Here is a 144,179-nt window from a genome sequence, read left to right as displayed (position 1 = left end):
CGATCCATAACAACAGAGCCTAAACCAATGAGAACGCGGGACATTGATGACAATCCATAACAACAGAGCATAAACCAATGAGAACGCGGGACAGTGATGACAATTCATAACAACAGAGCCTAAACCAATGAGAACGCGGGACAGTGATGACGATCCATAACAACAGAGAGTAAACCAATGAGAATGCGGGACAGTGATGACGATCCATAACAACAGAGCCTAAACCAATGAGAATGCGGGACAGTGATGACGATCCATAACAACTGAGCCTAAACCAATGAGAACGCGGGACAGTGATGACGATCCATAACAACAGAGCCTAAACCAATGAGAACGCAGGACAGTGATGACAATCCATAACAACAGACCGTAAACCAATGAGAATGCGGCACAGTGATGACAATTCATAACAACAGACCGTAAACCAATGAGAACCCAGGACAGTGATGACAATACATAACAACAGAGTGCAAACCAATGAGAACGCGGGACAGTGATGACAATTCATAACAACAGACCGTAAACCAATGAGAACCCAGGACAGTGATGACAATACATAACAATAGAGCGTAAACCAATGAGAATGCGGGACAGTGATGACGATACATAACAACAGAGCGTTAACCAATGAGAACGCAGGACAGTGATGACAATACATAACAACAGAGCGTAAACCAATGAGAATGCGGGACAGTGATGACGACACATAACAACAGAGCCTAAACCAATGAGAATGCGGGACAGTGATGACGATCCATAACAACAGAGTGTAAACCAATGAGAACGCGGGACAGTGATGACAATCCATAACAACAGAGAGTAAACCAATGAGAACGCGGGACAGTGATGACAATCCATAACAACAGAGAGTAAACCAATGAGAACGCGGGACAGTGATGACGATCCATAACAACAGAGCCTAAACCAATGAGAATGCGGGACAGTGATGACAATCCATAACAACAGAGAGTAAACCAATGAGAATGCGGGACAGTGATGACAATCCATAACAACAGAGAGTAAACCAATGAGAACGCGGGACAGTGATGACAATACATAACAACAGAGCATAAACCAATGAGAATGCGGGACAGTGATGACAATACATAACAACAGATCGTAAACCAATGAGAATGCGGGACAGTGATGACAATCCATAACAACAGAGCGTAAACCAATGAGAATGCGGGACAGTGATGACAATCCATAACAACAGAGAGTAAACCAATGAGAACGCGGGACAGTGATGACAATAAATAACAACAGAGCATAAACCAATGAGAATGCGGGACAGTGATGACAATACATAACAACAGATCGTAAACCAATGAGAATGCGGGACAGTGATGACGATCCATAACAACAGAGTGCAAACCAATGAGAACGCGGGACAGTGATGACAATCCATAACAACAGAGCCTAAACCAATGAGAATGCGTGACAGTGATGACAATTCATAACAACAGACCGTAAACCAATGAGAACGCAGGACAGTGATGACAATACATAACAACAGAGTGCAAACCAATGAGAACGCGGGACAGTGAAGACAATCCATAACAACAGACCGTAAACCAATGAGAATGCGGCACAGTGATGACAATTCATAACAACAGACCGTAAACCAATGAGAACCCAGGACAGTGATGACAATACATAACAACAGAGTGCAAACCAATGAGAACGCGGGACAGTGATGACAATACATAACAATAGAGCGTAAACCAATGAGAATGCGGGACAGTGATGACGATACATAACAACAGAGCGTAAACCAATGAGAACGCGGGACAGTGATGACAATCCATAACAACAGACCGTAAACCAATGAGAATGCGGGACAGTGATGACAATTCATAACAACAGACCGTAAACCAATGAGAACGCAGGACAGTGATGACAATACATAACAACAGAGCGTAAACCAATGAGAAGGCGGGACAGTGATGACGACACATAACAACAGAGCCTAAACCAATAAGAATGCGGGACAGTGATGACGATCCATAACAACAGAGCGTAAACCAATGAGAATGCGGGACAGTGATGACGACCCATAACAACAGAGCCTAAACCAATGAGAATGCGGGACATTGATGACGACACATAACAACAGAGCGTAAACCAATGAGAACGCGGGACATTGATGACGACCCATAACAACAGAGCGTAAACCAATGAGAACGCGGGACAGTGATGACGATCCATAACAACAGAGCGTAAACCAATGAGAACGCGGGACAGTGATGACAATTCATAACAACAGAGCCTAAACCAATGAGAACGCGGGACATTGATGACGATCCATAACAACAGAGCCTAAACCAATGAGAACACGGGACATTGATGACAATCCATAACAACAGAGCATAAACCAATGAGAACGCGGGACAGTGATGACAATTCATAACAACAGAGCCTAAACCAATGAGAACGCGGGACAGTGATGACGATCCATAACAACAGAGAGTAAACCAATGAGAATGCGGGACAGTGATGACGATCCATAACAACAGAGCCTAAACCAATGAGAATGCGGGACAGTGATGACGATCCATAACAACTGAGCCTAAACCAATGAGAACGCGGGACAGTGATGACGATCCATAACAACAGAGCCTAAACCAATGAGAACGCGGGACAGTGATGACGATCCATAACAACAGAGAGTAAACCAATGAGAATGCGGGACAGTGATGAGGATCCATAACAACAGAGCCTAAACCAATGAGAACGCGGGACAGTGATGACAATACATAACAACAGAGCCTAAACCAATGAGAACGCGGGACATTGATGACGACACATAACAACAGAGCATAAACCAATGAGAACGCGGGACATTGATGACGATCCATAACAACAGAGCCTAAACCAATGAGAACGCGGGACATTGATGACGACACATAACAACAGAGCCTAAACCAATGAGAACGCGGGACAGTGATGACAATACATAACAACAGAGCCTAAACCAATGAGAATGCGGGACAGTGATGACGATACATAACAACAGAGCCTAAACCAATGAGAACGCGGGACAGTGATGACGATCCATAACAACAGAGCGTAAACCAATGAGAATGCGGGACAGTGATGACGATCCATAACAACAGAGCATAAACCAATGAGAACGCGGGACAGTGATGACAAAACATAACAACAGAGAGTAAACCAATGAGAACGCGGGACAGTGATGACAATACATAACAACAGAGCGTAAACCAATGAGAATGCGGGACAGTGATGACAATACATAACAACACAACCTAAACCAATGAGAATGCGGGACAGTGATGACAATCCATAACAACAGAGTGCAAACCAATGAGAACGCGGGACAGTGATGACAATCCATAACAACAGAGCCTAAACCAATGAGAATGCGTGACAGTGATGACAATTCATAACAACAGACCGTAAACCAATGAGAACGCAGGACAGTGATGACAATACATAACAACACAACCTAAACCAATGAGAATGCGGGACAGTGATGACAATCCATAACAACAGAGTGCAAACCAATGAGAACGCGGGACAGTGATGACAATCCATAACAACAGAGCCTAAACCAATGAGAATGCGTGACAGTGATGACAATACATAACAACAGAGCCTAAACCAATGAGAACGCAGGACAGTGATGACAATACATAACAACAGAGTGCAAACCAATGAGAACGCGGGACAGTGATGACAATCCATAACAACAGACCGTAAACCAATGAGAATGCGGGACAGTGATGACAATCCATAACAACAGACCGTAAACCAATGAGAATGCGGGACAGTGATGACAATTCATAACAACAGACCGTAAACCAATGAGAATGCGGGACAGTGATGACAATACATAACAACAGAGCGTAAACCACTGAGAAGGCGGGACAGTGATGACGACACATAACAACAGAGCCTAAACCAATGAGAATGCGGGACAGTGATGACGATCCATAACAACAGAGCGTAAACCAATGAGAATGCGGGACAGTGATGACGATCCATAACAACAGAGCGTAAACCAATGAGAACGCGGGACAGTGATGACGATCCATAACAACAGAGCGTAAACCAATGAGAACGCGGGACAGTGATGACAATCCATAACAACAGAGCGTAAACCAATGAGAAAGCGGGACAGTGATGACAATCCATAACAACACAACCTAAACCAATTAGAACGCGGGACAGTGATGACAATCCATAACAACAGAGCCTAAACCAATGAGAACGTGGGACAGTGATGATGATCCATAGCAACAGAGCGTAAACCAATGAGAACGCGGGACAGTGATGACAATCCATAACAACAGAGCCTAAACCAATGAGAACGCGGGACAGTGATGACAATCCATAACAACAGAGCCTAAACCAATGAGAACGCGGGACGGTGATGACAATACATAACAACAGAGCCTAAACCAATGAGAACGCGGGACAGTGATGACAATACATAACAACAGAACGTAAACCAATGAGAACGCGGGTCAGTGATGGAAATACATAACAACAGAGAGTAAACCAATGAGAATGCGGGACAGTGATGACAATCCATAACAACAGAGCCTAAACCAATGAGAACGCGGGACAGTGATGATGATCCATAACAACAGAGAGTAAACCAATGAGAACGCGGGACAGTGATGACAATCCATAAAAACAGAGCGTAAACCAATGAGAACGCGGGACAGTGATGATGATCCATAACAACAGAGCCTAAACCAATGAGAACGTGGGACAGTGATGATGATCCATAGCAACAGAGCGTAAACCAATGAGAACGCGGGACAGTGATGACAATCCATAACAACAGAGCCTAAACCAATGAGAACGCGAAACAGTGATGACAATACATAACAACAGAGAGTAAACCAATGAGAATGCGGGACAGTGATGACAATCCATAACAACAGAGCCTAAACCAATGAGAACGCGGGACAGTGATGACAATACATAACAACAGAACGTAAACCAATGAGAACGCGGGTCAGTGATGACAATACATAACAACAGAGAGTAAACCAATGAGAATGCGGGACAGTGATGACAATCCATAACAACAGAGCCTAAACCAATGAGAACGCGGGACAGTGATGATGATCCATAACAACAGAGAGTAAACCAATGAGAACGCGGGACAGTGATGACAATCCATAACAACAGAGCGTAAACCAATGAGAACGCGGGACAGTGATGATGATCCATAACAACAGAGCCTAAACCAATGAGAACGTGGGACAGTGATGATGATCCATAACAACAGAGCCTAAACCAATGAGAACGCGGGACAGTGATGACAATACATAACAACAGAGCCTAAACCAATGAGAACGCGGGACAGTGATGACAATACATAACAACAGAACGTAAACCAATGAGAACGCGGGTCAGTGATGACAATACATAACAACAGAGAGTAAACCAATGAGAATGCGGGACAGTGATGACAATCCATAACAACAGAGCCTAAACCAATGAGAACGCGGGACAGTGATGATGATCCATAACAACAGAGCCTAAACCAATGAGAACGCGGGACAGTGATGACAATACATAACAACAGAGCCTAAACCAATGAGAATGCGGGACAGTGATGATGATCCATAGCAACAGAGCGTAAACTAATGAGAACGCGGGACTGTGATGACAATACATAACAACAGAGCATAAACCAATGAGAACGCGGGACAGTGATGACAATACATAACAACAGAGCATAAACCAATGAGAACGCGGGACAGTGATGACAATACATAACAACAGAGAGTAAACCAATGAGAACGCGGGACAGTGATGATGATCCATAACAACAGAGCGTAAACCAATGAGAATGCGGGACAGTGATGACAATCCATAACAACAGAGCCTAAACTAATGAGAACGCGGGACAGTGATGACGATCCATAACAACAGAGAGTAAACCAATGAGAACGCGGGACAGTGATGACGATCCATAACAACAGAGCGTAAACCAATGAGAATGCGGGACATTGATGACAATACATAACAACAGAGAGTAAACCAATGAGAACGCGGGACAGTGATGATGATCCATAACAACAGAGCGTAAACCAATGAGAATGCGGGACAGTGATGACAATCCATAACAACAGAGCCTAAACTAATGAGAACGCGGGACAGTGATGACGATCCATAACAACAGAGAGTAAACCAATGAGAACGCGGGACAGTGATGACGATCCATAACAACAGAGCGTAAACCAATGAGAATGCGGGACATTGATGACAATCCATAACAACAGAGCCTAAACCAATGAGAATGCGGGACAGGGATGACAATCCATAACAACAGAGCCTAAACCAATGAGAACGCGGGACAGTGATGATGATCCATAGAAACAGAGCGTAAACCAATGAGAACGCGGGACAGTGATGACAATCCGTAACAGCAGAGCCTAAACCAATGAGAATGCGGGACAGTGATGACAATCCATAACAACAGAGCCTAAACCAATGAGAACGCGGGACAGTGATGACAATCTTATAACTACTTGGCTTGTGGGTGGCGCTATCTAAATCTCGCCTAGGGCACCAGCAGAGCCTGGGCCGGCCACAGTGAATCAACATGAATATTTCACACCTGGGAAGACAGAGACTCCTGTCTTAAAGGGATAGTTCACCCAAAAATGAAAATTCTGTCATCATTTACTCACCCTTGTATTGCGTACCACAAGGCTCAGTACTAGGACCGCTGCTGTTCACTCTGTACATGCTACCCTTAGGAGATATCATTAGGAAACATGGAATTAGCTTTCACTGTTATGCCGATGATACTCAGCTCTATATTTCTTCACGCCCAGACGAAACTTACCAATTCACAAAATTAACGGAATGCATAGCTGATATAAAAAATTAGATGACTAGTAATTTCCTACTTCTAAATTCTGAAAAAACAGAGATTCTAATTATTGGACAAAAAACTTCAAGTCAAGTCAAGTCAAGTCAAATTTATTTATATAGCGCTTTTCACAACATAGATTGTATCAAAGCAGCTTCACAGTATTAAATTAATCAGTGTTTGTTTCTAGTGGAACGTCCACGTTTGGTAATGCTGATCAATAGTATTGTTGATTGATTAATTAAATTAAATATCCCCAAATATCCCCAACTGAGCAAGCCAAAGGCAACAGTGGCAAGGAACCGAAAAACTCCATCAGGTGACCTAATGGAGAAAAAAAAAACCTTGGGAGAACCCAGGCTCAGTCGGGGGCCAGTTCTCCTCTGGCGTTTATGAACTAGAGACCGGATTTAACTGTAAGATTAAAAGTATTATATGAATGCCTGGCTGAAGAGATGCGTCTTTAATCTAGTTTTAAACTGGGAGAGCGAGTCTGAGCAACGAACAGTATCAGGAAGGCTATTCCAGAGTTTTGGAGCTAAATGTGAAAATCCCCTTTGGTGGATCTGGATATCCTAGGTATGACCAAAAGCCTCGAATTTAGTGATCTTAAAGAGCGCGATGGATTATAGGGTGATAGAAGATCCGTTAAATAAACTGGAGCTAAGCCGTTTAGGGCTTTATAAGTCAGTAGCAATACCTTGTAATTAATACAGAACTTTATAGGTAACCAATGTAGTGATGATAAAATTGGTGTTATATGATCATATTTTCTTGATCTAGTTAGAACTCTAGCTGCGGCATTTTGGACTAACTGTAGCTTGTTTATTGAGGTTGCAGGACAACCAGCTAATAAAGCATTACAGTAATCTAGTCTCGAGGTCATGAACGCATGAACTAACTTTTCAGCATCAGAAACAGATAGCATGTTACGTAGCTTAGCAATGTTTCTAAGGTGGAAAAAGGCTGTTCTTGTAACATATGAAATATGATTTTCAAAAGACAGGTTGCAGTCTAATATAACACCCAGGTCTTTTACTGTAGAGGATGAAGTAACTGGACATCCTACTATGTTAAAGTTGTATTGTGAGAGGTTTTGTGGGTGGTTTTTTGAACCGATAAGTAGTACCTCTGTCTTGTCTGGATTTAATAAAAGAAAATTGCGCGTCATCCAATCTTTTATATCTTTAACACACTCTGTCAATTTGGATAATTTAGCGTTTTCATCTGGCCATGATGAAATATAGATTTGAGTTTCATCAGCATAACAATGGAAACTAATTCCATGTCTCCTTATAATATTTCCAAGTGGCAGCATATATATTGAGAATAACAGAGGGCCCAACACAGATCCCTGCGGCACTCCATAGTTTACTGGAGTTATGATCGATTTTTCTCCATTTAAATAGACAAAATGGTAGCGGTCAGATAAATACGATCTAAACCAGCTTAATGCTTGTCCTTGAACACCAGTATAATTTTGTAGTCGATCTAAGAGTATTGTGTGATCTATAGTATCGAACACAGCACTAAGATCAAGTAAAACTAGTATTGAGATACAGCCTTGGTCAGAAGCTAAAAGTAAATCATTTGTGATTTTAACGAGCGCAGTTTCAGTGCTATGATGAGGCCTGAATCCTGACTGAAACTTTTCATAGATGTCATTTTCTTGCAAGAAAGAGCACAACAGTTTTATAACTGCCAACTTGAATATTCTTGGAACATGACCTAAAGATAAAGACGAGTTATTAATATTGATGAGAGGCTCTTCCACTACAGGTAACACTTCTTTCAGTAGTTTAGTTGGTATAGGATCTAATAAACATGTTGTTGTTTTAGATGAAGTGATAAGTTTATTGAACTCTTTTTGTTCTATAGTTGTAAAGCACTGTAATTGTTCTTGCGGGGTGATAATTGAGGCTGAATTATAAGGCGCGATTGAGGATTGAACGTTTACAATTGTGGTTCTGATGTTTTCTATTTTCTCAGTGAAGAACTTCATGAAATCATTAATACTAAACTGTAACGGAATATTTTGTTCAGGTGACATCTGTTTATTTGTTAGTCTAGCCACGGTGTTAAATAAGAACCTAGGATTGTTAAGGTTGTTTTCTATTAGTTTGCGGAGATGCTCAGCCCTGGCCGCTTTTAGGGCCTTTTTATAACGTGACATACTGTCTTTCCATGCGATTCTAAAGACCTCTAAGTTAGATTTTTTCCATTTACGCTCTAAATTATGGGTTTCTCTCTTTAGAACATGCGTAGTATTGATGTACCATGGTGCTTTACTTTTCTCTCTGACCTTTTTTAATCTAATGGGTGCAACAATATCCAGTGTTCTAGAGAGAATGGTGCTCATAGTGCTAGTTAATTCCTCAAGTTCATCTGTTTGTTTGGGTTCACTGAGCAGCTGAGACAGATCAGATAAGCAATTTGAAAAATTATCTATGGTGGATGGAAGGATTGTTCTGCCTAATCGATAACGCAGCGCAGCATGATATATTACAGGGGTACGTAATATGCAAGTTACCATGTAATGGTCAGTGACATCGTCACTTTGTGGAATGATATCTATATCGGTTGGATCAGTTCCATGTGATATAATTAAATCGAGTGTATGATTAACCCTCTGGGGTCTGAGCTGTTTTTGGGGCCCTTGAGATGTTCTGACATGCCCTGACATTTGTGCTTTTTTCAGTTGCTTATAAACATATTAATGGCAAAGGTGTAAATTCACTCTATAAAGCACAAACAGGGCTACCATAATATGTGAGCCACGTGTATGTACATGTTTTCATTTTTGAGAGAATAATGTTTATGCATGGTTATTGAAAAAACTAAAAACTAAAATTTCTGAAATAAGGCCACAAAACACATAGTAAATATGTGTCAATAAGACTTTTGAATAATGGATGTCCTCGCCTAGTGTTTTTTCTTCAAAATCATGTGAAAATAGTCTTGCTTTATCGTTCACATAAAACCATACATTGATTTAAATTGATGTAAAACAGGTTTTGCTTGGAAAGCCAATATGCGAGGAGGCGTGAACGAGGAGTGGTTTACAACTTAGAACACCCACTCTGCATAATGATGAGCTATTCACACAGGTGTGAAACTGGCTGAGCCACAATGCAAGGACAAAGGATATTTAGAAGAAGACTTATATTGACCATTTAAGATTTTGCTTACATCTATCTTGTAAATATGTTTTGCCATTTTATTAAAAAGGTTACAATTACAACAATATTACAATTTCAACAATATTTCAAGTGTACTCTTTCTTTGTAAAAAAAGAAAATGATTATAGGCCTACATTTTATCTATGTATTCATTACTTTCATATTTCGCTTGACTGTAACGTTGTTTTCATGAAATATTAGGGCATATTGTTAATTTACAGTTTAATACGTTGCTTATACAAATAGCCTACATTTTATTTCAACATATTTCAGTCGATTTTTACTCATCTCAGTATAGCAATACAGTTTGCTGAAACATCATCATTCATTCACACACGCGATTTAAATTTAAACTGTCTTTACCAGCTGTGGTAAACAGCGCGCATCTCTGCCGTTCATTCATTCATAAACAGAAACCCACGTGAAGAAATTCACGTGAGAAGGAAAAAAACTTACTAGTATTCCTCAGCTCGCTCCTCGATATACCCGCACTTCTGGGGGACATTTTCCATTATTATTCCTCACAGCTGCAAGACGGTGTAAACAAGTAATGATCTGAATAAACTTGTGTTTTCTCGCGCTGATATGGGGGCGTTCACAGGTTTGCGCGGATTGCCTCAGTCATTTGCGTTTGAATAGCGTGCGCTCTCCGTGGGCGGAGTCACATTACATCTGAATTAGATGTAATTAGCTCGACTGGAATCGCTCTCTTTTAATACAGATTTCACAAGATGAGAATATTTGTTTTTTATATAAATTACTTCATTAAAAAGAAGAGAATTCAAGCTTCATGCCTGTGTGACTGTATGCCTGTTTGACTGAGTATTCGCTGAGTTATTGTTCATTTTCGGACGCGTTTCAGAATGGACTACACTGGCAGAGAGAAGGCAGAACTCGCTTCGTGTTTATTTTTCTTTTTTTGGCAAAAAGCACAGCACTTTGTTTTTATTGTGAGTATACACAAAAATAATACACATTTAACAGAATCGATTGATGTATGAAACTTGTTTTGTAAAATCAAATTCAAAAGAGTATTTCGGGTCTCAATTCAACTCATAAGGAAAAAAGCGAGCAGATCACGCCGGCGTGATCTCCGACCTCTGAGGGTTAAAACGATGAGTTGGTCCGGTAACGTTTTGCTTGACCCCAAAGGAGTTTAATAAATCTGTAAACGCAGCCCCTAACGCATCATTTGAATTATCTACGTGGATATTAAAGTCTCCAACAATTAATGCTTTATCGACATTAACTAATAGGTCTGAGAGAAAATCTGCAAACTTTTAGGAAATCAGCGTAAGGCCCAGGCGGTCTATATACGATAGCCAAGGCTAGAGATAATAGGGATGTTTTTCGAATATCTAAGAGTGTAACATTTAGAACAAGTACTTCAAACGAAATAAACTTATAGCCTGTTTTCTGAGTAACATTGAGAATATAATAATAATAATAATAATAATAAGTTTAATTTATATAGCGCCTTTCCCAAGCTCAAGGACGCTTCACAATGACAGTAAATAACAAGCAGTTTACAAATAAACGGACAATTGACATTTGCCCAGTCCAAGTAGTGAGTGATTGCAGTTGCAAATCACATTACATATGCAATACAAACATAAAAACAGAGGCAACAAACATTAATTACAGACAGCATGGTGGGCAGTTGGAGTAAAGATGCAGTAGATTATTGGTACCTAAGTTAACATTGTGACTGTGTTATGTCGAATTAACATTTTCATGGCTGATAATACTGATTAAACAAATGTGTTTTGAGTTTATGCTTAAATTCATTCAACGTGGTTGTTGTCCTGAGAGCCAACGGAAGAGAGTTCCATAGCTTAGGGGCTATAACAGAGAAAGACCTGCCACCCATAGACGACAGACGAAATCTCCGCTTGCATAGGAGTTCACAGCCAGAAGATCGGAGAGTTCGAGGGGGAATATAAGGAGAAAGTAAGTCAGAGAGATAGGCTGGAGCAAGACCATTGAGTGACTTGAAGGTAAGCAAAAGAATTTTATAAGTGATTCGGGATGACACGGGTAGCCAGTGCAGTTTAAACAGAATTGGAGTGATATGGGCAGTTTTTTTAGTGTAAGTTAGTAGTCTTGCGGCAGAGTTTTGAATATATTGCAAACGTGAGATAGAGTGTGCTGGTAGTCCAGAAAAAAGAACATTACAGTAATCGAGGCGAGATGTGATGAACGCGTGTACTAGTGCTTCAGCGTCTTTTGGACTGACATAGGGACGGAGTTTGGCAATACGGCGCAGATGAAAAAAGGACGCTTTACAAAGTTGACTAATGTAAGCGTCGAACGTCAGTGCAGGGTCAAGAATAATACCCAAGTTTTTTACAGTGGCAGATGGAATTATTGATGTAGCTTCGAGGTCAAGTCTGGGAATATTACTTAAATTTTTTGTTAGAGATGTAGGGCCAGTGATTAATATTTCTGTTTTAGTCAGATTCAGACTGAGAAAATTGGAATTGAGCCAGGCCTTTAGTTCATTGATACATGATGATAGTGATGTGGTCTGGTGAATAGAATCCGGTCGGCAAGCAGTATATATTTGGATATCGTCGGCGTAGCAGTGATATTGAAAACCGTGGCGGCGAATAATTTGTCCGAGAGGCAAAACGTAAATAATAAATAGTAACGGGCCGAGAACTGATCCCTGTGGAACACCTTGTTTGAGAGTGACAGTGGGAGATTTGTAATTGTGCATAGTGATGTAGTATTTCCTATCTGTCAGATAGGAGGAAAACCAGGATAACGCGGCTCCTGAGATACCAATCTCTGAGAGGCGCATGAGTAAGACTTTATGGCAGACTGTATCGAAAGCTGAGCTGAGGTCGAGTAGTAAAAGTAAGGAAAGGTTTCCCGAGTCACCAAAGAGTAAGAGGTCATTGATAACCCTTGCTAATGCAGTTTCAGTACTGTGGTTTTGGCGAAAACCAGACTGAAATAAATCAAAACTGTTGTTGAGGGATAGATATGACTGCAATTGAGTGGCGACAACCTTTTCCATGATTTTTGAGACATACGGTAGATTGGAGATTGGGCGATAGTTAGCGTAGTCAGTTGGGTCCAGATTTGTTTTTTTAAGAATAGGAGTAACTGCGGCCGTCTTTAGTGAGACTGGAACAGAGGCAAAGAGAAGAGACATGTTTACAAGATGTGAGATAGGTGCAGAAATGACAGAGGTACAGTGTTTCAGAAGGGTTGTAGGTGCAGGATCCAACCGGCAAGAAGAAGAATTGGATTTCTGTATAATTTCACTAATCAAGATGGGGTTGGTCAGCATAAAGTTATTGAGTGTTTGTATCTGAGCTTGCTCACAACTAGAAGTGGTCGGTTCATCACTAAAAGTCCCACGTAAAGCATCCAGCTTTCCCTGAAAGTGTTGCAGAAAAGAACAGCACAAGTTGTCAGATTCTTGTAGACAGGCGTTGTGCGCGGGTGCCTGAACAAGCTTATTTACAATGCTAAATAGTGTTTTAGGCCTGTTGTTTGCGTTATTGATGATTTTAGCGATATAGGAAGAGTGAGCTGTATTTAAGGCGGTTTTGTAAAGCTTAATATGGTCCGAAAATGCTTGAAAGTGTACAGTTAGATTGGTTTTCCGATAAAGACGTTCCAGCTGTCGGCCTCTTGCTTTCATAGCACGTAGCTCAGCATTAAACCACGGCGAAGAGTGGGACAAAGGAACAGACCTAGTCCTAATTGGAGCATGCTCATCTAAAACGTCAGAAATAGCAGAATGGTACAAATCAAATATTTTGGGTGGACAGGTGAAATCAAAAACATCAGAAATAGCAGAAGTAGTAATAGATGCAGCAAACACACTAGCATTAATAGCATTGATCTTACGATAAGAGATGTTAATATTGTCAGTACATTTAGTTGGACAAGTTAATGTAAAATCAAGGGTAATAAGCTTGTGATCAGAGATAGGAGTAACCAGACCATTGATGGAGATGTCATTCAAGCCAGATGTACAAACTAAGTCAAGCGTGTGGCCGTGAGTATGAGTTGGGAAGTTAACATTCTGATAGAGTTCAAAACAGTCCAGAACAGTCATTAGTTGAGTCCTATTTGAACAGGGGGTATCAACATGAATGTTAAAGTCACCAAGCAAGATGACCTTGGATGATGAATCACAGGCTAGCGTTAGTAGTTCACTTAGTTCAGAGAAAAAATCGTTTTGTTGTTTGGGTGGTCTATAAATCAGGATGATTATTAGGGGACTGTTCGAGCAAATTTTCAAAACCATATATTCAAAAGTCGTAGTAGTGTGGAAGTCCAGTTGGGCAAGTGTTATGGAGTTGCGAAAGATGACCGCAAGGCCACCCCCTTTAGCAGATAAACGCGGCTTAGACAGGTGCTGGTATCCGTATGGTGTTAGCAGATTAAAATGCATGAAGTCATTTGGTGTTTGCCAGGTCTCAGTAAGGAATATCATATCCAGGTTTTTGTCAGTAATAAGTTCATTTAGGTAGGGGCCTTTGTCCGAGATAGAGCGACAGTTCAGCAGAGCAAGGTGGTTTTGCAGCATATCTGAGTTATCAGCTAAATTGACATTAAAATCTGACTTTTTTACGCAGACAAGCGATCGCGGTGGACGACAGTCGCTTAGTTGGCGTTTCGGTTTGACCAGAGTTCTGTTATTTGACCAGATGCACGGGATCACATTTGGTGTTGATTGCTGATAGTTAATGATCCTTCGGACTGAACGGTGCACGTAGCGCGGACGCCGGGTGATCCCGAGCGAGCGGCAGTGCTCGTACGTTTCAGAGTCGAGGCGTGGGTGCCGATTAAGCGCCCTGAGTTCGCGAGACAGGTATCCAAAATCCATGTTGGAAGATAACCCAGTAAAAATAAGGGAGACCAGAGACAGCACGAGTGCTACAGCCTTTGGTGTGTTTGTAATCGCCATGAGAAAATCAGCTATCAGCAAAGTCACGTTAGCCAGGACCACAACCATCACAACATCTATAAAAGCTTACGGAGAGGAAAGCTACCCAACCTGACAGCAAGCTAATCGAACTACTGGTAAGCAGAGAGTTAACTCACCTCACAGTCAGTCCAACTACAGATGGAGGAGAGAAGGGTGAGAGGGCTCGTAGCAGGCTGACAGCAGAGAGTTCCCAGCGGTAACAACAACAAAAGTACGCTCAGCCAAGTAGATAGAAAAAATAAAATAAAAATAAGTCCAGTTTGTAGAAGGTTGCAGAGAGGGAAACACCAACTGTCCAAGAAGCGGGCACAGCAAACGAAACAATAGACGACGAAGCGTGGAGCGGCAGCCAGATGCGCACAGCGTTCCCACACAGCGTTCAAAGAAACACCATCTCTATAGATTGTTGCAACACTGCCGCCACGACCAATCAGACGGGGCTCATGCTCATAACAGTATCCTGATGGAGTAGACTCATTTAGACCGAAATAATCATTTGGTTTAAGCCAGGTTTCAGTAAGGCAAAGTACATCGAAGCTATTATCTGTGACTATTTCATTTACAATAACTGCCTTAGGTGTGAGTGATCTAATGTTTAGAAGACCTAGCTTTAGAAATTGTTTTTGATTACTAATAGCAACATTTTCTGGTTTAATAACAATTCGATTTTTTCTAGATCCTGCAGTAGATTTATTATTTGATCTCACTAAACGAGGAATAGACACAGTTTCTATGCAATGTTCAACACTAGTATTTATATCAGTTAAATTGGTGCAGCAGAGACTATGATTTTGACTTTTGGTTACTAGTCAAAAGGTATTTAACATTTTGGAGATTGTAGCGACTGGGCTATTTGAATCATTCGTTCGTTTGATTCTGAATTAACAAATTCGGACTCTCTGTGTTTTCTAAGCACATTCCTGCCCAAAACGTTCTTTGCTTAGCTTACCAGAGCTTGTAACCTCCTGACTTCGAAATTACAAATCATACGCCAGGCTCCAGAGAGACTGGAGCAAATGGACTTTTACGACATTAATTGCACCTCAGAGACACTCCAGAACCTGAAGCTAACATTCCTCTCTGCAGAGTAAGAGATAACGAAACTTTCTCCTGCTACGTGACATCATACACACACACACACACAAACATCCTTTGTGTGTTATTCAGGATAGACATATAATTTTTAATGTATGTAATGCAGATTTGTATTTGGCCTTCCTGTATGCATGTTTTATTAATTTGTTTGATCATATAATTATGATCTTCTAGTGTTTAGCTCTGAAATGTATTTTTGAAGAATGTTTCTCCCAGTGGAATTGTATCCCGTAACCCGATCTCACGGAGCAGGTCATAAAGTTTGTCCACCAATGTTTCAGCGGCTCATCAAGCTCCTCTGCTAGAGAGATAACAGAAAGCCAACATTCCGACGCACACACATACACAAACTTTGAATGTTAAACTTAGAATATAAGCATGTCATATGTATCTCCTATACTCCTGTTTACCAGACAGGTTATATTCACTTCGTTTATGACGTTTATTTGAATGAACAAACCTTAAATGTGTGTAATTATGCATATCTTATGTAACTTTGTGTATTCCTATAATCTTTCATATGACATGTTTTATATCATTTTAAATCTTGAGACTTAACGGAGTTGAATCTCAATAATAGATTGCAATATGATTATTACTATATGAATCATCTTACTAGAGTATTAAGACAACACCATAACTCCCTCGAGTGGGTGTCTCCCCCAGAGACAAAGAAACTTCTTCCCGCTCTGAAATCTCTGAAGGTGATTGGTTGTTCGCGCGAACAGAGGCGTGAACCGATCCTTTCCATAAGAGACCCGCACAGAGCTCGCTCACTCTCTCTCTCCCCTTCAGAAAACTCTCTCCTGCACTTGTCTGAACCCACTTCTTCAGAAGACCCATGGCTCCCTGTTAGGGAGCATTCTCCGTTTCCTCTTTTATTTCCTTTAAGTCTTTTCTTTATTTTCGTCTTCGGACTCAGCGAAGCAAACGCAGCAAGCAACTTCAACTCAAAGAAAAAGACTCGTTTGAAAATCCCGCTACCGCGCTCACCGGAAGAGACGAGAGCGCAAGCCCTGCAGAACAGGAGGACATGCACGAGCACTGTGTCTGAGAGAATTCCTGGCTCCATGGCTCCTTAGGGAGTCCTCATCTCCGTTTTATTTTCTTTACTAAGTTTTATTTTCATATTCGCCTCTCCCTCCACAAAGGGAGATGAACTCTGAATCATTTAGTTGATAACTTCATGTTCTGTGAACCTTTAAACTTTCGCGCGAGTCTACTTGCACCGGAAGACACGAAAGACCGCACAGATCCAAAAGGACGACCCACACACGCGCGTCTTCTTCAGCAACAAAGAGAACCATTTTGCAAGATAAGTTTATTGAACTTTTAATGTGATTTGATTCCTTGTTGTCTCTCAAGGTTAAACTGCCTGTGATTTTGCCATACTGAGATCATCTCGGTGATCTCTCTCATCCTGACCTTTAGTTTCACTTTCTCCCTTTCATCCTCTCTCTCTCTCATCTGTTATCCGTTTGGTCTTGTAATGTTTTCGTCCGTATGTTGCTGTTGTAAATATATGTATTTACTCTGTGTATACTCGTAGTTTCGATGTAGTCTTAGTCCAATTATTAAAATTCCATATATCCTTGATTGTCTCTGTTTTAAATGCCCATAGAACCAAGTCAATGAGATGTTTCAATCTTAAGCTAGGCTTTATCTTGTTACGATTTCAGTAACCTAACTTTTATAAGGACAGGAGAGTTGTTTCAATGGCCAGAAAACAGCTTTCTTTGAATTATAAGAAGTGATAACTTTAGTGAGAAGTTTATGGGTTAATCTTACGGCCGTTGCTGGACAACCGATTGTTGGATGACCAAATTAATTCCATTAAAGTTATCTCATATAATGATCTGAAATAGACTATTGATATGTGAATGAGGAATTATAATTCGTTGTGATTGATTATTCACATATCGATCTATCTTCAGTTTAGATAATTTAATGTAACTGTAATATGCAATATATTAATCATATTCATGATTAATTATTAAAATTCCCAATAGATCATTTGAGCTATTTGTTAATGTACTACCCAGTGCGGTTACAAGATGTTATCCGACAGAAGATCCGCTCCGAATCTGCTTGGGTGTAAGCCATCCGCACGGTAAAGCCTAGGACGCTCCCAAAACAGATTCCAATTATTTACAAAGAGCAGTTTCTGCTCATTGCACCATGACATTAACCAATCATTTAGCGCGAATAATCTACTAAACGTTTCATGGTCTAGTCGGTACGTGGGAAGCGGTCCTGACACAATGATCGTTATTTCAGGCGATGTGCTGCGTACCGTATCGATCAGATTCGTGCCGAACGATGGAATCGCCGATGATCACAGCATCGCGTTCTGTTTCGCGAAGAGGGGAGAAGCGGTTTTGTGTGGATATCTCGAAAACCGGGAGGATCGGAGAGAATCTTGGTCTAGACCTGACTCGCGTCTTCCGCTGCGGAACCATCCAGGCTTCGTGGTGGCGTGTTGGAGCCGGAGTGAACGAGACCATGGCTGATCACGACCTCCACGCTCGGGACCGATGTTGAGAAATGCACGGAGTAGACGAGGTCGGAATCAGCAGGTTAGTAACGTTAATCACTGATTTGTGTGCATCGGCGCATGATGTTTCAAGAGCTAACTGCCGGTCTCTTTGCTCGACCTGTCTCACTAAAATGTCGTGGATCTGTTTCTCAACAGCTTCCAGCTCAGACTGCAGTGCGTAAAGTTCAAATGTGTCTTCACCTGCACCAAAAGGTAGACTACTTACATCTGATATATTCGCCATTTTAACAGATGGACAGTAACGTTAAGTTAGCAACGACGCTACCAGTGATGCGATCAATATTAATACTAATTTATGGCTGAAGTCTTGGATATAATCCGTCTTTTTAGTGGTACGGGTGTAGAGTAGACGCACGATAGGCGAAAAAACGTTGAGACGCGACCTCACGTAATAATCTAGAATACTGTCTAACACTTGATGGCTGCTCTGTTAAGTCTTCGTCGTCGGTTAGGAACCTGGGTGTGTGTGTGTATGTGGGTGTGTGCTCTTTGATACCAATCTTTCATTTGAAAGTCATGTGTCTAGTATTTGTAAAACTGCATTTTTCCATCTTAAAAATATATCTAAATTACGCCATATGCTCTCATTGACCAATGCGGAACAATTAGTTCATGCGTTGATGACCTCAAGGCTAGATTATTGTTATGCTCTACTGGGTGGTTGCCCTGCACGCTTAATAAACAAAATACAGCTGGTCCAAAACGCAGCAGCTCAAGTTCTTACCAGAACCAGGAAGTATGACCATATTAGCCCGGTTCTGTCAAAACTGCACTGGCTCCCTATTAAACATCGCATAAATTTGAAAATATTGCTGATTACTTACAAAGCACTAAATGGTTTAGCTCCGCAGTGCTTGAGCGAGCTCTCAAACTCGACTGCTGGCGGTAGATCCTTCTCCTATTTAGCACCAAAACTCTGGAATAGTCTTCCTAACATTGTCTGGGAAGCAGACACACTCTGTCAGTTCAAAGCTAGACTAAAGACACATCTCTTTGACCTAGCGTTCACATAATACATTATAGACTTCTATAATTCAATGTTAGGCTGCATAGATTAGGTCTGCCGGAACCGGGAACACTTCCCATAAATCCTGATGTACTCGTTACATTATAAGAAGAATGGCGTCTACATTAATATTAGTCTCTCTGTTTATACCGAGGTTTACCGCAGTCCGCCAGATCCAGGCCATATCCAGATCAGATGAAGGACCTACGCCTGGACGCGACGACAACGCAGTACTGAAGTGTCAACTAGTCTCTCCGTTTTCTGAAGTGAGGTGGACTCCGGCCGTATCCAGACTAGATGGTGGATCTGCACCTGGACCCAACTATGACGCATCCCTGAAGTGTCGGCTTCATCGACACAACCAATCTGACTTCTGCCCTGTAACGCTGCCTGGATCATAATCATACACTGTTCGCTCGTTGGCCAGAGGAGAACTGGCCCCCGACTGAGCCTGGGTTCTCCCAAGGTTTTTTTCTCCATTCTGTCACCTGATGGAGTTTTGGTTCCTTGCCACTGTTGCCTTGGCTTTGGCTTGCTTAGTTGGGGACATTTAATATTCAATGATATTATTGATCTGCCTAATTAGGGTGGACAATGATGCAAAACAAACTTTGTTGTATTATTTTCATTTTATCAATGTGAAGCTTCTTTGATACAATCTGTATTGTAAAAAGCGCTATATAAATAAAGGTGACTTGACTTGACTTGACCATCAAGTTGTTCCAAACCTGTATGAGTTTCTTTGTTCTGCTGAACACAAAGGAAGATATTTGGAAGAATGTTTGTAATCAAACAGATCTCAGTCCATAGTAGTAAATGATGACAGAATTTTCATTTTTGGGTGAACTATCCCTTTAATGGTCCTATCCTCTGATAGGAGGAGATTAAAACAATGGCTTTTTGATTGTTTATATTTTATTTACATCAAAACATAATCCAAATATACATAACAAAGGACAAAAAGGCCCATTGTTGAACAAACTGATCTAAACACCTTGGTGCCATTCCTAAAACAGTTCCTGTTCAACATACCTGTCATTTACCCTGTCATCATCTCTTTAAGAAAGAAAGAGACTTCCGGTAGAGTGAACGCTGGTGTGTCTGTCTGCCGCTGCTCTCCGGGTTTTCGTCTAAGTGGCGTTCTGTATGAATGACTTTAGGAACCTCAAATATTACCTTCTCTACGGACAATCGTATGGATTAATGACTTTTCTTGTGTTTGAAATCTACGGTACACCTCACGTCTGACTGGATTACCTCAAGGAAATTAACACCAATGCACTCACCTTTGCTGTGACCTTTACGTGTAGTCTTAAAATAGGCTGCTTGTTTCCTTGTTCATTGTCAACATCAAGTGGGGCTGGAGCGCGTGGATTTTAAGTCCAAACTGTTCTGGTGGATGCATTGAGAATGATCTGCCTTCTGTTGCTTAGTCTGGCCTTCTGGAATTTCACTGCCTGCGCTCGCCAACTTCAACAGAGAGCTCCCTGCTTGTCTGATATGGTGCTATTCTACTCATCTCTGGAGTTACAGAGTTTGAATTCCTAGGATCACTTGTCAGACGGAGTATACAGTCATTGCACTGCACTTGGAATTGCCAAGTATGTCCATTGAGGGTTAAAACGACGACATCTCTGCAGATTACAGATCGACCACCCTGATAACAACCAAATACCTGCCATCTGGTCTTCATGCCGTCGTTCTACGATTAGTGAACGTGATACGAAGCGGGGTGGAAATCTTGACATACTGAAACGCACATCTCTCCTCAACAAAACATGGATAGTGCCAATATTAAAATTTCATTAATACTCGTTCAATATCGAACAAGTCCTTTATTCTTAATCACTTTTTTATATTACAATCTTTGGATCTCTTATTCATCACTGAGACGTGGCTAAACCCCGGCAAACAAATGGCTTTGGGGGATGTAACACCGCCCGGCTGCGACTTTCTAAATTCCCCACGGATTTCAGGACTCGGCGGTGGCGTCGCTGCTGTTTTTGAAAACTCTTTTAAATGCAGAACACTACCTATGTACATGTATTCCAGTTTTGTTTTCTGTGTACTCGTCTACAGACCTCCCAAATTTAACAAGGATTTTATTATCCATGTATGCTGTCCATCAAAACTGCTGGTAAATTTATTTCGCTCACTGAGTCACTAAACCTTGTACAGCACATCACTGATCCTACTCACAACAAGGGTCATACATCAGATCTGGTATTATTGTATGGTCTTTCTGTGTTCAATTTAGAGATTTTATATACTGGCATTTCTGACCATTATTCAATCATATTTGAGTCTGTGTCTACCTGCCCTCGCCCTACATAAGCTCAGCCTTTATGTAAATTACTGGTTGAATCACTGGTTGAAGCTTATAATAAGTCTTATACGTTCAAACTTGATAATGTCGCTCCACTTTAGTTTAGGAGGGTCACAGCCTTGGTTAAACAACGTCACTCGCGCTCTCAGACAAGAGTGCAGAAAAGCTGAACGCAAGAGGAAACGATACAAGCTTCAGGTCTCTCATGGCATCTTAAAAAAATTGCTTAACAAATTATCAGCGAGCTGTAAAGGATGCTAAAGCCAATTTTTTTCTACATTAATCTCTGAAAATGCATATCAACATAAAGTTTTGTTCAATACAATTAATTCTGTTTTAAACCCAACCAAAAATACTGTTCTGGATGTTACACAAGAGAACTGTAAAACATTTCTGTACTCCTTTACTCACAAAATTGAGCAAATTAAATGTGGAATTGTACTTGCTCCATTTGATCAACCACAAATTACTCCACTATCCAGCTGTCTTGACTGATTTTGAACTAGTTACATCGGAGCAATTAGCAGATGTAGTCTCCAAGTTAAAGTGTTCTAGCTATAAACTGTATTCTCTTTCTACAGGTCTTTTTAAAGAAGTTTTTATGACTTTCGGTGCCAGTGTGACAGCTATAATTATAAGCTCATTAGCAAGTGGAGTTGTTCCTAGCAGTTTAAAACATGTAATCTTACATCCCTTGTTAAAAAAAAAAAACTTTTCTGCATCCGGCAATACATGACAACTACAGAACGATCCCCAAACTGCCTCTCATGTCACAGATTTTGGAGAGAGTTGTTTATTCCCAGCTCTACTCCTATCTAAATACATTTAACATTTTGGATACATTTCTGTCTGGTTTCAGATGTGTTGCACAGCACTGAATCTGCATTATTGAAGGTCACAAATGATATTCTACTCTCCATGGACTCAGGTTCGCCTGTTGTCCTAGTTTTGTTAGATCTCAGTGCTGCGTTCGATACGGTCGACCAAGATAGTCTTTTAAATCATTTAGAATGTATGGGGGGCATCCAGGATTAAGAAAAAGGCACTATTTTTACACCCTTAAGGCAGGCATACACTGTGTGATTTCTGCGCGATTTGAACTGAACGAGTAGATGTAAAGAAAAGCTCACGTTTTATGTGCTTACACTATACCGTCCGATCATCGAGCTGTGACTTCACTGCTCACACCATACGTGTGAAATATGTGCGATAAACCGCCGTGCCATGTATCCAGAGATATTATCAAAACAAGCATCAGCTATCAATATCAAGAGGATTTAGCATTTCAAATTTATTTATTAAATTATTATTAGTATTATTGTATTATTATTATTAGGGAGGGCGCACTTTTATTATAAAATTGATAGGCTATTATAATTAATTTGCCACGCAATAATTTCATGGCGCATCACCGCATAACCGACATGCTGCGAGGATAATACAACATTACATAGAAGCTTACTGCTCCTCACTGAAAATTGTCTAAAAACATTTAGGTCGATTACTTTGAATAATAGGCCTATAATTAAAATTATTAACAGTCTATAATATTTCCGAACAATGCAATAATCAGTCACCAATGAAAATTAAAAACAGCTTTATTTTAAAAACAGCTTGTGTAACATGAACATTGTTTAACAAATTAATAAAAGAGGAAGGGTGTAGGCTAAAGAGACATTTTTTATCAATGCTATAAGTGAAACAAAAGGAGAAATCTGGCTAATTTGAATAAATTAACTGGGAAATATAATACCATTAATAAAAATATATAATTAAATATAGATGGAAATGTGATCGATGATCCAAGTAGAGTGGCCATGGCATTTAATAATTACTTCATTGATTCTATAAAAACTTTGACTCACAATTTCCTGGGATTGAAATATTCTTTTGCTCCTCTGAATACTAATGCTCCCATTTTAACTTTTAGAGAAGTGACTAATAGCAAAGTGTGTATGTGTTACGATGCAGAGCAGGAAGCAAGAAGCAGGATCCAAATGCAACGGTGTTTTTATTAAATTAACTAGAACTTTGACATAAACTCAGACTTCAGAACAGAACAAAGAACATGCAACCTCACAACATCAATAACTCACAATGACTGAACTAACACACAGGGCTTAAATACACAGACAACCAAGCTAAACAAGGGGGTGTGGTAAATAAGAAACACCTGGGAAGACTAATCAACATAACGGGAGAAAGCTAAACATGCAAAGACAGGGGAACACATGACAGACAAGAACAAGACACAAAACCCACACCGTGACATAGCCCCCCCCCCCTATGGGCGGCTCCCGACGCCCATAAAAATACAGGAGGTTCAGGAGGGCGGTGAAGCGGAGGCGGTCTTGGGGGAGGGCCGGAGGGCCGTGGAGCGTGGGCGACAAAGGTGGAGCAGGACATGCAGACGGCCAGGACAGAGCAGACTGTGCAGACGGCCATAGAGGTGCAGGCTGTGCAGGCAACCAGGGCAGAGACGACCCTTCAGGCGGCCAGGGAGGAGGCGAACCTTCAGGCGGCCAGGGAGGAGACGAACCTTCAGGCGGCCAGGGCGGAGACGACCCCTCAGGTGGCCATGGCGGAGATGATCCTTCGGGTGACCGTGGCCCCTCGAGTGGCCAGGACGGAGTCCTTTGGCCCCCCCCCAAAAAATACTTGGGTAAAGTCCCGGGCTCTGAGCTGGGCGGAACCAGCGGCGAAGAAAACTCTGAGCTGGGCGGAACCAGCGGGGAAGAGGGCTCTGAGCTGGGCGGAACCAGCGGCGAAGAAAACTCTGAGCTGGGCGGAACCAGCGGGGAAGAGGGCTCTGAGCTGGGCGGAACCAGCGGGGAAGAGGGCTCTGAGCTGGGCGGAACCAGCGGCGAAGAAAACTCTGAGCTGGGTGGAACCAGCGGGGAAGAGGGCTCTGAGCTGGGCGGAACCAGCGGGGAAGAGGGCTCTGAGCTGGACGGAACCAGCGGGGAAGAGGGCTCGGTGCTGGGCAGCGATGAGGGCTCGGTGCTGGGCAGATCCAGCGGTGAGGGCTCGGTGCTGGGCAGATCCAGCGGTGAGGGCTCGGTGCTGGGCAGGACCAGCGGTGAGGGCTCGGTGCTGGGCAGGACCAGCGGTGAGGGCTCGGTGCTGGGCAGGACCAGCGGTGAAGGCTCGGTGCTGGGCAGGACCAGCGGTGAAGGCTCTGTGCTGGGCAGGACCAGCGGTGAAGGCTCGGTGCTGGGCAGGACCAGCGGTGAAGGCTCTGTGCTGGGCAGGACCAGCGGTGAAGGCTCTGTGCTGGGCAGGACCAGCGGTGAAGGCTCTGTGCTGGGCAGGACCAGCGGTGAAGGCTCTGTGCTGGGCAGGACCAGCGGTGAAGGCTCTGTGCTGGGCAGGACCAGCGGTGAAGGCTCTGTGCTGGGCAGGACCAGCGGTGAAGGCTCTGTGCTGGGCAGGACCAGCGGTGAAGGCTCTGTGCTGGGCAGGACCAGCGGTGAAGGCTCTGTGCTGGGCAGGACCAGCGGTGAAGGCTCTGTGCTGGGCAGGACCAGCGGTGAAGGCTCTGTGCTGGGCAGGACCAGCGGTGAAGGCTCTGTGCTGGGCAGGACCAGCGGTGAAGGCTCTGTGCTGGGCAGGACCAGCGGTGAAGGCTCTGTGCTGGGCAGGACCAGCGGTGAAGGCTCTGTGCTGGGCTGAAGTGCAGGCTCGACTGGACTGGCGTGAAGTGCAGGCTCGGCTGGACTGGCGTGAAGTGCAGGCTCGGCAGGAAGATACTCAGGCAGGAAGGTCTCGGTGAAACATGATTTATGCAGGATAGTCTCGGCGGGACAAGACTCCTGCACGATGGCCCTTATGGCAACACGTACTGACCTCAGCGGGGAATCGGCCACACTGGATACCAGTCCTGGACGATAATAGACCGATCCGGTGACTAGCTTGATGGCTGGCGTGACGTGAAGAACAGGCTGAAGAGATACTGCGGGTTCACGAAGCTTCTCCTCCATGCCCACAGCAAATGACGAATTACTCAGGAAAAGGGCCAGGTCAATATCGCTTTCTAGCGTCCAGCCGGTATAATCCTCTGGCATAATTTGTGCAATATCCTCGTCCAGACCGCTCCAGAACAGATCCATGAGCTGGATGTCATCTAGTGACGCTAAATGGCAGCAAGCCCAGAAGTCCTTCACATACCTTTCCATGGGCTGGCCATCTTGAAAAAGAGTAGCAAGGAATCTCCTTAGGGCCTGGTTACTCACAGTTGCTGGATCCATTTTTGGTGAGTTATTCTGTTACGATGCAGAGCAGGAAGCAAGAAGCAGGATCCAAGTGCAACGGTGTTTTTATTAAATTAACTAGAACTTTGACATAAACTCAGACTTCAGAACAGAACAAAGAACATGCAACCTCACAACATCAATAACTCACAATGACTGAACTAACACACAGGGCTTAAATACACAGACAACCAAGCTAAACAAGATAACAAGGGGGTGTAGTAAATAAGAAACACCTGGGAAGACTAATCAACATAACAGGAGAAAGCTAAACATGCAAAGACAGGGGAACACATGACAGACAAGAACAAGACACAAAACCCACACCGTGACAGTATGATTATTTCCTCTTTAAATTGTTCAAGGGTAAAGGATGTTTACGGAATGGACACAATATTAATTAAAACTCATAAGGAGGCACTCATTCCTCCTATTACAAAAATTATTAATCAGTCTATCATTGATGGAGTTTTTCCAAGTGCTTGGAAAACTGCTACAATCACACCAGTGTATAAATCAGGAGATCATATGATTATTAGTAATTATAGACCCATCAGTATTCTTCCATCAGTATCAAAATTTGCCGAAAAATGGATCTCTGAACAGATAATAATTAATTTAAATGCTACGTCTTTTACATTACATCCAATGCAATTTGGCTTTAGAAAACATCATTCCGCTGAAACAGCTAATTGTTTTCTTTTGGAAAATATAAAGGCTAAACTTGACCAAGGAGGTGTAGTTGGGGCGGTCTTCCTTGATTTGAAGAAAGCTTTTGAAACAGTAAATCATGAGATTTTAATAAAGTTATCAAAGTTTAATTTTTCACTCAATGTCATCAAATGGATACAATCATACCTTTCTAATAGAAAACAATGTGTTCGCATAGGCCATAAAACTTCCCAAGTAACTGATAATGGCTTGGGGGTACCGCAAGGTTCAACTTTGGGTCCTCTGTTGTTCTGTCTGTATATTAATGATCTACCTGAAGTTTGTCCTTCTGCAGTAACTTGTCAGATGTACGCTGATGATGCGGTCATATATGTACATGCAAAAAACAAGAGGCAAGCAGCCAAGGAACTATCAGCTACTATGGTCAGTGTTTCTAATTGGCTAACAAACTCTTGTTTACATCTTAATACCAGTAAATCTGTATGCATGTTCTTTTCAAAATCGGCAAATAAAGATCCCGACCCAGAAGTTACTGTAGCAGGAAGAACACTGTCAGTTGTACAGGAGTTTAAATATTTAGGTATAATAATAGACACACAACTGACATTTAAATCACAAGTTAAAAAAGTTGAATTAAACAGAATTAAATTTAACTTGGTAAATTTTAGGCACATTAGAAGTAATTTAACTACAGAGGTCTCAAAGTTGTACATCGATGCCATGATATTGTCACATACAGTATGAACAACTGTATGACCAGCTGGACGCAGACAGGAAGGACTGCATTACAGTCAGTAGAAACAGTTTATTAACGGGCTTTGAAAACAATGGATAATAAGTCAAATTCTTTTCATTATTGTAATATTTTAAAGAAACATGTTTTTTTAAACTGGGAAAATATGGTCAAACTTGCTGATATCTTGCTGGTGTATAAAATGTTCCATGGTTTAGCCCCCCTCCACTCAAATAATTTGTTAAACAAAATCTTAACGCATCCACCAGAGCTACATCTAGAGGTGATTGTAAAATACCATATAGGAAAAGTTCCTTTGGACAGTCAGCCTTTTCCTACCGTGCAGTGCATACCTGGAACACAATACCTACAGAAGTAAGAAACATTACCTCTCTCACCACCTTTTCAAAAATTATAAAACAGTGTAAATGTTTTATCATAATCATTAATCATAATCATAATCAAAAATATGTTGTCATAATCATTTACTCACAGGTTGATATATTCTATGTGTCATTATTTGTGTTTGTTTGATGTTGACTGTGTCTATGTAATCTGTTTATGTTTTTAATGTGTATGTATGCAATGTTTTTTATAGTTTTATATTAACAACCTGCCAGGGACACCAGATGAAAATTAGTCTGTACGGCTAAATCTGGCTCATTTACATTTGGACGTTGTCCTTATGTTCATTAATGTGCATTGTCCCTTTTAAATAAATAAACAACAACAACAAAAAAAGGGCCCGAAATTATGGAATAGTCTTCCTTTCCATGCGAGGTCATCTTCATCGCTATCCATTTTTAAGTCTTCTTTAAAAACATATCTGTTTTCTTTGCCTTTGAATAGATCATGAAATGGGTTTTTGAAGCTGATAGAATATATGATGTTGTATTTAAAAAAATAATAATATTCTTGCTTGATCTGTAAAGCACTTTGGGTCAACTTCTGTTGTTTTTAAATATGCTATAAAAATAAAGGTTGACTTGACTTGATCAGAGAAGGTCAGCAGGACACATCAGTGGCATCTGGTCCCTGTAAAAAAAACAACAACAACTGTGAACATGCTGAAATCAGGAGCAACTAGGGCTGCACACTTGAGGGGGGAAATTATATTATAAAATTAAATTATTATAAAATTCCAGTACTTAATAATAAATACAGTGCTATGCATAAGTTTAGACACCCATGCTAAAGTTGACTAAAAAGAGGAATAAAAAATCATCTTTTGGAAACTGAACTTAATGCCTTAATTTAAAAAATGAGGAAAAATCCAACCTTTAAGTCAAGTCAAGTCAAGTCATCTTCATTTATATAGCGCTTTTAACAATGTAGATTGTCTCAAAGCAGCTTTACAGAGATAAGCGTATAATTTAAGGTAACAGAGATTGTTTCGGCTTTACAGCAGAGTTAAGTTATTTCCATCTAAAGTTAGTTTTAATTGATTTGGTTCCGTCGCAATGATCATTTGTTATTAAATTAGGGGCCGCTAAGACGACACCATTCTCTCTACACAGACTTTAAACGCGAACCTGTGAGAAACGCTGATGGCGGTCACATGCGCATTTAGAATGGGTTCTATAGTTATGTGCGTTAGAATATACGCAGGTTTGGAATTCCCTACAAGCCAAGCCTAAACAAAATACTTGTCTTTCCTTATAAATTTTGATAAGGAATTTTATTTTATTTGTTGCTTTGGGGTAGGACCGCGAGACGAATTTTCCCGACAACGCCTTATCTGTTGAGTGGTAGTGGGATCCTCCATAGGGAGAGACTAGTTGGCACTTCAGCACTGCGTTGTCATCGGTCCAGGTGAAGGTCCTTCGTCAGATCTGGATACGGCCTGGATCCGGCAGGCTGCAGGAAAAACCTTGGGATAAACACAGACACTAAAATTAGCGTAGATGCCATTCTTCTCATGATGTAACGAGTACATCAGGATTTTTGGGAAGTGTTCCCGGTTCCGGCTGACCTAATCTATGCAGCCTAACATTGAATTATAGAAGTCTATAATGTATTATGTGAACGCTAGGTCAAAGAGGTGTGTCTTTAATCTGGCTTTGAACTGACAGAGTGTGTCTGCTTCCCGGACAATGGTAGGAAGACTGTTCCAGAGTTTTGGTGCTAAATAGGAAAAGGATCTACCGCCAGCAGTGGATTTTGATATTCTAGGTATAATCAACTGGCCGGAATTTTGAGATCGTAATAGACGTGACGGACTATAATGCGTTAAGAGCTCGCTCAAGTACTGCGGAGCTAAACCATTTAGTGCTTTGTAAGTAATCAGCAATATTTTAAAATTGATGCGATGTTTAATAGGGAGCCAATGCAGTTTTGACAGAACTGGGCTAATATGGTCATACTTCCTGGTTCTGGTAAGAACTCGAGCTGCTGCGTTTTGAACTAGCTGTAGTTTGTTTATTAAGCGTGCAGGGCAACCACCTAGTAGAGCATTACAATAATCTAGCCTTGAGGTCATGAACGCATGAACTAATTGTTCCGCATTTGTCAATGAGAGCATATGACGTAATTTAGATATATTTTTAAGATGGAAAAATGCAGTTTTACAGATACTAGACACGTGACTTTCAAATGAAAGATTGGTATCAAAGAGCACACCCAGGTTCCTAACCGACGACGAAGACTTAACAGAGCAGCCATCAAGTGTTAGACAGTATTCTAGGTTATTACGTGAGGAAGTTTTTTGTCCAATAATTAGAAACTCTGTTTTTTCAGAATTTAGAAGTAGGAAATTACAAGTCATCCAATTTTTTATATCCGCTATGCATTCCGATAATTTTGTGAATTGATAAGTTTCGTTAGGTTTTGAAGAAATATAGAGCTGAGTATCATCGGCATAACAATGAAAGCTAATGCCATGTTTCCTAATGATATCTCCTAAGGGTAGCATGTACAGAGTGAACAGCAGCGGTCCTAGTACTGAGCCTTGTGGTACGCCATACTGAACTTGTGATCGATGAGACATCTCATCATTTACTGCTACAAACTGATAACGGTCAGATAAGTATGATTTAAACCATGCTAGTGCATTTCCCGTAATGCCAACATAATGTTCTAATCTATTTAAAAGAACGTTGTGGTCGATGGTGTCAAATGCAGCACTAAGATCGAGTAACACTAATAGAGAGATACAACCACGATCGGATGATAAGAGCAAATCATTTGTGACTCTAACGAGAGCTGTTTCGGTACTATGGTACGGTCTAAATCCGGACTGGAAATCCTCGCAGATATCATTTCTTTCAAGAAAGGAACACAGTTGTGAGGATACTGCCTTTTCTAATATCTTTGACAGAAAAGGTAGATTCGGGATTGGCCTGTAATTGACTAATTCTGAAGGATTAAGTTGCGTTTTTTTAACAAGCGGTTTAATCAAAGCCAGCTTAAGGTTTTTTGGTACGTATCCTAGAGACAAAGACGAATTAATGATATTAAGAAGAGGATCTATGACCTCTGGAAGTATTTCTTTCAGTAGCTTAGTCGGTATAGGGTCTAACATACATGTTGTAGATTTAGATGATTTAATGAGTTTAGTAAATTCTTCCTCTCCTATAGCAACGAATGAATCAAATTTTTCCTCAGGGAGACTACAATGCACTGCCTGATGCGATACTGTAGTAGACGGTTGCATAGTTATAATTTTGTCCCTGATATTATCAATCTTATAAGTGAAGAAGTTCATAAAGTCATTACTGCTGTGTTGCTTGGAAACTTTTGGGCTTGAAGCTTTATTTTTCGTTAGTTTAGCCACCGTTTCAAATAAATACCTAGGATTATGTTTATTTTCTTCTAATAGGGTTGAAAAATAAGCAGATCTAGCAGCTTTTAAAGCCTCTCTGTAAGTAATTGAGCTCTCTTTCCATGAAATGCGAAATACCTCTAGTTTTGTTTTCTTCCAGTTTCTCTCCATTTTTCTGGCTGCTCTCTTAAGGGCCCGAGTGTGCTCGTTGTACCACGGCGTTGGACTATTTTCTTTAATCTTCTTTAAGCGCAACGGAGCAACTGTGTCTAAAGTGCTGGAAAAGAGAGAGTTAAACGTTTCTGTTGTAATATCTAGTTCTTCTAAGCTATCTGAGATGCTGAGATGATGAAACTGATTAGGAAGATTATTAATAAAGCAATCTTTAGTGGCAGAAGTGATAGGTCTCACATATTTGAAACACGGAGTCGGCTTTGCAGCCTTGGCTAAATGCAAATTACACGAGACTAGATAATGATCTGAGATGTCATCGCTCTGCTGCAGAATTTCAACGGCATCCACATCTATTCCGTGTGATAATATTAGATCTAGAGTATGATTATTTAAGGACACCAATTTTCTTTGTGAATGAATAATGTATCGTAAATAAATAAATGTTCTTCCTTAAAATACAGGGTGCATAAGTTTGGACACCCCTATGTTAAATTCCCATAGAGGCAGGCAGATTTCTTTTTAACGTATTTTTTTTATTTTATTTTTTTAGGATACTATGCATCCTGATAAAGTTCCCTTGGCCTTTAGAATTAAAATAGCCCCACATCATCACATAGCCTTCACCATACCTAGAGATTGGCATGGGGTACTTTCCATAAGATCTCTCAATGCAAATCAAACTAGCTATTAGGCTAACTGAAATAAAACCATGCCAATCTCTAGGTATGGTGAAGGCTATGTGATGATGTGGGGCTATTTTAATTCCAAAGGCCAAGGGAACTTTATCAGGATGCATAGTATCCTAAATTATTATTTTTTTAAATACTTAAAAATAAAAATCTGCCTGCCTCTATGGGAATTTAACATAGGGGTGTCCAAACTTATGCACCCTGTATTTTAAGGAAGAACATTTATTTATTTACGATACATTATTCATTCACAAAGAAAATTGGTGTCCTTAAAGGTTGGATTTTTCCTAATTTTTTAAATTAAGGCATTAAGTTCAGTTTCCAAAAGATGATTTTTTATTCCTCTTTTTAGTCAACTTTAGTATGGGTGTCTAAACTTATGCATAGCACTGTATAATATAGTAATTAAAATAATTGTACCTTCATTTTCATTTCATTCATTCTTCGAGAACAAATGGTGACAGGGAAAACTAAGCAGAATATGACAATGAAACTAAACAAGACAAGGTCGTGACAGGCATCTCCTTCACATTCAAACAGGTCTCCTTGTTGACGATTCCAAGATGGCGGCACGTTTGCCGTACCTGATGCAGCCGAGCTGGATCTGTTGTACATATCTATGGTTGGTGACCCTAGCTGTGGTGAATGCACAGGTAAGTGCACTCCCTCAGACAAAATGTGGAAGTGTAACCAGATGTATTTCATGAGATTAAGGATAAAAAACCTTTGTGGAAGTCTTTTTTTATTTCTTTTTTTTTTTTTTATGAACCATTCCTTCAAAAATAGGAAGTGTTACAACCCAAACCTGATGAACTTCAGATTTTAAATAAAGACACCAGAGGACTTCATTACTTAGCAGACGAAGGAAACAAAAAACATCCGGGTAAGATTGAAATGTTGTTACAAAATGTGAATGTGCTATCAAAAATATCACTGGACAGATTCATTATCATTTGAAGGAAAAATTGTCTCAGGTTACGTATATATCCTGGTTCCCTAAGAGGGGTTGGTAATGACATTTCTATAATGTCAACACCATGACAGCATCTAGTTCCCCTTTCAGGGAACCAAGTTACATGCGTAACCGGAAATGTTCCCTTTCCGAACTCAACTCTGTCATGGCATTGACACTATGGGAATGTCATTACCAACGCTGCCACACTGAGGAAGATTGTCTGCTCAACAAGGCTGTGTAATACTGGCACAGACAACTGTTGAATGCAGACATGACTTGATAAACCCTGAAGGACCTGTGACGCTGGGGTTGAGCCCATGTCCAGACTGTAAATCCTGAGTAATGTGTGCGGAGAGGGCCAGCCGGCTGCAGCACAAACCTTATGTCAGGGCTCACCCCTAGATAGAGCTATAGAAGATGCTACACTCCTTGTGGATTTCCAGAGCCAAAGCCATTACGAGAGCCTCATAGGACAGAGCGATATCATCTATAATCCAATGGGAAAGGCACTGCTTGATGACTGTGTTACTAAAGCAGACCAGAAAACAAGACAGGGGTAGCTGCAGGTCAGAGCACTGGGCGTGCAGAAAGGAGGTGTGTTTTGGAGGTGTGAATTGCTACAACAGAAACTAACCCTGCCACACACCTTGGTCAACAGCTTTCGCGACCAATAATAAAGACCCTTCTACGCGCACCTACCATTCGACATGCCCCAACCTTTCGTCATGCTCATTACTCCAACCTGCAGATATCCACACTTGCAAAAAACTGGGAGAATGTATGCCACTGGCCCGACATAAATCCTAAGAGCCTGGATTGGTTATAGTAGATGCAGCCTCTCTATTGCTATGGCGATTCATGTGGCGAAGGGAAGTACGACCAGGTGGCTGGTTACAGGAGCTGTGCAAAATAGCTCTGATCATACCTGGGCAAAGTCTACGGACAGGGCCTGCAGATCTCCTACTCTTTTGAGCAATGTCAATGCAAATAGTAGAGCCACCTTAAAAGTGAGAAGCCTCTCTAAGGCTGACTCTAAGGGCTCAAATGGAGCCTCTAATAAAAAAACTAAACTTTCCAGGACCACGGAAAGATCCTACAAAGGAACTCTGCAATTTTAGGTCATACAATTTTCTTGTGGTGGGAGCTCTGGAAGTCAAAAGTGTCTCAACATCCTTATTTGCAAGATCAGAATCTATGAGCTGTTACCTTTCAGGGACAAGACCCAAAGTTTCCAAATCTTCAGCCAGAAAGTAAATTGCCCTTTGGGAGAGCAGATTGGTTTCTGCCAAAAGCAGGATCTGCTGTGCCTGCCTGAATAGGAGGTGCAAGCATAGCTCGCTCTGGTGATGGATGTAAGACACTTATTGTAAGTTGCTTTGGATAAAAGCGTCTTTTAAATGTGTACATGCAAATAAAGCATTTTATATGATATAATTTTACTGACCTGAAGGTTGAAAGTTTAATTCTGTATTTCCTATGACCATTTTCTTTGCCATGCCATGTGCTTGCTATGGCTTCAGTGCTTGCTTGACCCCATATTGCTGCTTGCATCTGTATTTTAAAATTGATTTCTTCAGGATTAACTTTTTCCCTGCCATTGACGGAAATTTCCACCATTTGTGACAAAACGCTTCCCCACCATTGACGGAAATTTCCGGCATTTCGTGTTTTTGCTGTTTTACGGTAGGGGGCACTATTACGCATCTTCTGAAAGAGTACCGAATCTCCTGATCAAAACACAGGTGAAAAAGAAGCAGAAACATTCATTAATCAACATTAAACATCACATTAATCAAACTGCCTAATGTTACCGAATGAAAATTCGACCCAGGACAAGCTATAGGACTGTGCAAGCTTTGAGGGTGTTGACTAAATCTACTCTATCCATCTATGTTTTGATCATCGTTCTGAATTAGATCTAGATGTAGTCTTTGACAAAAACGTGATTTTTGTTCAGCTTTTTGCTCAAATTGTTGCTTTTTTAACTTAAAAAGGAAATGCGTAAAGTTAGAATAAAACCTTTTTGTTTTTTAAAGCAGAAAGCTCTTTAAAGCTCTTTATTTTGAAATTTTGCATGCTTGAGATATTCACACAACAAAATATTCTGCGGGTCATGAAAATTTTGTGAAAATGATCAAAACTGCTGGCAGTGGCTAGCAACTTTTTTTAAAAATGCTGGCAGGTAAAGAGTTAAACAGTATTCATTAACATCAGATATAATTTTGTTAATATATGATAAATATTCTAAGTATAAATTATCCCTTTTATTTGTTATTTACTGCAGCCCTGGCATCACAGACCATTCAAGTGGCAGTTCTAGGAAGACCTCTGTTTTCTGGAATGCTGTATGACTGCCGCAAGGATACCTTCATTCCAGGTGCTTTACAAACATAAAATATATAAATAAATAAAAGTTTATTTTCCCCTCTTCATCAAATATTGCATCACTAATTACCAATCCTTGTTTAACAACACTATAAAACCTGCATGTTTCTTCAACAGTACATCACTTCCTTGTACATCTATCTATAAATTACAGTCACGTCTTTCTGTCTGTCTCTCAGTCAGTCTGTCTGTGTGTGTGTGCTATTCGCATATCTCTCGAACCGTTAGTCTGATGGATTTCAAACTTGACAGATGTCTTGCTACGGGCACGAGTAAGTGCAGTGCCAAGTTTGATGTTGTTTGGATTAGAAATGCAAAAGATATGGTTAATATATATCGGTAAAAGAAGCACACACTGCACACTGAGTGAGCACAGCTGGCCACTCCCCCTCTCACACTGACACTGAGTGAGCACAGCTGACCCCTCCCCCTCTCACACTGACACTGAGTGAGCACAGCTGGCCCCTCCCCCTCTCACACTGACACTGAGTGAGCACAGCTGGCCCCTCTCACACTCACACTGAGTGAGCACAGCTGGCCACTCCCCCTCTCACACACACACACTGAGTGAGCACAGCTGGCCACTCCCCCTCTCACACTGACACTGAGTGAGCACAGCTGGCCACTCCCCCTCTCACACTGACAGTGAGTGAGCACAGCTGGCCCCTCTCACACACACACTGAGTGAGCACAGCTGGCCACTCCCCCTCTCACACTGACACTGAGTGAGCACAGCTGGCCACTCCCCCTCTCACACTGACACTAAATGAGCACAGCTGACCCCTCCCCCTCCCCCTCTCACACAAACACTGAGTGAGCACAGCTGGCCACTCCCCCTCTCACACTGACACTGAGTGAGCACAGCTGGCCCCTCCCCCTCTCACACACACACTGAGTGAGCACAGCTGGCCACTCCCCCTCTCACACTGACACTGAGTGAGCACAGCTGGCCACTCCCCTTCTCACACACACACTGAGTAAGCACAGCTGGCCACTCCCCCTCTCACACTGACACTGAGTGAGCACAGCTGGCCCCTCCCCCTCTCACACTGACACTGAGTGAGCACAGCTGGCCCCTCCCCCTCTCACACTGACACTGAGTGAGCACAGCTGGCCCCTCTCACACTCACACTGAGTGAGCACAGCTGGCCACTCCCCCTCTCACACACACACACTGAGTGAGCACAGCTGGCCACTCCCCCTCTCACACTGACACTGAGTGAGCACAGCTGGCCACTCCCCCTCTCACACTGACAGTGAGTGAGCACAGCTGGCCCCTCTCACACACACACTGAGTGAGCACAGCTGGCCACTCCCCCTCTCACACTGACACTGAGTGAGCACAGCTGGCCACTCCCCCTCTCACACTGACACTAAATGAGCACAGCTGGCCCCTCCCCCTCTCACACAAACACTGAGTGAGCACAGCTGGCCACTCCCCCTCTCACACTGACACTGAGTGAGCACAGCTGGCCCCTCCCCCTCTCACACACACACTGAGTGAGCACAGCTGGCCACTCCCCCTCTCACACTGACACTGAGTGAGCACAGCTGGCCACTCCCCTTCTCACACACACACTGAGTAAGCACAGCTGGCCACTCCCCCTCTCACACTGACACTGAGTGAGCACAGCTGGCCCCTCCCCCTCTCACACACACACTGAGTGAGCACAGCTGGCCACTCCCCCTCTCACACTGACACTGAGTGATGACAGCTGGCCACTCCCCCTCTCACACACACACACTGAGTGAGCACAGCTGGCCACTCCCCCTCTCACACACACACACTGAGTGAGCACAGCTGGCCACTCCCCCTCTCACACTGACACTGAGTGAGCACAGCTGGCCCCTCCCCCTCTCACACACACACTGAGTGAGCACAGCTGGCCACTCCCCCTCTCACACTGACACTGAGTGAGCACAGCTGGCCCCTCCCCCTCTCACACACACACTGAGTGAACACAGCTGGCCACTCCCCCTCTCACACTAATATATGTACGCAGGTTTGTAATTCCCTACAAACCAAGCCTAAACAAAGTAATGGTCTTTCCTTATAAATTGTGATAAAGAATTTTATTTTATTTTGTCGCTTTGGGGTAGGAACGCGAAACGAATTTTCCCGACAACGCTTTATCTGTAGAGTGGTAAAGGGATCCTCCATAGGGAGAGACTAGTTGGCACTTCAGCACTGCGTTGTCATCGGGTCCAGGCGAAGGTCCATCGTCAGATCTGGATACGGCCTGGATCCGGCAGGCTGCAGTAAAAACCTCGGGATAAACACAGACACTAAAATTAGCGTAGATGCCATTCTTCTCATGATGTAACAAGTACATCAGGATTTATGGGAAGTGTTCCCGGTTCCAGCTGACCTAATCTATGCAGCCTAACATTGAATTATAGAAGTCTATAATGTGTTATGTGTATGCTAGGTCAAAGAGATGTGTCTTTAATCTGGCTTTGAAATGACAGAGTGTGTCTGCTTCCCGGACAATGGTAGGAAGACTGTTCCAGAGTTTCGGTGCTAAATAGGAGAAAGATCTACCGCCAGCAGTCAATTTAGATATTCTAGGTATTATTAACTGACCGGAATTTTGAGATCGCAATAGACGTGAAGGACTATAATGCTTTAAGAGCTCGCTCAAGCACTGCGGAGCTAAACCATTCAGTGCTTTGTAAGTAATCAGCAATATTTTAAAATTGATGCGATGTTTAATAGGGAGCCAATGCAGTTTTGACAGAACCGGGCTAATATGGTCATACTTCCTGGTTCTGGTAAGAACTCGAGCTGCTGCGTTTTGGACCAGCTGTAGTTTGTTTATTAAGCGTGCAGGGCAACCACCCAGTAGAGCATTACAATAATCTAGCCTTGAGGTCATGAACGCATGCACTAATTGTTCCGCATTTGTCAATGAGAGCATATGGCGTAATTTAGATATATTTTTACGATGGAAAAATGCAGTTTTACAGATACTAGACACGTGACTTTCAAATGAAAGATTGGTATCAAAGAGCACACCCAGGTTCCTGACCGACGACGAAGACTTAACAGAGCAGCCATCGAGTGTTAGACAGTATTCTAGGTTATTACGTGAGGAAGTTTTTTGTCCAATAATTAGAAACTCTGTTTTTTCAGAATTTAGAAGAAGGAAATTACGAGTCATCCAATTTTTTATATCCGCTATGCATTCCGTTAATTTAGTGAATTGATAAGTTTCGTCTGGTTTTGAAGAAATATACAGCTGAGTATCGTCAGCATAACAGTGAAAGCTAATGCCATGTTTCCTAATGATATCTCCTAATGGTAGCATGCACTGTGTGTGTGTGTGTGTGTGTGAGGGTAGCATGTACAGAGTGAACAGCAACGGTCCTAGTACTGAGCCTTGTGGTACACCATACTGAACTTGTGATCAATTAGAGATCTCTTCATTTACTGCTACAAACTGATAACGGTCAGGTAAGTATGATTTAAACCATGCTAGTGCATTTCCCCTAATGCCAACATAATGTTCGAGTCTATTTAAAAGAATGTTGTGGTCAATAGTGTCAATGCAGCACTGAGATGCACTGAGACACAACCACGATCGGATGATAAGAGCAAATCATTTGTGACTCTAACGAGAGCTGTTTCGGTACACAGTTGCTTCACAGTTGTGAGGATACCGCCTTTTCTAGTATCTTTGACAGAAAAGGTAGATTCGAGATCGGCCTGCAATTGACTAATTCTGTAGGATCAAGTTGCGTTTTTTTAACAACTAAGCTAGAGAAAAATATATTGATTATCATGTTACTTCAAATGTTTCCATTCGTTATGATGATATGAAATGAGATAATAGTAAAAACATGAAGCCGTTTGGTGCGTTTTGCTTTTCAAATGCGATCGCGATCCAAAATATGATACATTCAAATGCGATCGCGCTGCAAAATATGATACATTCAAACGCGTTCGCGATCCAAAATATGATACATTCAAACGCGATCGCGCTCAAATATAAAACATTATGGTTACCATATACATATCTACGTTTGAGCAGATATCCACAAACACAGTAACAGTAAACACGGGTCTAAATATTATAATATTCTATATATCTATATATATCTAGCAACAGTTCAACTGCAACGTGACATTTATGCAACAATAACAAACTAATATGTAAGAATTTCTTACCTTACATCTTTCTTGTCTTCAAATCGCGTTCTTCTTCTTCTGATGTAAATCCAATGTAAGCTCAGGCGCGTCTTTCAAACTCGACGAAAAGTGAAGTGAAGTGTTTTGTTGTTGAGGTAATGAGCGAGTTCGCGTTCCATGTGGATATTTGCATGTGAATCTCTTTTGCGCGAGTGGGCATGGCCAAATTAAATATAATGAGCAAGCATTTGAGAAGCTGGACATCTTGTTGGTTTTATACAAATTACTTAAACAGAGAATATTTGTTTTCAGTTTGAATCCGATCATTTAAAAGTACACACTTAAATGTTTATAAAGGTATATGGCTCATAAATGTGTGACAAGTGACAAGTATTCGCTGAGTTTTGTTTCAGTTTATAGACGTTGTTGAGAATTCCTATGGATCACATGACGTAGCCAGTCAGGGGAGGAGCTAAGTCTCCTCAGGTGCACTTAATCACTAGTGTTTGGTGTGTTGGTGTGTGTGCCAGATGCAATGGAAGCAGACTGTCCGTTCTTTCTCTCCTAATGAGAACCTTTTGTAGAGTTGATGTGTTCCTGACAATGTAAGTTTGTGTTCTTTTGAATTGTTTTATAATGTTAATTCTTGAGATTCTGTTTGTCGAATTCTGAGATGTTCTATGTGATTACTTATGTTTCAGTGTTCTTACTAGTTTGATGTTGAACTGTTTAGGATTGGATTATGAGATTAATGATTTATTAGTTGAAGTTCTGTGGTGTTAAAGATTCTGTTTGTTGTTTATTTGTTTATAGAAACCGTACAACTCTATATCAGATTCCTATCCTACGTTATGGCCTGATTCACGATCTGTTACAATAAATGAGTATGGACTGAGTACTGGACCCCTGTGTTTTAATGGACACACCATCCTGGTAGCACATTTCCTGAACCAAACATTCAAAACTTTACAGACGTGCTCAAGAAAAGTTCACCGCGACGGAGAGGCAGAACGCACAACCCTGTTTATTTTCTTTATTTTACAAAAACACAATGTTTTGATTTGATTGTAAGTGGACACATACAAAAGTAGCAATATCACAGATTTTTTTTTATATATATTTTTTCTGTATGACCATAAATGACGGAGTAATTTAAGTTTATAGTGCTACAATGTAAAGAAAATTCAGCAAAACGCGATCAGGAGGGTGGCACACTGCAGATACTGCTCTGGGGGACAGACCTTCACCCTCACCACCTGAGGAGACAGCAAACAAGACCGGCAGGGTGGGTTATACAGAAGCACGTTAAAAGATGCACCCCTCGGCGCATCTCGCCGAAGGTGTAATAGGAAGGCATCTTCAGTTGGTGGAAGGCAATGCATGCCTCCTTTGATGCTCACAAAGAGATGGGCTCGCAGTGGATCTAGAGTACCACCAAAGTCAATCCTGTCAAAGAGTGACACCATGTATCACCGTGCTGCTGTTATAACCTCTTCCTGAACATCCAGGCTTTTCTCAGGCTCACCGTACCTGCACAGTGGCAGAAGGTCTGTCAGGTGTTTAAAAGCAGTTGTGTAGGCCTGCCTTTTTCCTCTTCTGTACAGATAGCTCACTATGTCAGATCCGGTAAGTATGTAGGTGCTGATGAGAAGGGATGTAAGATCTGAAGCTGCAACATCATACTTCCCCGCCAGAGCTTCTGTGATGGCATGAACGGGTAGGAAGATATCCATCATCTTCACCCACAGCTGCTGCAGCCCATCCATGTGTGTGATGTAGTACATGCACATCATGATCACATCTGTGTCAGTTGCAACCACTACAGCCCGTTTGTGGTGCAGAATTTGTACTGAGTATGCAATGTGAGCAAACATCCTGGTATCAGCCTCCTCATGTTTCTCACAGGAAAGTTCTGGAAGCTCAACCTGACAATCCACTGACAAGAGGACAGTGCGACCAGGATCACAAAAGATTCCACCAAGAATGAGTGTGCATCCTGCAGGAAGTGACTTGTTCTGAGCTGTCCATATTTCCCCCATGTAGTTCAACAGATTAGCTTTATTCAGTGGATTTTGAATGAAGCCTTTCCATTCAGGTATAGGGAGAGTATCATGTGGCTTGTACTCCATTTTGCTGGGGCAGGTCTTCATCCTGTTCTCTCGTTCCTCACCTTTCAGACTTTCAGCAGGGGAGACATCATATCGATCACCAACAAGGTGGATGCAGTCACACTTGTCTGGGAGGATTCCAAGGAGCTGCCTCAGGTACTTTCCTTGTAGGTGCTGCTCCCAAGATGTTGGTAACGTTGAATGACATTTGCATGGCATCTACTACCATTACAACAGACTTGTCAGATGGCGGTAGTTTGTCCACTTCCCCCCATGATTTGCCAAGGGCTGTCTTGATTGCAGCCAGGTAGTCTGCCTTGTTTCCTTTACGCATTGCGTAACTTTGGTCAAGGGATGGATCTGGCTCAAACAGGGAGGCTGGGCCCTGTTGTCCATTCATGACCAAACTTGTCCATTCATGGCCAAACACTTCCACATTCCTGTCTTCCTCTATGTCCTGAACAAAGTACAGGCTCCGAACAACTGCACTCTCCTCCTCAAAGACCTTTTTGGCTTTGAATGCCATGGACATTGACTTCTTTGGCTTTGCTGCAAAGTTTGAAAGTTTAATTTGGGCTACTTTCTAACTGTCTGTTCTTCTTGCTGCAGCCAGTGCCTCCAGTCCTTTTTCACGAGTGCAGATCAAGTCAGCAGATGTGGCTTTGTGGCCTGTTGAAATGTTGATCAGCTCCTGTTCTTCACATGTGAAAGGATTGATCATCGGGTTGTTGATGATATCTGTTATTTTCCTTACACCTTCTACCACCTTGGCAGTCCTTGTCCTCGTGGTGTTTGGTTTCATCTGCATCCAGGTGTGCCATAGCCTTTGTCTGCTCTGACACAGCTGTCAGAACTGGAAGAGCTTTCAAGTATTTCTCCATGGCCGCTGGCTGCTGACTGATGCCAGTGAAGAGTTTTGTCTTGGCATCACGGTTATAGGTTTTTTCAAGTGCCATGTAGTGTACTTGTAGTGGCCAGCAGCTACAAGGTATGGTAACATCTTTTCCACTTCAGCCAGGTGTTCCTCCCACAGACCTGCATGCTCAGCATGGATATAAACTCACCTAAAGGATTATTAGGAACACCTGTTCAATTTCTCATTAATGCAATTATCTAATCAACCAATCACATGGCAGTTGCTTCAATGCATTTAGGGGTGTGGTCCTGGTCAAGACAATCTCCTGAACTCCAAACTGAATGTCAGAATGGGAAAGAAAGGTGATTTAAGCTATTTTGAGCGTGGCATGGTTGTTGGTGCCAGACGGGCCGGTCTGAGTATTTCACAATCTGCTCAGTTACTGGGATTTTCACGCACAACCATTTCTAGGGTTTACAAAGAATGGTGTGAAAAGGGAAAAACCTCCAGTATGCGGCAGTCCTGTGGGCGAAAATGCCTTGTTGATGCTAGAGGTCAGAGGAGAATGGGCCGACTGATTCAAGCTGATAGAAGAGCAACTTTGACTGACATAACCACTCGTTACAACCGAGGTATGCAGCAAAGCATTTGTGAAGCCACAACACGCACAACCTTGAGGCGGATGGGCTACAACAGCAGAAGACCCCACCGGGTACCACTCATCTCCACTACAAATAGGAAAAAGAGGCTACAATTTGCACGAGCTCACCAAAATTGGACAGCTGAAGACTGGAAAAATGTTGCCTGGTCTGATGAGTCTCGATTTCTGTTGAGACATTCAGATGGTAGAGTCAGAATTTGGCGTAAACAGAATGAGAACATGGATCCATCATGCCTTACCACTGTGCAGGCTGGTGGTGGTGGTGTAATGGTGGTTTTCTTGGCACACTTTAGACCCCTTAGTCCCAATTGGGCATCGTTTAAATGCCACGGCCTACCTGAGCATTGTTTCTGACCATGTCCATCCCTTTATGACCACCATGTACCCATCCTCTGATGGCTACTTCCAGCAGGATAATGCACCATGTCGCAAAGCTCAAATCATTTCAAATTGTTTTCTTGAACATGACAATGAGTTCACTGTACTAAAATGGCTCCCACAGTCACCAGATCTCAACCCAATAGAGCCAATAGAGCATCTTTGGGATGTGGTGGAACGGGAGCTTCGTGCCCTGGATGTGCATCCCACAAATCTCCATCAACTGCAAGATGCTATCCTATCAATATGGGCCAACATTTCTAAAGAATGCTTTCAGCACCTTGTTGAATCAATGCCACGTAGAATTAAGGCAGTTCTGAAAGCGAAAGGGGGTCAAACACAGTATTAGTATGGTGTTCCTAATAATCCTTTAGGTGAGTGTACCGTCTAATAATCATCACCATCCATGTACATTAGCCATAGCTCTGTGGTAGGTGAGGTACGTGCTCCATCAAACATGTCCGATTTTTCAGTTGGTCAGTTGCATCAGCACACTCAGATGTTGCCTTCTCTACATCCTCTTCTGACAGGGCATCTAGGAGTAGCTGGACATTGTTGCTAAGCACACACATGTACTCCAGGTCTGGCAAATGCTTCCCAGTGCATCAGCTTCGACCATTATGTCTTCGATTCCAGTGGACTGCATCAAATGCCCAATGGCTCCAAGGAAATTCTTAGCAAAATGGAAGCCACCCATGCACAAGATAAGTTTGGCATACTTCTCTTTGTTCTTCTTTTGCAGACTCAGAACCACCTCATAGATTGCTTGGTCATATGTGATGATGGCATACTCTTGACCATGTTTTCTCGACACATCCATGCAGTACTGAACAGACTGTTCAACCACATCTCGGTTTGTTGGTGACTTTGGGAAGAAGGGACCATAGCTGATCAAAGTTGCAGGGATGGTATCTGGGATGAGAAATGCTTGGAATGAACTCCATGTTGGAGCAGCACAACTTGGTTTCAGGTCCTCCAATAGTACAGTAGGGCAGCTATGCACTAAATGCCAGAGGATGCTCAGGTGGTCAAGAGGTTCTGCTAGACACACAGGAAGCTTAAGGTGGGCGTACACGGTGCGAGTTCGGACCAGGTTCGGACACTCGGGAGGTCGTGAGATATTGCACACGTTGCACACAGTTTAACTGACAATCGCGTAAAAAAAAGCTGGTACACGGCACGACTGTCCTGCACGAATTTTATCCCGAGCCGGCAGTAATCACGTGAGCTTTTGCGCTAAACACAGAGACCGTCAATGTTGCATGCAGGCAAAGCTTCAGGTAGAAAAAATGACAGAAATGTGTGTGCAAATGATTTGTTTTAAAGCAGAGAACAGTAGCCTTTCAACAAAAAAACTTTATGAGAGAGAGAGAGAGGTGTATGTGTGTTTGTGAGAGACAGTGCGCACGCTGTATGGTTGCTGCCACTGAGGTAGCCTATAACCCCATCGACGTGGTTGTGTATGATTTGGCAATAGGGGACAGCTGGTGAAAATCGGACCGACTCCCCGAATTTTTTAAACATGTTTAAAAATTATCGGGAGGTCGGGGAGGTGCTCATAACGTGCTCGGCTCAGCTCGTAATTCCTCTCACACGCTGCAAGCCGCGACCATGCGAGCATCACCGATGCATCACCGAATATGTATACGTGCTGCATATGTGGAGAATCGGTTCAGTCTGTGAAAGCTTATGTTTTTCACTGTAGACTGCATCGTAATGAACCCCGGTGTATTTTTAAATGTGTAGAAGTAAGCTGTAAGCAGGTGTTTTCTGGATATGCCGCTTTAAAGTCTCACTTCTACCGCCACCACACTAGTACAGCAGCCGTCTCTCACGATACTTCCCTTACGGTATTGAATTGTACTGTTTCACTATGTGAACGCCAGTGTGAGGGAACTAAAGCTTTGATTGCTCACTTAAAGGAACACATAGATGAGGGACGACATGTGACTTGTCCAGTGACAGGATGTAACAGTGTGTTCTCTGTAAAATCTACATTTACGTCCCATATGTCTAGAAAACACAAATGTTTAAAAAATCTGATTTGGGGTTCAAACCAAGATACTCGGTCAGAGAGTCCAACTACAAGTGCCACCATTCAGGAAGCTGCCAGTCCAACTACAAGTGCCACCATTCAGGAAACTGCCAGTGTGTCAGATACAGAAAATCCTTGTATGTATGGGCCTAATTTCAGTGACCTGTATCTCAGAAATGTATGCATGTTTTACATTAAACTACAGGGACAGCATCTTCTGCCAGCATCAACCATTCAAACAATTGTTGAAGAAATACAAAATATACATGAATTGGGACAAATGTATACACTGAATAGACTAAGCTCACTTCTAAAAGATATGTCAGTTTCAGATGAGGATGTTATAAAAATCTGTGACACTGTAAAACAATCTGACTTGTTCTCTGCTTGTCACACAGGACCTATGAGAACTGCTTACTCAAGAGTTCAGTGCTTTAAAGATGTGTTTAAGTATGTTGAACCAAAAAAAGTATTCTTGGGCAGAGACGAGAACAGAACTGAGAGATTTGCTTATTATGTTCCTGTGCTAAATACTTTGAATAATATACTGGAATCTAGTTTTTGGCAAGGTCTCATGTCAGTGGATCCTTATTTTTCAAGATCAGATGTTCTCAGTGACTGTTGTGATGGAGACGTGTTTGTGTCAAACACATTTTTTAAAGAAAATCAAAATTGTTTCAAGCTGGTTCTATACCAGGATGCGTTTGAAGTAGTGAACCCACTTGGTTCTGCTAAAAAGAAGCACAAGGTTTTGGCTGTGTACTTCTCTCTACTCAACATTCCTCCCCATGCCCGGTCAAATGCTGATCACATGCAGCTAGTTTTACTGTGTAGGGAGAAGGATTTTAAGGAATTTGGCCATGACAAAGTTTTTTCAGAACTCCTGAATGATTTGAAAGTACTAGAGGAGAATGGCATAACGATGGCAGACAAAACTGTTGTGAAGGGAGCTCTCTACTGCATTGCTGGAGACAACTTGGGCTCTCATTGTATTGGGGGTTTTACAGAAAATTTCAGTACATCAGTGTACTTATGCAGATATTGTATGTTATCTCGAACTGAATTTCAGGGTGCTGATCCAACAGTCTGTGGACCCCAGAGGACTCCAGAAACCTATAGATCTGCCACAGAACAGCTGGAAAGAGAAGACGTGTCAGAAGTACAAGGGATAAAGTTCAGGTCTGTGTTTAATTCTTTACAAAACTTTGATGTTTGCACACCTGGCATGCCCCCATGTCTCGGTCATGACATTTTTGAGGGTGTCCTCTCATATGATCTTGCTCTTTACCTCAAATATTTCATCTGCAGAAATAAATGGTTCACTTACACAATTCTGAACAGGCGCATAAAGCAATTTAAATACAAAGGAACAGACACTTTATCCAAGCCTTGTGAGGTCAGTCCAAAAACATTGAAACTGAGTGGACAAGCTGTTCAAAATTGGAACTTCTTGAGACTTTTACCTCTCATAATTGGAGACAAAGTGCAGAACCCTCAAGATGATGTCTGGCAGTTAACGTTGCAGCTCAAGGACATCGTTGACTTAATTTGTGCTCAGCAAATTTCCAAGGCCCAGGTTACTTATCTGGATGCTCTCATCCAAGAATATTTGGAAACCAGAAAGGAATTGTTTCCTAATACCAACTTAAAACCTAAACACCATTACTTACGACATTATCCAGGGCTAATCCTAAAATTTGGCCCTCTCATCAGGCTTTGGACGATGCGCTTTGAGAGCAAGCACAGTTACTTCAAAAGATGCACAAGGCATCTCAAAAATGTCAAAAATCTGTGCTTGACTCTTTCAGAGAGACATCAAATGTTCCAGGCCTTCCTTTCTGCTGGGTCAGTCAGTCCTCCAGCATTGCAAATGAAAGATGGCTCACCATTTTACTTGGAGCTTTACAGTGAGCAAGTTAAAGACGCAGTCCTACATTTTGGTTTTACTGAAAGGAATACAAAGATTCCAGTTGATGTTCAGTACAATGGCCTTGCTTACAGGAAGGGCCAGTTTGTGTTGAAGATTTTATTATTTAGAAAATAAGTACTTTAACTGTATTTTTGTACACTATTATCTCCTTTCTGTGTGTCTTTCGACTTTGAATTGACTTTGGAAGCCTGAGAGTTGTGCTGTTGCAGCAGAGAATTCTATTTCAGTAATGTCACATGGTACAAAACTATTTCTCAAAATACCTATAGAATGTACTACCATCATGTATTACCATCTTTGGAGCAAGGAAAAGGTATATACGTGAGAGCAGAACACTGCTTGGGAGCGTCTTTCTGCAGAAGGCGTTCAGACTTTGCTTGTGAAATAAAGTCTAATCTTTCTGGCATCTGAAAACTTTGAGAAGTCATTTCCTCGATTGGCACCCCAACATTAAACTACGAGTACAACATTTTTGGCGACCCCGGCAGGACGAATTAGGAGCTGGTGACGAATCGTGGCGGGCTGTGTTGGGACGAGCGGCACAAACTCTATTCTTGGCCAAGGTAAGCAGTTTTTTCTTAAGTTTGTGTGGTTCGCCCAGACATTTGTCCGTTACGGTGAGGCACTTTAAAAAGCTTCTTTAAATTTAACGAACTAAAAAAGAACATTTTTTGAATAAAAAACTCAGATTCCAGAAATTATGCATGTCGTGTGAATTCTAATAAGAAGATATCAAAAGATATGGTAAAAGCGCAGGGGAGCTCCAAAAGTCTTTACTAGTACTTAAATAATTCTATGTGGATTGTTTGAGATACTGGTATTGCTGATTTAGCGCGAAGGTTTTGTCGTACGTACGCAAGGATTTGTATTTACTGATGAAGGATATCAGTGGTTTATCTGTGTTTACTTTGAAAAGTATAGCATGTGCACAGATGGTTAGCTCACGGTTACCGCTTTGTTAAACAAAGTTTTAACGAAGGACTGCTACGGGTGAAGCTGGGAAAATAGAGGTTTTAAAAGTATATGTTTAGAGTAACGGTTACCGCCTCGAATGCATGAACGAGGGACTGCTCAGGTTACTCAATCATATGGAGTAGTATAGTTTTGAAAAAGTATTACTGTATCAAAGGAATGAATCTTATAGTGTATTGTTTTTCACTGTTTTGAGGAAGCTGACAAGGAGTAAATATTTGTGTGTGAGTGGGCTCAGGGTGCGTGAGGTTAAAAATAAGCTCTGCTTCTTGTGGATTTCGACCCCTCGCTGACCTCACAGACTGTGGTCTGGTGGCGGGGGTTGTCCACTCGAAAAGAGATAAAGGCATGAGAGTATGAGTCCCGGGGATACATAGCAATAAGCCCCGGGAACAAGAGTGAATGAATAAAAATTGTCCCCATTCAATAAAGGACTTTTGTGAATGAATGAATGAATGTTGAATGACTGTGAATGTGAGAGAAATTAAGTTAGAAAATTAGCTTTGCAAAAATAGATTAATATAATAAAGTATATGAGGTATCCAAATCAGTGGTGCTAAATAATTAGTTGTTCTGTTTATGCAAAGTGTAATAGATGATAATAGATAAATACTATAATCTAAATAAAAAAGTGACTGTTATCAATGATTGGTGATATTTGAATAAGAATTAAAGAAATAGAGAAAAATTTGTATATGAGTAAACATTCAAATACAAATTATAAGAAAAGGATAGAGGAAAATAAAATTAAATAGTATATTGAGTTTCCGTTGAAAGAAAGATTTGGAACTTGGAATTTGCTTCTTAAAATAAATTGACTAGAGGAGAATTATGGCCTCTCCAGTGGAAATACTGGGGTTAAAATACCCTTTGTGTAAGGAATTAATTGATAAAATGTCAATCAAATGGCAAAAGAGAACTCAGGATATGATGACAAAATGGCCAAAAGAAGGAACATTTGACGTAACATTATGCGAAGAAATGGAAACTTTGATAAAAAATCATAAGATAAAGAATAAAAGCCTAAAAAGAAAAAATAGAGAAGCTAAACGAGAAAAAGAACAGGCAGTGCTGGCATTGTTCAAACAAGAGGGAGAAGATTTCTTGAAAAGCATAAAGCAAGCAAGGAAAATAATAAAAGAGACAGACAAAGAAACAAAGAAAAAAGAGGAAATCTTTGCCAAACCATCTTCAAAAGTAATACCAGAAGGTCAATTTCCAATACTTAAGGGGATAGTAGAAGTATTAGGAGAAATGAAAATGGAGGGAAAAGTGGAATTAGAAAAAGAAAAACAAACAAAACAAGATGTAAGACAAGAAATTACTCAAAATAAAGCATCTAAGCAAAGCTTGCCCTTAGATTGCTATAAACAGGCACGAACAGCATTAGAAAAAATAAAAACACAATATGAGGGAAAGCAAATAGAAAAGGAAGAGGAGGAGATTGATGCGGTGGCACAAATAATTGAGGATGAAATAGATAAAAGAATTAAAGAAACAGAACAATTAATAGACGATACTGATAAATTAGTCAAAAGCAGAAGTAGACTATTGGATAGTTTAAATGTAGGATGTGAACAGGAGTTATCATTTGATGAGGAAAGGTGGACACAGGGAAGAGAAAAAGGAAGGCTTAGACCGATGGCAAAACAACTCCCAATTCTAATTAAGGGTACAGAGGGTCAGTATGTCCCCTGGGCCTCACAGGACCTTGATGGGTTGGTCACTCGCCTCCCAAACATTCATGAAGGAGCTGGAAAGTGGATTAGAGTGTTTGAAGAAGAAACAATGGGCAAATTGTTATCTGTGGGGGACATTAAAGCACTTCTGGCAAAAATTATAGGAGGATCAAAAATGGAAGAAATCCTCCAAGCATCTGATTTAGACAGAGCTGTTGACTCTTATTACATGGATGGAACTGTTTTTGATGCATTCCGTCCAGCAGTATGGCAGACGCTGCGTGACGAGTATCCTACCAGAATAGACCCTAAATCATTAAAGGGGGAACAACTGGGAGATACAGAAAGCCCAATTGAATATATACAGAGACAATTAAAAAAATTGAAGCAAGAGACTGAAGGGAATCCAGAAGGAGACCCATTAATGGCTACACTTTTCAGAAATGCTGTGGTAGATGCTATGCCGCAAACAATAAAGAGCAAGCTGGAGGATGTGGTCGGTCTAAACTCCAAAACACACAAGGAGTTTTGTGATCATGTGACTCATGCTGTAGAACAATACAGAAAAAATGAACAAAAACTAAAGATTCAAGAAAAAGAGCTAGAAAACTGAAAGAAAAAGAAAACTGACTCAATTACAGATTGAGCAACTGACAAGCAATAATAAGAAAAAGATTCAAGCTACTGTAAAAAGAGAAGAGTCAGATCAAATGACAGTAATGGCTCCTATGGCTCCACTGACAGCTATGCAGCTACCCCCGCCTGTAGCAATACCTCCAAATGTACAACAGATCCCTGCACCCACTGTCAATGTCTATGCTCCACAGCAGCAGCCAATGGGATGGACAAGATATCCACCACAAGGGGGACAAAGAGGAAAAGGCAAGCCTAATAATATCCCTCTAAACGTGTGCTGGAGGTGTGGACAGCCTGGACATTATAAAATCAACTGCCCCATCACTCCATGGCCACAGTCCCCGAGGGGTGGGAGGGGGGGGAGTTGGCAGCGCCCTTATCGGGGTCCGAGTCAAGGCCCAGTAAACCCATGGGGAGGTCCAAATCAGGGATATTAGGGGTGCCCAGAGAATCCTATAGGGGATAATCAGCTGCCAATTTTGACAACTAATGCTGATCAAGAACCAATGTTGAAAATTAAAATAGAAGGTAAAACTACACCCATGTTAGTAGATACAGGAGCAGTTTATACATGTGTAAATTCAAATTATGCCTCACATCTCCCCTTGTCTGGAAAATTTGCAAAGACAATAGGATTCTCGGGACAAATGCAGCTAATTCCTATGACTGCTCCAGTTTGCCTACAAACTAAAAATAAAAGTGTGACACTACCTGTCCTCGTATCAAATCAGACTCCTGTTAATTTGTTAGGAAGAGATGCATTATGTGAATTAGGGCTACAAATTTGGTGTTCTCCAGAAGGAGTGTATATAGACCTGCAGGGAATAAAAACTCAAATGATGATCTCTGAACCAAAAGCAAATGTATACTGGATAGGACAAATAAAAGATGAGGTGAGACAAATAATTAATACATGGGGAAAGTTCATTGAAGCACAAATTTTTGAAGCACAGTTTCCAAAATCAGAATTTCATTGCACTATGATATATGACCCCAAAAGAGATGAAAAGATAGAAAAAGCATGGCAAGAGAAAACTAAAAACCAAAAAATTGAACTAAACGTAAAAGACATTATAATTGGTAAACAGGGAGCAGCAATGAGTATAACAGAAAATGAATTTATAAAAAATTGGTTTAATGTACCAGATTCTATACCACATGTGTCCTTGTATGCAGGAAAAAATTGGGAAACAAAAGACTTAGGACCAATGATGAAAAAAGCAGAACAATGCCAGTGGGAGCCAACAATAAATCCGTCAATTTTTCATTCTGTCGACAAGAATTTCATTAAAATTTTGTATACAACCAAATTAATGGGGTCTCCACAGGAGATTGTCATTAATCAAAAAATAGAAAAACAAATGATAACAACCGACAAATCGATAGAGACTATTGATGAGGAACTATTTAAGGAAGTTGAGCAACAAGTACCAACTGAGTTATGGTCTCAACATGACACCGATGTGGGATTGGTAAAGTCAGCTAGCCCAATAACAATACAACTCAAGCCAGGTGTACACCTGCCGCGTAAATCACAGTACCCTTTAAAGCCTGAAGCTGAAGCAGGCATTAAAGATACAATTGAAGGTTTGGTAAAAGCAGGAGTGCTAATAGAAACAAATAGTTACTGTAACACTCCAATTTTGCCTGTAATTAAAGCAAACAAATCAAAATGGCGTCTTGTTCATGATTTGCGAGCAATAAATGAAATAGCAGAAGATTGGCCAGCTGATGTTCCAAACCCACATACGCTGTTAACAAATGTACCTCCTGATGCAAAATATTTCACAGTAATTGATTTATGTAATGCCTTCTTTAGTATACCCTTGGATGAAAAAAGTAGACATTTATTTGCATTTTTATATGCCGAAAAAAAATATACTTACACGAGAATGCCTCAGGGATATAAACACTCTCCACATATTTTTAATCAAGTTCTTAAAGCTGATTTGGAAGACCTTATGATAGACAGCACTTTGCTGCAATATGTAGATGATTTAATGATTTGTTCAACAACACGAGAACAGTGTCATAAAGATTCTATAAAGGTACTTACAAAATTAGCCCAAGGAGGTCAAAAAGCATCTAAAACTAAGCTACAATATTGTCAGCCACAGGTTGAATATTTGGGTAGGTTAATTTCATATGGAACAAAAGCGATAGCTCCAAATCATTTGGAAGGCATAAGTAAAGCACCATTGCCACAAACAGTAAAACAAATGATGACTTTTCTAGGAATGACTGGCTTCAGTGCAGATTGGATAGAGGATTATGCAATAAAAACAGCTCCATTAAGAGAAATCATGAGACAAGCAGGACTACAAAATTTAAATAATCCATTGAAATGGAATACAGATGCTATGATAGCATTTGAATCTATAAAAAAAGAATTGCAAAGGGCACCTGTAATTGCTAATCCCGATTATTCTAGAAATTTTCATTTATATGTATCAAACAGGACTGATGGCTACGCCTCAGCTGTTCTGATGCAAGAGACTTGCAGTGGCAGGAAAAAACAGCCCATAGCTTATTATAGCACCAAGCTGGACAATGTAGCTCAAGGCTACCCACCATGCTACCAACAAGGCCTTGCAGCAGTTTACTATGCATATGAAAAAGCATCTACAATAACTATGGGGTACCCTGTAACTATTTATGCGCACCATAAGATTGTAGAAACAAGATTGTTGATTGAACAAGGAAAATTTGTGCTAACTCAAGCTCGTATTCTAGCATATTCATCACTGCTTACGTATCCAGACATTACCATTAAACGATGTGATACAGTGAATCCAGCAGAGTCAATTCCTTTAGACTATGAAGGAGAGCAACATGATTGTGTGGCCAATTCATTGGCATTCACCAGATTAAGACCAGATCTTGAATCTACACCAATAACTGAAGTAGAAGTAATTTACTTTGTAGATGGTTCTAGTTTTAAAGATTATCAGGGAAATCATACAGGATATTCAGTGGTAAGAAAAGACAAAGATGAATTTGTAACAGTAATATCCCAACATTGTGTACAGCCTTGTTCTGCTCAGTTAGCAGAATTAAAAGCTCTCACAACTGCGTGTCAATTAGCAAAAGGACTAACAGCAAATATTTTTACAGATTCTGCATATGCTCATGGTGTATGCCATTTGTTTGGTGCAGTATGGAAACAGAGAGGTTTTAAAAGGAGTGATGGATCTCCAATCCAACATGCAGAACAAATAGGTCAACTAATTTCTGCTATGATGTTACCAAAACGATTGGCAATCATCAAATGCCAGGCTCATAAAAAAGGAAATGACTTTGTCATTAAAGGTAACAACATAGCAGATTTAGAAGCTAAAAAAGCATCAGGATGTCAAGTAGCTATATTAAATCCAGTAGTTCTTATAGAACCACAACCTCAACTGGAAGATATTGTTCGAATTCAACAAGAAGCAGGCCCTTATGAACATTCAATGTGGCATCAGAGAGGGGCCAAAAAAGATGCACAAGATATTTGGCGTTCACATGAAGGACAAATTGTGGCACCAACTGCATTTTTAAATATTCTTATGGCAGATTCGCATGGTTTTGACCATTGCGCTAGAGGGGAAGTAATTAGGAAGATTAAACAGCAGGGATATTGGTCTCCATATTTGTATGCAATGGTGGACAATTTTCCGTCCACATGTGAAATTTGTGCCAAAAACAATGTTAGGAAAGGAACAGCGACACCAATGGGCCACATACCAGTACCTGAAGGACCATTCAGACACTTGGTAATGGATTATGTGGACATGATAAAGCGAGTACAAGGCAAACGGTACATGCTTGTAATAATAGATCGATTTAGCAGATGGGTAGAGGCAGTACCATCAGCGGATGAGGGATCCGGAACAGTGATTAAATTTTTGACAAGAGAAGTAATCCCAAGATTTGGAATACCATCAGAAATAAGTTCTGATAATGGGTCAGCATTCATTCAAAAGACTGTAAAACAAGTATTGCAGCAATTAAGAATAAAACAAAGATTAGGCTGCATTTATAGACCTCAATCGCAAGGTATAGTTGAACGGATTAACAATACCCTCAAGACCAAACTCAATAAAATATGTGAAAGTACTAAACTTAATTGGGTTGATGCTTTACCAATTGCACTAATGAGCTACCGCATGCAAACTAATAGAATCACTCATCTAACACCGCATGAGATGCTTACGGGTCGACCCATGCCTGTGCCGTATTGCAGAGGTCCCTACAAAGGACCGCCGTTGGAACAATTACAACTGGAATTAAGATCATATATGAAAAAACTAACTGCAATACATAAAGCTATATATTTACAGGAATCGAGAAAACAGCCCAGTGAGGAGACAGAGACACCTTGTCCGGTGGTTCCAGGTGATCTAGTATATCTGAGGGTGTTCAGGAGGAAGTGGAACGAGCCCAGGAGAGAGGGTCCCTATAAAGTAGTGACAGCTACTCCGACAGCAGTCCAGGTGGAAGGAAAGACCACCTGGTATCATCTAAACCACTGCACAAGAGTTCCAAAACAAAGACAGGAAAGAGAAGAAAATACATGTGAAACAAAGAGACAAGACGAAAGGGTGCAGAATATTGAAAGCCCAGAACAACAAGTCGGTTAGCAAGGCAGAAAAAATCATCAGACTGAAAGAAATGAGTCCGATAATGCGTCTGATAATGATCCTCACATGCTTACTGTATCTGATACTGCAAGTTCAAGCTTTAAGCATCAGCACCCAAACCTCTTTTCCAGTTCAAACGATAGACAACACCACCCAGATTTCCCTACAATTGATTTCTCAGCCCTCAACAATCATCGACAACTTAACAACTAGTGACAACTTAACAATAACCTCAACAGAACAAGCAGTGATTGAAGAGCAAAAGCTATCAAAACAACGTAGAAATATTGACGATGATAACATTGAGGGAGTTAATGAAGGAGATATTTTATGGGAAACAGCGCAAAATAATGATTGGTATAAATGGGCAACATTTACAGCAAAAGAAATAGGCATGAGCAATTGCTTAATGTGCTCTAAATCCCCCTTGAATAAGGTAATAGTAGTTCCAAATCCACATGACTATGTAAAATGTGCTGAGTTTAATAGTCACTTTTGTCATACAAATGACTATTTTAGACCTTACTGCTCAGCTGAGTGTTTAGCTTTTTCAGGAAATTCTGAATTGCATGAACGATTTAATAGACCACATTGGGGAACCTGGTGTCAATATTGGGATGTAAATTCAAATATTAAAATAGAAAAAGGAAAAGTAGAAATCCCAAAATGGTACAGTATAGATTACAGCCAAGAATATGAGTGCTTTAATAAATCTACAGGAATTCATAATTTAGGAGAATTTGATGGAAAGTGTGATACAATATGGAACCTAGACAGAACAAATGCTTGGCATTCAAATATACCTGTAAGAGCACCAGAACTCCAAGCGCTAGGAACAAGAAAAGGGAAAAAGATAAATCCAGAGCAAGAATGTAAAAACCAAACTATAGCATTACCATCAATAGAGCTATATGAAGATCAAACATTGGTAGTAGCAGATTTCTTTTGGGCTTGTGGAAAAGGACGGCTTCTAGCATCCTTGCCGCTAAAATGGAAAGGAATATGTGCTAGGGTAAGATTAATTCAAGAAATTACTATTGCACAGTGGGAAACAGAAAATATAAAGGAAGACAAGAACAGAAGTAAGAGAGCTTATCAACCAGATTCTAATGTAAGTTTAGATTCAATAGGTCAACCTAGAGGTATCCCTAATGAATTTAAAGCTAGAGATGAAGTTAAATCAGGGTTTGAATCAATATTTATATGGATCACGCAAAACAAAAATGTCGAATGGATCAATTATATTTACTATAATCAGCAGAGATTTATTAATTACACCGATGATGCATTATCTGCATTAGGAGAACAACTGCGTGAAACAAGTAAAATGACATGGCAAAACAGACAAGCCCTTAATTGGTTATTGGCAGACAAAGGCGGAGTATGCGTTATGTTTGGTGATCAGTGCTGTACTTTTATACCAAATAATACCGCTCCAGGAGGAAAATTTACTGAAGCTATGCTTAAGAGAAAGTCTACACCTCAAGGAAAATTTTGGATAGTATAATGCATGGTTTTATGTTTGATGTGTTCTACATAACTGTGACAACCACAGGCAAGGCTGAACAAAATACACGCTCACGCTTATAACAATGTTTGATGTTTAATTAGGGAGGATTCGAGTCTTTTACTTTCTCCAGTGAAAGAAAAAGAAACAACTAAAAGAAAAGAAAATGGATGGAGAAAGATGTTTGGCTCGATTGCTCCTCGGAGTGTGGTGGCATAATTTCAGTCATTGGAAATAAGAATGGGTGACTTAATTTAGTCACTAGGTAGTATAACTGAGGGGACTGGATTTTGAAACTACACTCTGGAAAAGGGAAATGAAAGTGGGGCTTAAGTAAGCCCCAGAGAGGGGAATGTTGAAGATTTTATTATTTAGAAAATAAGTACTTTAACTGTATTTTTGTACACTATTATCTCCTTTCTGTGTGTCTTTCGACTTTGAATTGACTTTGGAAGCCTGAGAGTTGTGCTGTTGCAGCAGAGAATTCTATTTCAGTAATGTCACATGGTACAAAACTATTTCTCAAAATACCTATAGAATGTACTACCATCATGTATTACCATCTTTGGAGCAAGGAAAAGGTATATACGTGAGAGCAGAACACTGCTTGGGAGCGTCTTTCTGCAGAAGACGTTCAGACTTTGCTTGTGAAATAAAGTCTAATCTTTCTGGCATCTGAAAACTTTGAGAAGTCATTTCCTCGATTGGCACCCCAACATTAAACTACGAGTACAACATTTGTTGTCATGAAGTATGATGAGTCAGTGGAGTTTGGTGAACTTTTGCTGATCTTTGTTAAGGATGATTCAGCTCTTCATTTTCTCATGAGAGTTTATGATGCTGAATTTATTTCTTACTACCACATGTACTCAGTAAAAAAAGACACCGGCAGATTAGAGTGCAGACTCATCAGTGAACTGATTGACTTGTGGCCATTGTCATCTTATGTGAAAAATGGTTACCAGATTATTCCACTGAAGCACAGCATCTTGTCAGACTGAATGCATTAATTTTATTTGAACCAGAGACCAAACTCTTTGTTTGTGTGTCTTAACAGATATGGCTGAATCACAGCTGAAGAACATAGGGGATGCGATAACAAGAGTGCTTCCGGACCTTCCTGATCAACTTGTTAAGTCCGTTGAAGATACTTTGAAAACACTTGGTGCGGCAACCACAGATGATTTAAAGTACATCACAGAAAACGATTTGCTGCCAGTGTTAAAGCCCATACAAGCCCGAAGACTGGTTGCTGCCTGGACCCAAAATAGTCAGTATAGAACAATACCACACCACCCAATGGCACACTTGTTAACATGGTGTTAAGGTTAGAATATGAATTTTTATGAGTCTAATGATGATGTCATCATCATTATTTCCTTAATAAATAAATGTTGTTATTATGCAATAGGGGGTTTCAAAAATGTTAATTTTTAAAATGCAGTCTTGTTAGACAAATTGCATTTAGTTTTTACTATTTTGTGTAACCTTAATGTCTCCAAATGCATCTATACAGTGTGTAATTTAGCAAAACAGAAAAAGCATTGCTCAATGTTTAAAGCTTTCATATCTTCTTTTTAGTCTCCGGAACTTCAACACCAAAATCTGTGCATTCATCTCCAGTGGTTGTCTTTCCCTCTGCACCCTCAATTTCTTCTTCACCAGCGTCATCCACCTCTACATCATCTTCAGGAATCTGTACACCATTAACACTAAACTGCTTAGATCAATTTGAAATACCATGGCAGAGGCTCCCTGAGGAGTTAATACAGAACTTGGAAAGACAGAAAAGACCTAGTGCAAGACAACGAAGAGAAATGGTAAGGATTGTGGTCTCTGAAATGATGAAGACTTGCAAGAATCCTACCAAACACAACATAAGAGAGATAGCAAAAAGGATGGTGGCAAGGTATCCAAAGTCTCTGCAAGATGTGATTAATGGCGACGTTATTGGACCAGGATATCATTCTCTGTCGAAGCAACTTCAGGCAAGAGTTGAAAATGTCAAGCGACCTGACACACCAAAGGTTATAAAGCGCAAAGCAGCATCACATGATGACGACACAGACGAAATACCTGCCAAACAAAGAGCAAGTGTTCAAGACACCTATGGATGTATTAGCTGGGAGCCAAAGCATTTGCCACTCTCGGAGACTGTGGAGAGTCAGCTTGAAAAAAAAGAAGAAATGAAGATGTTAAAAAATAACTACAGTACAGATGTCGTGAAAGAACTAGTCAAGTGCACCTATTAAACGCAGCGTAAAGACATCAACAAAGGGGAAAGCATCCAGAAACTATGCCAGAAATGGCCTTTTCTCTTTAATGAAGTCGGTATGCCAGCACATTTCCAAGAGCTGACTGGTGTAAATCTGATGGGAAACTTCCTTGATAATGTAGACAAAAAAGGGGCACGTCTGTTAAAGTTCCTGAGATATGTTGATGCACAAAAAAGCAAACGAGTCCTGAACGCTCTTCTCAAGCTTCAGACTGAAAGAGGTCAGTCCAGTGGTTGCTCCCATGAAGTCATTGAGATGCTGCTTCTTTTACTGGCTCATTTTGATGAGAAGGAAGACCTTCTGTTCCACTGTGTTGAGACGACAAGCCTTGCAGAGGATGTTCAGATGGAGAAAGTGCCACCAACACCCTTCATTATTGTTTGTGGTAAGTAAATAGAGCAAAATTCAACAGTTTTTTTTCTGATGTAACTGCAAAGTCATTGTACAACTATTTTAAACTGAAAGCCTTCAAGCTTTTAGCTTTTAAAATTGTCTTTTAAAATTGTCTGGCTAGGCTTTTTCAAGCCAACTTAAAGTTTGGCTACAAACTTTTCAGTCTAGTTTAGTTTTGTTATATCATTTCCCACAATTTGTATAACGTTTTATGTAGTCCAGAGGACTCCACTACATTCACTCATTTATTCATTCTCGCACACATTCGCTAGCTTACATACTGAGACACTGGCTAACACAACCTCAGAAGCTCAGCCAGTAAGATAATTCATCCTATGATGTATGTAACTATTGAAGATGGATCCTGCCTTAATTGGTAATAAAAAGAACAAAATACATGGCTTGATTAATTATTGTGCCAAATATAGCACCCAAAAAAGAAACTTTACCAACTTATTTTATTATACATTGACAGATCAATATTTATCATTTTCAGTTTTAATTTAAAATTAGCACTATTATTTAATTTTCCCTTTTATTTCCAATCTTATTGTTTAATAATTACTTTTTATGTAATATTTTTTATTTGGCACATTAATTACTTTATCAAGCAATTTCTTTATTTGTTTACTACCAATATTGGCAGGGTCCATCCTCCAATTTGTTTCAAGTATCTGCATTATATATATATATATATATTTATAACTGACATTGATTCCCAGGTTCCTCCTGCTTTGCTGCTGAGACATTCATGTTGAGCATCGACAAGAAGATTGTCAACGACCACATCACAACCTTCACCTCCGCCATCTGCCTGATGTTTGGCAGTTATTACTGCTTTAACATACACTACCCAGTGGAACTACGATCAACACTGGAGTTCCTCCAACGGTAAAATTTCTGTTTTTATGGACACTTTTTTGGGATTTATCAAACGTATCAATTTGATATCCCTTCTCAGGTTGTTAATTTTCTCAATCGTTCTCTCACTTTTTTTTTCCATAAAGGTGTTTCTTTTCCATAAATCCTGAGAGAGGCACCAAGGTTGAATCCAAGAAGAAAAAAATGTTCTCAGTCAATCCTAGAGTCCTCACTCTCATCTCAGACATTGCTGACCATGAGTGGATCTAGTACAACCCCTCTTGTTTTGGACAGTGTGATAAAGGTGTGTTACAGACTCTGTTACAGATGTTTTTGTTGTTTAAACAATTTTTATACTTCTGAATGTAAGTGAAATGTTTTTAACAATTTGGGGTTTTACTAAACAAGATTTGTTCAAGTACCAGTTTTTGCTTGTTAGTTCCAGGAGTTTCTTAGATTAAAATTTTACTACAGTAATTGTGCATTCTAATGATGTAAATGCTGCATGTACATCGCTAGCTAGAATTTTGTAAATCAAAAACTATTGTAAAGTTCTCAAAAGAAATTTTTTTTGTTTTCCTTTTTTTTTTTTTTTACATGATGCACTTTAAAGATGTACAGTTTCAGCTTTTCTGAACAGTTCTGTGTGTAAAATAAGTCAAAGTAAATTTTTTTCCCGGAATTTCTTGAAATCAGCTTTTATTAAAATAGAAAAATAGTGTTTTCCTATATCTGCATTTGTATATTTTAAAACAAGGAACATTTAACTTGTTTTAACATTTTTGTAGTTCAAACTGCACCAATAACACTTAAAGTTCTCAAAGTTATGTTAAAGGTGTTTGCAAATTGTCTGCCACAGTTGATGTAAAATATAATATATGCTCAACTTCTAACACTGGTTTTGCAGTGAAGAAAACTGATTGGGACGGTCTTTGGTGATTTGAGTGAAATGTTTAATGATGTTCACAACTTCAAAGATGGTAAATAAAATACTTTATTTGAAATACAAGGTATACAAGACATTTGTGTTGCATTTATAAGTTTTAATAAATTAATGCATTGTATATTAGGCTTACAGGATAGACAGATTATAAGAACTCCTTCTAAAAAAGGTTACTACTAAGCAGGCTTAATACTTTACCTAAAAATTATTTGTATGCATGAAATGTAGTAGTTTGCTCATTCATTGTGAAATAACCAGCAAAAGGGGATCACATTTCATATATTCCATCAGGTAAACCCTTTGATAGCTCATAAAAGTTTTCCATGTCATCTCTAAATTATTATTAATCATAATTATTAAAAAGGGGAAACTGCAAAGCATTTTTTCATAAATTCTGGGAATTTTTACAGAATAAAATATTGTATTTTATCATTTTTGATAGTTTATTTTACAGGGAAAAGATGTTATTTTTTGTGGCACAAACTTAATTTTATAGGTTGTTTTCTTGTTAATTTTAAGGAAAAACATTGTTTTTTCCTAAAGTTAATACTTTTTATTTTACAGTAAATCATTGACTCAAGCACCAGATTTAACCGTAGAAACAACAATGACAATGGCTGCCAACCGTAAAAGAAAAAAATGTTTTACCCGTAACTTTACGGTGGAATTCTGGCAACCCCAGCTGCCAGCGTTTTACCGTAGAATCTACGTTTTTTTTTTTACAGTGCAGGGACTGACTCTTTTGACGATTTTAGACTTTTAGACTGAAGTGGCTTTCCTTGGTTTGAAAAGGCTGTTCAGTAGAGGTAAACTAACCGTTGGCGTGGGGTCATCCTGGGCAAGGTTGAGAACTTGTTCTTGCTGCTTGGGACTTACTTTCACCCGGCCGTCCTCACCTAACTCTGGAGATGCATCTGTTATCATCCATGCCAGGTGGTTATACAGGTTTGAGCTCACTCTTCGGGATGCCTCCAGGTATGATATCTCTAGCTGAAGTGACGGGTCTTCAGTCATACTTCCAGGCATCTGGTGACTTCCACTGGCTTAAGCTGTTCTGGCTTCTCTTGCTTCCTTCAGGGCCTGCTTACGTTATTCCTGGAGCTCCTTCCGTATTCTCTTTGCAGTGTTGTAGGAAGAGACTATGGTGTCATCTGGTGTCAACTCATCATCACTTTCTACTTCATACTCTGCCTCTTCAGTTTTCTCCTTAAGTTCCTTCAACTTTGAGAGCATGCAGCCCACATGCATTTCTGCTGAGCAAATCAGACTAGAACATCCTTTCTGTGGCACAACCATTATTTTACATTTGCCACCTACTTCATAGTGCCTTCTAAGGCGGGCAATCAAGGACTAACATCTATATGGGGTAAGATTGTGAACTCCATTGCTTTCCAAGGATTTACGGAATTCATCCCTCAAAACTGTAACGAAGGATATAGCATTTACTTAGAAAAGGGACTCATCTATCCAAGATATGAGTTGGTTCAGTGCAGCATCATATGGAGTGGTGGCAGTAATAGTCTTTTCCTGTGAACGAAGACGCTTTGTCAGGTAGTTGGTCATGCATTCCTTGTGGTATCGAAAGTCCTCAACAATCATATCAGTTGTACACCTGTTTCCATCAGGACCATGAATCTTGTGTAGTATCTCTTCATCTTCAAGTTTGTTTGCTTTTTCCCATACTGCATTCTGTCTGTCATAAGTGGCGATCAAAATGGGGGATCTATTCCCTCTGGTCGTGCGTGCTCGTCCACAAATGAAGCACTCTTCCTTGTGTTTGATGGGCTATGGCATTGACATCCATGTTTTTTTAGTAGGCCTGCTGCTGTCTGGCTCCGGATTAAGTTCTGCTTCAAATGAAGTGCCTTCTGGCTTTTCAACATTTTTCCTCTTCTGTTCAACAGTTTTACGATTTGTGTACTTTGCACAACATTGTGTGTGCCACAAAGGATTCCTCCCCAGAAAGTCACATTGAGCTTTCAGCTGATTGTCAAGTCTGTATGAGACATCATCCTTTCTGTTGGTTACAGCATATTCATTTTGACAGCAAATTTTGATTTAGTTTTAGTCATGAGATATCTATTATTTAAAAAATTTAACCTATTCACCTGTAGTGTCTCGCCTTAAGAGTTATTTTTTCAGTGGATGTTGTCAGCACATGTGTTCTGTGTATCTGGAATGCATTTATTGCATTTACAGCCTACCCAACCCACTGAGGATTTGAGGAAAAAAATAATTTTACTGATAAAAAATAAAGGGTGCTTACACTAAAATGGCCACAATTGTTTTTTCGCGATATTTCTAGCAGAGCAGACCCTCCAATTATTGGTTCTTAGGGTCAAAGTTAACAGAAAAAAACACAAATAAAAAGTATGGCAGACCATGTCAGGTCCAACCCATTTTTTAGACTTTGGCTCCCACCAACTAAACATATCCTTTTCAATGTGTTCACAGTCTCTTTCACGGCCATCATTTGTAGTCGCCTATTCACAAACTGTTTGCTCAAGCATAGCGTTTTCTCAGAGTTCACTGTGTGCTTTCTACCATGCACAAATGCATGTAATAGTAACAATGAGCACTCAAACACACCAAACCAACAATTACTAAAAACACACACAAAGACTGATTTTGCAGTAACTCTAAAAGTAATTTCTCATTTCAGGTGTCACTCTGTGGGATAAGAAATCATTGAGAGAAGATTTGGACAGTCGTCCACAGCCCAGGACAGATGTGAAGTTCAGTAGCTCCGACTCTCTCTCCAGTAAGTCCAGTCTCCTGGATGTGAGTGCTTCCCTGAAGGCCAGCTTCTTGGGAGGGCTGGTGGAGGTGGAAGGATCTGCCAAGTTCCTGCGTGACACCAAATCCTCAAACCAACAGTCCAGAGTTACAATGTATTACAGTGAAACCTCCAGATTCGAACAGCTCACAATGACTCATCTGGGCAAGATCACCTACCCTCAGGTCTTTGACCAGAAAACTGCAACTCATGTGGTCACAGGTGTACTATACGGAGATCAGGCCGTCATGGTGTTTGATCGGACATTTTCAGAAGAGGAAGACAAGCAAGAGATTGAGGGAGAACTGAATATCATGGTTGAGAAGATTCCTCAGTTTTCCATTAAGGGACACAGAGCTGTAGATATGACAGATGCTCAAAAGAAAGTGGCTGAGAATATTGCCTGCAAATTTTATGGTGACGTCCACCTTGAGCAGAAGCCCACCACTTACATGGAGGCCCTAGAGGTGTACAAGAAGCTCCCCACTATACTGAAGGAGAATCCACAGAATGCAGTTCCAATAAAAGTCTGGCTCTATCCTCTTTCTCTACTGGATACAAAAGCAGCTCAGTTGGAGAGAGAAATTAGCACAAGTCTGGTTTCCAACACTGAAGATATAATAGAGGGGCTTGGAGAAGTAAAGAGGACATGCAACGACCTCTCCAGAAAAACACTGGTAAATGTTTTCAAAGACATCAAAGAGAGGCTCCGTTTATTTCAGGGCTCTCTTAGCACTTATGAAACGGTGCTCCTGAAAGCAGTGGCCAAGGTCTTGCCTGCTATACGAGGAGGAGAGATGGAGCAAAATTCATTGCAAGACATCCAGAAGATCCACAACAGCTCCCCCTTTACTGCTGACACGCTTAACCAGTGGTTAGATCATGCAAAGGCTGAACTTAACCTCTTGAGTTCTCACACCAAGATACTGGAGGGAATCAATACTGAAGACTCAAACAGTCTCAACACCATTCTCTTTAATCTTAATATTGATGTTGTAGTGTGCTTGACCTTCACATCTCTGAAGTATGAAGACCTGTATCTTTCAGCCATGGAGAAGTTTCTGGAATCTGACGAGTTTAAAGAGGTAGATGTGGGAATGAAACCGCATTCTAGGACTTTAGCATCTGTCAGAAAGTGGTTCTCCGATTCTGATGTCACCTCAAAGATGAGAAAGAACTTATCTCTTTTCAGAAGTTTTTCAGAGGCTAATAAAGATGAAAAGAGATATCGATTCATTATTTCCGCCATCTCCGATCCCTCCAGTCCTGGCTCCTCTATCTATCTGTATGAATCAGGGAAGCTGACAGACACACAGTTCCAGCCCGTGTCGAAGCCTCCTCCACCAGAAGTGATGAAGGTCCTGGAGCGCGGTGTGACCCTGAAACTGCAGAAGTCCCCAACTGGAGAAACTGTGCAGTTCAGAGTGGAGTACCAGCAGGATAAATGTGGCGCTGAGGAACAGTGGATTATCATGAACACTGCTGATGAAGTCTTTACTCTGACTGGATTGGAGTCTACAAAGCAGTACTCGATCCGCTACAGGATAGTGGGTAAAGTGGGAGTGAGTGAAGCCAGTGACACTATCAGCCCCATACAGTCTTCAGGTAAGGGTCATATGCACACATGTCTGCATTTTTTGCATTAATCTTTATCTTTTAAAAATATATATATTTTCTAAAAATGTGTGGCTATAATTAAATGTGTAACATGTTGTAAAGTGTTTCCCACTTGACTGTATTTATGAATTTATTATTTTCTTTGTTGATGTTGTTACAAATAGTCTTTAAAGACGCAGAGTATATTATGTATTTGGTGTCTAATGTAGGCTACTATACTTACGGTGTGTTCACACGGGGCGTCAGCGTCAACGCTTCCCATTGACTTTGAATGGGTGATGTCAAGCGTTGCCGAAAAGAATTGTGGATCCGTCGGCGGCGCTTCACTGGCGTTGCTCGCGGCAGAAGTTGAGAATTTTTCAACTTCTGCCGCGAGCAACGCCAGTGAAGCGCCGCAGACGGAAGCGTCAGCCAATCAGGATCACTCTATGCAAATACAGTAGCCAGGCGGCAGCCAATCACGTTCATCCTGTTCAAGAGCAGCAAACTGAGGACAATGAAGCTTGTTGTTGAGTTCCTGTCTAATTTCATTGGCTGACGCTGCTATGACCATGGCGTCAGTGCCAAACTTCAGCCACGCCTTCCGTCAAGCGTTGACGCTGACGCCCCGTGTGAACACACCGTTAATCATATGACATTCACAATAAACAATACAAAGCCTTGAACAAGTGACACGTACATTTCTCTGTATGAAAACCAATAGGACATGTAAAACCCTCTGGTGCTCCTCATTTGGGATTCTGACTCAATTTTCCTGTATGGTAGAAGTTCATTTGTGTGTATAATTGTGTGTCTGTGTGTGTGTGTGTGTGTGTGTGTGTGTGTGTGTGTGTGTGAGTGGGTGTGTCTGTTTTGCACTATTGATGTTTTAGAGTTTCACCCCTTCATTGCTGAGCACTTTTTTTCTGCATCGTGGCCGATTTGTAGATTGTACAAATCTTACAAATGTGTTTTTGTCGATTTCACATTAATTTCCTATGGTCGTCATTTTTGATCGAAGAACACAAGTGTGACTACATTTTTTATGACCACTTAGCCTGCTCGAACCATGCCCTCAATTTTTTTGTGTGTTCACATTCCAAATGCCATAAAAGTCACCACGTTCCGTACCATTCCGATGAAGCTGTGATTAAAAAAAAAAAATGAAAACAGAAAATTTTACTAAAACAGACCAAAGAGCACCAGATGATATAGCTGACATAAAAACAAAATAAATAAATAAACAACAACAATCATAAACAAAACACACACACAAAAACAAATAATCAACTTAAAACAAAAACTGTTGACTCTTAAAGGATTAGTTCACTTTCAAAAAAATGTTTTGCTGATAATTTACTCACCCCGATGTCATCCAAGATATCCATGTCTTTCTTTCTTCAGTGGAAAAGAAATTAAGGTTTTTGAGGAAAACATTCCAGGATTTTTCTTCATATAATGGACTTCAATGGCAACCAACGGTTTGAAGGTTCAAATGTCCGTCTCAATGCAGCTTCAAAGTCTCGACACGATCCCAGTCGAGAAATAAGGGTATTATCTGGCGAAACAATCGGTCAATTAAAAAATAAATAAAAAATAATTACATATATATATATATATATATATATATATATATCATCACTGCCCGATAAAACTCACGTATGTCCAATGTTTAAATGGACATACGTGCATATTTTACAGTAACGGTGGTCGATACGCGTTCTTCCGATCATTAATTAGAATGGCCAAGTCGCGTTTCATATTGACAGATGAATAGGCTACGCTCAGTTTATTAAATAGCCTACATCTCAGTTTATTAAATGTCTCTTGTAAACTATGAAGGGACAATGAATCAATACACTCATTGCTGACCCCAGGGCCGGCGCATCCATATAGGCGAACTATGCAATTGCCTAAAGCGGCACTTTTGTAAGGGCAGCAAAATGTGTGCCAACCGGGAATGAACAATTCACAAAATAGGCTAAGCTATGATCATATAATAATACATATCAGAGAGTAGCCTTTTTCTTTTCGTTTTGAATTATTTCGTTTAAAGACTTTTCAAGCTTTGTGTATTTGATGTCTTTCTCATGTCTGTGTGAGGCATACACTGAGTTTCGTTAAGTTAGGATGAGATGTGCTTAAAGGGATAGTTCGCCCAAAAATGAAAATTCTGTTATCATTTACTCACCCTCAAGTTGTTTCAAACCTGTATGAATTTCTTTTTTCTGCTGAACACAAAAGAAGATATTTTGAAAAATGTCGGTAACAAAACAGTGGATGGACCCCATTGACTTCCTACTATGGAACGTGCAATGCAAGTGACCGCGTGGGCGCCTCCATGATTATATTGTCTGCTATATATTTGCTTCTTATTTATTAAATCCACTCCAGGCAATTGGTTGATGAAAAATTGATTAAAATTAAGATTAAATTTATACAAAACGAAATTCACTTTAAAGAAAGTCTTTCTACAAAACAAAACTTAATGAAGTGGTCAAAATCATGTCTGACCCGTCTCAAATTGTGCATCCTATTACTCGTGCTGTTCACTTTTCATACTTTCAACAGTATAGTAGACCTACAGACTCTATTTGTACAAATTGCTGCACATTCATTTAATTCTGCATTTTGCACACACAAGTTGAAAGGCTTCAAATCAGGTTCACGGATAATTGTGCGTGCATTTATTAATCATTATAATACTAAAATCATAACAAAGTAGGCTATGCTATGTACAAAAAATACAGCCATTTCTGTTTTTTTTTCTTTTAAACAAAAAAAACAAACAAGCTGCACCCTTTTTTTTTTTACATTTCATCTTTCATTCCGAAATAGAATAATGAATGACCGAAAAGTGCACAGACCCGACAGGCTATTAGCCTTTTTACCCGTTATCAATCTAAATTAATCTCGTTTTTTTCTTTATTTTAATGTCATTTTTCTTTATTTAAATTTCGTTTTTTCTTTATTTAAATTTCATTTTTTTTCTTTATTTAAAATTCGTTATTCTTTATTTAAATCTACCCTTTACTGTGTCAGTAATTTATTAGTCAGAAAAATATTAGACTACCTTAAAAGTATTGCTTAAGTTAACAGACCCGTGCGTTAACATCTCCACAATAAACAGTGACAATTACTTTGTCTAGACCATTTACCGGTAAATAACAGTTGTGAATATATTGCGAATATATAATAAACTTGAACAGTTGTCAAAAACAAACGTTTGCTGATACTTTACCTCACAGAGTTATTCGCTATCCAATGCTGAGCTTCCAGAGACGCATTTTTTAGACCGGCGAGATGCCTCCACAGGGCGGGAGATTCACGCGCCGTGATTGACAGCTTTGACACCAAATGGATATACGTGAAAATCAGATGACATGATTTCACAACTTTTCATTGGTCATTTAGGTATGTGAAGTAGACTGTATACGTAAATGAACCTGGACATTCTATCCGTCGAAAAATCTCAAAATCGACAAAATGGACATACGTGGTTTTCATCGGTCAGCGACGATATATATATATATATTTATATATATACTTTTAAACCACAAATGCTCATCGTGTACCATCTCTGAGATGCGCCGCATATTGCGTCATCACGTTGGAAATTGTGATAGTGATTACACTTGTCTGTCTGTTATGTTTTTCTTTTTCTTCATAACGTTACTTAGTTTGAATAAATGTTTATGTGTTAGGCGTAGTGGCCTAACCTTGCAGCTCAAAACATCTTTTTAATGCTATATTGTTTCTAAAATTGTAATTTTCCAAATTCCGCCACATCTCTGTACATTACGTTTTATTCTGTTTAAATTCTGTATAGAAAGCGTATCTTTGGGTAAAAGGAAAATTACACACATATCTTTATGCTATGAAAGATTTGTAAATATGTGACGTTCTGTAGTTGTAAAAACATTTAAATGTTGCAGATACGTCCACATTATACGTTTTAGCATCTATCCAAATGATAAAATGAGAAAGATGAGAACAGATTCAATATTTTAGCATATTAAAGCTTAATATACGGTATGAATTAGTTCCCCACATCATGACAGCAATATTACAGACAACACAACTCACCGTATTCTCTGTTGTCAGTTTGTCTTATTGCAAATACTTGAATGAGTTGAACGTGCCTTAAGCCAATAATTAAAACCAGTATATCTGACATTAAATCCCCATACTCTCTGACTTTAAGTAGACACTATTTATGACAACAATGCATTTGTGAACCTTTTGATATTTACTGTTAAAATCATACATTTAAATACTGCTGATTCTATTGATATCAAAAGTTGAATGAATATCTGATAACTATATGTTTTTAAGAATTTAAGAGATATGATTTTGTGATATCAGCATTTAAAAACAAACATGATTTTAATAATTAGAACTAAAATGTGGCTCATAATTCTCATAATTCTCATAAGCAGTAGAATGATTAAAATGATTGAGCATCAGACATGTATTGATCAATTAATGTCTCTTTGAAAAAGAATAAAAAGGAGTTTGAGCTTTAATCCAAGTCTTATAAAGCAATATAATTACTTTGTATATGATTATTATGATTAACCATATTCCCTCTGATCAAATCTGTGATCAGTTCTACAGAAGCCAAATTAAATATGGTGACATGTCAATAATATCAAATCCTCAACAGTGGCTGTGTCAGGATTTGGGCTCTGTAAACAGCAGAGACATTTCTAACTATCTTCTGTGTTGGGGGATTTCTGCATGTGTTAGCAGTGGATGCAGGATCACTTTCTCTTGACATGATAATCACACTCTTCACATCAAGTCAAGTCATCTTCATTTATATAGCGCTTTTAACGATGTAGATTGTTTCAAAGCAGCTTTACAGAGATAAGAGTATAATTTAAAGGTATAGCGGAGGATCTTTCCGAATTTTAGATAAGACCCACCCTCTCCACTTTTTGAAAAGTTTGATTGATTCACCAGAATGATTGACAATTAGGAGGACCAATAGTATAGGCTATCCACCCGGAAGTAAAAAATCCTCCGCTATACCTTTAAGGTAACAGAGATTGTTTTGGCTTTATAGCGGTTCTTTAATAAAGTTATTTTCCAGCTAAAGTTAGTTTTGATTGATTCGCTTCCGTCGCAACGATCATTTGTTATTAAAGGTCCCATTCCATGGATTATTTTTATTATTTTATCATGTTTCCTGGGGTGCCCTTATAATGTTAGTATGTTTTTTAGATCAAAAATTGTTATAATTTAGAAATAAAAGGCATATTTCCTAGCCTGATTTCATTCCCTGGTTTGAACACTCTGTTTGAAGGGGCGTGTCTGCTGTGAGACTTCAGTGTAAACGCCCTCTGCTGTGATTGGCTGAAATGCTTGCATATGAAATATCTGGCATTACATGTGGAACTATCTGGAAAACTTTTACTATTACAGCTATTATATGTTTTTACTATTACAGCTATCGGGATAAACGAATCGTGAGAAGTTTTTTAAGTATTTAGATCTATTTCAATCACATACAAAATTGCAGTGATGATGAGCATTGAGCAGATGACAGCCTGTTGATCGCGTGAAAAAAGATCTTATTATTGCAACGCAGTTTCTGCACTCACTAATGATTTCACCAATGCAAACATGAGGCATATAAATGGAAAGGGATTGTTCTGTGATCGCTTTCTGTATATTAATCACAGTTTAAGTAAGATTATTTTCATCCTACTAAGAGAAACGATGTGAAGTTGATCGCTACTTCCATATTAAATCACTACTTGTACTTACCGCTTGCTGGAATATAGTTGAAATTGCTCCCTTCGTCAGTATGAAACGCTGAGAGAACCTGCTTGATATTATCCCAGGTTAGAAAAACAGTCCGTGGTGAAATGGACAGAGCAAACTAACAACTTCGAATTAAACTTTTGCGGTATCCGATTATAGATAAACATCAACCGTCTGTTGACATTTCGCCATCAATACGCCTGTGTTCCTGTGGGCGGAGGTTAGTCTAAACACGGTTCTGGTGATGTCATTAACGAAGGAAGTAGAGGGGTGTAGTCCAATCCAGACGTTTTTTGTAGTCAACTTCTGTTAAATAAAATATCTCGCTTGGCATTGAACTTTGAGCTTTATAATTTTACAGATATTATTTATACTCTAACAACAACATTACACACTAACTAAAGTTTGAAACATGGGATCAAGAAGAACGGGACCTTTAAATTAGGGGCCGCTAAGACGACACCATTCTCTCTACATAGACTTTAAACGTGAACCTGTGAGAAACGCTGATGGCGGTCACATGCGCATTAAGAATTGGTTCTATAGTTATGTGCGTTTGAATATATGTACGCAGGTTTGGAATTCCCTACAAACCAAGCCTAAACAAAGTACTGGGCTTTTCTTATAAATTTTGATACAGAATTTTATTTTGTCACTTCGGGGTAGATACGCGAAACGAATTTTCCCGACAACACCTTATCTGTAGAGTGGTAGTGGGATCCTCCATAGGGAGAGACTAGTTGGCACTTCAGCACTGCGTTGTCATCGGGTCCAGGCGAAGGTCCTTCGTCAGATCTGGATGCGGCCTGGATCCGGCAGGCTGCGGGAAAACCTCGGGATAAACACAGACACTAATATTAGAGTAGATGCCATTCTTCTTATGATGTAACGAGTACATCAGGATTTATGGGAAGTGTTCCCGGTTCCGGCTGACCTAATCTATGCAGCCTAACATTGAATTATAGAAGTCTATAATGTATTATGTGAAAGCTAGGTCAAAGAGATGTGTCTTTAATCTGGCTTTGAACTGACAGTGTCTGCTTCATGGACAATGGTAGGAAGACTGTTCCAGAGTTTTGGTGCTAAATAGGAAAAGGATCTACCGCCAGCAGTCGATTTTGATATTCTAGGTATTATTAACTGGCCGGAATTTTGAGATCGCAATAGACGTGAAGGACTATAATGCGTTAAGAGCTCGCTCAAGCACTGCGGACCTAAACCATTAAGAACTCGAGCTGCTGCGTTTTGGACCAGCTGTAGTTTGTTTATTAAGCGTGCAGGGCAACCACCCAGTAGAGCATTACAATAATCTAGCCTTGAGGTCATGAACGCATGAACTAATTGTTCTGCATTTGTCATTGAAAGCATATGGCGTAATTTAGATATATTTTTAAGATGGAAAAATGCGATTTTACAGATACTAGACACGTGACTTTCAAATGAAAGATTGGTATCAAAGAGCACACACAGGTTCCTAACCGACGACGAAGACTTTCCGACGACGACGAAGACGAAGTTTTTTGTCCAGTAATTATAATCTCTGTTTTTTCAGAATTTAGTAGTAGGAAATTACTAGTCATCCAATTTTTTATATCCGCTATGCATTCCGTTAATTTTGTGAATTGGTAAGTTTCGTTAGGTTTTGAAGAAATATAGAGCTGAGTATCGTCGGCATAACAGTGAAAGCTAATGCCATGTTTCCTAATGATATCTCCTAATGGTAGCATGTACAGAGTGAACAGCAGCGGTCCTAGAACTGAGCCTTGTGGTACGCCATACTAAACTTGTGATCGATGAGACATCTCTTCATTTACTGCTACAAACTGATAACGGTCAGATAAGTATGATTTAAACCATGCTAATGCAATTCCACTAATGCCAACATAATTTTCGAGTCTATTTAAAAGAATGTTGTGGTCAATAGTGTCAATGCAGCACTGAGATCGAGTAACACTAATAGCGAGATACAACCACGATCGGATGATAAGAGCAAATCATTTGTGACTTGTGTTGCGTTTTTTTAACCCTCTGGGGTCTGAGGAGTTTTCTGGCCCTGGAGGTGTTCTGACATGCTCTGACATTTGTGCTTATTTCTGTTACTTGTGACATTTTCATGGCTAAAGTCTGATTACACTGTATTCAGCACAAACTCTGCTACAATAATATATCAGCAGCATGTATGTAAAAGTTTGTAGTTTTGAGATAATGACATTTATCCGTGGTTTGTGAAAATACAAAAATAAGTCACTGAAATCACTGAAATAAGGCCATAAAACCCATACTGATTATTTCTTCACAAGACTTTTGAAAATTGTATCACGTAGCCTAGAATATTTGCTCCAAAACTACGTGAAAATCATCCTGACTGCTCATTCAGATAAGACAATATATTGATTTAAAATTTGTAAGACGTGTTTTGTGTAAGAAAGCTTTATGCGAGGAGGCATAAACACATACTGAATATGTATGGCTTTTCACACCTGAGAAAGACAAAGACCCTCCCTAATGGCCCTATTAGGAGCTATCAGGCCCTGTCATTCTGACCAACCTTGCACAGAGAATGAGGAGATTTAAAAAAGAATGGCTTTTTGATCGTTTGGATTTATTTACAACACAACATAATCCAACGATACACAACAAATGACAAAAAAGCACACTATTGAAAACAATGATCCAAAGACAGAGACCTTTGTGCCATTCCTAAAAACATTGTACATACCTTTCATTTCCAAGGGGTTTGATTTTCACTTTACCATGTTCATGTACAGAGACTCAGCAGGACTCATCAGTGGGGCATCTGGTCCCTGTAAAAAACAAAACAAAAAAACAAACACTGTGAACATGCTGATATCAAGAGAAACTATAGGGCTGTACGGTCAAAATGGTTTTTTTTTTTTTTTTTTGGTTAAAATTGCTTTTTAAAATTCACAGAATAATACACACACAAATGTTCCCAACACTATATATCGAACACCAGGTTTGTTGTGCCTTGTAGGCATAGGCTACGTGCAGTGCTGCATAAAATAAAAATAATAAAAAATAACCTATAGCAGCCTATAAATCTTTCAAAGGAACACTTCAGTAATAACTACGATAGAGTAAAATATATTTATTATTATATGTTACTTCAAATGTTTCCATTCGTTATGATGATATGAAATAAGATTGGAGTAAAAACATGAAGCCTAATGTTTAGTGCGTTTTGCTTTTCAAACGCACAGTGTGTTTTGAATATGAAACATTCAAACGCACAGCGTGCTCCAAAATATGAAACATTAAGGTTACCATATTATACATATCTACGTTTGAGCAGATATCCACAAACACAGTATTTAACTGAAACACGGGTCTAAATATTATAATATTCACCATATATCTAGCAACAGTTCAACTGCAATGTGAAGTTAATGCAACAATAACATTTAACTAATATAATAAGAATTTCTTACCTTACATCTGTCTTGTCTTCAAATCGCGTTCTTCTTCTTCTGAGGTAAATCCAATGTAAGCTCAGTCGCGTCTTCCAAACTCGACGAAAAGCAGAGACTGATGAAGTTTGGTGCTTTGTGGAGATTTGCATGTGAATCTCTTTTACGCGTGTGGGCGTGGTCAAATTAAAAATAATGAGCAAGGGTTTGAGAAACTGGACATCTTGTTGGTTTTATACAAATTACTTAAACAGAGAATATTTGATTTCAGTTTGAATCCGATCATTTAAAAGTACACACTTAACAGTCATTTTTGACCGAAGAATTTTCTGTTTTGAATTTTTAAAAATCACAGCTTCATTGGAATGTTATGAAACTTGGTGACCATTATGGCATTAGGTATGTGAATACAAAAAAAAAAAAAATTAGGTCATGATCTGATCATGCTAAGTCGTCATGAAAAAAATAGTCACACTTGTGGTCTTCGGTCAAAATTTACCCCCATAGAAAATTAATGGGAAATTGACAAAAAAGTAAAAAAAAAAAAAATAATAATAATAATAATACAATTTTTTAAATATTATACTCAACATAACCTCAACATAAAGATTGCATAAATATTAATAAATTCAATAAAATTCTCTCAAAATACTAAATTAAAAAGAAAAAATATTATAGAACAAAAATAAATTGCATTGGTTTTACTGGGATGGAGGAAGTCTCATTTTAGGTGTCCGGTCACTTCTGACCGGGAAGACCCAGGATGTGACTCAGAAACGAAGACCGTCTGAGGGTTAAATGTTTATAAAGATTGTAACCGCACTGGGGTGCGTTTCCCGTACAACTATATAGCTCGCTGCTTAACTACCATAGTACCATGCATCGTTGGAGAAATCAACTAGCTAGTCACGACTGTTTTCCGAAACCATATGTCGCAAAGTATCGTTCAACCACGTTGGTTTATGACGTCTCGCACATGGTGGACTAATAACTTATTTTAATTAATCTGTTTGAGATCGAATTAACGCTAGATTTTGTCATATAAGTTACAGACATGGCATCTGAAGGCCATTTCAAATTTTTCTCAGTTATTTTGCTTTATTACCAGACTCAATATTTGGCTCGTTCTTACATAGTAGAGCACGTTCGCACATGCGCAGTCTTCAAAAACGGTGCTTTAAATCTCTTGACAAACTAAAAGACGTAAATTACATTTGTATGTATTCTAAATAAATCTAAATATAAAATCTAATATAAACAGTTAAGGATACAAAGTTACAATCACATGCACGAATAGAAAGAGAAAGGGGGTTTGGAATTATTTTAAGCTTTGCAAAGCTAGGAGATGCGGTGTCGTGTTGTTCTGGTTATTCGCCATGGTGCAATAAAGTGTTGCCAAAGACCATTTGTTGCAGACTAGCTGGAGCCTAAGCATGATTTGTATTTGGGAGTTCAGAGGCCAGAGCTTGGATTTTAAGAATGAATGTGCATTTGTATTTAGATTCAACGAGCCATGATTCATTAATTCAGAACCAACGAATGAATGACCTGCTCATATGCTACAAGATATATGGCTCATAAATGTGTGACAAGTATTCGCTGAGTTTTTGTTTCAGTTTATAGACGTGCTCAAGAAAAAAAAGTTCACAGCGACGGAGAGGCAGAACGCACACCCTGTTTATTTTCTTTATTTTACAAAAGCACAATGTTTTGATTTGATTGTAAGTGGACACATACAAAAGTAGACATATCACAGATTCTTTTTTCATATTTCTTTTTTCTGTATGACCATAAATGACGGAGTAATTTAAGTTTATTGTGCTACAATGTGGAGAAAATCCAGCAAAACGCTTCGTTTGCCGACCTCAGAGGGTTAACAAGCGGTTCAATCATAGCCAGCTAGGGTATAGGGTCTAACATACATGTTGTAGATTTAGATGATTTAACGAGTTTAGACAATTATTCCTCTCCTATAGCAATAAATTAATCAAATTTGTCCTCAGGGAGACTACAATGCACTTCCTGATGCGATACTGTAGTAGACGGTTGCATAGTTATAATTTTGTCCCTGATATTATCAATCTTATAAGTGAAGAAGTTCATAAAGTCATTACTGCTGTGTTGCTTGGAAACGTCTGGGCTTGAAGCTTTATTTTCCGTTAGTTTAGCCACCGTTTCAAATAAATACCTAGGGTTTTAAGAATATCTAGGGTTTTAAAAATAAGCAGATCTAGCAGCTTTTAAAGCCTGTCTGTAAGTAATTAAGCTCTCTTTCCATGAAATGCGAAATACCTCTAGTTTTGTTTTCTTCCAGTTGCGCTCCATTTTTCTGGCTGCTCTCTTAAGGGCCCGAGTGTGCTCGTTGTACCACGGTGTTGGACTATTTTCTTTAATCTTCTTTAAGCGCAACGGAGCAACTGTGTCTAAAGTGCTGGAAAAGAGAGAGTTAAACATTTCTGTTGTAATATCTAGTTCTTCTAAGCTATCTGGGATGCTGAGATGATGAAACTGATTAGGAAGATTATTAATAAAGCAATCTTTAGTAGCAGAAGTGATAGGTCTCACATATTTGAAACACGGAGTCGGCTTTGCAGCCTTGGCTAAATGCAAATTACACGAGACTAGGTAATGATCTGAGATGTCATCGCTCTGCTGCAGAATTTCAACGGCATCCACATCTATTCTGTGTGATAATATAAGATCTAGAGTATGATTACGACGATGAGTAGGTCCTGACACGTGTTGTCTAACTCCAATTGAATTTACAATGTCTTTAAATGCCAATCCCAATGCATCTTTTTCATTATCTACATGTATATTAAAATCACCAACAATTATGACTTTATCTGCAGTCAATAATAATTCTGATAGAAAGTCCTCAAATTCTTTGATAAAGTCTGTATGGTGCCCTGGTGGCCTGTATACAGTAGCCAGCACAAATGTCAAACGTGATATATCATTTATACTATATATTTTTACATTAAGCACTAACACTACAAAAGAATCATATTTAAAACTTGATTTCTTAGTGGTTTTGAAACTATTACTATAAATTACAGCAACACCACCCCCTTTGCGTTTCAGACGAGGCTCATGTTTATAACAGTAATCTTGCGGGGTGGACTCATTTAAAGTAATGTAATCGTTTGGTTTTAGCCAGGTTTCTGTCAAACACAGCACATCTAGGTTATTATCTGAAATCATATCGTTAACAACGAGTGCTTTTGAAGTAAGCGATCGAATATTCAGCAACCCAAGCTTTAGCATTTGCTCATCTGTATTATAGCTGTTTTTTATGTCTGTTGATTTCCACAGCCACTGTTCCCAAGACCTGGAGAGAGTTACGTCAATGTAAGTCAGAAAACAAGCAGAGAAACTCACTGAGTGTGTTCATGTTCTTCCTGTAGAAGCTGAAAGAAAACATGACAGAAGAGTTTTAGAGTTGATCATGTAAATGATGATTGAACTGCACTGAGACACTGCTGATATACTGAACATGAAGAGTTCAGAGACATTAAAAGATCAGATTCATAACTCCTGATTGTGATGTGTTTGATCTCCATCAGATTTTCAGCGGTTCACTCTGGATCCGAACACAGCGAATAATCACCTCCGTCTGTCTGAGAGGAACAGATTGATTACTCACAATGAAACAGTCCAGCCGTATCCTGATCATCCAGACAGATTTGACGGATATGCGTATCAGGTGTTGTGTAGAGAGAGTGTGTGTGGACGCTCTTACTGGGAGATTGTGTGGAGTGGTATGACTGTGTTTATAGCAGTGTCATATAAGAGCATCAGCAGGAAGGGATCGATTCATGAGTGTGTGTTTGCACTGTAAAAAAAAACTGTAAATTTACAGGAAACGGTCTGTATTTTTTTACCGAATTTTGCCGTTTTGTCATTATACAGTGAATACCTGTTATTTTACAGATATTTGTTGTAATTTAAAGGTCCACTATTAAATTTACAGGTAATTGCTTTTATTTTGGTTTTACGTTAATTTTACGTTTTTTAAAGGAAATTCTCTGTAATTTTATATGGTTATGTGTAATTTTACATAAAAAATTAAGTAATATTTTACAGATTATTTCTGTGGAATTAGAAAACAGAGAAAGAAAACAAGAAAATAAGGTATAACTGCAGAAATCAGCAGTCACTTAACATGTTTTCCTTAAAGATTATTAAGCATGTGGGGGTTAAAGTGAGTTTTAAGATTTGTACACACATTAGGCAAGCCTATTTAATTATTTATAGTCTTTTAATTTTGTCTTGCAAATAGATGTTCATTTTGATCATCATTTGTATTTGCCCGTAAATTTCATTTAGGCCTATATTTTATGTCTTTTATGAATCGTTTTTCCAAATCTGCGTGGCTTTGTGTGCGTTTGTATGTATGTGTGTGTGTGTGTGTGTGTGTGTGTGTGTGTGCCCGCGCGCGCGCAGATTCAAATTATCCGCCATTACGTTTCGTTGCTGCTAGTCCCGCCCACAACAGTTAGCTACAGGTCTGTCTCTGTCGTCGATCTGTGTCAAGGGCAAGCGGGAGATTTGAAGTTTCAGTCTACGCTCGTGAAGTAGTCGTGGATTGTGATCACAGTGGTTCAAAGCTATAATCGTATTCGACAGAAGCAGCCAGCCGTGAGCAGGAGCGCTGAACACATATTAGTTGTTTGTAGTCTGGGTGTCAGTCCAGAAATAACGCGCCCTTTTTCAGTGAGCCTGGTTCGTCGTCACAGCAGACCTCATCCCGACCGATCAACGGCTGAGGTAAGAGTCTCATACTACATGTGTGTACGATATTTTATATTACATTTGTGTTAAGTGGTTAGACAGTTTCCATGCTAACGTTAGCATTCTTAAATGATGTTCAGTTATAACTGGGTCAGGGCAAAACACTGAAAATGCAGCATGCGTTTTTTAATTATCGATCTGTGTTAAGAAAGATCAGTTGAACCCAACCCACATCTCTACTTGTTAACTTAAAGACCTAAAACAATCTTTTGTAGACTTGTTATTCATATTAAAGTCCATAATTGTGTATAAAATCTTCGTTATGATAGTCAGTAACATTAAACCAATAAATGGCGGGATATTTTGAAACACTGTCTGGAAGCTGAAAACTTTTCTCTTAAAAAACATACTTTATTTTATTATAATAAAATTGTAGTAAACACGTTTTTAGCTGATTTTTTACCATTGTAACGTTAATAGCCACAGTTTTACTAAAAATAGGCCTACCGTGTTTCTTTTGTTTATTTCGTAATAGTTAACATGACTAACTTTATTAAGACCGTTAAGAAATCGAAATACTGTAACTTAACGTACTTGTTAATGATACAGGAAAGCCTAGAACAGGAAGACTAGAATATGAATACAACATGATGAACCCCTAGGACCTAGGTGTGCAGCTAGGTCACAGTAAATCATATTCATTTAACATTACTTTCTATAAATGTAACTTAGCTAAAATCACATGGCAGCTCAAAATATTACTGTTAGCCTTTCCAGCTCAGCTTCAAGATCATAGTCATTTGAGTTTTTGCATTGTCCCAATGGAACATATTCTGACATGTGTAAATCTAATACTGAGTTTTAAAATAACGTGTGTGTGTGTGTGTGTGTGTGTGTGATTTCAGGTCACGTGGAAAGCAGATGATCATGGCAAACAAGGTATGGGAAGAATTCACTAAAACATAAAAATCATAACAGTTCTGATTCCATATGTTCATAACAGTCTTCTGATTCCAAATGATTGCACTAAAAGTATGCACAAGGTTTGGATTTGCTACAGCAAGATTACGATTGTGTTAGATTCCACCCATCTTTCTTTATTTTTTTATTTTTTTTTTAACTACCCACTAAGCAAAATTATGTCCGAAAGACTTCTTTTCAATGTCTTTGTTACAAAAATCAGACGTTGAAATGCCGTCCACTGAGGAGCCAGAATGAAAGTTATGACGTCTTTTTTTGACGTGTTCTGCACGTCCGATATAGACGTTCATCGAACCTTCGTACAAGGTTAAAACTAGTTCAGATGTGGCCATTGTGGACATATTTCAACATCATTTATGGTCTCATTTAGACATAATTACTTTGACTATTGCTGTCTTATGATCTTAGTGAGAATGAACAGAGGTTTAGATGTTGATATTCGTTTAATTTGAAGTGTCACCATTGTGGTGATCAATGTTTGCTTCAGTTGGGCTCTTGGTCCCCGTTCCTTTTATTTTAACTTTTCTTTGGCTGCTGTAACAGTGTGTTTGTGTAACACAATTGTTGTGGCAGAGAAAGCCTAGAAAAAGTATGAGGTGTTATCAGTTCAATGTTGATGATGACATAATTATCACAAAAATGGGCCTTTAATATTGTGTTTAAAGTTTTGTGTTTATATTTGCCGTTAATAACCACCAACCTTTTGGAACTGCATTATTGGTGAAGGTGTATTTATTTGAAGGTGTATAAAAAGCATGTGCACATTATGTTTTGAGCAAGAGTATCATACAGTCACACACAGACATCAAGATTTTGGATATGAATCACAACAACGGTGACAACCAAAAAAAGCTTGGGAATTAAGGATGAGTTTTGTACTATGAAAGCTACCCATCATGCATTGCAGCATGAAGCTTTTTTTTAAATTGTCACCATTGTTGGAAATCATATGCACAATCTTGATGTCTGTGTGTGACTGTATGATACTCTTGCTCAAAACATCATGTGCACATGGTTTTTATACACCTTCAAATAAGTGATCATTTTAATGTTTTTGGCACCAATAATGCAGGTTGTTGGTTATTAATGGCAAATATAAACACAAAACTTTAAACACAATATTAAAGGCCCATTTTGTGATGATTATGGAGTCATCAACATTGAGCTGATAACACCTCAAACTTTTTCTAGGCTTTCTCTGCCACAACAATTGTGTTACACAAACACACTGTTACAGCAGCCAAAGAAAAGTTAAAATAAAAGGAACGGGGACCAAGAGCCCAACTAAAGCAAACATTGATCACCACAATGGTGACACTTCAAATTAAACAAATATCAACATCTAAACCTCTGTTCATTCTCACTAAGATCATCTAACAGCAATAATCAAAGTAATTATGTCTAAATGAGACCATAAATGATGTTGAAATATGTCCACAATGGCCACATTTTAACTAGTTTTAACCTTGTACGAAGGTTCGATGAACATCTATATCGGACGTGCAGAACACGTCAAAAAAAGACGTCATAACTTTCATTCAGGCTCCTCAGTGGACGGCATTTCAACCTTCGATTTTTGTAACAAAGACATTGAAAAGACGTCTTTCGGACATCATTTTGCTTAGTGGGGCTCTGTCATTTAGAAACATGACTTTTCCTATCACTACTATCTTAATGACACATATCTTTTAATCCAGCTAGATGATCTGACGGTTGCTGCTCGCATCTCAGCCTACCTGATGGAAAATTCTTGCTGGATGAATGACCTTCACCTTTAAATCAGCCTTGCCAAGACAGAACTGCTTATGGTTCAGCTTTCAGCCAAAACATACTTGCTGTGATCCTGCTGATTTGCCTTATCATTAGGAGGATCAGGCCCTTCCTATCGGAGCTACACAACTCTCTTGTTCTATCCAGACTGGGCTATTGTAATGCTCTCCTGGCAGCTCTTCCAGTGTCAGTCAAACCTCTGCAACTGATCCAGATGCTGCAGCAAGAGTTGTCTTTAAAGGTAGCCCTATGCCTAAACTCACTGCTTCCGATCTATGTGTCTCCAGAAGCATGTGTTCTGCAAGTGAACGGCGCCTTGTGGTGCCATCATCCCAAAGAGACACAAAACCACTTTCACTGACATTTACCTGGACTGTTTCCTGGTGGTGGAATGACCGGCGCAACGCAACACATTTTCAAGAAACTGCTAAAGATCCATCTTTTTCATAAACACTTCACCCAATAATACTAAATCTTTGTTAAAAAAAAAAAACACCTTTCTATGTGTACTGTGCTAGACTAACTGGGACTTGTCACTGCACTTGTTGCTTTTTATTATCTTTAATTATTATCTTAATTGGTTAGTCACTTTGGATAAAATGTAATTGTAAATGTTAAAATAAGTTATACTGTAAAGGAATACGGTAATTGCTTTTTATTGTGGATATTTTTACATGTTCTAAATTATATACTAAGCTTCTATTTCCTATCAATCACTTATCTTGATGTTTAGTGTTTGTTCAATTACTAATACTGTAAATATGCAGGTAATTTGTACTCATACATTTAGTTAATTTAAAAGAAATTGACTGTACATTTGCTATTATTAAGAACTTAATTAGAGATGTTGTGAAATTGGATCTGTACAAATAAAAATTAAAACTGTAAATTTACAAACATTTGTATTTGAATTTATGTACTTGTGTGCATTTTTATACATATTTTCATTGTTATTTTACACATAAAAACTATATTAAAAGAAAATTACTGTAGATAGACAGCATTATTATATAAAATAATTTTATAAAACCTTAAATTTACAGTATTTAATTGTTTTAAAGGTGTATATGACTTTTTAAAACATTAAAAATCCCAATAATTACATAAGATTTAATGTAATATTAAAGATATAATCTGTTATTTAATTATGGAAAATTACTGTATTTTAACGAGATTGTTTTTTCCCGTTATTTTACGGTAATTTTCTGGCGCCCCAGCTGCCGGAATAATACCGTTTTTTTACAGGTTTTTTTTTTACAGTGTGGATATAATGATCAGTCCTGGAGTTTGGTCTGCTCTCCCTCCGGTTACTTCTTAATGCACAATACCATAAAGACTGAAATCCCTGAGTCCGTCAGCAGGAGTACAGAACAGTGTAGAACACGAAGGTGTAGAGTAGGAGTGTATGTGGATCACAGTGCAGGAATTCTGTCCTTCTACAGCATCGACGGAGACACAGTGAGCCTCATCCACACAGTCCAGACCACATTCACTGAACCGCTCTATCCGGGGTTTTTGGTTACTTCTGAATCATCAGTGGAACTGTATTGATGAATGAGAATAGCTTGATGAGAGACTCTACCCATAATGCTTTGAGCTTCATGATAAATCAGTAACAGTGAGATGATGCTCTAGAGTCTCTTATTTCCTCTTCATTACATTAATAACAGCTGAACTTCTGTCACTGAAATATCATGTCAGAATAACTGTGTAATAAATCCTCATATAGACATCAGTGTGTGTGACGGTGTGTATCTGTGCTTTTCTCAAGCTCTGTTTGTGTTGATGAAGATCAGCTTCATTTAGTTTCACATCAATCATCTATAAATCATGTAGAAGTGGGATTTGTTAAACGTATTTTAATCCAGGTGTATTTTATGGGTTCAAGCACTGAAGCCGCTGCAACATTATTATATTTGCAGTGTTTTATCAGTTATTATTGTTCTGCTCTAAACACGTCTGGGCGTCAGAGACTGTAAGTCATAAAGATCTCAAGCGTGGAAATAAAATAAACTTCTCCTCGACCGTTTGATCCAATTCACTCGAAACTCATGACAAAACATCATCAAAAAAACCCTGACACATCAAAACACTGTGAAGATATTAAATGATAATTTGTATGTGTTGATCTGTATCTGCTGAACGTCATGATCAAACCCAACGAATGCTGATATTCATCTTCTCTGGGTCACATGATAACACACTTTTCAAATATCACTCGCACAATTCAACAAACATGGCCGTCAGCAGCCAATCAAATCACAGCAGCTAATAAGGTCAATTCATAATGACTGACTCTTATGATAATAAACGTATATGTGTCAAAATGAGGCTGTGTATCAAATCTTGTGAGATTCAGCCACATGGTGGCGCTATAATAAGCAACATTACGTTTTTGCTAATAACGTTCAGTTGATTCAGAGCTTTGAAAAGCTTTGTTTCTCCCATCACTAGTCGACTCGATGAGGGCTATAATATTAATGTTCTCAGCTCTAGCATAAGAAATCAATCGATCCCTTTCATTTGTATGTTTACTGCACTTTAAGAGTCTTGTATAACTGACTCACCGACTTTTCCCCAGGTGTCTGAAATAACACTTTTTCTTTAGGAGAAGGACTTCTGGTATGGCACAATGAGGTATCTTTCAAGATATAATTTCTAATCTGTAGAAAACGGAAAAAGTCCTGCTTTAATAATTGATACCTGTTGTAAAGTTTTCTTTCATCGAAGCAGAGACCAGGAGACAGTTGGGATCACGTTCAACGGAAGTTATTCTTTATTGAGAACTCCGCTGTACGTGGCTGCAAGAATCCAACATAATCTGATCTAACATAACTTTACATGTTATCTTATAGGCATTTTAGGAGGAGGGACTTTTGGGGGTGGAGACAAATTCAAACAAAGCATGTAAATGAGTTTACAGGTTAAGGTAACAAAAGGTGAGATTCTCAGTGAATCATTCGTGTGCTAATCCCATCAGTCTGAGTGAAACTGGGGCTCGAAGAGCCATTAAAGAAAACAGGAATTGCAACTTTGCTGAGATCTTAACCTTAAAAGCTAAAATCAGTATTCTTCACTGTGATGTTATGTAAGGAAGCATATCTGAAATAGATTCTTAAATTTTAACCCTTCATACCGTTGACTCAACTCCTCAAAAGACATCAAACCTTCTTCATCAAATAGGTCTATAAGCCGATTAATACCTTGGTTCGCCCAAAATTTAAACCTCCCATTAAATCTACCTGGAGGAAAGTCCAGATTGTTCACAATTGGGGTGAGTGCAGAGGTTAACTTAGTTCTTCCCTCATAACGACAAACAGCTCTCCATGCCCTAAGTGAATTTACCGTTAGAGGATTATTACAATTCTCAAATACAACTTTAAATTTTTTGAGAAACAACAAATCCGCAAGGGGAAGGTTAGATAAAGATTGTTCAAGATCTAACTACGTAGAAGAGTTTTCAAGCGCAACCCAATCAGACATATATCTTAGATGAGCAGACCACTGATAAAGCTTAATATTGGGCAAGTCCAGGGCACCCATCGACACTGGTAGTTGTAGCGCAGATAATTTCAGCCTTGGTTTGCGCTTGCTCCAGATAAAGGAACTGAGCCAGCCGTTCACATCTTTTAAAACCTTTTTAGAGAACAGGATAGGGATCATTTGAATAGGGTATAGGAGTTTAGGGAGGATAGTCATTTTTATAAGAGCCATTCTACCCAACCAGGAGATAGGTAACGTATCCCATCGATTTAAGTCTTCTCTTATTTTACTAAACAAAGGGGGAAAGTTGTCTTTGTATAAATTTTTGAAGATTAAGATTTTAGAAAGATACCCAAGTATATAAAACCACCAGGGGACCACTTAAATGGAAATGAACTAACCTTTGGCATTGTTTTCATGGTACCAACAGGCATAGCCTCAGACTTATTTTAATTAATTTTATATCCTGAGAAAGTACTGAAATTATTAATAACATCAAGAAGAGATGGTACTGAAGATGCAGGATTTGAAATGAAAATGAGCACATCATCTGCATAAAGGGCTATTTTATGATGTTTCTCATTAGTTTGCAAGCCTTCAACTGAAGGGTCAGTTCTGATCACCTCGGCAAGGGGTTCAATAGCGAGCGCAAAAAGCAGGGGCGACAATGGGCACCCCTGCCTAGTCCCTCTATGTAAAGAGAAGCTTGCTGATCTGGAACTATTTGTAAGAACAGATGCTTTAGGCTCTTCGTATAACACTCTAACCCATCTGATAAAAGAATCACCAAAATTTAATTTCTCCAAAACAAAAAATAAATATGACCATTCAATATGATCAAATGCTTTCTCCGCGTCAAGAGATAGCACTAGCCCATCAATCTTATGTTGTTGAAAAGTTTGTATAATATTAAGAAGACGTCTCATATTGTTGCAAGACGAGCGGCCTCTCATAAAACCTATTTGGTCATCTCTAATAACATCAGTTACTACTTTCTCCAACCGAGAAGCTAGAATTTTAGCTAGCAATTTTCTGTCGGTATTTAATAGCGATATGGGTCTATATGAAGAACAGGCTTCAGGAGGATTACTTTTTTTCAATATAAGAGAAATATTAGCTTCTCTCAGAGATTCGGGAAGCTTCCCAATGTTAAATGAATAATTAAACATATTGAGCATGGGTTCAAGTAGCAAAGCATACCAATCCTTATAAAATTCACAGCCTATAGGCCCTATACCATTCGGACCTGGCACTTTTCCACTTTGCATCTTTGTGAGTGCCTCTAGTAACTCTTCTTTAGAGATGGGAGCATTTAAATTAACTTTCTGCTCTTCTGAGATAGTTGGTAAACTGATTTTGGACAAAAAGTCTTCTAATAGGGTAGTATCGCTGCTGGATACTTCAGTGTTATATAGGTTCATATAGTAATTTCTAAATGTGCTGCTAATTGATATACAATCATAATGTAATTTATCATTTTCATCTAATATTGATATAAAAGAACGTGAATCACTTTTCTTTTTAGTAAGATAAGCCAGAAGTCTACCTGGCTTATCTCCATGTTCATAGAATTTTTGTTTCACAAATCTCAGTTTGTATTCCGCATCTTGGGTAAGCAGCGAATCTACAGCACACCTCAGTGCAGATATTTCTCCAAGTAAAGTCTTATCTGCAGTCTTAACATATTTTCCTTCTTTTTCCTTCAAGGCCTCTTCTAACTGTCTTTGAGTCTCGTTTTTTTTTACGTTTCTTAGAGGCAGAAAAGGACAAAATTAATCCCCTTATATAAGCTTTACTAGTCTCCCATAAAAGTGAAGAGTCTTTAGTGGTTTGAGCATTAATGTTATAGAATGAAGTAAACTCCGTCGAGAAGAAAGGTTTAAATTACTTATCTCTGAGTATATTAGTGTTTAGTCTCCACTGCCGAAAATTATCTCTACTTGACGATTTCAACTCAAAAAAAACCATAGCACAGGGGTGGGCAAACTTTGTGGCTCAAGGGCCACACTGGGTTTTAAAATTTGACAGAGGGCCGGCCCAGTAGCAGATTATGAAACACGATCTCATGAAAGTGCATATCTATACCACAAATTATGAAACACCATCTCATGAAAGTGCGTATATATACCACAAATTTTATTTCTCGTGCCATTTATACGTCACAAATGTTTTTTTGCATGCATGCTACGTACTGTAAACCCCTTGGTTAGGATTAGGGGTGCGGCGGAGTGCGTGCCTATTACACGCCATAAAGTGCGTATCATATGCACGCGAAAACTGCGTAAAAGCACTACAAATACAATTCGTGGTATTCGCACTTTCATGAGATCCGGCTGAGCAAACACATTTACGTTGTGGCAACGTCTGCACGAAATTCTGAGAGACAACATTCTGACAATACATTTTTTTATGCTAGATATCCCCCATTTAGCATGCTATGTTTTGAGGTTAATTTTTAATTAGTCAGATGTTAGATAATTATAGCCTATACTTTTTAAATATTGTTTATCCTTATTATTATTTAATGGGCCTAACAGTGAATTAGAAACAAAACACCTGCAAGTGTAGGCTACACTTAGAAGAGTAAAAATTAAGATTACATTAATTCAACTTTATTAAAACTGCAGGCAATCAATTTGCACTTCCAAAAGTCATACATGTGTGGAAAAAAACGAATATATACAAATTTATTTTTATGTATAATAAAACATAAAAAGCAAACAAAGGCAGATGAGAACATTTAATGAACAAAACCGGGTTCTGTAGCCTACATGGCAGACAGGGGAGCGTAGTCGAAAGCCGGGCGATAAAGGTCGGTAAACGGAATCAGTCAGGATACATCCACAAATCCAGAGGAGCAAAGAAACTAAATAGCAGACAAATCAAAGGAAAAACTAAACAGGTGTGCAAGCGGTTACCAAACAATTTTTTTCTCTGTGAGTTTCCAAAAAAGGAAAAAACATTAACGTGTAACAAGTCTATGCGCTTAAGCAGCTGTCTGTTCAAGGAGTGCTGAAATGTCAATTATTACAGACATACGGCCTTTGATCGGACTTCGGTGAAAAAATATTTAGCTGTCCACTCCTTATTAAAAACTCGGCATTCAGTGTCCATTTTTCTTTTCTTTGATCCACTCATTATTAATTTAACACGTAGCCTACATTTAAAATATTTCGGCTGAATCCTCAGCGTGAGTGCTTTAAAGCGACCATTATAACGTGTCACTTTGGTTTCCATAGTGACGCGTCATTGCTTGTTTCGTGACACACCGCAGCCACAACAGCGCTGAATGAATGATGATCTACTTTTATGTCATTTTTTCTTTTTTACATTTGTTATCTATGGCATGAAATATCTGATATTCCGATTGTCAAATATATGCAAAGCAATATATATATATAACGCAAAGTATTGCAAGAAAAAGGCAAAATGAATGCGATCTTCAGACAATTGTTTAAATACTCGACGGGCCGGATTAAACAGCCCAACGGGCCATATGTGGCCCGCGGGCCGTAGTTTGCCCACCCCTGCCATAGCATGATCTGAAATAACAATATTGTTGATACAACATGAGATGGCTAGGTGTAACGAACTTCTGGGCATAAAAAATAATCAATCCTAGTGTAACACTGATGTGGTGGGGAGAAAAAACTGTATTCTTTACCAGATGGGTGCAGAGCTCTCCAAACGTCTATAAGTTCTAAGTCCTCACAAATACCATTAATTTGTTTAGCTAGCTTAGATGGAGTCGCTATTTTATGAGGAAATCGATCAATAAGAGGATTTAACATACAGTTAAAATCACCTGCAACAATCATATAGTCAGATCTCAAATCATAAAAGTCTGAGAATGTCTTAATAAGAAAATCAGAAGGGTGCCCTGGAGGAAAATATATATTAAACAAAGAAATAGAACTACCAAATAAGGTGCCATTTATAATAACAAAATGGCCTCTGTCATCTTCTATCAGTTTGACAACGTTCAGTGGGATATTTTTACTGATCAACACAGCCACCCCTCTACTTTTTGATGAAAAGGATGAAAAATATACTTGATTATATCCTCCCTGTTTTAGTTTTAAATGTTCCTGTTTATCTAAATGTGTTTCTTGCAATAGTGCTATATCAATCTTCTTTTTTCTTATATATGACACAACCTTCTTCCTTTTTATAGGATTATGAATTCCCTTGACATTCCAAGTACAAATACGGAGTGTATTATCCATTGTCATAAACTTTGATTGAGAAACCGCTGTACCTAAACATATTTGAGTGGTGTACACAGTGGCCTAAAACAGAACTATGCAGAGCTAAACAAAAACAGAAAATATTAACCAGAACTATAGTACAAATTAAACACACATAACAAAACATAAAAAACAGGGGAACCACCCTTTCAGGCATCTCACCAGGGTTTCCAAACAAACCTAGATGTGAAGATAGACACACACTTGTTTCAAAACAACATTCTTCGTCCGTCAGCGCAACATGATTTGGACGTGTGCGAAACTGCGCAGTCAGTCTCTTTTGGGTGAAATAAAACAGAGGAAGTGTAATTCAAAGTCCAAACAAAGTTCACAGGGAGATTACATCGTATCTAAGCAGGCACTTGTCGAGAGTTGAGAAAAACTGCCACCTCCTCCGGAGAAGTGAACTTCTTGCGCATCTGACCGACTTTCACGCTAAGAATGGCAGGGTAGAGCAACGCATACTCCATTTGCATCTCTCGAAGACGAATTTTAAAGGTGGTATCAGTGATTTCAAGCCCAAAAATATTTTTATCACATTCATCTAATCTTACCTAACGATCCGCTAGCAGTCGCCCCATAAGCATGCCGTCAAAAAAACGCGTCTCTGTAGGCAGCATAGGCTCTGAGATCTGCACACAAAAACAAATGGTTTAGCCAAACACTCAAAACCAAAACAAATAGCATTTCAACCAATCACCGACAGGGGGAGGGTGTTGTGGGGTTTTGAGCCAGCTTTTTCTTCAGCTCTGACTTCGCGTGCAGCCGTGCACGAGCACAAAACCTCACAACACCCTCCCCCTGTCGGTGATTTGTTGAAATGCTATTTGTTTTGGTTTTGAGTCTTTGGCTAAACCATTTGTGTTTGTGTGCAGATCTCAGAGCCTAGGATCGTTAGGAAAGATTAGATGAATGTGATAAAATATTTTTGGGCCTGAAATCACTGATACCACCTTTAACCTCGTTAAACGCTTTTCTCTTCTGCACCACAGCCGCTGAGTAATCGTTGAAAAACGAAATTCGCGGGGTGTCTGCGTCAGATGTTTGCTTGCTGTTGTTGAGAGCGAAGCGTTTACTAGCTGCAGCCATCACTCTTTGCTTGTCTTGAAAATTGTGAAATCGAACGATGACAGGTCGCGGACGGCGATTTAGAACTGGCTTTGGAGCGAGGGAGCGGTGGGCTCTTTCCAATTTCACTTTACCCGCCTTTGTGTCCAAGTTGAGGTAATCTGGGATCCATTTCTTTAAGAATTTGAGTGGATAGTTCCCTCTGTATCCTCCGGTAAGCCAATAATTCGTACATTGCATCTTCTTCCACGATTCTCCAAATCGTCTATCTGCTCAGTCAAATCACATATTCTTTTTTCCAAGACCTGAATCTTGGTTTCATTGGCAGTGCAGGTGGTTTCAGTCACCTCGATTCTGTCCTCTGCTTCTTGCACTCGCTGTACAATGCTTTGAATTTTAGACGACTGGTTATCTATCGCTTCGAGGACTGTCGAGATCTTAGCGTCAATCACTGCCACAATGTCGTCCGCCATGCTTTTCATAGCTTGTATAAGGTTAGGGTCGGTGATAGGCCTGTTAGCAGGGTCGTCAGAATTAACTTTCGCGACCTCTTCATCCGAGATTACCTGAGCAGTAACGTTAGCTGATATGCTATCCGTGGCCATGGCTGTCGCCTTCTGTGATGTGTTCCTTCGTTTTTTTAGCGCTTCTCAGTGAAACACCCGAGGGTTTAGTAAAATAATTGTTCACACTCATCCTACTAAAACAAAGCTAGTCACAGAGCCACTCCTCTGATTAAATGAAAAATACATTTTGATAGATACCCGAGACTTGCCACGCAGCTCGCAAAAACGCGTGTTCACTCTACGGCGCCATTTTGCACCCCCCTCTTTTGTGAACATTTTATCACAAACACTTGTTTGCAGCAAACAGACATAAAGAGTTAAATTCAGAAAACCAGAATACACTGGCGGAAGAGTTGGCTCTGAGTAGGCAATAAGGGGCGGCCGATTATGGATGGGATTACAGGTGCTGTACAATCTGACCCTGGTGCTGGCTCCTCTAAGCAAGTAACACTGGGTACGTGTGCAATACATTACTACTGTACTACTGTACTACTACTGACTGTATGTTCTGCAGTAGAGGGAAATACAGTTGAAGCCAGCACACACACAGTCTCCCACACAGAGGTCAGTATACAGCAGACAGAACACCAAACATAACCTGCTTTACAACAGTCGGGATTACAGGTGCTGTACAATCTGACCCTGGTGCTGGCTCCTCTAAGCAAGTAACACTGGGTACGTGTGCAATACATTACTACTTTTTAAAGTTTTAAATATGTCTAACTGTATGTTCTGCAGTAGAGGGAAATACAGTGTCCCTGTTGAAGCCAGCACACATACACACATTCTCCCACACAGAGGTCAGTATGCAGCAGACAGAACACCAAACATAACCTGCTTTACAACAGTTATGCTTTACATTGGCCAATTTTTATTTATTGGGGTGGAGGAAATGATGAAGACACTGTCTGTGTGTTCTCAGAGTTGCTGATGTGAATGCACTGGGCTTTTTATTATGGCAAACATTTGAATGTGTGGCATAAAAAAGGGACTGGCCCTTACACATCTCTTTTATTGTAAGATTTTACACAACCTGCCCCAGAAACTGAGGCCTCTACCTCAATGGGCTTCAGAAGAAATGTGTAAGGATTTAAAACCCTTGACATAAATTACAGTCAGTCCCGTGTTTGTAGGAAGTCAAGGAACTTTTTGTGATTTGATGAGCCTCCAGACAACTTGTAATGATCATGTTTGTGGTGGAATTATGTTTCAGGTGGAAACAGACTCAGTCAGGGCCCTGTACAAAAGGAGTCTTGAACTAGACTGCACACTAAAGGAGTCTTGAACTAGACTGCACACTAAAGGAGTCTTGAACTAGACTGCACACTAAAGGAGTCTTGAACTAGACTGCATACTAAAGGAGTCTTGAACTAGACTGTTCACTAAAGGAGTCTTGAACTAGACTGCACACTAAAGGAGTCTTGAACTAGACTGTTCACTAAAAGAGTCTTGAACTAGACTGTTCACTAAAAGAGTCTTGAACTAGACTGCACACTAAAGGAGTCTTGAACTAGACTGCATACTAAAGGAGTCTTGAACTAGACTGTTCACTAAAGGAGTCTTGAACTAGACTGCACACTAAAGGAGTCTTGAACTAGACTGCACACTAAAGGAGACTTGAACTAGACGGCACACTAAAGGAGACTTGAACTAGACTGTTCACTAAAGGAGTCTTGAATTAGACTGTTCACTAAAGGAGACTTGAACTAGACTGTTCACTAAAGGAGACTTGAACTAGACTGCACACTAAAGGAGTCTTGAACTAGACTGCACACTAAAGGAGACTTGAACTAGAATGTTCACTAAAGGAGTCTTGAACTAGACTGTTCACTAAAGGAGACTTGAACTAGACTGCACACTAAAGGAGACTTGAACTAGACTGCACACTAAAGGAGACTTGAACTAGACTGTTCACTAAAGGAGTCTTGAACTAGACTGCACACTAAAGGAGTCTTGAACTAGACTGTTCACTAAAGGAGACTTGAACTAGACTGTTCACTAAAGGAGACTTGAACCAGACTGTTCACTAAAGGAACTGGACTGTGAGCTGAGGAGGCTAAACAAACAAACAAACAAAAAAAAACCATTGGAGATCAACAGCTGGATAAAACTGATCTCAGTATGTGACCTTATTTAACCAAGTAACACTTTAGTATGACTATTTATTAATGCAACTTTGTCTTGCTCTCTTTCTCCATGCCACAAAACCAATGAAACAGTTTGAGACCTATCTGCAGTTTCAATGTGCTTTTATTAAGTGTAATATTGTATGGTGATTGCATCTACATCTGCACCATCTGGGTGGTCCGCTCTGGTGACTCTGAAGTGCCGAACACAGTTGAAACCTGCCTTTAGGAGGCCAAAGGTCATCTCTATCTTCACTCTGGTTTTACTGAGGGCCACACTGAAGCGGTGCTGTGGCCCTGTCTGAGGGTCATGATATAGGGGGTTATTGTGTAGGTCCCTATTTCTCTGTCTGTTTCTGCTTCTTTCCTTGTCGGATTCTCACTTGATTTTCTCATGCAAGAAGCTAACAACAGTCCTGTTTGTCTTGTCCGAGTCCTGTCCCGTCCTGTTGGCGTCCGCCTGGTGAGCGCTATCTTTACCATAGTAATCATCTTGATCTTTGTATTCTGTCCAGTTCATCTGATGCCGATTGAGATCTGGTAACCACAGTCGTGATCTGAACCTTGTCTTCACTGAGAGACCCGCAGCCTGTCACCGCTACCACAGTCATCTCTGTCTGCTGCCTAAAGAGACTCTTTTTATCTGTTCAGATTTTTCTTTTACAAAAGTACTTTTTGTTTTTGTTTTGTATCCCCCTCTCTGCGGGTTGCCTGTTTTGCCTTTATCTCTCAAGAAGAGGATTTGTGTTCTACATTATTGCCACACTGTGAACTCATTAAAAGACTCTATTTTTGTTAACTCGCTATTGGGTCCTCTCTTACCTGCATAACAGAAGAATCCGACCAAGATGGATCCAGCGACTCCTAATCCGATCCAGTCTGCAGTCGAGATCCAGGGAGCGATGATCGACCGGCACGAGGAGGAGTTATCCGCCGCTCGACGTGCCGTTGAGACCCTGGCTGCCCAAGTCTCTGATCTCACCGAACAGGTTCATCATCTTCGCCTTGACCCACCGGTCGCTTCCAGGGCTTCCGAACCTCCCGAACCCAGAGTCAATAACCCCCCGTGCTACGCGGGTGACCGCTCGTTTCTCACTCAGTGTGTTGTGTTTTTTTCTCTCCAGCCCTCCACATACTCCAAGAACAGAGCCCGTATTGCCTACGTTATTTCTCTCCTCACCGGACGGGCCCGGGAATGGGGAACGGCGATCTGGGAGGTGGAGGCTGAATGTACTCACCAGTATCAGGACTTTAAGGAGGAAATGATACGAGTTTTTGATCGTTCTATTTTTGGAGAAGAGGCTTCCCGGGTCTTGTCGTCTTTGTGTCAGGGTAAGCGCTCTGTTACTGACTATTCAATTGAGTTTCGGACTCTCGCTGCCTCTTGCGACTGGAACCCGCCGGCCTTACTCGCCCGTTTTCTGGAGGGGCTCTGTGCTGAAGTAAAGGATGAGATCCTCTCTCTCGAGAAGTTCCTTCCAGTGTCGATTCCCTGATTGAACTCGCTATCCGCATTGAGAGATGGTTCGATCTTCGTCGCCGAGTTCGCGGAAAGGAGATCGCCTTCTCTGTTACCTCCTTCTCCGCACCTCTACCGTCTTCCTCCGCCAGCTCGGACTCCGAGCCCATGCAGCTGGGGGGCATCCGCATTTCGGCTAAGGAAAAGGAGCGGAGAATCACCAACCGCCTCTGCCTGTATTGCGGTTCAGCTGCTCATTTTGTTTCCTCCTGCCCTGTAAAAGCCAGAGCTCACCAGTAAGAGCGGAGCTACTGGTGAGCGCTACTACTCGGGTCTCTCCTTCAAAGTCCAGCACTACTTTTTCGGTCCATCTCCGCTGGACCGGCTCGTCGGCTACTTGCAGCGCTTTGATAGACTCTGGGGCGGAGGGCTGTTTTATGGATGAGAACTGGGCTCAAGAAGATGTATGCCAATTAACAACTGGCTGGGGACTACAGCTGGAAATTAGCCGTAGAGGCTAAAGCTGCTCTTTTCATTAAAAGAGGTTGTCCACATTATTATAAACCAATAAACTAAACTAAACTAAACTAGAACATGATATTCCTCTCAAGGAGTTAGAAGATCCCACGGCCCTGTTCGCTTTGGACGGTAGTCCTCTCCCCAGGATTCAGCGTGAGACGCTGCCTTTAACCCTCACTGTCTCTGGTAATCATAGCGAGACCATTTCTTTTTTAATTTTTCAGTCACCTTTCACTCCTATTGTTTTAGGCCATCCCTGGTTAGTCCGTCATAATCCCTCTATTAATTGGGCTAAGAAAACTATCCTTTCTTGGAGCATTTCTTTTCATGTTGAGTGTTTAATGTCTGCTATTCCCCCCGTTTCCTCTGTCTCTATTTCTCAGGAGGAGTCTGGTGATTTGACGGGGGTGCCGGAGGAGTATCACGATCTCCGGACGGTGTTCAGTAGGTCCCGGGCCACTTCTCTCCCTCCACACCGTTCGTATGATTGTAGTATAGATCTTCTGCCGGGAACTACCCCCCCCCCCCCCCCGGGGAAGACTATACTCGTTGTCAGGTCCTGAACGTAAGGCTCTCGAGGATTATTTATCCGTAGCCCTCGATGCCGGTACTATTGTTCCCTCCTCCTCGCCCGCTGGAGCGGGGTTTTTCTTTGTTCAAAAGAAGGACGGGTCCTTACGTCCCTGCATCGATTATCGAGGGCTGAATGACATAACGGTTAAGAATCGTTACCCGCTCCCTCTTATGTCATCAGCTTCCGAGATCTTGCAGGGAGCTAAATTTTTTACAAAACTGGACCTTCGTAACGCTTACCATCTCGTGTGCATCAGGGAGGGGGACGAGTGGAAGACGACGTTTAACACTCCGCTAGGGCACTTTGAATATCGGGTACTTCCTTTCGGCCTCGTCAACGCTCCAGCTGTCTTTCAGGCACTGATAAATGACGTCCTGAGAGACATGCTGAACATTTTTGTTTTCGTTTACCTTGACGATATCCTGGTCTTTTCGCCGTCACTCCAGACCCATGTCCAGCACGTTCGACGCGTCCTCCAGCGCCTTCTAGAAAACTGTCTTTATGTAAAAGCTGAGAAGTGCACTTTTCATGCCTCTTCCGTCACGTTTCTCGGTTCTGTTATTTCTGCAGAAGGGATTCAGATGGATCCTGCTAAAGTCCAAGCTGTCATTGATTGGCCCGTTCCAAAGTCACGCGTCGATCTTCAGCGTTTTCTCGGCTTCGCTATTTTTTATCGACGCTTTATCGGTAATTTCAGTCAAGTGGCTGTCCCTCTGACAGCTCTTACTTCTGTCAAGACGCGTTTTTTTTGGTCCGATTCTGCCCAGGGGGCTTTTGATCTTCTCAAGAAACGCTTTACGTCCGCGCCTATCCTTGTTACACCTGACATTTCTAGACAGTTCATTGTTGAAGTCGACGCGTCAGAGGTGGGCATGGGAGCTATTCTTTCTCAGCGCTCTCTCTCTGACAACAAGGTCCACCCTTGTGCGTATTTCTCTCATCGCCTGTCGCCATCCGAACGTAACTATGATGTGGGAAATCGCGAACTGCTCGCCATCCGCTTAGCCCTAGGCGAATGGCGACAGTGGTTGGAGGGAGCAACCGTTCCTTTTATGGTTTGGACAGACCATAGGAACCTTGAGTATATTCGTTCTGCCAAACGACTAAACGCGCGTCAGGCTCATTGGGCTATGTTTTTTGCTCGTTTCGATTTTGTAATTTCCTATCGTCCAGGCTCTAAGAACACCAAGCCTGATGCGTTGTCTCGTCTCTTTAATTCCTCTGAAGTCTCAATGGACCCCGAGGGAATTATTCCTGAGGAGCGTGTCGTCGGGTTGACTGTCTGGGGAATTGAGAGGCAAGTAAAACGAGCGCTCGCTCACACTCCTTCGCCGCGCGCCTGTCCTAAGAACCTTCTGTTTGTTCCTGTCCCGACTCGTCTGGCCGTTCTTCAATGGGCCCACTCTTCCAAATTAGCAGCCCATCCCGGCGTTCGGGGCACGCTTGCGTCCGTCCGTCAGCGTTTTTGGTGGCCCACTCGGGAACGTGACGCACGTCGTTTTGTGGCAGCTTGCTCCGTCTGCGCGCAGACTAAGTCTGGGAACTCTCCTCCCGCCGGACTTCTCAGACCACTCCCAATTCCTTCACGACCGTGGTCACACATCACCTTAGATTTTATAACCGGGCTTCCTCCGTCGGCGGGCAAGACGGTTATTCTCACGGTTATTGATCGGTTCTCTAAGGCGGCTCATTTTATTCCCCTCGCAAAACTTCCTTCTGCTAAAGGGACGGCGCAAATTGTCATCGAAAATATTTTCAAGATTCATGGTCTCCCGTCGGACATTGTTTCGGACAGAGGTCCGCAGTTCACGTCTCAGTTTTGGAGGGAGTTTTCTCGTTTGATTGGGGCTTCCGTCAGTCTCTCGTCCGGCTTCCACCCCCAGTCTAACGGCCAAGCCGAACGGGCCAATCAGACTGTTGGTCGCATTTTACGCAGCCTTGCCTTCCGTAACCCTGCGTCTTGGTCAGAGCAGCTTCCCTGGGCTGAATACGCCTATAACTCACTTCCTTCGTCTGCGACCGGTCTGTCACCTTTTCAGAGTAGTCTTGGGTACCAACCTCCGCTGTTCTCGTCTCAGCTCGCCGATTCTTGCGTTCCCTCCGCTCAAGCTTTTGTCCAACGTTGTAAGCGCACGTGGAGGAGAGTCAGATCTGCTCTTTGCCGTTATAGAGATCAGACTGTGAGAGCTGCTAACAAGCGTAGAACTAAGAGCCCTAGATATTCTCCTGGCCAGAAGGTATGGCTCTCCACCCTCAATCTTCCGCTTAAGTCTGTGTCTCGTAAGTTGACCCCGCGTTTCATCGGTCCGTTCCGTATTTCTCAGATCATTAGTCCTGTCGCGGTGCGACTTCTTCTCCCTCGTTACCTTCGCCGAATCCACCCGGTCTTCCACGTCTCTTGTGTTAAGCCCGCTCTTCGTGCTCCCACTCGTCCTCCTCCCGCCCCTATTCTTGTCGAGGGCGCTCCTATCTATAGGGTCCGCAAGATTCTGGACATGCGTCCCCGGGGTCGTGGTCATCAATATCTGGTAGATTGGGAGGGGTACGGGCCCGAGGAGAGAAGTTGGGTTCCCTCTCGGGACGTGCTGGACCGGTCTCTCATCGATGATTTCCTCCGTAGCCACCAGGTTCCCTCCTCGGGAGCGCCAGGAGGCGCTCGTTGACGGGGGGGTACTGTCATGTATTGTCATGTCTTGTCATGTTATATCTTGTTCTTGTTCTCTCTCTCTACTCTGTCTCCCTCTGCTGGGGTTTTGGAGTCACTGTTTCTTTCCCTTCTCCCTTCCTCCAGCTGTTCCTCATCTTCTCTAACTACCTCGTTTACTTTCTTCCCACCTGTTCCCTCTCCCCTCTGATTAGGTCCCTATTTCTCTGTCTGTTTCTGCTTCTTTCCTTGTTGGATTCTCACTTGATTTTCTCATGCAAGAAGCTAACAACAGTCCTGTTTGTCTTGTCCGAGTCCTGTCCCGTCCTGTTGGCGTCCGCCTGGTGAGCGCTATCTTTACCATAGTAATCATCTTGATCTTTGTATTCTGTCCAGTTCATCTGATGCCGATTGAGATCTGGTAACCACAGTCGTGATCTGAACCTTGTCTTCACTGAGAGACCCGCAGCCTGTCACCGCTACCACAGTCATCTCTGTCTGCTGCCTAAAGAGACTCTTTTTATCTGTTCAGATTTTTCTTTTACAAAAGTACTTTTTGTTTTTGTTTTGTATCGCCCTCTCTGCGGGTTGCCTGTTTTGCCTTTATCTCTCAAGAAGAGGATTTGTGTTCTACATTATTGCCACCCTGTGAACTCATTAAAAGACTCTATTTTTGTTAACTCGCTATTGGGTCCTCTCTTACCTGCATAACATCTCAGTTCAAATTAACAGTGTTTTGTACTGTACCAAATTTAACTTGCTTTCCTCAAAGCGCTGACACAACAGACTCACGGAAAATTCCTGGTCATGCACTGGAGCCAGGCCATTTGGCATCCAAACTTGTTATCATACGTTCATGACCACCACAAGTCGTCTGCAGATGAACTGTTTAGTAGATCATTGTTATATCTGTTAATGTTACTATTAATTTAAAGATTCATCTCACAGAAAATAATCATCTCACATATTCACATCATCTCTACCTGAACATTAAGGCTGTAACAGGACTTCCTATTAACATAATCTGCCTCATGTTCCCCTAGAGCAGTGGAGTTTGGAGCAATAGACTGCATACATGTTGCAATGACTCTAGGGAATCCTATCATAAGATTAACAGAATAATAATAAAAAAGATTAAAAATAATTCTTAACATGTATTGTATAGTACATTTGTGAAATCTGCTTTTTGAAAAAAAAAAAAAAAGTGATGTCACCCTATCAATATATCTTACCGGCAATTTTATAAAAGCCCTCTTTTATGGACATGGTCGATAAATGTCCGGGGAACACCGGGGAATGAAACTATTCATGTATTTCTGCAGAGCGACCATGCGAATGGTTCGACAAACCGTGTTTTCCCCTAGCTTCTGTGCGTCACCCACCGTGCAAGAATGTACCACTTGAAAAATACGCAATGCAATAATTGCGGTACAGTAAGTGCATGAATTCGACGTGTTAAATTCTTTATGTGTGGCTCAAGAAATTTGCAAAGATAAGACATTCCTTCCGCGGAAAATCTGTATCTTTCATACAAGTAACTATCAGGAAAGGCAAGGGGATTTTGTCTGGCTAAAAACTCTTTCTCTACGAAATGCTCGTCAAACAATTTGCGCTGAGATGTCCACCGGATTTGGAAGAAAAGGTGAAGCCATTGTAACAGACACTGGGAATAAGTTACGTCACCTATATGTTTCTTTGCTCTCAGCTGATTGGTCAAACTTCAGTCTGAGATCTTGAATCCAGAACATAACCTGCCCCGGAGCAGGTTAGCCGTGCAGCGTAAGATACCATGGCGACGAACACCGATTAAAGCCAAGCTACTTTCATAGTACCTAAAACCCAGGGTTGGCGGAAACTAAACTAAAACATAGCTGGCTAGCCACCTAAACCGGCTTCATGGTATAGGCCCCTGGTGTTCATTACATATATATATATATATATATATATATATATATATATATATATATATATATATATATATATATATATATTAGGGCTGTTTTCGACTAAGGATTTTCATGGTCGAATCTGATTCGTTAGATTTTGCCGTAGTCGACTGACAGTCGAACCTTTTTTTTTTTTCTTTTTTTTTTTTAGATAGCAGCTAGATTTTTTCCATTTCAAACAAAAGAGCTAAAAAACACATATATATCACACATATATCATAACATTTCATAAACATGAGGAGCAATATGAGAGAGAAATTTGGTGATGGTTGTTTAGGTACATTAAACCACGTAAAGCTTTTTCACGCCCATGAGAACCGCGTGGAGTCAACTCACAGCCGCTCGATCCGCTGCCCTGCTGAAAATGTGAAGCAGAAACGCTTAATATCAGATAACGTCCATAATAATTGGACTCTGGGTTCGATTTTTTGATCATTTTCAGTGGTTATGAGGAGCAATATGAGAGGGAAATTTGGTAATCGTTGTTTAGGTACATTAAACAACGTAAAGCTTTTTAACGCACATGAGAACCGTGTGGAGTCAGCTTTTTAACGCACATGAGAACCGTGTGGAGTCAACTCACAGCCGCTCCGCAGCCCTGCTGAAAATGTGAAGCAGAAACGCTTAATATCAGATAACGTCCATAATAATTGGACTCTGGGTTCGATTTTTTTTAATCATTTTAAGTGGTTATGTGGAGCAACATGAGAGGGGAATTTGGTAATCATTGTTTAGGTACATTAAACCATGTAAAGCTTTTTAACGCACATGAGAACCGTGTGGAGTCAACTCACAGCCGCTCCGCAGCCCTGCTGAAAATGTGAAGCAGATTTTTGAATACATTTTTATTTATTTACATTAGTAAGCTACAGGACATCGTCTTTCAAAACATGACCTGAAAAAATAAAATAAAAATGGTACCCAGCCCTTCTGAAAATGCGAATGCGTCTCTGTCCCCAGCACATTTCAAACCAAACTGACGCCCATGTATTCGACTATGAGGTTCATAGTCGAATCAGACCTCTCCGAATCGAATCGTCAAATCCTCGACTATTAGAAGTCAGCCCTAATATATATATATATATATATATATATATATATATATATATATATATATATATATATATATATATATGTGTGTGTGTAAGTGTGTGTGTGTGTGTATTTTGTGATTTTTCAAAAGCAATTTTAACTAGAATAATCAAAAATGTTTTCCCAAAATCGTGCAGCCCTATAGTTTCTCTTGATATCAGCATGTTCACAGGTGTTTTTTTGTTGTTGTTGTTGTTGTTGTTTTTTACAGGGAACCAGATGCCCCACTGATGAGTCCTGCTAACTTCAACATTCACATGATTCTCTGTACATGAACATGGTAAAGTGAAAAATCAAACACAAGTTTTTGTGGTTACCATTGTCCTGAAGAGTAGATACATGAAGCTAAACACTACATTGACTCTATAAGCAAGTTCCATTTATCATGAGTCTTTCTGGTAGAGTTTACTTTCGCAACTATTTTCACAAGAATATTTTAATGGCTGAACAAGTGAGTCATGTTCCTCAGAATTAAGTGCAATTTACAGGTGCATTTGTTTCTGGTGCCAGGAATTCTGAGGAACAAGACTGACTTGTTCACGATTTGTTGAAATTACACCCCCAGTATTCACACTGGCGTGTAGGTAAAAAAAGAATGAACATAGACTATTAAAAAATGACTGCTTTCTGCGATCTTAATACTTGCATGTTATTTGTGAGGCTTTATCAATCAGTTTGAGGATTGCTGCTGGCCATGAGTAATTTGGTCAATGCCTGGAGAGATCTTTTAACCCTCTGGGGTCTGAGGTGTTTTCTGGGCCTTGGAGGTGTTCTGACATGCTCTGACATTTCTGGTTATTTCTGTTACTTGTGACATTTTCATGGCTAAAGTCTAATTACATTGTATTCAGCACAAACTCTGCTACAATAATATATCAGCAGCATGTGTGTAAAAGTTAGTTGTTTTGAGATAAAGACATTTATGCGTGGTTTGTGAAAATACAAAAAAAAATTCTCACTGAAATAAGGTCATGAAACCCATACTGATTATTTCTTCACAAGACTTTTAAAAATTGTATGACGTAGCCTAGAATATTTTCTCTAAAACTATGTGAAAATCACCCTGACTGCTCATTCAGATAAGACAATATATTGATTTAAAAATTTTACGACGTGTTTTGTGTGAAAAAGCTTTATGCGGGAGCTCATTAATATGTAAGCTTTTCACACCTGAGAAAGACAAAGACCCTCCCCTAACGGCCCTATTAGGAGCTATCAGGCCCTGTCATTCTGAGCAACCTTGCACAAAGAATGAGGAGATTTAAAAAAGAATGGCTTTTTGATTGTTTAGATTTTTTGGATTTATTTACAACACAACATAATCCAAAGATACACCACAAATGACAAAAAAAAGCACTCATTGAAACCAATGATCCAAAGACAGAAACCTTTGTGCCATTCCTAAAAACATTGTACATACCTTTCATTTCCAAGGTGTTTGATTTTCACTTTACCATGTTCATGTACAGAGACTCATGTGAATGTTGAAGTCAGCAGGAGTGGCATCTGGGCCCTGAAAAAAAAAAAAAAAAAAAAAGTGAACATACTGATATCAAGAGAAACTATAGGCCTGCACGATTTTGGGAATAAATTTGAGATTTTTCTGGTTAAAATTGCTTTTTAAAATTCACAGAATACACACATACACACACACATAAATGTTTCCAACAATATATAATATAATGAACACCAGGTTTGTTGTGCCTTGTAGGCATTGGCTATGCGCAGTGCTGCATAAAATAATAATAACCATAGCAGCCTATAAATCTTCCAAAATATTTCAGTAACAACTAAGCTAGAGAAAAATATATTGATTATCATGTTACTTCAAATGTTTCCATTCGTTATGATGATATGAAATGAGATAATAGTAAAAATATAAACCGTTTGGTGCTTTTCAAACGCGATCGCAATCCAAAATATGATACATTAAAACGCGACTGCGCTCAAATATAAAACATTATGGTTACCGTATCTACATTTGAGCAGATATCCACATACACAGTAACAGTAAACACGGGTCTAAATATTATAATATTCACCATATATCTAGCAACAGTTCAACTGCAATGTGAAATTTATGCAACAATAACAAATTAATATGTAAGAATTTCTTACCTTACATCTTTCTTGTCTTCAAATCGCGTTCTTCTTCTTCTGAGGTAATTCCAATGTAAGCTCACGGCGCATCTTTCAAACTCGACGAAAAGTAGAGACTTGTGAAGTGTTTTGGTGTTTTGTTTCTGAGGTAACGAGCGTGTTCGCGTTCCATGTGGAGATTTGCATGTGAATGTCTTTTGCGCGAGTGGGCATGGCCAAATTAACTGTAATGAGCAAGCGTTTGAGAAGCTGGACATCTTGTTGGTTTTATACAAATTACTTAAACAGAGAATATTTGTTTTCAGTTTGAATCCGATCATTTAAAAGTACACACTTATTTGTTTATAAAGGTATATGGCTCATAAATGTGTGACAAGTATTCGCTGAGTTTTGTTTCAGTTTATAGACGTGCTCAAGAAAAAAAAGTTCACCGCGACGGAGAGGCAGAACGCACACCCTGTTTATTTTCTTTATTTTACAAAAGCACAGTGTTTTGATTTGATTGTAAGTGGACACCTACAAAAGTAAAAATATCACAGATTCTTTTTTTATATTTCTTTTTACTGTATGACCATAAATGACGGAGTTATTTAAGTTTATAGTGCTACAATGTGAAGAAAATCCGGCAAAACGCACCGGCGCGTTTGCCGACCTCAGAGGGTTAACAGAATAATGCGTCTTTCGGAGGAACATTGTAGCCGGACCTACTTCTCTCTGTGTATGTCTATGACGAGTTACGCAGGTACTGGGCTACTCCACAGCGGCGGCAATCCCAACCAGTGTGAAACAGTCCCAGTATAAACACTTATTATAGGTGTACCATAGTGATTCAGGATAAGACAAAAACACGGTTTGGAAAATGGTTTCACGATGAACTCGCTTCATTATGTACATTTTGTTAATTTTGAACATAAAAAAGTTACGGACTGCTTTAATGCTCATTGCTCAAAACTTTTCAAAATATGACGCAACCCCCCTCAGAGCTCGTTGGGGCCCCCTTGTGGGTCGAGACCTCCCTGTTGGGAACCGATGCTGTACAGGAATGCCATTACATGTTTTAATCATACAAGATGAAGACCAGTGATGATGTTTGAAGGTTGAAAGACTTTCGGGAGTCAAGATGAAGTGTTGCGCATTGATGACAAAACACTACAAAATAATTACAGACTCCCACAGAATTTGAAAGACTTTTGGGAGTCAAGATGAAGTGTTGAGCATTGACGACAAAACTATAAAAAATAATTACAGACTCCCACAGAATTTTCAATTGACCACATATGGATGTATCTTAAACCACATATGGATGTAGCTCAAAACTTATTTCGAAAAGTCACATTTTTTTTTGCATTCACACTTGCTAAATATGATCAGATTTCAATCGGAAATTCACAAAAATTTGGATTTGGATATAGCCTTAGAGAAAGAAATCCTGCACACTGTTTTACTGTTTTTAGTAAAAAAAAAAAAAAAAAAAAAAATTAAAAATAAAGATAATTCAAATAAGTTGTGTCACCAACTTGAATTAATGCATGGTGGCAAGTTAAAAATGTAAATTTATTGATTTTGTTAGAGCGTTTAAGTTGCAAACATTATTTCTGTTGACATAATAGCCGCGTTTCCACTGTCGGGCCAGTGCGAGTCAGGGCTTTAAACGGGATGGGCTAATAGCCTCGGACCTGTAGCACCGAGCCCAAAACCAACGTCACACAAACCATCATTTATCAAGTTTTATCAAAAAACTAATCAGAAAGAAATCACTGGAAACTAGCGAGATTGCAAAACAAACATTATAAAGTGACCGTTTGATGGCATTTTTGTTGTTTAGTTAAAGATTTAAAACCCAAGCATGGATGTTTTACCACGCTTACAATAAAAAGTGATACATTAATCGTAATGAATTAATTTGTGTCAAGATTGCACATCACACAGAAATAAAGTGGTTTATTGTTATTTCACAAAAGAAAGAGGACACACGTAGCCTATTTATTCAGTCACGTCTGTTTCTGTTTATTTGAAGTCACAGGACAGTAGCTATGGCTTAAATCTAAATCACATTTAGAAAGAATGATCATTTCTACAAATATGCCACCAAAAATACGACCCAAGGAGCTTTAGCACTCTCTCCCAATACAGTTTTATATTTTCAGTCAGACAAACAAAGGAAGCTCTCGGAAAATCGGAGTTGCTTTGTTTAACGACATATGCGGAGCTATTATGAATAACAGACTGTCCGGTATAAAGAGACGAGACGTACTGAGAGATAAAATGAAAACACGATTATGATAGTCTATATAATTTATCAGATTTTTTTAAACAGTCATATTTACCATGTTTACTATGGTAATGGTTAACTCCGCCTCTGTTCATAACCACTCCTCTAGCCCGAGCTGGCCCACTTTGGACTAAGGTATTCGGCGGCTCAAAAACCCTGGCTGTTGGCCCAGAGGAAGCCCTGACGAGGCCCGATCAAGCCCCGGAAGTGACAGTGGAAACGCGACTGGCCCTGGCACGGACTAGCAGCTCGCTTTTGGCCCGACAGTGGAAATGCGGCTCATGATGTTGATCACTTCATTAACTTAATATTGTGTGTCATTTAAACAAAAATTTCCGTGTTCAGTGAATTTTTACAAAACTTGTAGTAACTTAATAAACTTGTCTTGATACCTTTGGAATTTGGGCAGTAGATTGAAGTTTTTGTGGTTTCCATTGTCCTGAAGAGTAGATACATGAAGCTAAACGCTACATTGACTCTATAAGCAAGTTCCATTTAGCATGAGTCTTTCTGGTAGAGCTTACTGTCGCAACTGTTTTCACAAGAATATTTTTATGACTGAACAAGTGAGTCATGTTCCTCAAATTTACAGGTGCATTTGTTTCTGGTGCCAGGAATTCTGAGGAACAAGACGGACTTGTTCACGATTAGTTGAAATTACACCCCCAGTATTCACACTGGTGTGTAGGTAAAAAAAAGAATGAATATAGACTATTACAAAATGACTGCTTTCTGGGATCTTAATACTTGCATGTTATTTGTGAGGCTTTATCAATCAGTTTGAGGATTGCTGCTGGCCATGAGTAATTTGGTCAATGCCTGGAGAGATCTTTTAACAGTGAAAGACATCTTTATCATCCAGTCTGGCCCTGTATTTGGTTTTAAAGGCTGTCATGGTTGAAAACCCATTTTTTGGTCAGCCAGGGGATCGTGGATAAAATTAGCTAATGTAATATGATCGTTCTCCTTAAAGCTGCAGCCGGTAACTTTTGTCACTGTAGTGAGCGAATAATAAACATGCATTTATTAACAGAATAATGCGTCTTTCGGAAGAACATTGTAAGCAGACCTACGCAGGTACTGGGCTACTCCACAGCGGCGGCAATCCCAACCAGTGTGAAATAGTCCCAGTATAAACACTTATTATAGGTGTACCATAGTGATTCAGGATAAGACAAAAACACGGTTTGGAAAATGGTTTCACGATGAACTCGCTTCATTATGTACATTTTGTTAATTTTGAACATAAAAAAGTTACGGACTGCTTTAATGCTCATTGCTCAAAACTTTTCAAAATATGACGCAACCCCCCTCAGAGCTCGTTGGGGCCCCCTTGTGGGTCGAGACCTCCCTGTTGGGAACCGATGCTGTACAGGAATGCCATTACATGTTTTAATCATACAAGATGAAGACCAGTGATGATGTTTGAAGGTTGAAAGACTTTCGGGAGTCAAGATGAAGTGTTGCGCATTGATGACAAAACACTACAAAATAATTACAGACTCCCACAGAATTTTCAATTGACCACATATGGATGTAGCTCAAATCACATATGGATGTAGCTCAAAACCTATTTCGAAAAGTCACATTTATTTTTTGCCATTCACACTTGCTAAATATGATCAGATTTCAATCGGATATTCAAAAAAATTTGGATTTGGATTGAAAGATTAAACATAGCCTAAGAGAAAAAAATCCTGCACACTGTTTTACTGTTTTTGGTAAAAAAATAAAATAAAAAAATAAAATAAAAAAATAAAGGTCTTTTCAGGCATGTTCAACTAAATAAATTGGCCAAGTCATGACATGAAGTCAAGTCGGTGATGAGATGTCCTGTTGGGACATGGGTTTCATTTTCATCACCACCCCCTTGTTTCCTAGCATCCCATGTTCAGCAATCCTCCATATGTTTGGAAATAAAGGCCTTAACCCCCTGCTATAATCATCATCTAAACAATCTTCCATTTCAGTGGAGAGACAGGCAATGGAGTAGAAATATAACTGGCAGAATATTGACATCACCTTGTTCTGTTGAATGCTCAGTAGAGTTTTCTCAAGGCGAAGCACCTTAGAGATGTTCAAGCTGTCTTTACAGAGCGACTTCAGACCTGATATTGCATCCTCAGTAAGATAGAGGACGAAAACCCAGCGAAACTTCACTGTGTCAAGTATTCTCTTAAATATGCCCTCTACAAGAAAAGGAGAGAACAATTAGAAAATGGTTAAAGAAAACAATTAAAATATGAATGATTAAATGCATATGTGCATTAATGATCAAGATATGTGCTAATCTGTATAATCTGAATAATTAAAAATCTTTATTTTTCTCCAACCTGCTAATTCAAATAAGTTGTGTCACCAACTTGAATTAATGCATGGTGGCAAGTTAAAAATGTAAATTTATTGATTTTGTTAGAGCGTTTAAGTTGCAAACATTATTTCTGTTGACATAATAGCCGCGTTTCCACTGTCGGGCCAGTGCGAGTCAGGGCTTTAAACGGGATGGGCTAATAGCCTCGGACCTGTAGCACCGAGCCCAAAACCAACGTCACACAAACCATCATTTATCAAGTTTTATCAAAAAACTAATCAGAAAGAAATCACTGGAAACTAGCGAGATTGCAAAACAAACATTATAAAGTGACCGTTTGATGGCATTTTTGTTGTTTAGTTAAAGATTTAAAACCCAAGCATGGATGTTTTACCACGCTTACAATAAAAAGTGATACATTAATCGTAATGAATTAATTTGTGTCAAGATTGCACATCACACAGAAATAAAGTGGTTTATTGTTATTTCACAAAAGAAAGAGGACACACGTAGCCTATTTATTCAGTCACGTCTGTTTCTGTTTATTTGAAGTCACAGGACAGTAGCTATGGCTTAAATCTAAATCACATTTAGAAAGAATGATCATTTCTACAAATATGCCACCAAAAATACGACCCAAGGAGCTTTAGCACTCTCTCCCAATACAGTTTTATATTTTCAGTCAGACAAACAAAGGAAGCTCTCGGAAAATCGGAGTTGCTTTGTTTAACGACATATGCGGAGCTATTATGAATAACAGACTGTCCGGTATAAAGAGACGAGACGTACTGAGAGATAAAATGAAAACACGATTGTGATAGTGTATGTGTATGTGTATGTGTATGTGTGTATGTCCATGTAACTTCATGTATTCCTGTATATGTCTGTGTACACCAAGTATCTGGGTATTTCTGGAAATTGACTGTTCTGTGTACTTTGGCTCAGGATTTTTTCACATACATCCGGCAAACCTGAAATTACACTGCAGTTTACCATGGCCAGATATTTCCTGGTTCTGCCCTTTTCATGCAGTGCAGTGTAATCAGACTTTCGTCATGAAAATGTCACCAGTAACAGAGATAAGCACAAATGATCATGTCATAACACCTCCAGGGCCCAGGTAACACCGCAGAGGGGGAAATGCCAGTGTTATGAAACATTCCAAGCAACAATGAACTTAAGTTTGAAGATGTTTATCTATTTGTAATAAGAAGGTATTACTCATTAGATTGGACCATGACGAAAATGAATACATTACAAGGGAGTTATAAAATGCTCGGCCTCTTCTTGTTCAGGTCAGTTTGTAAGGAACAAGGTCCTTGTTTTGGCAAAAACCTGGTAATAAAACTTTGAAGATCTTTGCAACGGAGTGTTCAATTAAAATGTATTTTATTTTTGTTGTAATTTCCATGACATAAACTGCTTTCTCTTTACAATCAATCTAGTTACAACAGTTGTTGCAGTTCTTACAGCAGTAACATTGTGAGTTCTCTTACAGTACGAGGTGAGACTCTCTCTTTCACTCTCGCACTCTCTCTCTCCCTCTCTGGACGTGGGGATATTCTTTGGTGGTCTCATCATGTTTGGATTATCTCTTAAAAATCATTGTCCTTTACTTTGCAGAACAGCCATGGCGATCTACACAGTAAAGTTACACACAGGAGATAGGCTTTCGGCGGGCACCTACAGCCACATCTACATCAAACTGCGTGGCACTGAGGCCGAGAGTGAGAAAAAGATTCTGAATTACATTCGGTGGTTTTGGCGAGGACAGGTAAGTGCACCCAATTAAACCAACAGTATGGAGTTTTGGACTAAAAACTATATTTAATGGAAGATAATTGAAAGAGTGAGTATAAAAGTTTTATGGAGTACTGATAAAAACAATTATTTTTAATTTAAAAATATAAAAAAATGTTTCTTCTCTGAATTTTAAACCCAACTCCATATTATTATATATGTTTTTTTTTTAATACGCCATTGTACATATGTCTGTTTAGGAGCGAGAATTTAAGATACACTGTGAAGCGTCCCTGGGAGAGCTCATATCTGTCAAGCTCTACTCCAAGCCGTTTATGGGTCTTATATACGACCAGTGGTTCTGCGATAAGATCACGATCAACACGCCAGAAGGAGACGAGGTTTTGTTTCCGTGCTACTGCTGGCTTGACTGGAACGAGAAGCTCTATGTAAGACCTGCTAAAGGTAGGCACTCAAGTTTCAATCATGGCCAAAATTCACATTTACCAGTGTACTTGAAAGTTCAGTGGTGATGTCTTGTACATATACTGCATGTGCACACACACACACACACACACACACACACACACACACACACACACACACACACAGAGTCTGTTTTCTGGTTTTTATACTGTACAAACTGTATATTCTGTCCCCTTACACTAACCCTACGAATCACACAAAACTTTTTGCATTTTTACATAAAAAAAAACATTCTGTATGATCTATAATTCAATTCAATTCACTTCACATTTATTTGTGCAGCGCTTTTCGCAATACATAATTTCAAAGCAGCTTTACAGAAAGTGCATGAGTCCATATTACAATTTAGAGGGATGTGTTCTCAGAGGAAACTGTCTAAGTTATGGATTTCAGAAATGTACATAAACAAAATCACTGTTAGCGAAAAATGTATTAATTTAAACAATGTAATAATTTAATGCAGAAACAATGTGCTCATTAAAGTAATGAATACTTGTCTGTTAACAACTGATTATGATATTTAGAAAAATTTAGCATTGGTGCTTGTTTGTGGTTTAAGTCCCCACCGGGATAGAAAAACATGCACACACACACACACGCACACACACGCACACACACACACACACACACACACACACACACACACACTTATGTATATTGCAGAATAATCCCTTAAAGCAAACCTTTGTGTCTTCATATGACTGAGAGATAATGTCAGTATCGTGTCAGTAATGTCATGTAAAGTGTCCGATGCTCAAGTCAAGTCAAGTCATCTTCATTTATATAGCGCTTTTAACAATGTAGATTGTTCCAAAGCAGCTTTACAGAGATAATAGGAAATTAAAGTAAAGTGTTTTGATTTTATAGCAGCTCTAGAATAAAGTTATTGTCCAGCTAAAGTTAAAATATATGTGCGCAGGCGTGTAGTCCTTCCCCACAAATCAAACCACAACATACTACTCGTCTCCGTTCCCGCGGCGGTAAATTGCGAGTGTGTATTTGCAGCCTCTTACCGCTAAGAGGCGCTACAGTCACAGACTTTGCAAAGTGTCAGTTTATTCTCTCTATTGCGTAATCTGCCGCCGCGCCGCGGCTCATTGAGAGCGATTGAAAGCTTGTAGCAGATCAATTCAAATGAATCATTTAACGAATTCATAAGCACAATACTGAAATTACTGAAATTAAATTGAATAAATTGAATAATGAAAAATATCAGGCTACATCAACAAGGCTTTGCAAGAGATGTTAACTTGACTACATTCTAACTATAGCTCAGTGGTCAACGCTTCAACATGAGCCTCTCGGAGCTTCAAACGATCTGAGATCGAATCTCAGTGTAGCCGACAGTGTTTATGTTTTACCGTTCTTGATGCTTAAATATGTATCTGTTTATTAAAGTCAAGCATCTTGTTTAATTATCAATTGTACATTACAACATAAATTTTCTAGATTCCATTTGAGCCGCTGCAAAGACGACACATCTGATGAAGGAAGACTGTCATCCAGTCGCACCAGAAAATGAAGATGATGAAGCTCATCTTTAATCTGCTAAATTATTGTTTTGTGTGAATCATTCATGAAATTGAAAATTGAGATGACTGACAGTGATACCCGGCAATAGCAACGGCAGACATTTTTCATAACAGATCGAACAAATCAGAAAAACACTTTCAATAGCCTACAGTAGCTTTTGCTTTCACACAAAAAAAAAAAAAAAATAAAAATTGTAAAAGAACATTAAAATTAAGTATGAAACCCCATCGCACATTTCAAGGTATAAATAAAGTGTCAGGACAGTTTATTAATTTAAAACAGGGTTGCATCGATAGAGTTTATTCCCTTTGTGATGCAAAATAAGAAACACAGAATCTTATTCTTGCAACATTTTAAATTTCTATTGTCAAAGAAATTGCAGCTAAATTAAAAAATTAAAACGGTACAAAACGAAAATAGTTCAAAGCAACATAAATTAAGAACAGGCGTTTTTCTTTGCCTCTCTCTCGCACTGGATTGTTTTTTAGTAAGTTTATTTTGTCTCCCTCACTGCGCGCGCCGGGTCTTTCTCGAAATTAAACATTTCAGGGTAAAAACACACCATACAGCTGATAATACTGTATATGTCGCTTAGGGCTGGGCGATTTAAATCGCGATATTGTTATGCGCATCTCGTCAGTAAAGGCGGTTCCTTGATTAGTAGTAAATCGCCATCACCTGCTTTTCAGCTGGCGATACGTCCGCGATATTAATGCGATATGGCTCAGCTTGTCAGTTAACTACGGCTCTGTGTAGTGAATGCCGCTCCATCTGAAAGCAGGTGATGGCGATTTACTACTAATCAAGGAACCGGCTTTACTGACGAGATGCGCATAACAATATCGCGATTTAAATCGCCCAGCCCTAATGTCGCTGCGTGTCATACACACAAATCACGAAAGAAGAAACTGTAACAAATACATTTGTTGCTTCAAAGACTTGCTGAATTCACCTTACAATAAAACGAGGTTGATCGTGAATTAAAGAGCTCTGTATCTGCTGCTCACTCCCATTCTTTCATGGCATGAACGCGTTTCGTCAACAGTTCATGTTTGGATAATACTAGATTTTTAACAATCACACACACTGCTCACACACTCTAAAACTCTACAAAACCAGTTGAAACAACTGGATTGAACACTTCAATTGAAATTGTGAGTGGACAACCTTTAAATACAATAAATAAAACTACAATATTTATAATTTAATAAGATATAGGGGCTACATATGGACTTTTGGAGATTTTGAGATTTATCCTTAAAAGAATTTAGCTTTTGCCTGCTCATCAGGCTGGCTATCCGACACTCTCCATATGAAAGACGGAACATTAACACCTCTGTCCTGCACCCCCACGATAAAGCAACTATTGCCTTCTCCAAACCCCCCACAGGCTAGCTGAGTTTGCAAAACAAAACAAAGAGTTTGCCATTCACACTTAAATCGCTATTCTAGACATTAGCAATAGCAGGGATTTAAGTGAAAAAAATTCTTCTGACTGAAATTTTTTTTTAGGCCAAGTCTTATTCCTTTAACTTTTTAAATAGTTGAGACCAATAGCGTTTTAAGGGGAGACGTTTTAAACCGCTTTTATATTGCCAGTAGGCGTATTTTAAAAGCTATATTTTAATCTATGAAAACCAGGCATGGAACATACTAATATAATTAATAATTTGCATATATATATATATATATATATATATGCAAATTATAACACGTTTACACAAAATTTGTTAACACACAAGTAAGTTACTTTTCCCCTTTACTTAACATAAATTGTAAGAATATGACTAATAGTAAAGACTAGTACTAATAAATACAGTGCTATGCATAAGTTTAGACACCCATGCTAAAGTTGACTAAAAAGAGGAATAAAAAAATCATCTTTTGGAAATTGAACTTAAAGGTATAGCGGAGGATCTTTCCGAATTTTAGATAAGTCCCGCCCTCTCCACTTTTTGAAAAGTTTGATTGATTCACCAGGATGATTGACAATTAGGAGGACCAATAGTATAGGGTATCCACCCGGAAGTAAAAAGATCCTCCGCTATACCTTTAATGCCTTAATTTAAAAAATTAGGAAAAATCCAACCTTTAAGGACACCAATTTTCTTTGTGAATGAATAATGTATCATAAATAAATAAATGTTCTTCCTTAAAATACAGGGTGCATAAGTTTGGACACCCCTATGTTAAATTCCCATAGAGGCAGGCAGATTTTTATTTTTAAGTATTTTTTTAATTTATTTTTTTGGATACTATGCATCCTGATAAAGTTCCCTTGGCCTTTGGAATTAAAATAGCCCCACATCATCACATAGCCTTCACCATACCTAGAGATACTTTCCATAAGATCATCTCTCAATGCAAATCAAACTAGCTATTAGGCTAACTGAAATACAACCATGCCAATCTCTAGGTATGGTGAAGGCTATGTGATGATGTGGGGCTATTTTAATTCCAGAGGCCAAGGGAACTTTATCAGGATGCATAGTATCCTGGATCCATGAAGTAACTGGCCTTTAAAAATAAAAATCTGCCTGCCTCTATGGGAATTTAACATAGGGGTGTCCAAACTTATGCACCCTGTATTTTAAGGAAGACCATTTATTTATTTACGATACATTATTTATTCACAAAGAAAATTGGTGTCCTTTAAGGTTGGATTTTTCCTAATTTTTCAAATTAAGGTATTAAGTTCAGTTTCCAAAAGATGATTTTTTTATTCCTCTTTTTAGTCAACTTTAGCATGGGTGTCTAAACTTATGCATAGCACTGTAAACATTAGGCCTAGGCTAAAGCTATTAAATAGCAGTCCCAAACTAGTTTTTGTTAATACAATGTTGGTATGAGCCACCACAGTCATTTAAAAATATAAAAAATAACACAAAGAAAAATAGTGGCATTTGGGGGTTATATGGAAACGACAGTTACCATGGTGAATACACAATATTAACAATAACTGTTAATGAAACATGGAAACTGGTGAATAGAATGAGAATCATACCTGCATTACTTTTATTTCGTGTAATTTACAACGTAACGGCGTTGCATGCTCGTAGTTTCTTTTGCACTTGATCAGTGAAGCAATACAGCGCGCGCCGCCGCATTTGCGCGTGCAATTGAGTGTGCGCTACGAGAACAGGATAACGACTGACAGGACAAGAAAGTCCGTTTTTCTGAGGTGAAAAACTTTATTTCAGCGTACACTTATGTCACTGCCTGCCTGGTAGTTCCTATTGTGCTGGGTTTTCTGAAGTAGTCATGATTCGCCTCTCATAACATAACATGCTCTAAACACGCACGCAGTGTGGAAAAGGAGGAGCGGAGGCGCGGGGAGCAAGGATCACAGCGCAAATTTGAACTATATCGATGTGATATGGTCTAATTCCATATCGCATTTAAAAAATATATCGATATATTTTTTATATCGATATCGCCCAGCCCTACCTGCATTATAAGTGTGTCACTGAAATATAGTTCTACCTCAGCGCTCAGCTGTAGCCTGACATGCACTTTCCGTGAGCGGTAATTGAAAACCCGGAGTGGACTATCAGCGGAGTGATTACAGAGTGCTTAGAGTGGAGAGAGGAACGTGCTTTTGCTCCACTCCAGGCTTTGATCACATCCCCCTCAGCAGGGTGAATACACCTCGTCTTTCCTTAATATAAGACCTATTCAAACTAAAATTAAGATATTTATTACACTATTTGAGAAATGAAAGCCTATTTACGGCCTTAAAATTATGAAAAGTGAATTTAAGACTTTAAGGACAGACTGGAACCCACAATGACGGAAATCCGTGATGGACTTGCTGCAATTAACGGAAATCCGTCGTAGCGACGGAGAACTTTAATCCCTGCAATAGGCTATTCAAGTGTTGATAATGAAGGAATTTAATAATAATTAAATAATTTAGGCTACATGTAGTAATATTTCTGTCATCATATAAATCTACTGAACCACAGTGCTTTGTGCTGCTGTTAAACTAAATAACATTTCACGAGTTCACATCTGCATATAATTAGTACAATAAGTTTATGCGTATTTGGCGTGCTGTCCGGGGGAGTTAGGCCCGAACCCAGAGTACTCCCCCCAGTTGGTAAGTGTAGATGGAACTGGAAGTGAGGAGATGGGGTGGAGGAGGGATGCTGGCAAACTTTCAATGAACAGAGATAGGTCTGCTGTGAATTTATACTCTGTCATTGAGTTGATTACTGATTAATCTCCAGCTGTGCATAATTTGGTTAATTATCTGAACCTGCTCCTCCCGAACTTTGTTAATAAAACATAATTTCACGAGTTCACATCTACATATAATTAGTACAATAAGTTTATGCACATTTGGCGTGCTGTCCGTGGGGAGGGCTCCGAGCTCGGAGTTAGGCCCGAACCCAGAGTACTCCCCCCATAAAAGCCAGGTGAGCGCAGGACAGCAATCGTAAAATGATATGGAATTAATCCCCCCAAAAAGTGCATGGCATGAGAAGTATTTACTAAAAACGAGCTTGACTGTTCGACCGGGAGGGCTCTCGCGTCATCCGACGGGAACTTGGATGCTCACGGCATCGGACGGATAAGCCCATTCAGCAGTTGAACTGACAACTCGATGACGCAAGATTTTTACGAACGTGATTTGAGAAAGAGTTTAGCCATTCAACTGGGAGGGCCCTCGCAGCATCCGACGGGAACTTGGATGCTCACGGCATCGGATGGGTAGGCCTCGCCAGCGGAAGGGAGGGCGCCCGCTGGACTCTGTCGGGGGGCTCGACCGGCACTTCGAAGGGGGCTGGGACACGGGAACAGAACCCTCGCGGCCCGACGAATGGGGAGCCCACACAGCGACATGAGCGCGGCCGTCCCACGACGACTAAGACGGGAAGACTCTCACTGCGATTCGAACGGGAGGGCTCGATCAGCGCTTCGGAAGGGGGACACGAGGAGCCGTTACGTATGTGAACGGGGGAGCCAGCCATTGTTTGTAAATAAATAAATAGGCCTCAGTGCTACAGAATAAAGTGCTCCATTTCTAGAATTGATAAATAGATAAATAGGCCTCCAATTCAACAGCCATATGTTAAAAAGAAACATCTGACAATGTTCATCCTAAAAATAATATAGCAACACAGGGGAACATTTCCATAACAATCACCATTACATCAGCAACATCATCAACATCAATCAATACTATACATGTTATAACAACCCTATCACTATTTAATTGTTAAGTCTATCTACTCCTCTGGGTTGAGTTTAGAAAAGACAGAGAGAGTTATTTTAGCTGTTAAGAGAAAAATAAATCCAAATGAACGCACCGCCGCGTTTGTCAAACAATAATTCAACATGCCGGAATAAAACCTGGCTTTAGAACAATGCATAGCGCCACTCGTCGTGGTGTGCCAAAACACTTAATTATAAACTTCAACATTTCATTCAAAACAATCTCATAACGCTTTGTGACATTTTGAAAAGCCGTGCATGCATTACTGCCACTGGAACCATGAACGCAACAGAATACTGGTTCTGATTTTATTGTTTGTCGTTTAAACGTGCCTGTTGCATATCTTTATTTTATATGTTTTATATGGTCTATTGGTGAAGTAGCACTGATTACTGTGGAATAAAAAACTGAATAAATAGGCTATGTCTGTCCTCTTTCTTTTGTGAAATAACAAACATGTAACATGCTTGGGTTTTAAATATTTAAAAATAAAAAATAACAGAACTGTTTTTGAAATTACGATTGGAATTATTATAGGCTACAGATGTAAAGTCATTCTGTTGTATAATTTTTGTTCCTTAGTGTAAAATGGAAATGCATGGTAATTTTATTTTATAAATATAAGCAGAAAACTATGGTGTAACAGAGTTTTAGAACTACACAAATCTCTCTGCATCAATAATAGGCTATAAAATGCATTAATAGGCTAATATAAAAATTACAGTAATCCATGTTGGTTCGGAATTTGAACCCGTGTCATCTAAATGATCGAAACGTAAGTTCTACCTCTCAGCCATGACTTTACTCGTTATGAAATTCCCAAACGTTTGTTACTCCAGTGTGTGTTCACTCACACGAGCGAGAAGCGCTCTTCATTCTTCTCACCTTTGTCACCTTGTCACTCTTGTGGTGTTCCCGGTCAAAAATGGCCGGACTACAAAAAATAGCTTATAAATCTCTCATTATACTATATTTTCTGGATTCAGTCTTTTTGTCAACTTGTTCTCTTTCAGTTAGGACTGGTTTTATATTTCTATTTGCATCTGATTAATCGTAGGCCTCATTTATTTGATAGTAGGCATCCAATTTTTTGAGTAAAAAAAAACATTATTTTTGAATAATTTTGGAAAAATAAAATAAAATCTGAAGAAAATTGGCATGGTTGATCACACTAGTCTACTTAATTTCTTCACCAGGAATTTTGTTTTGAAAAACTTTTATTTTGTACAATATGGCACAAAGAGCTAAATAAACTTATCACTTCCTCTAAAACAACAACATGTTTATTAGATCCTATACCAACTAAATTACTGAAAGAAGTGTTACCTGTAGTGGAAGAGCCTCTCCTCAATATTATTAACTCGTCTTTATCTTTAGGTTATGTTCCAAGAACATTTAAATTGGCAGTTATAAAACCACTCATTAAGAAACCACAATTAGATCATAATAACCTAGCAAATTATAGACCAATTTCAAATCTTCCATTTATGTCTAAAATATTAGAAAAAGTTGTGTCCGCTCAACTGGGCTCTTTCTTACAAGAAAATGACATCTATGAAAAGTTTCAGTCTGGATTCAGGCCTCATCATAGCACTGAAACTGCGCTTGTTAAAATCACAAATGATTTACTTTTAGCTTCTGACCAAGGCTGTATCTCAATACTAGTTTTACTTGATCTTAGTGCTGTGTTCGATACTATAGATCATACAATACTCTTAGATCGACTACAAAATTATACGGGTGTTCAAGGACAAGCATTAAGCTGGTTTAGATCATACCTATCTGACCGCTACCATTTTGTCTATTTAAATGGAGAAAAATCTATCATAACTCCAGTAAACTATGGAGTGCCGCAGGGATCTGTGTTAGGCCCTCTATTATTCTCAATATATATGATGCCACTTGGAAATATTATAAGGAAACATGGAATTAGTTTCAATTGTTATGCTGATGACACTCAAATACATATTTCATCACAGCCGAATGAAAACACTAAAATATCTAAACTGACAGAATGTGTTAAAGATATAAAAGATTGGATGACGCGTAATTTTCTTTTATTAAATCCAGACAAGACAGAGGTACTAATCATCGGCTCAAAAAAACGCCCACAAAACCTCTTACAATACAACTTTAACATCGTAGGATGTCCTGTTACTTTATCCTCTACAGTAAAAGACCTGGGTGTTATATTAGACTGCAACCTGTCTTTTGAAAATCATATTTCATATGTTACAAGAACAGCTTTTTTCCACCTTAGAAACATTGCTAAGCTACGTAATATGCTATCAGTTTCTGACGCAGAAAAGTTAGTTCATGCGTTCATGACCTCGAGACTAGATTACTGTAATGCGCTATTAGCCGGTTGTCCTGCATCCTCAATAAACAAGCTACAGTTAGTCCAAAATGCAGCCGCTAGAGTTCTTACTAGATCAAGAAAATATGATCATATAACACCGATTTTATCATCCCTACATTGGTTACCTATAAAGTCCCGTATTAATTACAAGGTATTGCTACTGACTTATAAAGCCCTAAACGGCTTAGCTCCAGTTTATTTAACGGATCTTCTATCGCCCTATAATCCATTGCACTCTTTAAGATCACTAAATTCAAGGCTTTTGGTCATACCTAGGATATCCAGATCCACCAAAGGAGGGAGAGCATTTTCACATTTAGCTCCAAAACTCTGGAATAGTCTTCCTGATACTGTTCTTTGCTCAGACTCGCTCTCCCAGTTTAAAACTAGATTAAAGACGCATCTCTTCAGCCAGGCATTCATATAATACTTTTAATTCTACAGTTAAATCCGACCTCTAGTTCATAAACGCCAGAGGAGAACTGGCCCCCGACTGAGCCTGGGTTCTCCCAAGGTTTTTTTTTCTCCATTAGGTCACCTGATGGAGTTTTTCGGTTCCTTGCCACTGTTGCCTTTGGCTTGCTCAGTTGGGGATATTTTGGGGATATTTAATTTTAATTTTATCAATCAATAAATTCCATTAGAAACAAAACTTGTTGTATTATTTTAATTTAATACTGTGAAGCTGCTTTGATACAATCTGTATTGTGAAAAGCGCTATACAAATACACTTGACTTGACTTGACATTGTCACTCTCATGGTGTTCCCGGACAAAAATGACCGGACTACAAAAAATAGCTTATAAATCACTCGTTATGCAATATTATCACCCAATATTGGATTAAATCTTTTTGTCAACTTGTTCTGTTTCAGTTAGGACTGGTTTTATATTTCTATTTGCATCTGATTAATAGTAGGCCTCATTTCTTTGAGAGTAGGCATCTAATTTTTTGAGTAAAAAAAATATTATTTTTGAATAATTTTGGAAATATTAAATAAAATCTGAAGAAAATTGGCACTGTTGATCACACTAGTGTACATTAATTTTTCACCAGGAATTTTGTTTTGAAAAACTTTTATTATTACTATTTTTTATAGTCCGGCCATTTTTGTCCGGGAACACCACAGGGGAAATTGGGTTGTGAACACCACACAAGGGTTAATAATAATGGCTAGTGCAGTGGCTGGGATATAGTACATAAACCTACCAGTGCCCGTTGCCATGGTTTTTGAAATGATTTTACTTATCGCAAGAGGAAAAAATGAAGTTTTAGTCGCATAACATCAGTTAATGGAAACACCGTCATTTCTCAAAAATGTAATGGAAACTCGCCTATTGTTGTGATGTTCACTGGGTGATGGCATATTTAAAAAAAAACTTTTTTTATGTATTTCAGAAGACTGTGCTGTATTAGCTATAGGCTAATGCTACTATTCACCTTTTTCAAATAAAGCACATTTGTAATCAAATTAAAGTGTCTATGAAAAATGTTGTTAAAGGAGAACTTGGTAACTTTTTTAACTTAATAAAACTGTCTAGAAATCATTTGGATGGTTAAACAACCTTTTCTGGTGATGTTGGTGACTTTCCCCGCTCCCCCCAGCGTTCCCAGGCGGAAAACCAACCTTGCAACTTGGGGACTACCGTCCCGGCAAGATAGAAATTGGAAGTCTCGTGAGAAGCGAGAACGAGAACGAGAACGAGCGCGAAACACGAATTGCTTTACGGCAATTCGACATAAACACACATGCATGTATGATGTATTACCAGATTACCCACCTCGGTAGTCAGACATAGCTCCACACGATACAGTTGGCTTGCTCCGATCAAAACAAACGCACATGAGCAGCGGTAGAGAAGGGGAGGAGGCCGCTGCAAGTGAGTTTTTTACGACCGTGTTGTGAAATATACGCCCCCCCACAGCTGGGGGAGCTCGTGGGGAAAACATGCGACAACAAACGGAAAAATCAGCGAAGAAGTGACTAGAGTTCGCTAGAGTTGCCGAGTTCTCCTTTAACATCAGGTGTCTTCAGTAATGCTCAATTATCACTCGATTAATAACGTAATTATCTCATTAACTTTAACACTGGAGTTTTTGCTGTGTATGAAAAATGTTTTACATGGATGACAAATCATCGTCCTATGGTCAAGAAACAATATATATAACCTAACTGTTAACTAACCTAACCTAAATTTTTTCTTTCAAAAATGTTTTCGGTTGCAAACATAAACAAATTTAGATTGTGAATTAATGTTGGCATTTGCATTTCAGCTTCACTTGTGTTCCAGGAGACCAACCAAATAGCCCAAAGACAAAGGATGAGGCATCTAGAGGAGCAACAAAAGCTATTTAGGTTTGTGGGCAGCACACTAATACAAGTCGGGTGTGACAGCGAAGTGTCTGTATTATATTAAAATAAATTCAGAGAAATTAAATTCCTTCCGTTGAAATACAGCTGAATATTCTACCCCCAGGTGGCGCGAGTATGCTGAGGGCACACCTCAAGTTATCAATTGTGAAACTCCCCTCTGTCTGCCACCTGAAGTCCGGTTCTCTTTCACAAAGAAAACCGAGTTTTACTTCACCGCAGGAACGCAGTAAGTGACCAAGTCATTTTAACCCTCTTGTAGTGTTCATCTCTTTGTTACACACTGTTCAGTGTTCACGGGTCTGCTGGCCCCAATATTGGGTTTTTAGAACAACACAACCATAAGAATTTAGGGAAACAACTGAACAGGTGTCGACTCTATTTTAATTTCAATTACAAGCAATATGGACAGTAGGCCTATTCATGGTCAATCTTTGCCATATAGGCTTCCTCTTCCAGATCACAATTATTGGTAGCGGCAGCAGGTGTAGTTTCACTCTGCATAAAAATTAGGGAGAAGACATATTCTCGTGCTTAAAGGGATACTTCACCTCTGGAAAGATGAATGTGTATTTAAAATAGGTAATTTATGTAGAATAAATGTGAAATTATTTTTGAATTTGGAGCTTTCTAGACTGAGAAGGCTCATGTGGAAGAAAGACAACAACTCCCAGAATGCACTTGCTTCGCTGCCCTAGGAGGCCACTCCCAAGCCACGCCTATCGGTAAGAGAGGGTAGTTGAAAACAACAAGGCTAGGCTGCTAGTGAGTCTCTATGACAAGTTTGCCTGGGATTTCGAGATCGCCCAAAATGTCCGGGATTCGGCTTTTGCGTTCTACAGTCGCCATTCATCATGTTTACTGTGGCGAGCAGGACGAGGCTGAGGGGCGTGAGAGAACGGCGCGAGGCCGGTGGCGTCATTACTGATGAGCGACACCTGTGAGCCGGTCTCGTATCTCTCACGGAGGAGCAGGAATATTCTCAGCAATGTTAAAACGCACATCAACCGATCACTTGTTTAGTGTTCATGTAAACACTACATTCAGATTCACCAATCAGAATGAATTCAGTAAGATTGAAACAAAAGATTGCATGTAAACAATGAATGGCGACTGCAGAAAGCAAAAGCCAAAAGGAGGATGGTAACCCCTACTACTCAGCTTTCTCCACAGAACCAGAGCCTGCTAGATTAGCTTCCAAAGAAAGATGGCTGATACTGTGTACATTCTGTGAGTGAGATCCCACCCTCTATGGGCGGGTTGAGAACATGCGGGACAGCTCCTACTACTGGCTGTAGTCTTTAGCCTCTGGCCAGAAAATCCTCCGATGACGCAAAATGACGATTTTTGCGTCATTGGAGGATTTTTTCCAGACAAAAAATACATAAATCTCTCATCTCAGGGGGATATGAGGGAGGGAGGCACGGTAATTCGAAAATACTACAGGTTTTCTACTAATACAAAGCTTAATGCTAAATTCTGAAGTATCCCTTTAAAGGATAATTCCGGCGCAAAATGAACCTAGGGGTTAATAACACATGGGTACCGAGTCGACCGTTCTCTGGGATGTGTTTTCATGCTAATCGAATGTACCCAGTTTTAGCTCGAACCACAGATTAGCTTATAACGCTGGTATATAGGGCATAGAGTAAGTAAAAAGAAATCGCTAGTTAATACCACTAACAAGGCTCAAAATAGCCCCACCCTAACACGGTAGCATAATGAGGGTCCCTACATGCAAACCGAAGCACTGAGAACTTTGTACAGACAGTTTAATAAGAAGATACTTTATAAAGACAGTACACTTCGCGAATACAGACAGGAGCCATCTTTGGAAAACAGTCTCAACCAGTCACGAATTCAACCCAAGCGCTCTTTGGTGACGTGGATGATTACGTTACTGTTGATCATCTGTCCATCATCGTATAAAGCCCACCCTGACAATTTGATTGGTCCGATCAGCTCTGGTTTGAGCATAGTTGCTCCACAACGGATCAAGTCCAGACCGAACTTCCCGACCTCAAATATTGTGGGCGGGGCTAAGTTCGGCTGGCATCCAGGCTACAGTGTAATGGTAACTCTAGAGACGCATTTAGAGAGTTCGTTAGTAAGCCCACGACAGCAAGCTTAACCATTTCACCATTATTGTTAGGACAATGAACTGTATCAATGTTTTCTGTTTGTAGGTTAGCCTAAATATGGTGTGTTTTTAAGTTATAAATTGCACTGGTGAAAATGCTTAATATTTAAGCTAGATTTAACTTTAAGTATACTTTAGTTAAAATTTAACTGTGGTGATTTGAAAACATGATCCATGTATATTCGGTGTATTTTGCATGGAAGTGGATGGCATTCGCAAAATAGCTTTGTCTCGAAGACAGTAATGAGATAATATCTAATAGTAACTACAAAGATGCTCACAACTAAAGCTAGGATGGACCATAGATAGTATATCAAGGCTAGTTACACTACTAATGTTTGCACTGTGTACCTGTGTATTCTGTGTGTGCAGGTTAGCTGCTCTGAAGCTAACTGGATTAGCTGACTGCAGAAGATCGTGGGAAAGCATCAGCCAACTGGAAGCAATCATCTGTGGAAACGGAAACAAAACCATTGGTACTCATCTTAAATGAACGAACTGTTCAAAATGACTGTACTGCAAATAACATGTAGCAACCCTTACAGAACAAAATTATATGGGAATATACAGCAAAATATAATGCGATATATTACATAATAAATTCCCGTATATGGGAAACTAGTGCTTATATATTTTTTAATATACTGCAATATATGCATTGACCATGTATGGCTATATATTAATGAATATAAAATATTTATAAATGAAGACAAAAATAGAATTACATGTAATATTCACAAAGTTTTATCCTTTATTGTATACATATATTGCACATACATGTTCCCATATAAATGTGAATGTATTGTATGTTCACATGTATGTATATATATATATATATATTAGAGGTGGGCATAGATTAATTTTGAAATTAATCTAGATTAATCTAGATTAAAATGGCTCATTTGAATTCTGCTGAAGGCATTCAGAATATGTGTGCTACCCAAATAATGACTATAAAAGTAAGTCTTTGAGAACGGGTTTCTCAAGCCAGGTGGCGCATTAGACCAGGGGCTCATCTCCTGTTTCCACAATGCATCACAAACTGCTTGAGAAAGCTGTTCTACTCATAGACAGTAAAAAGTTACTACTGTACTGTTACCGTCCGTAGGCAACATTAGGTAGGCCTATGTTATTATCAACTACTATAGGCTATCAATTAGGGATGGGCGATATGGCCTAAAATCCATATTGTGATATACATTGCAGCCTCTTGCGATAACGATATTATAATAAAACCATTTCAGAACAGGTTACACAGACCCTGGCTGCTAAACAACTATTTTTTTTTTTTTTTTTTTTTTTTAAAGGGTTCATGTAGTTTTGAGAACATATATTGTGCAAAACTGTAAGTATACAACATAATTTTGCAGATAAATAAAATTTAAGTACACTAGCTGCAGAGACTTAAGTAGGTCTAATGTTTATTATGGCTTGGAGCTTATGAAACCCCAAATTTAAAATTAGAATATTCTAACTGATGTCTTTTAGAATATAACGCGCGTTAACGCCGATAACGGCCCACCACTAATATATATACTCACACGCACACACACATTCATGGAATGAGTTACAACAGATTTTTAGTTCCCAGCATGCTTTGCTTCTTATAGTTAGGGAAAGTTAGGCTTTTTTTTTGCCAATCTTACCAATAGCTTTTTTTTACCATGTGTTTTTTTTACCATGTGTTATAGGTGTCTAGTAACACCTCCCAATTTATCCACGGCCAAATCCTCTGGGAAATGCCTGGAGAGGCGATCAAAGTTGGGGTGCCCAGACGGCCTGGGTAAAAATAATAATAAAAAAATTTAAACCAATATTACCTTTTGAGATGTCTACCTAGGGGTTTTTAGGGGTGCTGAATCTATCCCAGCCATTAGTTTTGAGTAAAAATGACTCCAAGTCCATACAGAAATCCATAAAAAGTGGAGACTGACAAAGCAGAGGGGTGCTTACAAACATATTCTATCAAACTAATATATCCTGACAAACATATTTCTGTTTGTGGGAACTGTCATGGTAACTCTTGCCAGAACATCAACCAGCCAGATGATAACAGAAGTGAGGACGATGCAGGGGATTTGGATGAGGTTTGTTAAATTTTAAACTGATTTAGGAAGTTTTGTTTTGTAATTGTTCAATAAAACCACTTTTTATGGATTTCTGTATGGACTTGGAGTCATTTTGACTCAAAACTAATGGCTGGGATAGATTCAGCACCCCTAAAAACCCCTAGGTAGACATCTCAAAAGGTAATTATTAATTTTCTTTTTTTTTTAAATATTATTTTTACCCAGGCCGTCTGGGCACAGATTTGCAAAAGAAATGCCTAGCTCTCCCTAAATGTTCAAATTAAGTGTTATTTAATGTGTTCTACTCAATATTAATATAGGGCTGAGATCTGTTAGTGTTTATTGTTCTATTATTTTTTTAATTAGAAAGGTTTTCTGGTATATCTGAGTTTTTGGAGTTACCATTGTGCTGAAGAGTAGAGCCTGTGGTTCGGTTGATGATTGGCCATAGATCATTTAAACTATAATTATTATATTTAACAAAGTAATGGCTGTGCACTCCTCAGCACAGTGATAGTCTCTTGGATAAATACTTTAGTACATGCAGGTGTGCTTGTGCTTTTGTTAATTAGCTTGAAAATATGAAACACTTATAATGTAAATAATTAAAAAAATTATAAGAAATATGTTACATTCTATATTTCTCTCTCTATATACATATGTGTGTTTAAGTTGTATGAGTAATTATTAATATTTCTGTAATATATTACACATGCAGTACCATATCTAATCACATATACATCTATAATATTATGAAGTGTATTACTGAATATAAAGTTACATACATTATGATATATTAGTACATATGTTGTCCGATATTTTTCAATATATGAAAAGCGGCAATTCCTTATGTATTATTTCAATACATTTTAATATATTAACACACTATATATATTGATCATTCATATATTGGAAATATATTTTCGTTCCGTAAGGGATATGTTCTGACACAGCATGCTTTGCAGAATACTGTCAGGAGCACTGGAAAGAGGACGAGTTCTTTGGCTACCAGTATCTGAATGGCCTCAATCCCATGATGATCCAGCGCTGCTCAACTCTGCCTGAGAATTTCCCCGTCACAGATGACATGGTCAAAGACTCCCTAAGAGGGAGCAGCTTGGAGGAGGAGATGGAGGTACGCTACTTGCTCCTGGCAGTGATTTGGAATGACTGGGTCTGGTTTGCTTTGGTTTTGTCTGATTTCCTGGGTTTCTTCATTATTTGGTGTGATCTACCCCCTTACCCAGAAAGGGAACATCTTCTTGTCTGACTATAAGATGTTGGACGGGCTGGTGGGGAATGTTGTCAATAACAGGAAGCAGTATCTCACGGCTCCCCTGGTCCTGCTGTACTGCAACCCTCATGGCATGATGCTGCCCATCGCCATTCAGGTGCGTATCTTGCATCCGGAGTGCAGAAATCCACAGGTTATGAATATAACCTCGGCTCTTTGAGGGAGAACACAAGACATCTCGCTGTATGGGATATCGCTCCTTGAGCATGTAGAGGGATTAGAATTGGCTTCAGATGGGTAATGCTCAAGAAGCGATATCCCAGGGTGACATCTAAGTGCTTTGACCGAAACAGAACTACATGGTCAGTCTTTATTAAATTAAATACAGATGAATAAATCTTGAAAGATGAGGTAAATAAGCAAATTATTACAAAGAAAAAAAAAAAGAAAAGGTGATATATAATGTACAACTGATGAGTAGGCGAACATGTCTGAATGATTAAACATTAAATAAACCTTTTTTTAAGATGTCAGTGTCTTTAAAAATAATTACCCATATTCCCTCAGAATCCGTTTGTACCATTTTCACGGATGTTCAAATTTAATCTGCACAGTTAGGACAACAGCCCAGCAAAGACAATCCCATCTTCCTCCCAACGGATTCAGAGGCCGACTGGAAACTGGCCAAGATCTTCGTCCGAAACGCAGAGTTTGGCGTTCACGAGGTGGACTTTCACCTGCTGAGGACTCACCTGCTGGCGGAGGTGTTCACCGTGGCCACATTGCGCAATCTTCCCTCTTCACATCCTCTCCACAAGGTATTGAATCTGTCGCGCATGAGTTGGTTTGACGTGTGAACGGCGAGGGCTCATAGAACCACAGCGGCGTGTTCCAGACATGCCATATTCACAGAGAAAGACAGAGAGAGAGAGAATGATAGAGAGTTAAAGCTACACTGTGTGAGATTTTCTCCCATCTAGCGGTGAAATTGTATATGACTACCAGCTGAATATTACTTTCTCCCCCCCCCCCCCCCCCATTCCGAGGGCGTTTTAACTACTACGGTGGCCGTATTATTTCAAATCTGCCGGCAGTCGCGAGTAATCTCCCCCTCGCATTCGTCACGGTGCCACTGTGTGTAAAAACGCGAAAGGCGAAGCTCGAATTTCCAGGTATGTCCCTCTTTGTCTAATGTATTTTCAAGATGGATGTGCAACATGGCTTCCGCCATTCGAGCGACTCACTCGTATGTATTCTAAATTGCAGATTATACACTTACGAGAATAATTAATTAGTTGGTTGAAGTTATTACACATTAATAAGAATGTATAATTTTGAAAGAACAAAGTGTTTTTTGCTAAAAATCAACTTAAAATATTATACAGTGTAGCTTTAAATAATGTAGGTTACTTTCTATACTATTTGACGGCAGGGGAGTTTTCCAGCTGTAGTCTGTGGTCACAGCTGTTTATTTGACCTCAGAGATGTGGCTTTGTGAAAAAGCCTGCCCTTCATTATTTGCCTTTTGGAGAGCGAGACAGAGATATCTAAAGCCTGAGGACACAGACTACACAAACCATTGGGTACAAGTAATGTCTTACTCAAACCCATTCACCTCCATCTTACCATTCTCTCAAAAAAATGAATTCGTGTAAGAATAACTGGAATGGAATTAAGGAAGTCACACACAAAAGCAGGCTTGCAGGTACAGGCATAGACATGTATAGAAAGGCTAGATGGCTCAAGGCGGAGTCAGCTGTGTCGTCACTTGGCGGCCATCTTAGGTCAGGAGACTGCGCTGCTGCTCCCTGCTGCTGTGGACGGAAGGTGAGTGACATACGCCAACTAAAATGCTCGTAACTTGCTGAATTCTTGACGGATTTACAAACGGTTTGGTTTCTTACAAACGTTATTAACGTGGCTATAATTCTGAATGCTTAAACATTTTGAACATAATTATTCATATGTATACAGTATAATAGCTACATCTCTGACGTTTATAACAAACCAAACCGTTTGAAAATCGGTAGAAAATTGAGCAAGTTATGGTTATTTAAAAGTACATGCACCATGTTATGAGTGAGCGAGCACTCTGTCGTAAGATGGCCGCCGTGTGCGGATGTCGAGCTCCATTGGCCAGCAACGCGGACGAGACATCTAGCCTTTATATATCTATGGGTACAGGTACACACACGCAGGTGCAATAACGCACGCACTCACAGACAAGACATTAAAATTCATTCTTTATTCATATATTTTTATCTTCAAAGAATGTGAAGGCAGTGAATGCAAATCTCTTACTTACTTTTCCTTCTGTAGCTCCTCTTTCCCCATATGCGATACACACTCCAGATCAACATCATGGCCCGGAGTCGACTGATATCCATGGATGGGGTCATTAGCATGGTATGCATATGTCATGGTTAAAGAGCACTAAAGGTTCAGTCTTCAATTATAATCCAATACACTGTTGAATTCAGTTCACTATCCTATGTACCTGCAAACATATCTTGTAAGATTGGTACAAAAAATACATTAATGGCTCTTTAATGTTTTCTGTGATGACTGACTTCTCGAACAGTAGATTGCTAAAGATTGCTAGTAAAAGATTGCTAGATTGCCTTTACTAAATGTATTATTTTTTATTTAAAAATGTGGAAATTATTATGGGATTTGTGGTGACAGAACTGTGTTATACAGTAGCCTTTGACCTAACTTTGTCATGTCTTCTCTCCATTAATGATACCACTCTTAGTATGCAGGAGTAGGTGGAGAGTCATTGGAAGAGTTGCTGAAGCGCGCTACTGCCTCCCTGACCTACAGCGCCCTCTGTCTTCCCGATAACATCTCTGAGAGAGGCCTGGAGACTGTGCCCTGCTACTACTACAGAGATGACGGGATGAGACTGTGGAATATCATCAACAAGTATGACTACCAGTGGAGTTTAGTCTAGTGTTTTATTGATAGGCATTATGCTTTCTCTCTCTCTCTCTCTCTCTCTCTCTCTCTCTCTCTCTCTCTCTCTCTCTCTCTCTCTCTCTCTCTGTGTGTGTGTGTGTGTGATACATAATACATCCAGTTTTTAGGGCTAAACTAATACATACTGGTGCAATTTCTGATTCATATTTCAACAAATACAGTGTCAATTATGCAGGTTCATGGGTTTAGTCAGTAAGCACAGGCTGCACATGTACTGTGTTGTAAGTCGCTTTGAATAAATTCCTGCTTAAGAAATAAATGCAAAGCAAATCTTCAAAAAAGTAAACCTGTAAATATGTAAATATGGTTGCTTACAGGTTTGTTGCAGCTTTCTTGTCACACTACTATCAACATGATGAAGACGTGAAGAAGGACACAGAGCTGCAGCACTGGATCAGTGAGATATTCACCAATGGCTTCCCGGAAAGACATTCCTCAGGTCTGTTATCAGTCCGTTATCAAGGCTGTTGCAGTTGAAGATGCTGCAAGTGTGATTTCTGGTGGAATAAAAATGTGTCTAGACCAAGTCAAGTCAAGTTATCTTCATTTATATAACGCTTTTAACAATGTAGATTGTTCCAAAGAAGCTTTACAGAGATACAAGGATAGTTTAAAGTAACAGAGATTGTTTTGGCTTTATAGCAGTTCTTTTTATTAAGTTATTTTCCAGCTAAAGTTAATTTGACTGATTCACTTCCGTCGCAACGATCATTAGTTATTAACTTAGGGGCCGCTAACATGACACCGTTTTAATAGGAAACTCTACACAGACTTTAAATGCGAAACCTGTGAGAACGCTGATGGCGTGCACATGCGTATTACGAGTTCAGTCTATTGGTATGCATGTTTGAATATATTTGCGCAGGTTTGTAATTCCCTACAAACCAAGCCTTAAAAAACTACTTGTCTGGCCTTAACATTTTTGATACAGAATTTTATCACTTCGGGGTAGGTACGCGAACCGAATTTTCCCGACAACGCTTTATCTGTAGAGTGGTAAAGGGATCCTCCTTAAGGAGAGACTAGATGGCACTTTAGCACCCCGCTATGACATCGGGTCCAGGCGCAGGTCCTTCATCAGATCTGGATACGGCCTGGACAGCTCGCTCCTTTTGGACCAGCTGTAGTTTGTTTATTAAGCGTGCAGGGCAACCACCCAGTAGGGCATTACAATAATCTAGCCTTGAGGTCATGAACGCATGAACTAATTGTTCCGCATTTGTCAATGAGAGCATATGGCGTAATTTAGATATATTTTTAAGATGGAAAAATGCGTTTTTACAGATACTAGACACGTGACTTTCAAATGAAAGATTGGTATCAAAGCATTTCCAACGGAATTGTTGCCATATTAGGACATTTAATCCAACAAAGGTTTCCTTTCTTTTGTGTGTGTGTGTTCAGATTAGTATTTGCTCAGCATAAGGTACATAGAATCATTGATAGAATAGATAGATAGAATAGATGGAAAATCTATTGGAAAATCTATAATTTTTGATATTTGCTTTGGGGCACAACCTCTTTTGTAAACACCACTGTAATTCACTGTTTTATGGAAAATAATTTAACCAGGTCAATAGTCAAAGTTAGTTTGGTTTATGGCTCCACTTTCCATTTCTGAGTGAGTGAGTGAGTGAGTGAGTGTGTGAGTGTGAGAGAGAGAGAGAGAGAGAGAGAGTGTGTGTGTGTGTGTGTGTGTGTGTGTGTGTATGTATAAATATCCTAAACTGAGTTCCCCACAGAAACAGCCTTTCATTCTTCTTCACAGGAATACCATTATCTTTTAAGACATTGAAAGAGCTTATCAAGTTTGTCACCATGGTGATCTTCACTGCATCAGCCCAGCATGCCGCTGTAAACAGTGGACAGGTCAGTTAGTACAAGTCAATTCACTTCCAATCACACAGAGCCATTAAAGCTGCAGTCTGTGATCCTAATCTCATACTCTTTCTCAAATCCAGCGAATTGCTCCACACATTCCTCTAACTGTACGCTGAGTGTCACGTGTTCATATGTTTTGATTCATGTGTATAGTTCTGTTCCAGTATTTTGCGGCCTGTGTGTTAAAATCTGAAGTCTTTGATCGTTAGTTTGTTAGTTTGTCGTTAGTTTGTTAGTTAGTTATGTTCACAGACAGAAGATTAATGACCGTTGCGATCACATTTTACCACCGACGGAATTCTGGCAGTGTCAGAAGATTTGAATCTCAGTCCTGCAGTGTGACTTCTCCTACGACGACCGTCAAATTGTCTTTGTTTTTCAAGATGAGCCATGACCAAAATTAATGTTAGAGATTTCTTTGTAGCCATCATTTCAATCCTGCGTGTAACGCAGCTCACTGTCAGCGTCATTGATTGATGATGTAAAACTCCTGACGAGTTTTCTTGCCTTCGTACGTTTTTAACACGTCTTGACTGTCGTACAGTCTGATATTTATGACAACTGAGATCTTGCAGTGTGACATGGCTTACAGCGAGGATCATGTTCGTACAGTCTGACAAGCAACTTCTTGCTTATTTATGGCGGCTGGCATACAACTTTTAGGTGCATTACCGCCACCTGCTAGTTAGGAGTGTGGGTCAATTATATATGTATATTTATGTATGTATGTATATGATAGAAATATTACTTACATGTAGCCTAAATAATTTAATTCCTTCATTATCAACACTTTAATAGCCTAATGCTAATGTCTAGAATAGCGATTTAAGTGTGAATTGCGACTTCCCTTTGTTTTAAGTCAGTCTCAAACTCAGATAGCCTGTGGGGGGTTTGGAGGGGCAGTTCAGTGGCTTGTTCGGTAGCCTTATTGTACTCCCAATCGTGTTTTGTTTTTTTAACTTCCCACCAACATACCCCTGCTATTGATTCAGATACTACTGTAATATCAACTTTTGTCTCCTTCACATTTATAACATTTATTCTTGTACCATCCCCATTATTAATACATACTAGGTTTAATACATATTAATACATACCTTTTCTGTCAAATATACTAGAAAAGGTGGTATCCTCACAACTATGTTCCTTTTTAGAAAGAAATGATATCAGCGAGGATTTCCAGTCCGGATTTAGACCGTACCATAGTACTGAGACAGCTCTTATCATCCAATCGTGGTTGTATCTCTCTTTTAGGCCCTGTTTACACGAGAACGCTCGTGGGTGAAAATGTAAAAATATTTTATCAGATGTGCCTTTCGTTTAGACGGCGACGGCGTTTTGGGGGCTTAAAAACCAAAAAAGTGAAACCACCCTCCAGAGTGGAAATCTTAATAACTCTCCACCGCCGCGTTCCCGTCTAAAGGGTAAAAACGCAAAAGTCTGCTAGACGCGCGGACTTGGTGGTGTTGTGTGGCAGTGCTTCACATTGCCACCTAGCCGCCTGGAGTGCATACTACATCGAATTTCACACACTTTTGCGTCACCATATGCACGCAGATTCCCCCCCCCCCATAACGCTTGTCTAAACGCAGAATAAAAAGTGATAACGCATCGGCACTTTTGCGTTTTCTCTTCAGATCGTTTCTGTGTAAACATAGCCTTAGTGTTACTCAATCTTACTGCTGCATTTGTCTTCTTCTTCTTCTTCTTTGGATTTTTACGGCAGCTGGCATGAGTTGCATTACTGCCACCTTTCGGTTTTATTTATCCTTTGTTTTCATCCATACTAAATCCACCTATCTAATCCAGTCATCCTCAAAAAAACAAATATCCATTTCCTACCCTCCGCACTTTCTCCATATTCCAATAAACTGTTTACTGTATTATCTACCCGTCTTTTTTTTTTTTACCTGTGTTATCATTTCTTGTCTTTCCTGAATAAATTTCCTGCATGTTGTAAGAATATGTTCTACTGTTTCAGCTTCCTGACAATGTTCACACATTCCTGTAGGATGTTTTCCTCTAATTAAAAGTGTGCCGTTAAGATTGCTATGCCCAATTCTCAGCCTGCTTATTATCACCTACTCTTTCCTCCTTGTTCCCCTACTTCTTGATATACCTACTTTGCTTTGAATTTTATGTAAATGTCTCCCTTTTGTTGCATTATCCTAGCTCTGTTGCCATTGTTGATTTATACTTCTCCACACAATGCCTTTCCCCTCTGATTTTGATAATTTAATGTTGACTTCAACATCTCCATCTCCAAACCTGTTTTTTGTGTTGTCTCCTTTTCCCAGCATGTCTGAAGCACCCTTTTTGCTGGATGGCTATCTCCATTCCCTCTTAAAATGACCCAATAATTAGCCCCCAGCTGCTTCCTCCTCAACCACAATGGCATTTCACCTGCTTCAACTTGGAGAGCACATACTGGGGAGGTTCTAACCGCTCCTACACACACTCTTAAAGCCCGAGCTTGTATTACATCCAAGTCTGCTAAGACAGGTTTAGCTGCTGAACCATATACAATACTTCCGTAGTCTAACCTTGATTTTATTAAGGCTATATAAATGTATTTCATCGATGCTACCTCCGCTCCCCACCCCAATCCTGCAATACACCTCATGACATTTATAACTTTTTTACACTTATCAACTACATATCTAATATGCTCCCTCCATGTTAATCTCGCATCAAAATACACTCCCAAAAAACTCTCTCTAAATTATTCCCGTACAATTTCAAATACTATTCTCTGACTTTCTTTCTTGTAAAGAACATAACTTTTGTTTTTTCCACTGAAAACTTAAATCCCAATTTTGTTCCCCACTTTTCGACTTGATTAATTCCATCTTGCATTTTCTTAACTACATATTCCACATTTCTCCCTCTTTTCCACAGTGCTCCATCATCTGCAAACAATGATCTCCCCATATCATTTGGAATGTTTACAAATTCATAATTTATCATAATGGAAAATAAAGTTGGACTTATTACACTCCCCTGCGGTGTCCCGTTCTCTACAGTATATTGACTAGATAACTCTGCTCCTATCTTCACCTGAATAGTTCTTTCATTCAAAAAGTTCATAATCCAATTAAATATTCTTCCTCCAATACCCATTAAGTTCAATTTAATTAGCAATCCTTCCTTCCAAAGCATATCATATGCCTTTTCCACGTCGAAAAATACTGCAACCATTGTCTCCTTATTTACTTGAGCTTTCCTTATTTCATCTTCTAGCCCCAACACTGGATCTATAGTACTCCTTCCTTTCCTGAAACCGCTTTGATATGAAGCCACCATTTCTCTTTCCTCCAAGAAGTATGTTAACCTCTCATTCACCATACATTCCATTATCTTACAGATATGAGATGTCAAGGCAATTGGTCTATAGCTTCTAGGTCTACTGGTATCTTTTCCGGGTTTCCTTATTGGAATTATTATAGCCTCCTTCCAACTCCGTGGTATTATTCCATCTAACCACACTCTGTTGTACAACATCAATAATTTCTCCATACTTTCTACACTTAGATGTTTTATCATACAATAACATATTTCATCTTTCCCAGGCGCCGTCTGTCCTGCTTTGTCTAGTGCCCTTATTAACTCTCCTATTCTAAAAGGAACATTCTGTCCATCCTCCATACTAATTTTCCTACCTAAAGCCTCCATATTTTCAGATTTTGTTTTCTCTCTACCTCTTCTACTTTCTTCCTGCAAATTATTTGAGCTATGTACCGTAACAAAAGTTTTTGCCATTAACTCTGCTTTTTCCCTATTTGTTACTGCTGTCTCATTTCCCTCAACCAGAACCGGATAACTCCATTCCCTCCTACACCCCCCCCCCATCTTTTTTTATCATCCCCCACACCTCCCCAACCTGAGTTGTGTTTCCAATAGAATCACAATACTTCCTCCATTTTGATCTTTTTGCCTGTCTTATTGTCCTTCTTACTACTGCTTGCGCTTGCTTGTACTGAATTAAATGTTGAAAGTTATGAGTTCTTTTAACTAGTTTAAATGCCTTATTTCTATTTCTCACTGCTTCCTTGCACTCATCATCCCACCATGGTACTACTTTCTGCCTTGTTCTGCCTTTGCTTTTAGGAATTGATTCTCTTGCAGCCATTATTATACCTTGTTTTAATTTACTGTCCAGTGTTTCTATGTTCATCCTACAACATGAATTTGACTTAAATATCTATCACTTACATCAAGAAATCTCTCCCAATTAGCCTTCTCAAAGATCCATTTTCTATGACCAGTGGTGTGTGTTCTATGACCAGTGGTGTTGCCATATTTATCTTGCACCAAACTGGATAATGATAACTCCCTATAGTTCCTTCATGGTACACTGACCAATCACATAGTGATGCCATGGAATTTGATATCAACGTGAGATCTAGCACAGATTATTTTCCTGTATGTATATCTATCCTAGTGTTACTGCCATCATTTAAGCATACTAAATTCTTTTCATCAAGTAACTCTTCACCCCTAATCACCAGACCATTTGTGTCTGTTCTATCACTACCCCATAATGTGTTATGTCCATTAAAATCTCCACACCAAACAATATTACTACTATTCTGTCCTTCTATCTCTTCCAGCTTCATTAATTCTAGTTTTTTTGCACAGGTTATAATAATTCACAATCGTTATTTCTTTCTCTGCCCACATTTTCACTACCACGTACTCTTGTTCTCTTCCTATCCCTAAAATCCTGTAAGGAATGCCCTGTTTTATAAAAGTGACACATCCCCCGCCTGCCCCCTCTATCCTATCTCGCCTCACAGTTACATACCCATGTAGAACAAAATCCAAGTTTGGTTTTAACCAGGATTCTTGGATACACATTATGTCTGGTTTTTCCCCCCTACTAACTATAAACTGTTTGAAGTCTTGCCCATTAGCTATCAAGCTTCTCGCGTTCCACTGAAGAATTAAAATTATTAGTATTAGAACTATCAACCCACACATACTGTCTTTTGACTTGACTGTATACTAAGCTCATCTCTTACTTCTTCCCACCTTAATCCTATCATATTCAAATGGTGCACTGCAGCTTTTACTATGACCTGAATCCGTTCAGTTTTAGATTTGATCTCGTATGTAGGGCTGAAACGATTAGTTGACATTGTCGACAACGTCGACAATAAAAGATTGTCGACAAATATCTTTGTTGTCGAGTAGTCGTTTGATCCCACGTGACCTAATGTAAGAGCCTGCAATATCGCGATTTGACCGCTACGGCGCTGTAGCGCTAGAGTGTAATGCAGCCGTTACAAATGCTATTGCGGTAGAAGAAAACACAGCGCGAATTATGACGGGAGTGCAAACGAATCCGAACTAGCAAGGTGTGTGAAAGTTTGACAAAACTTCAAACCAAGAATACTGTCGTGTGCAATACATGCAAGGCGGAACTTGCTTTTCACGGGAGCACAACATGCATGTTAAAGCACTTACAGAAGAAACAAGACGAGCCGGTGAGAGGTGAATGTTCTCCAGCTGGAGCTTAATAACTAGCAGTAAATTTATTAGAATTTATTAAATTCATTATCTCTTTATTAGATAATGCAATACTACTAATAATAGCAATAATATTAACAATAATAATATAATTACAGTAATGTGATGATTTCTTTTTGCATAGAATAAAGCTTGATCGAGCTTAGGAGTCAGGGCTGTTTTTATTACTGTAACACTATTAGGTATTACAGTCTTATCACTTGCCTGTATTTTGTTCCATATTCATGAAGACTTACAAAAGAAGATGTTGAAGAATATCATGTCTGTTGATTTTTTATACTGTAAATTAAAAGGTGAATGAGAATGTCTCTGTCAGCTCAGCTCAATGGTCATGTCAATTATTTATTTTTTATTCTTATAATAATTGTTTGCAGTTTAAGTTTGTCTGTAATGCAGTTAATTATTTTTTTGTTTAGTTTTTTCTATTGAAAGAGAACAGAATATTTAACCAATGCTTAGAGCATTTTTGTGTGATTTGAGTTGGACAGAAATCTGAAAACTTAAAGAGAATGACCTGTTTAGTTGGCTCAAAGTTCATTAAACCAACCATTTCAAAAGCTGAAGTGATTTTCTTTTTTATATTATAGTTAGAATATGTATAACTCAGTGTTTTAACTAATTGAAAAAGCTGAATAATCGTTCCAAACTTACTGATTAGTCGGCGAAATAATCGACGATTAGTCGCTTAATCGTTCTAATAATCGGTAGATTAATCGATTATCAAAATAATCGTTTGTTGTAGCCCTACTCATATGTTGCATTTATCACTCCTGCAATAAATGTCACCAACTTCTTCTTCTCTACCCATGTCTTCTTCTCGTCTTGTTGTTTTCTCCTCACCACTTGCTCTTTGCTACATCCTCCCTCCTTACGCTTCTTATTCTCTCCTGCCATCTTAACTGCCTCAGCATATGATACTTTTTTCCCTTTACTCTAATTTGTTGCACCTCCACCTCTTGCTTTAATACCTCACATCCCCAGTATGCCACACTGTGATTACATCCACAGTTACTACATTTGGGATTCACTCTCTCTCCACATTTTCCATATTCATGATCCCCCCCACATCTAGCACATTTCCTCTTTCCTTTGCATACTTTGGCTATATGTACAAACTCCTGGCAGTTGAAACATCGCATAGGTTTTGATATGTATTCCCTTACATTATACCTCACAAAACCACAGTAAACCTCCTTTTTAATCTCCTTTTTTCCAAACTCTACCAAAACAGTTTCAGTCTCAATTTTCTCTATTCCTCTTGTCATTCTTTTCACACTCTTAACTGATCCTTCCCTCACTTTCAGGTTGTCCATTAGCTCCCTCATACTGACATTTAGAGGAACTCCAGATATCACCCCTTTACTACCATTGATTATTTTTTCTCCAACTCTTACAACCTTAGTCACTTTGATTTTTCCAACGATAGTCATCTTCTTTGCTTTTACCACCTGTTCTTCACTACTACACCCTATTAGCAAGTTTCCATCTCCTAATACTTTAGCATAATTTACTTCCCCCACTTGCCCTCGAATAATTTTTGTTAACTTCAATGGATCAATTTTCTTTACTCCCCCCTCCCCCTCAAATCTTAACACTACATTAAGTATTCCTGCCCTTGAATTCCTCTGCTCACTTTCTCCTCCCTCACTTTCTGCTTCGCTCACTTGCTTCCCTGTTCTCTCTCCGTCTTACCACCTCTTTCCATCCTTTTCCTCCCCCCTCATCTACGTAATTTCCCTCTTCCCCACTATACTCCATACTGTTATTATCATCTGTCTCCCTCGAGTTTGTAAGGAACCTTGCAGGACTACTGTTCCGGACCTATACAGGCCGTCGGTTTATAGTCCTGCACAGTGTTCCCCACAACACCCAATTCTGTGACTAGAAAAACAAAATATTTGCTACTTCAACTCGTATACTCAATTTCACAACCAACAACAATGCGGATGGTTTACTACAAATGGACGTCCGCACACCGGAAACACTCCCGTGTCAGTGGTTTCCCTTACAGCTGCATTTGATACCACTGACCTGGCTTTAATTAGTTCAGTCTTCCTCTGTTCCATGATATCCTCCGTTACAGATTTGATTAGAGTCCTTAGTTCAGGTGTGTCTTGTTAATTAGTCTCATTAGTTCCTCTGTTTGTGGTGTACTTAAAGGGATACTTCACTTTAAAATGAAAATTCTGTCATCATTTACTCACCCTCAAGTTGTTTCAAACCTGTATGAATTTCTTTCTTCTGCTGAACAGAAAGATAGATATTTTGAAAAATGTCAGTAACCAAACAGTTAACTGGAACCATTGACTTCCATAGTACTTTTTTTTTCCTACTATGGAAGTCAATGGTTCCAGTTAACTGTTTGGTTACTGACATTCTTCAAAATATCTATCTTTCCCTGAATTAGGCTACTTCTGTTCATTGAAGTACTTCTGTTCGCTAGAAGTTCACTGCAACTTATCCAACATCCTAAAGATAAATTATTATAATTAGAAGATATTTCTAGTGTTATAGAATATTGCATATTAATTTTCCAAGTCAAGTCATCTTCATTTATATAGCGCTTTTAACAATGTAGATTGTTTCAAAGCAGCTTTACAGAGATAAACGTATAATTTAAGGTAACAGAGATTGTTTTGGCTTTATAGCGGTTCTTTAATAAAGTTATTTTCCAGCTAAAGTTAGTTTTGATTGATTCACTTCGGTCGCAACGATCATTTGTTATTAAATTAGGGGCCGCTGAGACGACACCATTCTCTCTACACAGACTTTAAATGAGAACCTGTGTTTTGAGTTTCCAGACAACGCCTTATCTGTAGAGTGGTAGTGGGATCCTCCATAGGGAGAGACTAGTTGGCACTTCAGCACTGCGTTGTCATCGGGTCCAGGCGAAGGTCCTTCGTCAGATCTGGATACGGCCTGGATCCGGCAGGCTGCGGGAAAACCTCGGGATAAACACAGACACTAAAATTAGCGTAGATGCCATTCTTCTCATGATGTAACGAGTACATCAGGATTTATGGGAAGTGTTCCCGGTTCCGGCTGACCTAATCTATGCAGCCTAACATTAAATTATAGAAGTCTATAATGTATTATGTGAAAGCTAGGTCAAAGAGATGTGTCTTTAATCTGGCTTTGAACTGACAGAGTGTGTCTGCTTCCCGGACAATGGTAGGAAGACTGTTCCAGAGTTTTGGTGCTAAATAGGAAAAGGATCTACCGCCAGCAGTCGATTTTGATATTCTAGGTATTATCAACTGGCCGGAATTTTGAGATCGCAATAGACGTGACGGACTATAATGCGTTAAGAGCTCGCTCAAGTACTGCGGAGCTAAACCATTTAGTGCTTTGTAAGTATTCAGCAATATTTTAAAATTGATGCGATGTTTAATAGGGAGCCAATGCAGTGTTGACAGAACCGGGCTAATATGGTCATACTTCCTGGTTCTGGTAAGAACTCGAGCTGCTGCGTTTTGGACCAGCTGTAGTTTGTTTATTAAGCGTGCAGGGCAACCACCCAGTAGAGCATTACAATAATCTAGCCTTGAGGTCATGAACGCATGAACTAATTGTTCCGCATTTGTCAATGAGAGCATATGGCGTAATTTAGATATATTTTTAAGATGGAAAAATGCAGTTTTACAGATACTAGACACGTGACTTTCAAATGAAAGATTGGTATCAAAGAGCACACCCAGGTTCCTAACCGACGACGAAGACTTAACAGAGCAGCCATCAAGTGTTAGACAGTATTCTAGATTATTATGTGAGGAAGTTTCCAGGCAAAATGTATATTTTAGTCAGAATTATTGCGCTCCTATTTGGCGCACATGCGCGCAGCAGTGCTCATTCAATATGAAGATTAGCAGCAAAATGGATACATTTGCATGACTTTCTAACATTTACAGATGGATAATATAACTGTAAAATGTAAGTTTTGCACTGAGGGGAAAAAAAAACATGTCACAAACGCATAAAACAGCAAAAAAAATATACGCTGTTTGATGGTGGATCGATTTGATCCACGATCGACCTCTAGGGCTGCTTCAGAAACGCGTGCACACGCAATTATCTAGACTAGATAAACCTGGATCAAATTAGTGAGATTGCGTGAACTTCAATTACCTTTTATGGAACCACTTTAGCCCCAACTTATTTGTTAGGCTCATTCAAGTCCGGTTTTGGAGTTTAATCCCACCAGATTGTTTTTAAGTGAATAAGGGGGACATGACTAAAAAGTATGAGAACCACTGCCCTAGTGCAAGTAGCCCAGGACGACAAGAAAAACATGTCAATATCCACTTTCCATGGCCTAAGTAATGTGAATTATACGCTCTTGTTATTCTTTATGAATATTTGACTTATATATCACATTTCTCACAAATTCTTTCCCCCAGTATGACTTTGGCGGCTGGATGCCTAACTACCCCACTGCCCTCCGAGAGCCCCCTCCCAAGGAGAAAGGCCAGACCACTGAGGACACGATCCTGGAGACCCTACCTGATGTGGGCACGACGGTGAATGGGATGGCTGTCCTGAAACTCCTGAGCAACGACTCTGCAGACCATGTGAGTTTTCACACCATCAGGGCACATGTTAAAAGACTGCAAAATGGTGTCATATTACTCTGGATGACAATGGCTTACTTACACTGCTTTCATTCCTCTAGTTTGCATTACCTGACTGTTACATTACAAAAGAGATTTAGCAAACTGTAAGCATAGTGTTGCAGTGGGCTCTTACAGAGTATTAGTGCTGTCATGCGTAGTGTGTTAAACATTGTTATAAACATGTTTCTTATCAACATGTTATTTACGATTACAATCTTTTTACCCTGTCCGTAGTACCCTCTGGGAAAATTCCCTGAAAACCTGTATGATGAAGAGGTCCCCTGCAAGCTTATTGAAGATTTTCAAGAGGATCTGAAGGAGTTGTCAGATCTCATCGAGAAGCGGAACAAGAAGTTGGAGCTTCCCTACAACTATCTGAACCCCAAAAATGTGGACAACAGTGTAGCCATTTGAAAGGATACAGTAGTCCTTAAAACATCTGTCTTTCTATTAATAGCTTTGTAAATAAAAATAAAGACCAAAGCAAAAATAAATCAAAGTGAATCATGGATGTTGCCTTTCAGAGAAAATAAAAAATGATGTGAAAGGCTCTGCTTAATGTGTGTTTTTTTTTACTTGTGGATTATGATATATGTTTTTACATCTGTGGTGCCATCTAATGACATTAATCAGTACAATCCTGCAATATTAAACATTGCATATGTGGCAGGACCGTCAGGTAATAGGGAAAATAGCGACCCCAGAACTATACTTAACACTCAACTACGCCACCCGGGCCGGAATACACCGGGAAATATCAGCTCTATACAGGGGGGCACACAGGTTCGTTACCAATATGCGGGTGAGTAGAGAGACAGGTCTATATTCACAAGTCACAAAAAAGGAACAAAGAAAAACAAAAACAACTGCAAATGTACAAAAAATAATAATAATACAAAAGAAAATTTAAAGAAGGGAGATGGACTGCTGTAGCCCTCAATTGCTACACCACACTTAACTACACACACATACACCCCCCCCCCCCCACA

General features: G+C 39.6%; 2 protein-coding genes across 2 annotated transcripts; both read left to right on the top strand.

Annotated features, from left to right (window-relative positions):
• Positions 1-32,817: 32,817 nt before the first annotated feature.
• On the top strand, positions 32,818-91,367 carry LOC308687257 (stonustoxin subunit beta-like; the record flags this gene model as incomplete). Its single annotated transcript, XM_081359626.1, has 5 exons — positions 32,818-32,863; positions 35,494-35,586; positions 64,243-65,961; positions 78,716-78,910; positions 91,357-91,367. 5 exons carry the CDS (start codon positions 32,818-32,820, stop codon positions 91,365-91,367), a joined length of 2,064 nt encoding a protein of 687 aa, XP_081215752.1.
• A 19,304-nt stretch (positions 91,368-110,671) lies between these two features.
• Positions 110,672-143,740, top strand: LOC308687249 (hydroperoxide isomerase ALOXE3-like; the record flags this gene model as incomplete). Its single annotated transcript, XM_081359616.1, has 14 exons — positions 110,672-110,815; positions 111,042-111,246; positions 122,652-122,733; positions 122,855-122,977; positions 125,261-125,364; positions 127,923-128,092; positions 128,205-128,348; positions 128,806-129,009; positions 130,511-130,597; positions 130,947-131,116; positions 131,488-131,609; positions 132,939-133,039; positions 142,978-143,148; positions 143,425-143,740. 14 exons carry the CDS (start codon positions 110,672-110,674, stop codon positions 143,602-143,604), a joined length of 2,007 nt encoding a protein of 668 aa, XP_081215742.1. The 3' UTR covers positions 143,605-143,740.
• Positions 143,741-144,179: the final 439 nt, after the last annotated feature.

The sequence above is a fragment of the Scardinius erythrophthalmus genome (assembly GCF_964197995.2).
Source record: "Scardinius erythrophthalmus genome assembly, chromosome: 1".
NCBI classification, from domain to species: domain Eukaryota; kingdom Metazoa; phylum Chordata; class Actinopteri; order Cypriniformes; family Leuciscidae; genus Scardinius; species Scardinius erythrophthalmus.
This window is presented reverse-complemented; position numbering and strand designations above follow the sequence as displayed.